At 38.7% G+C, this 144179-nt stretch overlaps 7 protein-coding genes and 2 long non-coding RNA genes across 9 annotated transcripts in view; 6 read left to right on the top strand and 3 right to left on the bottom strand.

Moving 5' to 3' along the window:
• LOC124255198 (antistasin-like) overlaps positions 1–3961 on the top strand; it is a 5676-nt gene extending 1715 nt beyond the window's left edge. Inside the window, exons 3-5 of the mRNA XM_046689036.1 lie at positions 49–156; positions 1941–2015; positions 3795–3961. Coding sequence (XP_046544992.1) covers positions 49–156; positions 1941–2015; positions 3795–3808 — 197 coding nt within the window. The 3' untranslated portion in view covers positions 3809–3961. The remainder of the gene's footprint in view (positions 1–48; positions 157–1940; positions 2016–3794) is intronic.
• A 55852-nt stretch (positions 3962–59813) lies between these two features.
• On the top strand, positions 59814–67149 carry LOC124255188 (sodium-dependent dopamine transporter-like). The gene is made up of 4 exons (XM_046689029.1): positions 59814–59853; positions 61200–61313; positions 62040–62171; positions 66804–67149. The coding sequence occupies exons 1-4, from the start codon at positions 59814–59816 to the stop codon at positions 67139–67141; spliced, it is 624 nt and encodes a 207-aa protein (XP_046544985.1). The 3' UTR covers positions 67142–67149.
• A 2351-nt stretch (positions 67150–69500) lies between these two features.
• Positions 69501–71786, top strand: LOC124255187 (sodium- and chloride-dependent neutral and basic amino acid transporter B(0+)-like). Its single transcript, XM_046689028.1, has 5 exons — positions 69501–69587; positions 69853–69977; positions 70539–70651; positions 70888–71016; positions 71634–71786. The coding sequence occupies exons 1-5, from the start codon at positions 69520–69522 to the stop codon at positions 71784–71786; spliced, it is 588 nt and encodes a 195-aa protein (XP_046544984.1). The 5' UTR covers positions 69501–69519.
• A 771-nt stretch (positions 71787–72557) lies between these two features.
• LOC124255200 (sodium-dependent dopamine transporter-like) lies at positions 72558–74313 on the top strand. Its single transcript, XM_046689039.1, has 3 exons — positions 72558–72641; positions 72787–72957; positions 73353–74313. The coding sequence occupies exons 1-3, from the start codon at positions 72573–72575 to the stop codon at positions 73455–73457; spliced, it is 345 nt and encodes a 114-aa protein (XP_046544995.1). The 5' UTR covers positions 72558–72572; the 3' UTR covers positions 73458–74313.
• Positions 74314–77381: 3068 nt separating this feature from the next.
• On the bottom strand, positions 77382–81042 carry LOC124255186 (sodium- and chloride-dependent glycine transporter 1-like). The gene is made up of 5 exons (XM_046689027.1): positions 81034–81042; positions 80539–80638; positions 79923–80023; positions 78620–78790; positions 77382–78236 (listed from the first exon to the last, which is right to left on the bottom strand). Exons 1-5 carry the CDS (start codon positions 81040–81042, stop codon positions 78141–78143), a joined length of 477 nt encoding a protein of 158 aa, XP_046544983.1. The 3' UTR covers positions 77382–78140.
• Positions 81043–85981: 4939 nt separating this feature from the next.
• LOC124255185 (sodium- and chloride-dependent creatine transporter 1-like) lies at positions 85982–88920 on the bottom strand. Its single transcript, XM_046689026.1, has 4 exons — positions 88789–88920; positions 87678–87812; positions 86692–86795; positions 85982–86123 (listed from the first exon to the last, which is right to left on the bottom strand). The coding sequence occupies exons 1-4, from the start codon at positions 88828–88830 to the stop codon at positions 85982–85984; spliced, it is 423 nt and encodes a 140-aa protein (XP_046544982.1). The 5' UTR covers positions 88831–88920.
• A 5151-nt stretch (positions 88921–94071) lies between these two features.
• Positions 94072–97389, top strand: LOC124255193. The gene is made up of 6 exons (XR_006892637.1): positions 94072–95388; positions 95816–95878; positions 96128–96274; positions 96515–96741; positions 96856–96949; positions 97280–97389. It is a non-coding gene; the product is annotated as an uncharacterized LOC124255193 (long non-coding RNA).
• Positions 97390–97717: 328 nt separating this feature from the next.
• LOC124255192 lies at positions 97718–98483 on the top strand. The gene has a single exon (XM_046689031.1). The coding sequence runs from the start codon at positions 97874–97876 to the stop codon at positions 98282–98284; it is 411 nt and encodes a 136-aa protein (XP_046544987.1). The 5' UTR covers positions 97718–97873; the 3' UTR covers positions 98285–98483.
• A 3304-nt stretch (positions 98484–101787) lies between these two features.
• LOC124255191 lies at positions 101788–108422 on the bottom strand. Its single transcript, XR_006892636.1, has 3 exons — positions 108261–108422; positions 107762–108048; positions 101788–101932 (listed from the first exon to the last, which is right to left on the bottom strand). It is a non-coding gene; the product is annotated as an uncharacterized LOC124255191 (long non-coding RNA).
• Positions 108423–144179: the final 35757 nt, after the last annotated feature.

Genomic DNA, 144179 nt, shown 5'->3' with positions numbered 1-144179 from the left:
CTTTCTTTTGTACGTCAGATTATGACGCGTTATCCTTTTCTGTTCCAGCCTACAACTGCCCCTACTACCGTCCTTGTCAGCTGTGGTTAAAATGTCCCGCAGGAGTCGTGAGGATCAACGGATGCCCAACCTGCATGTGCAAACCAACACCGAAAAGTAAGCACTGTTACTTAATTAAGAAATGAAACGCTGCATCAAGAAAACCATTCAGGGCGACCCCCAAATGGCTCACACATTGGGAACAGTTGCCGTTCTGACTTGATTGGATGTTATCAATGGGAATCAGTGATGACACTCACACAAGTCTTTGTTCCACTCAGGAAAGGTTCCAGCTTTATGATAGGTTGGTTGCTTTGTTGTTTAACGCCGCACTCAGCAATATTTCAGATATATGGAGGCGATTTGTAAATAATCGAGTCTGGACCGGGTAATCCAGTGATCAACACCATGAGCATCGATCTACGCAATTGGGATACGATGGCATGTGTGAATCAAGTCAGCAAACCTTAGCACCCGATCCCGTTAGTCGCATCTTACGACAAGGATGGGTTACTGAAGATCAATTCTAACCCTGATCTTAACGAGAGTAGCCTTCGGTACAGAACCATTTATTGGTAATTCCGCTTGCTAGCGTCTACGATGATTTTCCATAATGTGTCCAAATATTGCTGCTCGCTTTTTATGCTGTATGAAGCTCAAAGTCGAACTAGCGATGTTATACTAACTTATCACTGCGAGATTGTGCGTAGTTCAGCATTATCAATTTATTGTTCGTTTGACGTCACATAAAATGGACTGTATTTAATGTTTCGTGACATCACGTGGGCATGACGTCGCTCTGCTTCACGTTGTCCCACGCCGTGATGATGACTCAGCATACTACCACTGCAATATGCTAATTTGCATATCACCTGACAGGACATTTCATTTTCTTTAACAAACGCTTAAGCTTTACATTTATATCAGACGAGACAAGCCTCATGCAAACCTTTAAGTGTACTATGTTCTTCATATTGCTTTTGCACAGTTATTAAGATATTGTACCACAACCGCGACAGTGAAATGTATAGTACAATATACATCTATACATCAAAGCGTTTGTATCGCAAGATGTCCGTAAGGCTTCAATGACAGTATGTCGGTGGGGTAGCCTTATAGCTAAAGCGTTCGCTCGTCACGCCGAGAACCCAGTTTCAATTTGGGTACGATGTGTGAAGCCCATTTCTGGTGTCCCCCGCAGCGATATTGCTGAAATAATGCTAAAAGCGGTGCAAAACGAAATTCACTCACTCACTCGACGACAGCACGCAGAGCCGTACAACCAATGTGCACAAAGGACAGCAAATGCAAACCTTTTTTTTGCGCTTAAGATATTTTCTCAGCGAAAGTTGACAATACTAAAATGTCAGATATATACAATGGACAGTGTATGATGTCCCGTATTGTCGGGGAACACAGTGTATGATGTCCCGAATTGTCGGGGAACACAGTGTATGATGTCACGAATTGTCGGGGAACACAGTGTATGATGTCACGAATTGTCGGGGAACACAGTGTACGATGTCACGAATTGTCGGGGAACACAGTGTATGGTGTCACGAATTGTCGGGGAACACAGTGTACGATGTCACGAATTGTCGGGGAACACAGTGTATGCATGTTTACGTCTTTATTTGTTGTTTAGCGCAGCAATGTTCCGGTCTGTAAATAATCAGACCAGACAATACAGTGATCAATACCATAAGTATACGTCTACGCATTTTGGATACGATGACATGTGTCAACCAAGTAAACGAGCCTGACCACCCGATCCCTCTTACGACAAGGGTGGGTTGGTGAAGACGAATTCTAACCCGGATCTTCATGCGTATCACTCACTGTTCCCAAGGGGGGACACGTTCTCCGTGCCCTTGATAACAGACATTTTCTCATCCTTGCAGCTACCCCCAGACCCCACTTGTGCCTCACGTGTTGTGGTCCGCCCCCATGCTGTAACTACTGCGGACTAGAGAAATGTGAGTACATTACATATTTATGAATTACCTGCATTATGCTAAACATGCTTATAACGTACTCAAGGACATGCTGGTTCATCCCGGGTGCTTGCTGAAGATGTCAGGTGAAATTAACTACGGTTGTAACGAGGTGAAATATACGGTCCCTTTGAGTTCGTTATAACCGTATTATATTGTACCTTCATGGGAACCTGCCATGTTTTATGGATCCAAGAAACTGACATTGACCGAGAGCAGCTTCACTGTGTCACAGTGACATCACACAGAAGCCGACCCGTGAAGATCCGGGGTAGAATAGATCTTCAGCAACCCATGTGCTTGCCATAAAAGGCGACTATGCTTGTCGAAAGAGGCGACTAACGGGATCGGGTGGCCAGTTTCACTGACTTGGTTAACACATGTCATCGTATCCCAATTGCGCAGATCGATGCTTATGCTGTTGGTCACTTGATTGTCTGGTCCAGACTCGATTATTTACAGACCGCCGCCATATAGCTGGGATATTGCTGAGTGCGGCGTGAAACTGAACTCACTCACTCACCCACACAGAAGCCATGACAGGCTGGTGTTACTGGTACACACCAGCGACGTGTTGAGGCAAAATATGTTCTTAATACAAAGATAATACACGTGTGTTATTATAATCAAAAATGTGGATAAAGGCACCAGATTTCCTATAATTACTGTCCAAACCTGATATGTCAATATCACTCAGTACTTTACGTTATAATGCCATTTGTAAGGTATGATGAAACCAAATGATATCAATCAGTTATTTAACGGTACAAGGTCACACATTTTCGGCAATATTTTGGCCTATATTTTATATATTGAGAGCATATGCACTTAATTTACTTTCCTATTGATGCAATAAAAGACTTATTATCCCTAACGACTTGCCTGAAATCGATCATAGAAACGTCTATGCGAAAAGCTTCCAAACAGAGAACACTTGCCATATATGGAATGTAAACGATAGCTCTGTACATCGGAAACTGTCGCACGCGGTGTTGTCGGTGTTTACCGAACTGGTTTCAATCACAAGTTGTACGTGGGGTATTCACAAAGAGCGCTCCAAGGGACATAACTCTATGGGATTCGCTTGAAATAATGTTAGGCCTGTTAGGGGCTCGAGAGTCGATTTAATGCAACGTTGCATTAATTCATTCGAACTTTTTAATTTATAGTGTAATCTGTATACGCAATTTTTTTGGAATAAATTATATAGTAGATTCCCTGTGGGCTGATTGTTAGTATTATTGGGGAAAATGCATTATTTATTTTTAGAGAAGTGTTGCTTGACATAAGTATTTTCTTCTAAAGATATTTCTGAAATTGTTCCACTGAGCTATAATTCTGTGTCATGTGTTTTCAAAATCCTTCAAGTATATTATGATGTTGAGAGTTTAATGGGCTTCTACTGGACATTAAAGAGACACAGTTTGTCTGTTGGTTTGGTCTATATCATTAACATGTGTTTGTGAGACATCAACACCTGATAGTGATGCAACTGGCCTTCGCTAAATGGTGAGCGTATCCTCCTGTATCTGTAGTCCCTGTCACCCGCCCAGGCCATACATACTGTAGTTGGCGGTAAGGGTAGGGCCAACAATAAATAGCAGATTTCAATGCCATGTGTCAAAGTTTAGTTGTCGTCTTCAGAACTCAGTTGGTTTTATTTGTCATCTTGAAGACTTATAGCAAGTGAGGGTGCAACTCTGCCCACCTAGCTGAAGGTGTTGCATGAAATATTTAGATGGTGTTTCTTTCTGTTTGCAGTGCTTGCCAAGTAGGTCACCCAGGTCTCTTTAACAACACTGGATCAATGACGACAATCTGTGACTGCCAGAACACTCATATTGTTATTCAGTTGTTATCATTGTTTATTTCCGTTCCATATTTGAATAAATACATGAAATAACCTTTTTAATTAGAATGGAAAACGACTGCTGGCTTTCTTTTATGTTGTTTTAGTTGCCAAGTTTCTTTTGGACGTTAGTTTACAACACGACCCACAGAAGGTCATACACGTGTTTAACGTAACGATCGGTTCTTACCTCGCAAACCATACACAGGTCATACACGTGGTTAACGTAACGATCGGTTCTTACCTCGCAAACCATACAGAAGGCCATACACGTGTTTAACGTAACGATCGGTTCTTACCTCGCAAACCATACACAGGTCATACACGTGTTTAACGTAACGATCGGTTCTTACCTCGCAAACCATACACAGGTCATACACGTGTTTAACGTAACGATCGGTTCTTACCTCGCAAACCATACACAGGTCATACACGTGGTTAACGTAACGATCGGTTCTTATCTCGCAAACCATACACAGGTCATACAGGTGGTTAACGTAACGATCGGTTCTTATCTGCAAACCATACACAGGTCATACACGTGTTTAACGTAACGATCGGTTCTTACCTCGCAAACCATACACAGGTCATACACGTGGTTAACGTAACGATCGGTTCTTACCTCGCAAACCATACACAGGTCATACACGTGTTTAACGTAACGATCGGTTCTTACCTCGCAAACCATACACAGGTCATACACGTGTTTAACGTAACGATCGGTTCTTACCTCGCAAACCATACAGAAGGCCATACACGTGTTTAACGTAACGATCGGTTCTTACCTCGCAAACCATACACAGGTCATACACGTGTTTAACGTAACGATCGGTTCTTATCTCGCAAACCATATTGGGATTCCTGGTGAGAATAGGTCAACAACTGGTTTGACTGCAGTATATCTATACACACGTCGCCGTCATATTCAGTCTCGATCAACTCATATTTCTTCATACGTAAATTGGCAAATGAGAGCCGTTTTCTGTTTCCGGTCATTCAGAGATTTACGGAAACTGTCGATGTTCACGGAAGGGAGGCCAAACGTTTGTTCAAAGCAGAAGGTAGTGCTAATGCGAGAGTCAGTAGTCAAACATAAACTGCAGTTAGACAAACTGAATGCTATGAGTAGGTAAAAAGAATGACCCACAAGCTCACCACAATTGTTTTGTGAAAAACGTAAGGTTTTAAAATAGTCGTTCTGCCCGGTTTTCGATCAGGATTTTAAGCATCGGAAGTGGCACCCTTTGTGGATTGTATATAATGGTGAAGCGGTACAATGTCCTAAAATCTATATTTCCTGATCAGGTATTCATCTTCTACATTCATCTTCCTAATTTGTACATGCATATTTTATATGAGGCATAACCTTTTACGAATAATATTGACCCAAAGGTTGTGGCGTAATGCACGTAGGCGACTCTAAACTGTGGAAATAAATATATCTAAGGCGTCTTCTAAATACAGACAAAACATGTTCTTATCCCCAACATCTTGGTGTACCCACCCTTAAGCAAAACCGCTATTAAATAACACTTGTCTCACGAACGTCGTTAGAGATTGAGATGGGATTGTGCGTCGTGGCCAGCGACGTGACCTTCCGACGCCGGTAATGAAAGCATGTTCTGTCTGTTCAGAGTTGATGGGAAGCATCGTGCTTACCACCCAAGAGCAGAAATAATGATTGCATGTTCCGTTCAGGAGACTGTGACGCACGGTGGAAGGGCAGTAATGTTTGGCAGTGTATGAAATAAGGCCCGTCCGACCGCCCGAGACGGGCTGGATTTCTTACGAACGGTCTAAATTTACAGCTGGCCAGCCCGATGGTCTGGTAAAAGTTTTAGATAACATGTTCCATACATCTGAGTAAATTCACCATATCTTCCAATCTATTCTCTGAAAATGGTTGTTATGGATAGACTGATAGACAGTAAATATATTGCATGTATTAGGTTCATTAAATTATTCGTTGCAACTAAAAATTGAGTTATTTTCTTTGTATTGTTTGGTCTGGTTACATCCGTTTTAGGCTGGTAACATTTACAAGTTACCAGCCCTGATGTCTGACTGGGTTTTTGGCTTATTTCATACACTGTATTTTTTATTTTATTTTATTTTTATTTTTTTTATTTTTAATAATTTTTTTATTTATTTATTTTTTATTTATTTTTTTTTTTTTTTGGGGGGAGGGGAGAAATAACATCTCTAAACTGTCTCAAGAAGCATAATATATACGAGCCCAACACAGTATTTTAAAACTGTTGTTTTCAGTGAAGAAAGTCTCCGTGGAAGGCAAGGTATTTTGAGTTACAATATGGTAGAATGTGCATCAGTGGATGTGAAAATGTGTCTAATAGCGAATTGTGAGTAGCAAGATACTTGGTGTTCTTATGGAAATTTCAAATGTTAAATAAAATAAAAAATGTAGTGTGCATCATTACACCTCGATGACAAGTGGTATGTAGAACTTATGGCCGTTTCCAGGTTTGCGAGGGAGTTGGCCTATGTTTGTGTTTCACACCTCATCATACCTCAGTGACTTCAATAATGATGCTGAAGGCCTCAACCCATTCGCCAATAGACTTCGCATTGTGTCTGATGAATAAATACAAAAATAGCTGTCCAATGAAATTACACCAATGAGCGAAACACCTTATGAGCTTTGCTGATGAAAGATACGGTTTTGTAACTTTCTGAACCAAACTTTCAAGACATTGATCAAAACGGGATGTTAATGCATCACGCTGGGAAATAGAAGATGGGTGACATGCAACAGAAGATTACGTGGCAAAGTTGAGGGTTATCAACATGCATACATACATACATACACACACACATCAATGGCAACTCATTCTGTACTTCGTGGTAGTAATTCTTTATCTCGAATAACATTGAATCACGTATGATGTACGGAAATTACCGATGTTTTGCGAATGCAAATCGAGGGAAGGGAGATAACTCTAAATCTGTTTTTCTTGTCAGCAAACTCTAGCGATGTCTACAAAATGATTTGTACCCGTGCTTCAAACAATTCAAAATTAACATTAAGGTGTTCGGTAAGATAAATACGTTGTTCACTGGTCCCTCGGGGCCCATGGGTTGATGCACCCTCGATGATTGTTTATGTTCCCCTCGCCCTTCGGGCTTAGGGCTCAGGGAACATAAACAAACATCGAGGGTACATCAACCAATGCCCCCCTCGTGACCAGTGAACAACTTGTAATAATACATACATACATACATACATACATACATACATACATACATACATACATACATACATACATACATACATACATACATACATACATACATACATACATACATACATACATACATACATACATACATACATACATACATGCATGCATACATACATACATGCATGCATGCATACATACACACACACATACATACATACACACACACGCATACATACATGCATGCATGCATGCATACATACATACATACATACATACATACATACATACATACATACATACATACATACATACATACATACATACATACATACATACATACATACATACATACATACATACATACATACATACATGCAAAGTTGAGCAAAGCAGTTCCTTCCCCAACACTGTAGCACAACAGGGTGACGATGCCATCCACTCGATGTCCCCATGTTTCTCTTGTTTCTGGAAATAATAGTGAGTGAGTATGATTTTACGCCACTTTTAGCAACATTCCTGCAATATCAGGGCGGGGGAACACCAGAAATGGTTTTCATACATTGTGGCCATGTGGGGAATCGAACCCGGACCTTTGGCGTGACGAGCGAATGCCACTAGGCTACCCCACCGCCCCTATGGAAATAATACACCAGTATATTTCAAAGTTATCCTTAAAAAGAAATTTACAAATCCTTTTTGACATTTATTGCTGAGCTGCTAGACAGATACTGGTATGCAAGGATGGAGTAGTTGTTTGGGAGTTATCCCACCTGAGTCGGTCTCAGGAGATTCGGATATGAGTGAAAAAACAAACTGGCGGCGGGTTTGAGACATTCAGCAAAGTCGATGTTAAATTTTCAAAACTGTCTACCTTAAATGCCTGTTTTCCATATAAATATTCTCTTCTGTGTAATTTACTTGAACAATAATTTATTTGCGCAAGAAAAATTAAAATGTATTACATCACACAATGCAGTAACTGGCATCAGGCAACAGGCCCGAATCTTGTCACCAAGCCCGATCAGCTTTTGCATTGTATCGCCCTTTACAACAAACACCGGGTGCCAGTGACAATTCTAACGGGGATCTTGTTTATGAGATTTGATGTACCGTTTTCATCAGCGTCCTGTTTTCCTTGCTTTTCCATGGTGAAATCAAGAAGCTTCAGGTCAGACGTTCCACTGAGAAGTATGTATTAACCAGCATTCACCTGAAAAAGGAGCAGACATCATCAAACCCTTTTTGCAATGATATTGGCATGCAAGACCTTTCATCTATATCATGGGAATTTAGACAAAGGAGGATCTGTCAGTTTTCGTGACGGAGGAGCTATTGACCCTCTCTTGGAAGGTCAATGACAGACACCCGTGAAGATCCTGGTTAGAACTGGTCTTCAGCAACCCATGCTTGTCATACCCCGAAAAGATCCTGGTTAGAACTGGTCTTCAGCAAATCATACTTGTCGTACCCCGAAAAGATCCTGGTTAGAACTGGTCTTCAGCAAATCATGGTTAGAACTGGTCTTCAGCAAAATCATACCCCCCGAAAAGATCCTGGTTAGAACTGGTCTTCAGCAAATCATACTTGTCTGTTACCCAGCAAATCATACTTGTCGATCCTGGATTGGAACTGGTCTTCAATAAACTATATTTGTAGTATCCCGCGAAGATCCTGGTTAGTCTTGATCTTCAGCAACCCATACTTAGTAGTACCCCGTGAAGATCGTGGTTAGAACTGGTCTTCAGTATATACTTGTGTAGTACCCCGTGAAGATCCGGGTTAGAATTGGTCTTCAGCAACCCATGCTTGTCATACCCACTAAGATCCTAGTTAGCCTTGATCTTCAGCAACCAATGCTTGTCGTAAGAGGCGACTAATGGGATCGGGTGGTCAGGCTTGCTGACATGGTTGACACATGTCATCAAATCCCAGTTATAGTTATGTAGATCGATGTTCACGCTGTTGATCACTGGATTGTATGATTACAGACCGCCGCCCCTATAGCTGAAATATTGATGAGTGCGGTGTAAACAGCAACCAAACCAAAACCTGGTCTTGCCTACGTGTACTTGGGCTTGCAAGTTAGAGACAAATAGGACTTCGAGCAGGATACAAATGTGAACTTGTGGAAATCCGAAGTTCAGCCATGAACCTTGGCATTAGATTAATTATGCTATGCCCGTCCTTTCATTTTCTGTTGGTGTTGTTGATTGCACGTGATAGCAGGATGGCAGGCTGTTGACAACGTGACACACATATTATGCCACAGTTTTCGAGAAAGAGCCAATAACTGTTGGTTATTATTGCAATGTCAATGTCAGTGCTGAGTTTGTTTAACTGATGGACAGAACAAGATTAGTACAAAAGAGGGAATTATTGGTTACTGATCCGTCAAATTAAAAAAGGCTCCACATGTCTACAATGAAACGTTTTCAAGGTTTTTCTGGGGCTTTGCTTGTGGAACTCTAGTAACCCACTGGAAACTTGACCTTTGCCAGATTTGAGATGAGATAGTTCATCCTGTTATCAGACATCAAGCCGTTGCCATAAGCGAAGGGCCTCCCTTAAATATATATATATATTTAAAAACAACAACATATTGATGCCACTCAAAGAAGCTACTTGATGCCTGGTGCAATGTCCTTCAATCCGGTATATCCTAAAGGGTAATGTAAAACATTTCAGTCATAGATGCATTAATGCTGTGCATGCCTGCTGATATTTGATACAAATGGCACAGACAGTTTGTATCAGCCAAATTTTGCCCCTAACACTTATATAATAGCACATTCAAAGACCCAAGACCTCTTGATGTCTCTCATTCAAAACGTGAACGACATATACGCAGAAGCCAGTCACGGGTTTATCTATAATGTATGATCAGTCTTAAAAGTCATTAAGAAGCTTTATGTGTTCTAATACTAAGCAACACGTAACGCCTTCTCAAACTGCTCGTTTCGTTTAACCTGCATGTGTTTTTTTTGGTTTCAGGACAGGACAATACTCCCCAATTCATACGGGAGTAAAGTCAGGGTGGCTTTGAATTCCGTGTCAAGCGGGTCTGTACATGTCAATAATGTCCCTCATTAAACTTTGAAAGAAGCATATTACAGAGTACCACACCGAGATGTTTGATGACAAGTCCAGACAGACCAGTGAATGAGTGCATGGTCAAAGATATCAAACAGACAATGAAGCCCTGAAGGCTGTTTCAGTCGGATTTTGATACAGAGGACATACCTGGATCCCTCGAGGACGAGCAGTTTATAGACAACGCAACAAGATGGACCTATCACCCGCCAGCTTCCGTAACAGGCTGCAAGGCACTTTTGCCATCACGCGCATTTGTCATCTGATCTAATACCAACTTCAAACTGATCTAAAACCGTTATGTTAATCACGCAACGCACGTAACTAATCTCGATATTCCATGTTATAGAGTAGCCATAATGATGATCTATCCTTGAATCCCTGTCCCTGTTGCAAGTGACATGAATAGAAAGGTGTCCGTGTAGGGCTTATAGACAGAATAACTAATACTACGTACACGAAACGGAATGTGGTACAATGCAAATTTTTAAGTATATTGCACTTATCAGCTAAAATGCATACTATACTATTCACACTTTGCTAAGGATCACAAAAATTCGCAACTTTACGTAAACGTAGACTTATAATTTGAAATTGTATCCATTTAAAACTGGATAAATAATGACATGGTAACCCTTCGTTAGGAAAATAACCACTTAAAGCTAACCGTATGCACTTGATACATGAGTAACCATAAAAATGGTTTTCATGGCACCAATCAACCAAATACATCCCTCTGTAATAGCCGGCTATTATGTAGAGGGTTATGTCCGAGTAACTCTCCATTCCTTAAAAATAATAAAGCCGAGGCCCATTATTTTTAAGAAATGGAGAGTTACTCGCACATTACCCTACTTCAATTACATTAAAAGTATTGGGAATATTTCTGTTATCGAAATTAAATGCCAAAATGACAAAATGAAGTCTTTAATTTGAAACAGGTACACATCGCTCCATTCCTGAAAAGTAACGGAGTAAGCAGACAATGAAATGACGTCACAAATGTAATTTAATAAGTATGCATGTATGCGTGTGTGTGGTGTGTGTGTGTTATAAAGTTGGAAATGCCAGAACATCTGGGTTAGATTTCATGAAATTATAAATGCTGCTCACGACCTTTTTTATAAATCAGGGGGATTAATAACTTTGTGTAAATCGGGGAAGATTATGTATTCCTTATTATAAATACCTGTCCCTAAAGTTACCAATAAATCCGGAACATTCAATTTCATCTTTAACATTTACAGTGTTTCAGCGTTTAAAATTATCCTACTTACAGTTTACACTGAAACATGCCACCTGTGAAGATCCGGGTTAGAATTGATCTTCAGTAACTCATGCTTGTCGTAAGAGGCGACTAACGGGATCGGGTGGTCAGTATCGCTGACTTGGTTGACACATATTATCGTATCCCAATTGCACAGATCCATGTTCATGATGCTGATCACTGGATAGTCTGATTCAGACTCGATTATCTACAGGCCACCGCTTGGAATTGAAGCTTGAATTTACTTGCAATCTGGGAGGTATACACAAAACGTGAATATCATCAATGCCGGAAATTAGGGCCAGTATGACTACGCCATCTGACTGACAAGCAGTTGTCAAACATGTTATTCACAGATGCATTAAAGTTGTGTATGTCTGCTGAAGATTAATAGAACTGACACTGACAATTTGTATCAGCCAAATTTTATATCAAACACTACAAAGAAAGCCACAACATGTATGTTAAACTAATACAAGACAAATCTTATGGATAACAACTTCTTTATTTGTTTCTGAACTAGTTCTTCAGGTGGATAATAAAACTAGTGAACTGTACAGTAGATATATAAACGAATAAAGAAGTTTTTATCCATAAAATTTGTCTTGTATTACTACACCAACTTCTAAATGCCTTTGAAGAATTTCGTATGTGAAATTGTTTTGTCCACAACTAGAGCATCACCTGAATAGTTTTAGCTTTTAAAACAAACTTTGTGAAAAAACACACCTATTAGCTAACACTATATCAATGAACCATATTCATATTTAAGGTAGATGGAGATATATCGTTATTTCTAGCATGGAGACAGAAAAGGTAAGGTTTACATGTGAATGACAAATCCAGATTGACCAGTGAATGAGTGCTTGATCGAAAAATTCAAACAGATCATAAATCTTCGAGCTGTGTAGACTGTTTCAGTTGGATCATCGTGCTGAGGACAAACCTGAATCCCTAAAGGATGAGCCTTTACAGGAGAAGATCTACTTTACAGGCAACGTGACAAGATGGAACTATCAAACGTCAGCTCCCGGAACAGCGAGGCACTGCCGTCATCATGTACACTTGTCATTCTAGCTGATCTATTAAGTCTTGCAGCACGTAGATGCTCTTGCCATTCCCAGAAAAAAACAGCTGTCATACTTATGACACGGTTGGGACGCCCTGATAGGATGTGACAGGAATAGAAAGGTGTCCGTGTGGGCAGAGACAGACACGGAAACTAAAACGACACAAACAAACGTGAATGTCGTAAAATGTAAAGATGTACATTTTAAACCATTTGCGGTTATACATTATCGGTTAAAGCTAGTTATATCATATGTAATCCCAATCTGAGATATGGTTTTGGGCGTGAAAATATCTTTGTGGGAGCTACGTCCCCCAAAACTAGCCTGTTATTTTGTATGAATGTGCCAGGTGTGTGGTGTGTGTGATATACATTTTAGTGATATTTTGAAATGCCAATGCCACTTAATCATAAATTCTGTCTGGGAATTTATTGATCAATCCGTGAGACGATTTAATAATGAGTAAATTAGTGTCGGTTATGGTAAACTTATGATTAAAAGCTGTCCATGGAGGTACCGATAATTTAATTTCATCTGTACAGATACGATATTTCCGCGTGAATTAATATGCAACTTACAGTTCACATTTGACACATGCCATCCATGAAGGTCCGGGTTAGATTTAGTCTTCAGCAACCATGTTTGTCAGAGGCGACTAACGGGATCGGGTGACTTGGTTCACAAATCGTATACCAACTGCCTAGATCGATGCTCATGGTGCTGATCACTGGATTGTCTGATCCAGACTTGATTATGTACAGACCGCCAAGTGGGCGTTGAACAGCAAACAAACAAGACAAATTCACACATGTCGACAAACCTTGACTGTGTAGATATCAATTCTATCATTTGTAATCTGGACCGGTATTAACATCAGTTTTTTGCTTGGTTACCAATCCACTTCGGATATTACTCCTGAGCTTTACTCAAACAACACCAACGCTTTCACATAAAAAAAGTGTCTACTTCTTGTTGTATATTCTTTGAAAACCAAATTCCGCGTTATAAAATGGTTCTGGAAAATTAACAGCAAAATAGGGTTCACCAGTCAGTGCATCCCGGAAGTTTGAAGATCGTGTCCTGCATTTTAAGTGCCTCACTGTATGAAATATTTGAATGACACCCTTATATATACATATATATTTTAGTTACGATAGACTGGAAACAACACTCTATGTTTACATTCACGTTACAGTCTGTGCTCTGAATCCATTCGTCACTTTGTGGTTTGTTTATTTGTTTGTTTGATAGTTTATTGTTGAGAATATGACAGCGGTCTGTAAATAACCGAGTCTGGACCAGACAATCCAGTGATCAACAGCATGAGCATCGATCTACTCAACTGGGTTACGATGACATGTGTCAACCATGTCAGCGATTCTGACCACCATCATCCTGTCGCCTCTTATGACAAGCATTGGTTACTGATGACTGAATCTATTTGTCTTCACGTGTCAATAATTTTATGAATATCTGTCGACGACTCTGAAGTCTTTGATAGCTGTAAGCGAAGTATGACGTGACAGCTGCAGAAGTTAATATTATTCTTGATGACTTTGTTGAAGATGAACTTTGTTTTCATTTATTTCTTTTCATTTTGAGACGCCTATGTCCGTACCATTTACACACAAATCTTTATTATCCCAATCCGAAAGGAGAAGCGCAGAGTGAGTGAGTGAGTTTAGTTGTTATGCCACTTTTAGCAATATTCCAGCAAAACCACCGTGGGGGACACCAGAAATGGGTTTCACACACTGTGCCCATGTGGGGAATCGAACTCAGGTCTTCGTTGTGACGAGCGAACACCTTAACCACTAGGCTACCCCATCGCCCCATAAGTGCAGAGATTCTCTCCCAGCCAAGGTAGGTTCAGAATGTATTCCAGTATTTTAAATATTGTACTGCGGTCAACTTTCCGATGTGGAAAATGGTTTCAGGGACTCACACATATACATGTATACCTTTTTCCAGTTAAGAAAAAATGCAAAAAATCTTCAGTCATATGTTTTCTCAATGTAGATAATGCATTTGACTGAATGAATCAACATTTTACAAAAAAAAGTTGGTCACCATATCTTTTCAACTATTTTAATATGAACCTAAGTATCGTGAACAGCCTCGTACCAATTGGAATTACAACTTTAAAATCAGTATGGGTGCTGCCGAAACATATGCCAAAAGAGAAGAGGAACTTGTAGGATGTGTTCTAGTGTCGGTTAAGTCAGTGCGAGATGTCATTGGTATGATGCACAAACTGACGAAGAGGAAACAGAATTGCAATATACACATTCTGTCCCAGCCAGCTGTCATCCAAAGTCTGGCTGCCCGGCTTGAAAGGTTTGTAGTGTTTCCCACTGACAAGGCCTCAAAATAATATAACCATTATATGTAAACATCATTACATAAATTGTTTGATCAAATATTGCCAAATATAAGGCTGGCATGTTAACTGAGGAAGAAATCTGCCCAAACCATTCAAAGGTTCTATCAACGTTTGGCGTGACTGTTAAACCTGAAGACATGTCAATTCCTCTTGTGTCCAGGATTCCAAAGCTACATAAAAATCCGTACTTTGAGAGATACAGTCCTGATTCCCTGTCTCAAAGATTAACCATAACCCTTAATACTATCACGGATTTGCTTTCTCGATATCCACAGAAAGTATTTGAGATCAGCAGAAGTGATATCATGTGGATTCTCAAGAAACACAAAATATTTGGTTACATTTTTACCGTGTTCCGTCCTTTCAAAACATTTGAATTTTTTACCTTGTAAACCACTATCTCACATGACAGACTTAAGGACAAAATTCAATCCTTGATTCATGGGGCATTTTCAAACAAACGTGGTGAATAATAAAATAATAACTAAATGTGCATATGTAATGCGCGCAGTCCAGACAGATATGCCTGCTGAAGGCTCTACAAGGGGAATATGTACAGATAAAAGTCAGAAGAAGTGTTCACTTGATTTATACGCATATGTCATAAGCAGCGATATGGAATACAGCGTGTTTACCGTCGGATAAATGAACGTTTTGCCCCTAATTGCATTCGACAGGTCGATAGATTCGGTGTCATGATGCTGGGGATACAATATCCAGCACACAAAGATCTAACTAAGTGGTGATTCAAGGGAATTTGACAGCAAATCGGTACATCAACGAAGTCCTTGCACGTCACATGGTTCCGATTATGGCGCAACTGAGGAAGTTGTTCCAGCATGACAACGTTACTTCACATACAACACGCGTCACGGTCCACTACCTTGCCAATTCTAGCCATGGCCTTCCCGATGACCAGATCTACACTTTCATGAATCTTCAGTATCTGAATGCCATTTTTGTATATAAGGCTATTCTTGACTTTACATTTAATCCAAGCATTATTGGCAAATGCTTGATTACTCCATACATCATTATTTCCCGTCTTTATTAATTTGTCATTGATATTTGATAGCCATTTGTTATTAGAAGTATTATTTGATCAAATATACAGTAACATGTTTGCTAGCTTTGAATATTTACCTGTGATCAATCTTGCCCAGTTACATATCATTTTAGTATTAATAATAATAGAGAGTGGTCGTCCTCCTGTCTCTGCATAAATCATATATAATAGTGTACTTTTCTTTAATTTCCTTAAAACCTGTGAAATGGATATTTTCAATAATAGTTAAGTTTTCAAAACCCAATATTTCACACCCATAAGTCAAAATTGGAACGACACGTACATAAAAAAGTATCTGGCAAGTAATAGATAAATTGAAAACTCTGGCTTTGGATAAATGTAGTTAGAAACAAATTAGAAAAAGATATTGACATGGAAGAAATAACACTGGCTGTTAAACATATGAAAAATAACAAAAGCCCTGGTGTAGATGGATTTCCAATAGATTTCTTTAAATATTTTTGGAAAGACCTTAAATATTGGATCTATAGATTTATTAAAGAAATTTTTAATAAGAATCAAATGTCTTTCACAATGAAAAGAGGTGTTATTACATGTATAGCCAAGCAGGATATAAACAGAACCCTTTTAAAAAACTGGAGACCAATAACTTTATTGAATTCACTGTATAAAATAGTAAGTACTTGTATTTCTAATCGTTTAAAAACAACCCTGTACTCTCTTATACCTGGTAGAAATATAAGCGAAAACACAAGATTACTCAATGGCATTATGTTTGAGACAAAAAGAAGAGACATCCCAGGTTTATTAATTTTGATCGATTTTGAAAAGGCTTTTGATACCGTCTCTAAAGATTTTATAAATTTGGTATTAAAAACGTTTGGTTTTGGTCCCAAAATTATTAGGTGGATAAATATCCTAACCTATAATACAACTTCTTGTGTTATTCAAAATGGACATCTTTCAGAATTCTTTTCAAATGAACGGGGCTGTAGACAAGGGGATCCGTTATCACCATATCTTTTCCTTTTTGTAGCTGAAATCCTTGGATGCATGATAAGACAAAATGAAAATATCAAAGGTATGGTAATTGATGATACAGAGTATAAATTAGGACAATATGCAGATGATACTGAGTTGTTTGTCGATGGTACAGAAAATTGTCTATATTCTGCTGTTGATGCAATTAATACTTTCTATAAGGTGTCAGGACTAAAAATAAATATTGATAAGACTAAAGCTATCTGGATTGGATCTAAAGCAGGTTGTGGTGATAAACTATGTCAGGATTTGAATATTGAATGGCGAAAAAATGAATTTGATGTTCTGGGAATTATACTTAATGCTGAACTGAAGGATCTATTGATCATCAATACAAAGAAAAAACTAGAGGAAATAATCAGATTATTGACAGTGTGGACAAAAAGACATTTAACATTAATCGGCAAAATCACTGTTATCAAGACACTATCTATGTCAAAATTAGTTCATATTTTCAATACCTTACCAAACCCACCCCAAGATTTTGTGACTTCCCTTGATAAAATATTTTTCAAATTCATCTGGACTGACAAAACTGATAAAATTAAGAGAAGTACCTTGAAAAAAGATTATATACATGGGGGTTTAAGAATGATCGACATAAAAACCTTTATCAATGCCTTGAAACTATCCACTTTGAGACTTTATTTAAGAAAATCATCAATATGTAATCCATGCAATTTTCCGTTACATGATATCATGAAATTTGGTGCTAATTTCTATAATATTGCTGATATTCATAATCCATATTGGAAAGATGTTTTAAAAGCATGGAACATGTATTGTACTAACATTACCATAGAGGAAAACAACATTGATGAAATTTTAGCACAGCCATTATGGTTTAATCATAATTTTAAATACCCAAATCATTATATCAGTCATTGGGCAAATAAAGGACTATTAACTATCAAAGACATGTGTGATGAAGAAGGTTTGATGTCTTTTGAATCTTTAAAAAGTAAATATGCAATAAAAGTGACAGAATTAGATCATAGATATGTTCTAAATAATATACCCGAATCATGGAAAAATACAATAACAAATCACAGGTGTATAAATAACTATGACATGAATCTTAACTCCTATCAAAAGAATTTTATGAAATCATTACAAGGATCAAGATTATTTTATGATATATTGTTATTTAACAATAATAACCCTCTTATGTGTCATAAATGGGAGAATGTGTTTGAAGATACTGACTTTGATTGGCAAATGATTTTTAAGTCTTACAGACAAGACATTAATGATGTAAAACTCTTAGAGTTCCAATATAAATTTTTACACGGTATTATCTATACCAAAAGGAACTTTTAAAAATGAACCTTATCCAGAGCGCCTCATGCAGCTTTTGTAAAGATGAAGATGAAAACTTGTGCCATGTTTACTGGGAATGTAGTGAAACTAAGAAGTTTTGGAAGGATCTTCAAAGTTGGATTAACACTTATTTGATACAAAAAGTCAATTTTGACAAAATATTTGGTGTATTTTGGCTCCTTAAGTAAAAACCCATTACTTAATCATATAATCATTTCAGCAAAAAGACAGACCCATGTCTCTTCTTTGAAAAACAACATTCCAAAATGCAATAACTTTATAAAGACGTTAAAGATATTTTTTCTGTTGAAAGCTTCATTGCCAAAAGGAAGAATAAAATGAAGAAATTTGCTAATAAATGGCATCCATTATTCCCAGTATTCAAACCTGACCTGTGTATGCAGCAACCGCTTCTTTTGTAAAATCTTGATCTATTTCCCCTTTTGAAAAAATTATCTTTGTTTTAGTTATATACTATATTGACTAGTTAGTTAATGGCACTGGTGTAACTTTGGGGACACATATTATAGGTTGGATATAAGACACAATAGTTGGATGTGGCACTACACACAACACCCTATACACCATTATATATCGGAGGTTTAACTGTGTCACAGCCTGATATGTTGGATGATTATATTCATGTATTTGTATGTGTCATTATGTAACGAATGTTATGATGGAAGACTTTATTCTTTCATGAAAAAAAATAAATAAAAAAATAAAAATTTAGTTCGTGGCTTTTAAACTCTTGTCCCAAGACACATGGTGCTCGGGACATACCTGAATACCTCGAGGACTAGCTTTTGAAGGGGAGGATCCACTTTAGAGACAATGCAGCAAGATGGACCTTTCACACGTCAGCTTCCGTAACACACTGCAAGTCAGTGTTGTCATGACCTACACTTGTCATCACTCTTCCAACAGACCTGTTACCGTTATGTAACTCACGCCACGCACGCAGTTGATCTCGACATGCCATGATATACAGCTGCCACACTTTAGATTACCTGTTTGGGACGTCCTGACCGACAAGCTTGCAAGTGACATGAATGGAGTGGTGTCTGCGTGGGCGGATATAGACACAAAAACCTTTTGCAAACGAACGGGAATGTCGTAAAATGTAAAGATCTATTTTTTTAATGCCCATTTGCAGTTCTGTTCGCATTTATGGTTAAACATATATTACATGTACTTACATTCCCAATCCGAAATACATGTACATATATTTGGGCGGGATTATATATTTATTGGAGCTGATGTATGTATGTCGCCACAAACTAACCTGTTACACTCTTCAAGAAGAGAATCGCATAGGTGATTTCGAGAATATTGGACTCATATAGCTGCGGCAAAAACACTACAAATATACTATTTCCTTCCAACGTGTCATCTGTGTGTGATTGTAAACAGCTTCAGCACCACAACGCGGCAATTTTATTTTCTTTCTCCCTTGTTTTAAAAGCGTTAAAAGAAATATTCGCCAAAATGTGACCAAGAAAACATGCAAAGCGAAATAAAAGTGCAAGCAATCGGAAAAACATGCGGTACTGTTCACTATGAAAATATAACGTTGTGAACGTTTAGCCCCTAATTGCATTAAACAGGTCGATAGATTCGGTGGAGACAGTGTCATGGTGTTGGATACGATATCCAGCACACAAAGATCTAATTAAGTGGTGATCCAAGGGAATTTGACAGCAAATCGGTTCACCAACGAAGTCCTTGCACGTCACATGGTTCCGAATATGGAGCAACAGAGGAAGTTGTTCCAGCATGACAACGCTACTTCACATACAACACGCGTCACGGTCCACTACCTTGCCAATTCTAGCCATGGCCTTCTCGGTGACCAGATCTACACTTTCATGAATCTTCAGTATCTGAATGCTATTTTTGTATATAAGGCTATTCTTGACTTTACATTTAATCCTGTCATTATTGACAAATGCTTAATTAATCCATGCATTAATATATTAATCCATACATCAACGTCAAAACCCGCCTTAGACACGTCCACAGCTGACCATCGCATTGCAGGAAGAATGAGGAAAAATTCCTCAAGAACCACTTCGTCGACTTCTCCAGTCTGTACCGAGACGGTGCCTAGCAGTAAGTGCTGCCAATGCTGGCCATACAAAGTACCGACTTTGACGCCATCTTGTGGACTCAAGTAAACAGAAACACAACAATAAAAGCTGTTGTTGTATGGTCGAATCTTTGTCTGTAGAATTTTCACATTTTACCATTGAAATAACGTGAAATAGTTCCTCTTAAACTAACGGTGTAAATTCATCTAAAATGTCGCTTCTTCCTTTTTTTCGAAGGTGTATTTGTGTAGCATGTGCATGTGTTCGTGATGTGAGTGCGTTTGATATAAATGTAGTGCTATTTGGAAATGCCAATTCTGCTAGAAGAATATCCAGTAATTACAAATTCCGTCCAGGGAGTTTGTGATGAATGGGAAGCTGATGTAAGTATGTGCCTCTATACTAGCCGGTTATTTTGTGCCTGCGTGTTCGCTCGTGCGTTTGTGTGTACTGCCTGGTGTGATTAAAATTCAGTGTTATTTTGTAATGGCAATGCATCTAGATTAGAATATCCTTGAATTGTAAATTCTGTCCAGGAACTTATTCATAAATCCGGGAGATTCACGAATTGTGTGTAAATCAGTGACGGTTGTGTTAACTCGTCTGTCTGTAGGGTGTGATTTAAAATCAGTGCTATTTTGTAATGGCAATGCAACTAGATTAGAATACCCTTGAATTATAAATTCTGTCCAGGAACGAATTCATAAATCCGGATAGAGATTCTTGTACCGTTGTCAAGCAACATAAACTGGAATACATCTCGGTGTTGAAAGAAACTTATTCTCCTGAAATATATATGCATTCATATGTATAAAATCAATTTGATGCTGTGCTGTCATAGTAGCTATTTGGGTTGTGATGATTCACACACATATTAAATTAATCAAACCGTATCCCTCAATGAATTCAGCTCTCTACTTCGCCCAAGATCGACAACAAGTTTAAGCTTTCTACATCTGAAATGAGTCATGCATAGTCTCAGATGTATAGGGAAAGGAAGTGTAAGATACTTTTCTACATTTAAAAGTGAGCATAACAGAAGGAAACAGATGAACTGATAGCCAGTACCAAATAATATTTGTTTAAAGAGGTGAGTAAATATCTCAGGAACATTGGAGCCATCCGTCATCTCTTAACAACTGCTGCTGCTGCCACTCTGGCAAGATTCCTCATTTTATCCAGGCTGGACTATTGCAATAGTCTTTGTACAGGCATCACTTCTGAACAACTAGACAGACTTCAGAAGATCCAGAACAGCGCAGCAAGACTTGTCACTAGAACCAAATCCAGATGTCACATATCTCCCATACTAAAGCCACTCCATTGGCTTCCCATCCGCGAAAGAATATAATTCAAAACGCTGTCTCTTGTATATTCAGCACTAAACAGTTCATCGCCCTCATATATGCAAGATCTTATAACACCCTACACTCCAGCGCGGTCTCTCAGATCTCAAGACAAAGGTCTTCTCAGTGTCCAAAAATACAAGTTGCAAACTTTTGGCGGCAGATCTTTCAGCGTTCACGCAGCTTCCCTCTGGAACTCACTACCTCTCCATGTCAAGTGATCTCCTTCGATCTCCATCTTTAAATCAAGACTCAAAACATTCTTGTTCAACCACAAGTAAATCTCATAACACTTCTTCCTGTATATAGTGTACATATTTACTGTTGCGCAAAGAGCATGCCCTTGAGGTGTGGAGTTACTACTGCGCTCTACAAATGTCCACATTATTATTATTATGTTTTACAGATTAAAGATAGTATGCAGCAGAGAGGGTTCGGGTGGTCCTGGCACAGTCAGGCTGGTAAGGCTCATCATCAGCTCAGGGCCCTTGCCCCCTCTACACGCAGCCCAGACAGCGAATGGGACTTCTCCCAGGAAACGCCGCCTAGTCGAACCCACCAAGAACTTTCCGGAGAATATGAAGGCTCCCCAACACTGCAGCCTTCTGCATTACCCAGAGTGTCAGAAGGGCTGTACTCCCGGTGGAGAACCCGGGCACTGTCCTGATCTGCGCCAAGAGATCAGGAGGTACCAAACCTAGAGCACCGAGAACAATGGGGAGCCTGACGACAGTGTACTTGGGATGCAAGCGAGACATTTCAAAGGCGAGGTCCGCATATTTATCATGCTTTTCCTGAATCTTGCCAATCACATTGGTGTCAAAAGGGACAGAAAATTCAATGATATGAATAAATTCATTGGCTTTATCAAAAAGGACAAGATCAGGTTTGTTTGCTGGAATTCTTCTGAGGCTGTATATGGGCCTATTCCACAGAAGTTTGAAAGCATCATTTTCCATGACGCCCTGGACATGTTCAGGGTCGTACCATGGATTGACCTCGGAGTCAAAGCCACAGGCATGTCAGAGACGGTAGTAAAAGCAACGACCCATGCCATCATGTCGTTTAAGATATGATGTTTGTGCCAAGGAAGGGCATCCACTGACAAGGTGTTGGACAGTCTCTGTGAATTCATTGCAAAGTCGACATTTCATATTGATATTTTCTTTTAGAATCACATTTAGGCGATGGAGTCGGTGGGATTGCTATTCTGTTCAACACACTGCATGTACACACGATGCAATGGCTTCTCAGAAAGCTTCTCCATAAAAGACCGACTCTGGGCAGACTTGGTGAAGGACTTCACCTGGAGCATATTATGTTTTACAGATTAAAAATTGTATGCAGCAGAGAGGGTTCGGGTGATCCTGGCACAGTCAGGCTGGTAAGGCTCATCATCAGCTCAGGGCCCTTGCCCCCTCTACACGCAGCCCAGACAGCGAATGGGACTTCTCCCAGGAAACGCTGCCTAGTCGAACCCACCAAGAACTTTCCGGAGAATATGAAGGCTCCCCAACACTGCAGCCTTCTGCATTACCCAGAGTGTCAGAAGGGCTGTGCTCCCGGTGAAGAACCCGGGCACTCTCCTGATCTGCGCCAAGAGATCAGGAGGTACCAAACCAAGGGCACCGAGAACAATGGGGAGCCTGACGACAGTGTACTTGGGATGCAAGCGAGACATTTCAAAGGCGAGGTCCGCATATTTATCATGCTTTTCCTTAATCTTGCCAATCACATTGGTGTCAAAAGGGACAGAAAATTCAATGATATAAATAAATTCATTGGCTTTATCAAAAAGGACAAGATCAGGTTTGTTAGCTGGAATTCTTCTGAGGCTGTATATGGGCCTATTCCACAGAAGTTTGAAAGCATCATTTTCCATGACGCCCTGGACATGTTCAGGGTCGTACCATGGATTGACCTCGGAGTCAAAGCCACAGGCATGTCGGAGACGGTAGTAAAAGCAACGAGCCATGCCATCATGTCGTTTAAGATATGCTGTTTGTGCCAAGGAAGGGCATCCACTGACAAGGTGTTGGACAGTCTCTGTGAATTCATTGCAAAGTCGACATTTCATGTTAATATTCTCTTTAAGAATCACATTTAGGCGATTACGAGTGGGAAGTGACTGGTCCTGAGCAGCAAAAAGGAAGCCCTCAGTTTCACATTTAAGACCAGCCGACTTCATCCAGGCGAAGGAGTCGGTGGGATTGCTATTCTGTTCAACACACTGCATGTACACACGATGCAATGGCTTCTCAGAAAGCTTCTCCACAAAAGACCGACTCTGGGCAGACTTGGTAAAGGACTTCACCTGGTTTACTCCCATCGCTGTACCGTCCAGCAGTACATTGCCATCAGCAAAGTCAACCTCAAATTTCAGATTCTGTCCAACAACCTTGGCACGCTTAAAATAGCTGTGGAATTCCTTGCTTTCATCATGAGTCTTCACATGCATCACCAGAGGATCATCCGATAAATAAATATGTGCAAAAGTACACAATAAAATTCTGTCATGAAGAGCCTCCACATTAATCAAACCCCGACCTCCAGAATTGATTGGCATGTATAAACGGTTAAGAGAGGAACGAGGGTGGTGGGCTCTGTTATCAGACATGATCCTTCTGGTCAAACGGTCAAGACTCTGGATGTCTTGTTTCGTCCAATCAACTACTCCAAAGGAATAGGAGAGGACTGGCACAGCAAAAGTATTGGTGGCTTTGACCTTGTTGCGAGCATTTAGCTCTGAGCTCCAGATTTTCTTTAAACGAGATTTATACTCGGCCCGAAGTTTTTCTTGAATCTGGGCATTCTGGAGCTTGTCTCGAACTTGCATTCCAAGATAGGTGTAGGCCTGATCTTCCACAAGATGCTCAATAACTCCTCCCCCCTTGTAACTTGACCGATCCATCATTAGTTACCTTGCCACGTTTCAAATGAAGAGTATTACATTTGTCGAGTCCAAATGTCATGCCAATATCATTCTAAAAGGACTCGACATGGAGAACCTGCTCTTTCAAATTGGAATCTCCTTTGGCAAGGAGCTCGATGTCATCCATGTAAAGGAGATGAGTAAGAGGTGTTGGGGATCTGTGCTGAGGAGGTCCGGGATGGTAACCCTCCTCTTTATTGAGCAGAAAGCTCAAAGGATTTAAAGACAGACAAAAAAGCAAAGGACTAAAGGAATCCCCCTGAAATATTCCCCTTCTGATTGGAATAGATACAGAAGTCTGCACCTGCCCTTGCGAGTACATCTCAAGTTGAGTCGACCAGCAACTCATTAAAGACTTGAGTAAATCAAGTAGTCGCTGAGGGAGGTCAATACAATGAAGAGACTTCAGAATCCATTCGTGAGGAACAGAGTCGTATGCCTTTTTGTAGTCAATCCAGCACATGGAGAGGTTGCGGTGATATGTTTTAGCCTCTTCCAAAATCATTTTCTGTACAAGAAGTTGATCCTTGCACCCCCAACATCCCTTTCTTGCCCCCTTCTGCTCTCTGTAAACTATATCATTGGAAGAGCAGTAAGATGACACGAGGTTTGTCAAACATCCTGTGAATATTTTGTATTGTGTATTCAAACATGTGATAGGGCGGAAGTTTTTGGGATCAGTCAAGTCTCCTTTTTTGGGAAGGAGTATTGTTCGACCTTTGCAGAACCATGGAGGAACATCACCTGTGTCCACGAGAGTATTAAAACAGTGTAGTAATGGTGTTTGGACACAGGGGAACAGTTTCCAATACCGGTTTCGAATGCCATCAGGCCCTGCAGCTGTATTAGATTTGGACTTTTTTATAACACTTTTCAGGCAATCTGGTGAGATGTAACAGACAAACGACCTAATTACTTTCTCATGCATTGCATGGTCATAATCACGGACCCATGGTGCCTCAAGGTTACAGTTGCCAGGTACAGACCACAACTGTTTCCAGAACCTTTCATTGGCATCCATGGGAGGCCGTTTATCATGTTCACCATCACCCTTTGTTTTCAATTGCCTGTAGAAGTGCTTTTCATTATTTCTAAAAAGTTTATTTTGTTTGATAAATTTATTTTTCTTTTCCCATTTTTATTATTATTATTATTATGTTTTACAGATTAAAAATTGTATGCAGCAGAGAGGGTTCGGGTGATCCTGGCACAGTCAGGCTGGTAAGGCTCATCATCAGCTCAGGGCCCTTGCCCCCTCTACACGCAGCCCAGACAGCGAATGGGACTTCTCCCAGGAAACGCTGCCTAGTCGAACCCACCAAGAACTTTCCGGAGAATATGAAGGCTCCCCAACACTGCAGCCTTCTGCATTACCCAGAGTGTCAGAAGGGCTGTGCTCCCGGTGAAGAACCCGGGCACTCTCCTGATCTGCGCCAAGAGATCAGGAGGTACCAAACCAAGGGCACCGAGAACAATGGGGAGCCTGACGACAGTGTACTTGGGATGCAAGCGAGACATTTCAAAGGCGAGGTCCGCATATTTATCATGCTTTTCCTTAATCTTGCCAATCACATTGGTGTCAAAAGGGACAGAAAATTCAATGATATAAATAAATTCATTGGCTTTATCAAAAAGGACAAGATCAGGTTTGTTAGCTGGAATTCTTCTGAGGCTGTATATGGGCCTATTCCACAGAAGTTTGAAAGCATCATTTTCCATGACGCCCTGGACATGTTCAGGGTCGTACCATGGATTGACCTCGGAGTCAAAGCCACAGGCATGTCGGAGACGGTAGTAAAAGCACCGAGCCATGCCATCATGTCGTTTAAGATATGCTGTTTGTGCCAAGGAAGGGCATCCACTGACAAGGTGTTGGACAGTCTCTGTAAATTCATTGCAAAGTCGACATTTCATGTTAATATTCTCTTTAAGAATCACATTTAGGCGATTACGAGTGGGAAGTGACTGGTCCTGAGCAGCAAAAGGAAGCCCTCAGTTTCACATTTAAGACCAGCCGACTTCATCCAGGCGAAGGAGTCGGTGGGATTGCTATTCTGTTCAACACACTGCATGTACACACGATGCAATGGCTTCTCAGAAAGCTTCTCCACAAAGACCGACTCTGGGCAGACTTGGTAAAGGACTTCACCTGGTTTACTCCCATCGCTGTACCGTCCAGCAGTACATTGCCATCAGCAAAGTCAACCTCAAATTTCAGATTCTGTCCAACAACCTTGGCACGCTTAAAATAGCTGTGGAATTCCTTGCTTTCATCATGAGTCTTCACATGCATCACTAGAGGATCATCTGATAAATAAATATGTGCAAAAGTACACAATAAAATTCTATCATGAAGAGCCTCCACATTAATCAAACCCCGACCTCCAGAATTGATTGGCATGTATAAACGGTTAAAGAGAGGAACGAGGGTGGTGGGCTCTGTTATCAGACATGATCCTTCTGGTTAGACGGTCAAGACTCTGGATGTCTTGTTTCGTCCAATCAACTACTCCAAAGGAATAGGAAAGGACTGGCACAGCAAAAGTATTGGTGGCTTTGACCTTGTTTCGAGCATTTAGCTCTGAGCTCCAGATTTTCTTTAAACGAGATTTATACTCGGCCCGAAGTTTGTCTTGAATCTGGGCATCCTGGAGCTTGTCTCGAACTTGCATTCCAAGATAGGTGTAGGCCTGATCTTCCACAAGATGCTCAATAACTCCTCCCCCTTGTAACTTGACCGAGCCATCATTAGTTACCTTGCCACGTTTCAAATGAAGAGTATTACATTTGTCGAGTCCAAATGTCATGCCAATATCATTATCAATATTATTATTATTATTATTATTATTATTATTATTATGTCTCCGATTTCCAACATCTTGTGTTAACCACACATATTCAAATCCAAGTCTAAACAGACTATTTTTAATATGAGTAGCCCTTGCTGTGCGACCATAGTCGTCCAGTGATTGGAGCATTAGCTACCATTGGCGAGGCAATTTTTGTTCATCCAAATACAGATGCCTGCACCAATACTTAATAACCGTTGTGGAGTACACAAGTTGGAGAGGGACACATTCTCCCCAAACCATTTCATTATTTGTTGTTTCACCCATTTTGAGAAACCATTTACACATTTTATGCTGTACATCTTCAATGATTTTACAGTATTAGGTTCCCCATACTTCTGCACCACAACACAATATAGTTCCCCATACTTCTGCACCACAACACAATATAGGAACAATCATAACATCAAATATCTTAAATAAATCTTGACATGGTATATTTTCAACTTTCTTTTGATATCTGTAAAATGTCAAACTAGATTGCAGCAAGCGTAGATAGTGCTTTAGTCCAAATACGTTTGGGTGAGAACACAATACCCAAATATCTATTTCAATAAACACACACTGCTAAATTTCCATTTTGCATAATGTTTAAGAGGCCCACCACTTTTAACAATTTAACTTCATGCCTTTGAAACAGCAAAAATGTTCTAAATCAGAAATGTTCTTCTGTAGATTTAGTTGCTTTTGTTATTGTTTTTCCCGCGATTACCCGGATGATATCCCACAATTCTTGACTGCCTTGCTAATATCACAGAATATAACGCGAATTTCCTTTCCATTATCAAAGGCTTTTGGAGATCACATGAAATAATTCAGTTAACTGATAAACAGTTGAATCTCCAGGGTTGAATTCCGATTGTGAGCTGGTCATGATATCATTGTCCAGGAAAAAGTTATAAGCATGTTTAAATACATACGTTTCAAATACCTTAGAAAAACGACATGTCTAGGCAGATGGTCTATAATTATTGCAATCATGAACGCTACCTTTTTGGGATTGGAACAACAATAGATTGTTTCCATTGACAAGGAAAACAGGAAAGTCTTTCTGATCAATTGAACAACCTGGTACTGGGAGCGAACTAACTGCTTTATTATTCTCTTGACCTTTAGCTTTGGTAATTTAGATTTAGATTTAATAAAATATCATGCACTTCTTTTTCAGACAAGAGCAAGTCATTAAGACTACATGTTCATGTAAGGTACTGCGTATTTTCCATGAAACATATGAAACAAATGAAAATATATTATCTAATGCAGAATAACCGGGTTTAAATCCAGCCTGAGATTCATCAATGATTACATCTGCATTACAAATGATTCAATGAATTCATCTTCGTTACAATCAGCTTATATACACCTCTGCTCTTCATGTTACATTCCTGCTAGAAACGATACACGAATCCCTCAAAAGAAGTTGTTATGCACACTGTTTTCAGTAAAATAATACGCTACTGCCATTTTACTTTTCCCTTTTGAAACGTGTTGTTAACAATTCTGTTAATATTCATAAAAGAGTTTGCGTTGAAAATATATATTATCATTTTTCTTCAGGAGTGGTAATAACAAAACGTGTTACTTATCTACCTATAAAGCTCATATATAAACTATGCACATATGCCTCACTCACGCACGACCCACTTTTTATATATGACAGTACAAAATATTTTGTACTGTTATATATAAAAAGTGGGTCCTTTGACGACAGGTGTTATGATATATACATATTGTTTATAATCGTCAAAATTATCCTTGTCACGATATGGCTGAAACATTGCCGATGTGACGTTAAATATTAACTCACTCACTCAAATACAACTAATGTGACACGCCACATCTAGTATCTGATATGACCATATATTACCCAAAAATGGGTCCAAAATTTTATTTATGAAGAAATATGATAAAAAGCAGCACAAGGACTATCTTCATTTCCTGAAACTGTGGTGATCTAGACTTGCCAAATGGGGTGTATTGGGTGTATTTGTGTCAGGATCTGTATGACACAGCAATGCCACGTGAGCATTAAGCCGACACAGAACAATCATATAGCATTACACACCAGTTATAACCCTTTGTGAATATTTACAAAATTGTAAAACAAATGTGTAAATCTCATCTTTACAAAATATTAATTGTCTTGTAAATGCCATCTTTACAAGGTATTTGAAGATTGTAACTACATACATACATACATACAAACATACATACATACATACATTCATACATACATACATACATACTGGGGAGCATACAACTCTTGCAGCCACTAGGCGCACCGAGTTAGCGTGGCTTTCCCATGAAAGGATTAACTTGATTCCCAATACCCCTATATACTATTTAGCTAACCCAACACGTGTAGTTCTTTGGGAGAAGTACGGCCAAACCGGTGGGTCGCAATTGGACCAGGATAGGCAGGCAAATACCAAATATAGGTTTGAATAGTCCGCTGTGGTTGACAACAGTCTGCTTTGATCTCTGAAGCGTTCCATAAATACACAATTGTGCTCCAGGGAAGTTTATTTAAGTTTAAACCGATCAACAACAGCTGTTGCATAAAAATAATATGTTCATAGTTTTCATAAATACAGCATGAAAACCGATATTACATTTATTCGTCCTTAAGAGGTTAACTTAACGGTTTCAGGTTTTGGTATACCGTTTGCATGAACGTATAATATCGACAAAAAATTAGTTTCTCAAAGAACATACAAAATGGCGAATTGTGATACGATGACAGGGGAAATATTCCAAAGTAACTATGACTCGCAAAGGTAGCCAACTGCATCTAATTAATGACATGCGGGAAAGGATTAACGATATTCTGCTATCAAGTGAAACCCAAATGTGTAATTCCTCGACATTGGGGGAAGTAGGGGGTCGCTATTGGACCGCATGGCAGGGCTAGACAGGATCGTCTCGCACTACCTTAAATGCACCACGCGATAATTCATATCCGTACCTGTAACATGTAGAAAAATCCGTACAAAAACGTCAAGGCGAATCTCAGTATCTTTACACAGCAAACCGTCTGAAAGGGTGTGACCGTTTAAGAGTGCCAAAGAACAAGTTGGTCTAGGTTTAGTTTGTTGCTTAACGCCACACTCATAATATCCATAATATTCCAGCTATATGGCGGCGGTCTATAAATAATCGAGTCTGGACCAGACAATCCAGTTATCAACAGCATGAGCATCCATCTATGTAATTGGGATGATGTTACAAGTAGCCTGACCACCCGATCTCGTTAGTCGCCTCTTACGACAAGCAGGGGCTGCTAAAGACCAATTCTAACCTCGATCTTCACGGGTGTAGTCAATAAAGATTTCTGCTATCTGTGAATCGAAACCTCGATTCATGTGTAAACAATGTAACGCCGGTATGTCACACACAGAACATCTGTGGTATCTTCTTTGGCGGAATACGTACGCCAAAGTGTATTTCAAAACCTATGGGTCGCCTGTTCACCACCTGCGGAGGCGCAAAGCACATCTGGGTATAATTTTCATAATCGTAGTATGTGTACATTTTCCTGAACTGACTTGTGAGATGACAGTACTAAAAATATTTTTGACATGACATGACAAGACGTAGACTGTCAGAAAATATTGGTTAAGGCAAGTTAATGGCATGCATGTCGCAGGATCGTGAAACACCTGGATGGCCGAGGAGAGAGTGAGCTTAGTTTAACGCCGGTTTTAAAGGTCACATGCAACGTAAAACACAACTTTGCAGATTCTGATACCTTTCGGTATGGACTTACCGAAACAAATCATCAAAAATGCAAATTCAACTTATAAAGTTGACAAATAACGCGATGAAAAAACCCGCACAAAATCGTAGTTTAAACGATTCACTCACTTTCCCCAAGCGCTTGGGGGAATTGAAGTGGTTTCAACAGCTGGGCTGCGCTCATAGCACATGCGCAGTGAAATAGGTTCGCGGAGCTTGGAAGCAGGTTGTCCGGTGAATATTCGGTGAAGGCTTTGGTGTGAGCTATGTTTCTAATGTTTTGTTGATATTTCACAGGCGCGAGCTTTTTATATGTTATTACAGTAGATTACCGATTTAACTGTTTATATAATTTCATTTGTCTATTTCACCACACGTTCTTCTTACCAAGTCACTTTCTCAGTTCGGTGTCATTATTTAGCGTCGACAGAGTTTCTAACTGTGATATAGATATGTCGTTGTCACAGACAAAACTCAAAGTCTGGTTTATTGGCACCTATGTGTCTGCCTGCCTGTCTGCTAATGACAATATTCAATACACAATCTCAATCACTGACCACATGCAATTTGAACTTAACACCTATCAGGCTATACACCATAAACAAAATGCATTGATTTATGGCCCGAGTTCGGTCTCTGTCACATTATGTAATTACACAGACAGGCAGGTGTGATACTTGTACACATGACATGTTATGATGTCTGTTGATTGCAAAATGTTATACACAAAAATTAGCATGTGTTTACAAAACCCAATATCTCTATATATACACACACAATGAGCCGTGAGGGCATCTGCAAATGAACCAGCCGTTACACTTGAGTGCACACCCACCCGCTCTGACTGGGTTCGGTATCCCGGCTGCTTCGTTTCTTGGGAAAAGAATATTGCACTTTTGATTTGCGATTGTACGCTTATAATTTTGTTTTTATGTTTTTTCATAACCAGCAATGTATATTATATGTCATGAATAAGTGATAATTGTGTTTTAATTATGTTTGATTTTTTGGTGGCGTGTGACCTTTAATGTATTTTGGCATTTTGATGTCACGAAGGAGTCTCCATTTTATGAACTGTTAGTTTCATGATTTCACAGCAACTGACACAATGACGGGACAGAAAGGTGACAGATGTGGCCCTGACATATAGATTTGTGTATGTTTCGTTGAAAATTGTGTATTCTGAAATTGATTACATCATGTTCGATAGGCTCTTGTGACCAAGTGCCTGTGCTGTTACTATAAGTGGTGTCGGAACATCTGTTAGTAATTGCTCGTGATCTTTGAATGGGAGCCGTTTTTTGATGGACATATCATCTTCTGTCAAATCCTTACGCTTGTGGTTGACATTCTCCCCCATGAGCGAGCGAGTGTAAATTTTGAGTTTTTGAAAAAAATTGTTTTCATTTTGTCATCCTTAGCATATATTCATGACAACTGCAGGTTTAATTTTGTCAAATCCCTTGTTAGAAGGTTGCCAAAGTGCGGAGAGTTTCTGGACTTTTGGGTTAAACAGTTGGTTAAACTGTGCTCTGTTTATATTATTCTTCACTACAGTGTCACGTACCCTTTACTCTTTCCATGCAAGTACAAGGCTTACTGACTCTGATGCAGGGAAACTCAGCAAACAAACAAAAACAAACCTCATCAAGAATATCTAGCCCCTGATGAAATAGTTGGATCAGAATCTCGGCATCTACGGTGAGTATTTTTGGAGAAGAATGTGGAAGTGGTTGCATGTGACCTTTAACAATATTCTATCAACATTACTACCTGGGACATCAGAAATGGGCTTCATACATTGTACACATGTGGGGAATCGAACCCGGGTCTTCGGCGAGCGAACGCTTAACTATACCTGAAAGTCGCTATCCTATACACGTTACAGATTGCCGTTGTCGGGTATGAAGACGTCATAACGAGGCATATCACGTTTGATGTTCCACACGGGTGAACCCTTTGGTGCTGACTCAGTGATGGTGCGGGGTTGCGTATCACTGCACGTTGGATCTCATTACAGTACCAGGGATACTCAGTGGTCAACGTTATCAAGAGGAATTACTGCATACCGCCGTCGTGCCACATTTTGATACCCATCGCCATGTCAGTTGTCCAATATTTATGGATGACAACGCATGAACTCACCGTTCTCGATCCGTTACTGCCATTTTGTAGAGCAACGTAATTGAAACATTGCCAATCTGTGAGTCGGCTTAAATGTATTCATGAAAAGAATTGGTGAAGTTCACCTAAAAATGGCAGCAAATCTATCATTTTCCAGGGAATGTATTTAAATGTAACATCAAGAAGTTTAGAGTAGTACTCGCTCGGAATAGATGGCTTTTTCCACATCAGTTACATATTGCAAACTGGAAGGTATTTTAATATAGACAAAAATGATAGATTATGTTTACAATGCGAGGAAGGTTATATTGAGGATGAATACCCTTTTCTTTTCGTGTGTTCCAAATTAAACAGCTGAGCTTCAACCATTTACCTAAAACGTATGGTACCAATCCAGATAAACAACATTCAAATACCTCATTTTATCAACATATTGTGAACTTTTCAATAATTTAGCTAGCTATATCTATCATGCATCATATATGACATATTAGCATAATTAATTTATATTGTACACACCATGTTTATCATGCATGATGTAACCTATGTAGTTATGGGCCGATAGCCTATCCTTCTGGAATAAAGAATTCGAAACATTGAATATAAAGAACATAGTGCACCTCCTTAATTGACATGATCCAGTAAACCCACCAATTATAAGTGTTTTTTTTAATTGTGATGTAGCTGTCGATGATGACAGTATGTATATGATGCCATTGTTTAGCAGCACATTTCAGGTGATAAAACAAACCATAGCTTCAGTTTGAAAGGGTTTGCCAAACCAACTGATATCATCAAAAGCAGTATGTGTGCCCATCAAGTGTATAAAACTTGTAAATACGTTTCCGTTTCTTTCATACACGTTAACATGGCGAGGAGAAAACTTTCGTTGGGACTGAGACGACAGAAGGTGGGTTTGCATGCAGCTGGCATGTCATAGGGCGTCAGTTTTGTTGTAATTGTGGTATACTCTTAATAAAAAGTAGGGGAACATGAACTTTCAATTTCGATAGGAAGTATAAGCGTTAACAAACTTTTCAAAGACAGACATTTTATGAACGCACCATTTCTCTTTATCACCACCCTAAACACAACGTATGGGGTGCATGTATTTATTTCTGTCTGTCTGTCTGTCTGTCTGTACGTACGTACGTATGCAAGCATGCATGTATGTATATGTTTTGTATGGTTATATGTTTTATGTGTATGGTATTTATGTATGTACATTGCGTAGGGCTTTATGTGTATGCAGGTATAATTTATATTTTTTTATTTATACATTATGGATGTGTTACTGATATTATTTGTGCACGTTTGATGACCCGGGATCAATTTCCCACATGGGTACAATGTGTGATGCCCATTCTCTTCTCCCGCCGTGAACATTGAAAAGGCGGCGTAAAACCATACTTACTCACTCACTAACTCACATATGATGCGTGCATGGAGCATCTGTTGAATTTACCACACTTCATTATATGTCAGTGTTTACAAAGGGTTTCTACAAAATATGTGTACGGAAGACCAGGAGACATCGAAAGTGACATGATTACAATTTGAACAGACAATACATTTGGTTTTTTCAAAATACCTGAGCACCTCTTTCTGGACGAAAAATCGCTTTCATCTTTTGTTCTTTTGTATGTACGAAGCATAGATTTTGTTACTATGACTGTTTATAATCCAATCCTTTACATCCATAATGATGTGTACCAATAGTAGCTAGTCACAGCCAACTTGAAATATTCTACCATATGTCGGCGGCAATTACATGAATATATAATGCCGCTATGAAAGGATAACGAGTTTTGACTATATGAATGATTGCGTCAGATAGGTGATTATATACTGAATAAACTGATCCAGCAAATAAAATTTCAAATGAATTACATAATTGAATTTTTTTTTCATAACTCTAAACTGAATACATCTGCAAGTAATTCTACACTTTGCACGTACAGCTTTTGCCATGAGGTTCACGGTGAAGGATCTGCATTCCGTTTTTCAAAACAATCTTCCCAGTCACTTTGATGCTTATGTTTCTAATATGGCTTCTTAATACACTTTGATTCCCATTTTTATCGTATAATTTGTCTACATTATGTTTTGGGTTATTAGGGTTTTAATATTGTGTTATTTGGAAATCGGGTTGTTGATAGTTTAACTCATTCATACGTAAAACATCCTTTCTTCAAACAGTATTTTTGGAAATATTCTTTAAGGTCGAATATATAATTTCCCTATCTCAAGAAATAAATAACATATATATGCCATATCATTTTGATGCCGCTCATAAAAGTAAATATAAACTCATATATACTTTTAAAAAGGTAGGGGAACTTCATTTTTAATTTGCGAGTAGGGTTTTAATATTGTGTTTTTCGGAAATCGGGTTGTTGATAGTTTAACTCATTCATACGTAAAACATCCTGTCTTCAAACTGTGTTTTGTACTTATTCTTTAAATTCCCTGTCTCAAGAAAGAAATAACTTATATATGCCATATCAGTTTGATGCCGCTGATAAAAGTAAAGATAAACTCATATATACTTTTAAAAAGTAGGAACTTGATTTTCATATATCGGAGACATATCGGAGTCAATCAATATTGACATGATAATAAAGAATGCATCGCCACTTGCACTTCAGGCCATAGTTGTTTGTACATTAGTCGCTCTTGGAAAATGGTTGGTGAATTAAGTGAAATTTGCATGTGTACGATTTTCAGTTTCAAACAAAAAACGGCTTGAGAAAAACACTAACAACTTTGTGACAACTACAGTGATTTATCGACCTTCTTGAACACCGCCCAAATCAAGAATGACACCCCATGCACGTGTTTGGGGCTACTGGGTTGTGCACGTGCATCTGGTGAATTGTGTTTATGGGTGGTGAAAAAGAGAAATGGTGCTGTGTTCATTAGATGTCTGTCTCTCATAAGCATGTTAACGCTTATACTTCCGGTCCAAAATGTTCAGGTTCCCCTTACTGTTTTATATACTGAGTTTTTTCTGAGTATATATGACCACTGTTGCAAGTGAATTTTATCATCACCGTCCTTGTTGTTTACACCATTGATAATATATTCTATTGTCATTGTGTTTTTACTGTCATTGTGTTTTTTGTACCACCTCTCTTTATTGTACTGACATTGAATGTGTACCACATCTCTTTATTGTACTGACATTGAATGTGTACCACATCTCTTTATTGTACTGACATTGAATGTGTACCACCTTTCTACCTTGCACGGGCATTGGATATGTACCACCTCTCTTGTTTGTACTGACATTGAATGTGTACCACCTCTCTACCTTGCACGGACATTGAATATGTACCACCTCTCTTGTTTGTACTGACATTGAATGTGTACCACCTCTCTACCTTGCACGGACATTGAATATGTACCACCTCTCTTGTTTGTACTGACATTGAATGTGTACCACCTCTCTTTTTTGTACTGCCATTGAATGTGTACCACCACTCAACTTTGTACTGACATTATCATTTTAGACTACAATTATTAATGTACAACATACCGTTGTTGTTTGGTCGTTTTACACGGAATACTTTTTAAACCTATCAATTTATTAATGTAACTTGATAATCAACTCTAAAATAGTCTATATGACCGAAATATTGGCAATGCAACGTGCAACTTAGTCACTGTGGTGAACGCATGACTCCACATTATTCTTAGTCATTCAAGTTAACAAAATTTTGTATTTGGACAAATAAGTGTATTCAATTTTATACATGCAGAAAGTATTTACTGCAACATTTTGGTAGTATTTTGCAGACATATTATCGATTCTTGATTACACACATATTATCCACGTTAACTGGTGTGTGAATATAAAACAAGGAACATATTTTTCGATATAGCTGACATTATGTTTCTGCAATTTGTTTACAAGAGCTGTTAACGCACCAGTGAAGCAGAAAGACTTATTGACAAAAATATATTTATAGTTATTTTATGACATGCACGTTATACAATAATTCATTGCAATTGTTCAAGTGAGCACATGATTTCATCATAACATTGCTCATTACCCATAAACGAGAAATAGTCCAGGCGAAATAATATATTGCAAAAGGGGATAGGTCACCACAATGCATTTATACATGGTCCCAAGAACATGCTGAACCACCAATTATCAATATTTCTTTTAAAATACATATGAGGTTCAATGTATTGATGTAAAAACCATGTCCCTTATTGAGTAGTAGCCATGCTGGCTTTTATATACATAAATTAACGGTAGCTATTGAACACGTTTAACTATTAATCTAAAAGCAAAAGACACAATTTCAAGATGGCCGCCAAGATTTCTAAGTGTGTTTCTAAGACTGTGGGACCCTGATGTACAGCGAACACTTTTAGATACGGAGTCCTGTCACCAAAGTCCACCTGCTGGTCAAGATCTCCGCCAATATATGGATGCATGCACATTTAATATTAATACATTGCTGGTCTCCGATAAGTAAATGAGCGATTTAAAAGTTTACATCACATATTCGAGCCATATAGAGACGAAATGTTATGTTAAATTAAAAAATAGAAGCGACAAAACCCTTTCTACATTCATACGAAATCTCTGCCAAAAGCAGAGTCGATTGTACAGTTGTGACTATATCATGAGCACATTTCTGTATTACAGCTATATGATGTTGACTGTAAACAAATTGGGTCTGAACCAAACAATCCAGTGATTGTCACCATGTGACACGATGACAGAGCATGTGAATCACTATGAAATAGTGATGATACCAGGCGTTCGCGAAAAGGTGAGAAAATTGTTAATTGTAACGTCAAATATTCAAGTCATTTATTGACGAGAAAATGTAATATGTCAAATTAAAACAATTGTCACTAAATAAATAAAAAGAACCCAACATATCGCAATTTTAGTTTAACAACTAACCATTTCAAATATCAATATATGTATTCAACACAAACATCAATATTACATTGAATGTCATTAAAATACGTGCTATAGACCACCAGCAGCCAAACCAAGACCACCTCCCTGGGCATCATGGGGACTTAAAGAAAGTCGGCTTCCTGCATGAACCCCAAGCAGGACTTGCAATTGATCACTCACTTTGGTCACTGGTAGTTGGCGACAAGGTGAGTGAGTGAGTTGGGTTTTACGCCACTTTTAGAAATATTCCTGCAATAAGAAGCATACTTCACTGGTTGTTTGTATATGCGATACATATGATCTGATGAGCCATAGACCACCAGCAGCCAAACCAAGATCTCTGGGAATCATTGGGACGTACAGAAATTCGGTTTCCTGCATGAACTCCAAGCAGGACTAGTACTTGGCCACTCACTTTGGTCACTGGCAGTTGTCGACAAGGATAGCCATACATTAAAACATGTCCAAATATAAAAGTATGAAATTCCGTTTTTCTGTGATGTACTCGGATACTACTTCGAAAAACATGTTATTATCAGAGAACAATCTTTTTACACTACTTCAGCCCCATTAAAAAGCACTGCCGTAATATTATTAACAATCAATTGCAGCCAACTTAATGAAAACATATTTAAGAAAAGCAAGATTTATGGATGTCAACTTCTTTATTGTGAATTACACGACAGTTTCGGAGTGTATGCTTGCTCCTTCATCAGGTGAATGGTAGGAAGCATGATGAAGGAGCAAGCATACACTCCGAAACTGTCGTATCATTCACAATAAAGACGCTGACATCCATAAATCTTGCTTTTCTTATGCATTCCACTTCTAAATGCCCTTCAAAGATTTAAAACATATTTATTTAAAAGAATCAAACAATTACGTTTCGTTTTAAAATCCTTGAATTAAAAGGGGATTTACGTTGGTAAAACGATCCTTATATTTGAAACTTTGTAATAAGGATCCATTGTGAGAGAAAACTCTTCACACTAAAACAATTTCTCTCTTTTCAGCAATTATTCATGAATCATTTTTACCACTTTCTAAATGGCATTCTGTATTCGTCATGTCTGCATTGACCTCCTTAGTAGGTATAACCTAAAGCTGGTTTTATTTCGCGAAGTTTGTTTATACGTCATTAGGCGTTCTACTCTGTTTGCATTTTCTGTCAGATTTACTCTCAGGTATAAGGTTTTAATTGAGAATATGGTATCAAGTGTGGAGAGACAGCCATGTGAAGAGCTGCATTAGTCGCAGCATCAACATCAGCATCAGCATCAGCATCAGCAGCAACAACAGTGCCGACATAACACGGTAACGATCAAAACGATATCGTTTGCGCCAGTAGAAGGATTGATATATGACTCGGAAAATATGATAGACTGTTTACTATTTAAATGATTCTTGTCACTATTGCTTGACGATATAAGACCCTACACCGAAACGTTGCATCATAACATAAGAAAGTAGTTGCCATCCATGAAGAATCATACTTTCTTATGATGGGTGTCAGTTTTAGTTCTTAATTGTATATTTTTGAGAGATATTACAAATTAGTGAGAGACAGATCTGACCTACTGCCAAGGAGGAAAAGGCAAAAGCAGGTGATATCATATACACCTGGAATTAAAGTAAACACCCACAATATGTTTGATGACGATAAGTCAATGATGCCATTGTCTAATAGCACATTTCAGGTGATAGAAAACATGATCTCGGTTTGAAAGGGTTTGCCAAACCACCTCATATAATAAAATGCAGTTTGTCTGCCTGGCCGATCAAGGGTACAAAATACGTTTCTGTTTTTTCCATACACGCTAACATGGCGAGGAGAAAACTTTCATTGGGACTGAGACGACTGATCGTGAGTATGCATGCAGCTGGCATGTCATCGGGCGTCAGCTTTTTTGTAATTGTCATAATTGCTTCACTACCTATATCACTGACTTTCTCTTGTAAGCCGGTCATCTTGAATCTGTTCTACATTCTTGTCATTCTTATTCCTTGACAGTCATAAAAGTGCGGTAGCAGTCGTGAATATTTTTAAAGAAGCATAACATGGCTATTTTGCAATAAGTCACACGATTGGTTCATCACCTGAATTTTGCAAGATGTTTTATGACCTTTTTCAAATACATTGTGGTGAAATAATTCCTGTTGCAATTTGTTCCAAGTTTATTGGAATATTTGCTTAGGTAGCCTGGAGTTAAAGGGACAGATGATATGTGGCCAGTCTACTCGGGCCAATGACTGTAAGAGGTTGGAAGAAATAAATACCGACAAAATGTTTACTTTAAATTTGGACCCGAGATCCGTGTAAGCACTGATCTTCAGCAACCCATTCAGTAAAGGCGACGTAAGGGATCGGACTGGCATGCTCGCTGACTTGGTTCATACTCATGTCACTGATGTGAAATTGCCCATGATGTCAATCACTGGACTGTTTGGCAAAGAATCGATTATTTATTATGATCTGCTTGAAACTGGAATATGGAGAGTGTCATGCACAATCAACAAACGAACAAAACAAACGTTGACTGTATATCGATTACAGTTTCATATGCTGTTTGATAAATGTTTAGGAGCTTTGTTGATCATTTTTGACTGATTGATCATTTGACTAGCTTAAATAGGATTGCATACATGGGGAGGTTTTGAGGTCGATTTTTCCTATCCTGTAGTCTGAAATGAATCATATGATATAAAAAATGTTAATCATTGTAACAGCTTGGATCGACTTACGTAAATGTATAAATTTCACTAACGGGAGCTGATTATTAATTTGGTCTTGCACTGCAGTAGAAAGTTTCTGACTTCCAAGGAGCGCCTGCAAACATCGCACATGTTGGAAATGTGTACTTTGAGAAGACAATAGATACGAAACCGCCTGCCGCTATTTGCTAAATAATTTGTAAGTATGATCTTATGGCCGAATCGATAGACCTAAACCAATATCCTAACTGACTCTGCCTAACATTTGACAATTTTTACACAATATTGGCTTGTCGTGGGACGTTATATAATACTTAAATATTTTGAGGTCCACTTGGTTACCTAATATTATTGCAGCATATATGTCATTCCATATCAGATATTACTACAGTATATATGTAAAGACATTGCCGATATTACTACAGTATATATGTCAGGGTATATCAGATATTACTACAGCATATGTATAATGGCATATCAGATGTTACTACAGTATATATGTAATTGCACATCAGATATTACTAGAGTATATATGTCAGGACATATCAGATATTACTACAGTATATATATATAATGGCACATCAGATATTACTACAGTATATATGTCAGGGCACATCAGATATTACTTCATTATATGTAATGGTATATCAGATATTACTGCAGTATATATGTAATGGCATATCAGATATTACTACACTATATGGGTCAGGGCATATCAGATATTACTACAGTATATATACCAAAGCATATCAGATATTACTACAGTATATATGTAATGGCACATCAGATTTTACCACAGTTTATATGTAATGGCATATCAGATATCACTGCAGTATATATGTCAGGGCATATCAAATATTACTGCAGTATATATGTAATGGCATATCAGATATTACTACAGTATATATGTCAGGGCATATCAAATATTACTGCAGTATATATGTAATGGCATATCAGATATTACTGCAGTTTATTTGTAATGGCACATCAGATATTACTACAGTATGTATGTAATGGCACATCAGATATTACTACAGTATATATGTCAGGGCATATCAAATATTACTGCAGTATATATGTAATGGCATATCAGATATTACTACAGTATATAGGTCAGGACATATCAGATATTACTACAGTATATATTCCAAAGCATATCAGATATTACTATAGTATATATGTAATGGCACATCAGATTTTACCACAGTTTATATGTAATGGCATATCAGATATTACTACAGTATATATGTCAGGGCATATCAAATACTACTGCAGTATATATGTAATGGCATATCAGATATTACTACAGTATATATGTAATGGCACATCAGATTTTACAGCAGTATATTTGTAATGGCACATCAGATATTACTACAGTATATATGTCAGGGCATATCAAATATTACTACAGTATATATGTAATGGCACATCAGATATTGCTACAGTATATATTTAATGACATATCAGATATTACTGCAGTATATTTGTAATGGCACATCAGATATTACTACAGTATATATGTAATGGCATATCAGATATTACTACAGTATATATGTCAGGGCACATCAGATATTACTACAGTATATATGTAATGGCACATCAGATTTTACTACAGTATATATGTAATGGCACATAAGATTTTACTACAGTATATACGTAATAGCATATCAGATATTACTACGGGATATATGTAATGGCACATCAGATTTTACTACAGCTTATATGTAATGGCATATCAGGTATTTCTACAGTATATATGTCAGGGCATATCAAATATTAATGTGTCATATCAGATATTACTACAGGATATTTGTAATGGCACATCAGATATTACTACAGTATATATGTACTGGCACATCAGATATTACTACAGTATATATGTCGGGGCATATCAAATATTACTGCAGTATATATGTAATGGCATATCAGATATTACTACACTATATATGTCAGGGCATATCAGAAATTACTACAGTATATATACCAAAGCATATCAGATATTACTACAGTATATATGTAATGGCACATCAGATATTACTACAGTATATATGTAATGGCATATCTGATATAACTGCAGTATATATGTCAGGGCATATCAAATATTACTGCAGTATATATGTAATGGCATATCAGATATTACTACAGTATATTTGTATTGGCACATCAGATATTACTACAGTTTATATGTTATGGCACATCAGATTTTACTACAGCATATATGTAATGGCACATCAGATATTACTACAGTATATATGTAATTGCACATCAGATATTACTACAGTATATATGTCAGGGCATATCAAATATTACTGCAGTATATATGTAATGGCATATCAGATATTACTGCAGTATATATGTAATGGTTTGCCATAAATTACTACAGTATATATGTAATGGTATATCAGAAATTACTACAGTGTATATGTAATGGCATATCAGATATTACTACAGTATATATGTAATGGCATATCAGATATCACAACAGTGTATATGTAATAGTATATCAGAAATTTCTACAGTATATATGTAATGGCATTTCTGATATTACTGCAGTATATATGTCAGGGCATATCAAATATAACTGCAGTATATATGTAATGGCATATGAGATATTACTACAGTGTGCATGTAATGGTATATCAAACATTACTACAGAACATATGTAATGGCATATGAGAAATTACTACAGTTTGTATGTAATGGCATATCTGATATTACTACAGTATATATGTCAGGGCATATCAAATATTACTGCAGTATTATTGTAATGGCACATCAGATATTACTACAGTATATATGTAATGGCACATCAGATTTTACTGCAGTATATTTGTAATGGCACATCAGATATTACTACAGTATATATGTCAGGGCATATCAGATATTACTGCAGTATATATGTAATGGCACATCAGATATTACTACAGTATATATGTAATGTCATATCAGATATTACTACAGTATATTTGTAACGGCACATCAGATATTACTACAGTATATATGTAATGGCACATCAGATATTACTACAGTATATATGTCAGGGCATATCAAATATTACTGCAGTATATATGTAATGGCATATCAGATGTTACTACACTATATATGTCAGGACATATCAGATATTACTACAGTATATATACCAAAGCATATCAGATATTACTACAGTATATATGTAATGGCACATCAGATATTACTACAGTATATATGTAATTGCACATCAGATATTACTACAGTATATATGTCAGGGCATATCAAATATTACTGCAGTATATATGTAATGGCATATCAGATATTACTGCAGTATATATGTAATGGTTTGCCATAAATTACTACAGTATATATGTAATGGTATATCAGAAATTACTACAGTGTATATGTAATGGCATATCAGATATTACTACAGTATATATGTAATGGCATATCAGATATCACAACAGTGTATATGTAATAGTATATCAGAAATTTCTACAGTATATATGTAATGGCATTTCTGATATTACTGCAGTATATATGTCAGGGCATATCAAATATAACTGCAGTATATATGTAATGGCATATGAGATATTACTACAGTGTGCATGTAATGGTATATCAAACATTACTACAGAACATATGTAATGGCATATGAGAAATTACTACAGTTTGTATGTAATGGCATATCTGATATTACTACAGTATATATGTCAGGGCATATCAAATATTACTGCAGTATTATTGTAATGGCACATCAGATATTACTACAGTATATATGTAATGGCACATCAGATTTTACTGCAGTATATTTGTAATGGCACATCAGATATTACTACAGTATATATGTCAGGGCATATCAGATATTACTGCAGTATATATGTAATGGCACATCAGATATTACTACAGTATATATGTAATGTCATATCAGATATTACTACAGTATATTTGTAACGGCACATCAGATATTACTACAGTATATATGTAATGGCACATCAGATATTACTACAGTATATATGTCAGGGCATATCAAATATTACTGCAGTATATATGTAATGGCATATCAGATGTTACTACACTATATATGTCAGGACATATCAGATATTACTACAGTATATATACCAAAGCATATCAGATATTACTACAGTATATATGTAATGGCACATCAGATATTACTCCAGTATATATGTAATGGCATATCTGATATTACTACAGTATATATGTCAGGGCATATCAAATATTACTGCAGTATATATGTAATGGCATATCAGATATTACTACAGTATATTTGTAATGGCACATCAGATATTACTACAGTTTATATGTAATGGCATATCAGATATTACTACAGTATATTTTTAATGGCATATCAGGTATTAGTACAGTATATATGTCAGGGCATGTCAAATATTACTACAGTATATATGTAATGGCACATCAGATATTACTACAGTATATATGTCAGGCAATATCAGATATTACTACAGTATATATGTCAGCGCATATCAAATATTACTGCAGTATATATTTGATGGCATATCAGATATTACTACATTATAGATGTTATGGCACTTCAGATTTTACTACAGCATATATGTAATGGCACATCAGATATTACTACAGTATATATGTAATTGCACATCAGATATTACTGCAGTGTATATGTCAGGGCATATCAAATATTACTGCAGTATATATTTAATGGCATATCAGATATTACTACAGTATAGATGTTATGGCACATGAGATTTTACTACAGCTTATATGTAATGGCATATCAGATATTACTGCAGTATATATGTCAGGGCATATCAAATATTACTGCAGTATATATGTAATGTCATATCAGATATTACTGCAGTATATTTGTAATGGCATATCAGATATTACTGCAGTATATATTACTACACTATATATGTCAGGGCATATCAAATATTACTGCAGTATATATGTAATGGCATATCAGATATTACTGCAGTATATATGTAATGGTTTACCAGAAATTCCTACAGTATATATGTAATGGTATATCAGAAATTACTACAGTATATATGTAATGGCACATCAGATATTACTACAGTATGTATGTAATGGCATATCAGATATCACAACAGTGTATATGTAATAGTATATCAGAAATTTCTACAGTATATATGTAATGGCATTTCGGATATTACTACAGTATATATGTCAGGACATATCAAATATAACTGCAGTATATATGGAATGGCATATGAGATATTACTACAGTATGCATGTAATGGTATATCAAACATTACTACAGCACATATGTAATGGCACATGAGAAATTACCACAGTATTTATGTAATGGCATATCAGATATTACTACAGTATATTTGAAAGGGCACATGAGACATTACCACATTATACATGTAGTGGTACATCAGATATTACTACAGTATATGATGTAATGGCATATCAGAAATTACTACAGTATATATGTAATGGCACATCAGATATTACTACAGTACACATGTAATGGCATATCAGATATTACTACAGTATATATGTAATGGTATATCAGAAATTACTACAGTATATATGTAATGGCATATCAGATATTACTACAATATATATACCAATGCATATCATATATTACTACAATATACATGTAATGGTGTATCAGAAATTACTACAGTATATATGTAATGGCATATCAGATATTACTACACTATATATATAGGGAGAGAGAGATAGAGATTCTTTATTTCCTCCAGAAATGAATCCGAAGATTATTGATACATGAATTCAATCAAGCATACAACACAATAGTATTTACAAACAGGACAATGTTATTCATAGTTGACAATTGATATGTACAGAAACATTCACAAAGGGATGGCGTCACTTGTGCCTCCATTAAAATACAAACTCAAGATATTGTTTCAAATGATAGACATAGTTTGCAAAGTTTATAATGACAACATGGTATGTGTCCCGCACTAGGGATCGTGTGAACTGTGTAGCTGCACCTTGGAGAGTTGACAGCATTTCGTCGTCCGCCAACATTTCAAAATTTACACAGGTTTCAACATCAAGTAGATCAATCAGAGATAAGAAAAAGTTATTTCGGAGACCTAATAATTTTTCACAGTGTAGTATCACATGGTTGTCATAGTCATAAGCGTGCTTGTTACAAAGCAAACATTCCTTTGAGATTTTATTTCGTGATGAAAGTTTCAAACATAATTGCAAGGCTGCTCTGTGTTCAGGGTATAAAAATGCTAAGTTCAAAAGTATGTGATATGTCAGTGATGTATGAGCTCGCATGTAACGAGACAGTCCTGCATTAAGTGATACTTTGTTACGCCACATGTGTTCTTCATATTCTTGTACGTGTTTGTTTATAATTCGTCTCCACTGGTGTTTGGGGGGAAATGAACCACTGTATAAGTAAGTATGTAAGTAGTTTCTAAGGTTGTATATAGTTTGCAATAGTGAATTCAGACGGAGATCTCTTATCTAGTCCCTGGTCAGTGCGGGCAAAGTACCGCTGTGTGTTTTCTAGCAACCAAAGTTGCTGCCCTTTAATGTCAACAATAGTTCACAGCCATAAAAACTTGTTTTCAGAATCATTCTTTGCTATATCTTAACACTGGTAGCTGGATGTAGGTCAGTGTTATTTAGCCCCAAGCATTTAGGGGAATTAACATTCTGTCTTGCCTTCTGACAGCACTTTTCAATTCTAGATTTACATGTTAAATCAGACGTTAGAAGTATACCGCCGTAAGTAGTGGAATCTGCTGGTGCGATGTTTTCATTGCCAAGAGTGTAGTTTACAGTGTTAACTTTACGTTTACGTTTATTAAAAATGATTACTGTGCTTTTTGCAGGATTGTATGTTAAGCGCCATTTATTGGCATTTGTATGTACAGTATCGAGAGCGATTTGAAGTCCCTTTGGTGAAGTACTAACAAGTGTTGTGTCGTCAGCAAGCAATATAGTCGGAACATTCACACCATACACCCTTAGGCCATTACTAGCCTGTCTCAGAGAAGAAATTAAGTCATTTATAAACACTAGGAAGAACCAGGACGACATTACTCTGCCTTGGCCAACACCTTGCTGTCAGATTTTTCACCCTTATATCTTACAAAAGCATAACTATTTGTATAGCTGTAGTGCAGTAGTTTCCAGATGTTTCCCTGGATGCCCAGTTGATGTAACTTGTAAAATAGACCATCGTGCCATATTCTGTCAAATGCTTTTTCGTTATCTAAAAAGGCAGCATATACTGTAGAGTTTCTCTCAATGTAATACCCGATACTTTCAATAAGAGCAAAAACGCTCATAACTGCGCCATGTTCCTTTCTAAATCCAAACTGGAGTATATCAGGGAAGTAAGGATTATTTTCAAGTAATTTAGTTTCTATTCGTTAAAGTAATAGCTGATCAAAAAGTTTTCCAAGGCATGACGTTAGAGTAATTCCCCTATAGTTTCGGGGATCGGATATTTCCTTTTTACCTTTATAGATTGGAATGACCATACCAAATCTATAGTTAAAAGGCACATAGCGAAATTTAATTATTTTGTTAAACAGGTCACAAAGGTGTGTAATGAGACACTGCCCCCCGTGGATAATGTGCTCATTTGTAATGTTATCTGGGCCTGGAGATTTGTTTTTGCAGAGAGATTTGACAGTCTCACGTACCTCGTTATCTGTAAAATCCTTTTCCAGTCCTTCATCGATTAAATAGTCATCTAATGCTTCAATAAATTCAACCCTCTGACATATTTCATCTTTAAAGTCATCATCAAACATCTGTGAGGTGTGAGGCTGAGCTCAGTCCGAGTAATATTTACCCCACAATCTACATATACCAGCAGGTGTTGATTCATTTTCATTATCATAGTTAAGTGTGGTTATAACATCAGTTGTGGATCTTTGTTTTCTGACAGTTTTGTAAAAGGTATTGATATCAAGTTCAGCTGCATGTTCAATTTCAGTCAAAATCCCACGCTTTTTAGATCTTTTAGATTTTCGATGCAGACGTCTAAAGTTTGACTTTTCAGTTTTATATGATAATAATACATCCGAGTCGTCATTTCTGGGCTTACCACTGTTAACCCATGCTCTACGAGCAACTCTCATACGGTAGTGGGCATTATCTAAACCATCCTGTTTCCAGTATGGCTTTAGATAAGGCTTGAATGTACTTTGTGGGATACATTTACAGCTGGCCTGTATAAGGCCCTTAGTAATAATCTGACAATGGTTTTCTATAACTTGACAATGGTCAGTTGTAGATTGTGTGCTTTGGTGATATACAAAACTGAGATATTTGTCTACTTCATACTCAAACATATCTAAGTTGTCCCTGTTAGCTTTGTTCCATTTTGGGACTTTAGGGTTTTTGTTAAAATCATCATGGCGTAGGACGTGTTCTGAAAGGGACATAAGACAAGGAAAGTGATCGGATACTGAATAAGGGCATGAGTCTATCACTTCACGATTTGTAACATAGCCCTGAACCCAAGATGGAACAAGAAAATAATCGATTAGGCTTTGAGAGAGGTTATCTTTGGATCGACATGTATATCCGGGTCCTCTGGATCGTAATGCATTAACAACATGTGAAAGGTATCTATCAAGTACCATGTTATTGATATTACAGATATTACTACAGTATATATGTCAGGGCATATCAAATATTACTGCAGTATATATGTAATGGCATATCAGATATTACTACAGTATGCATGTAATGGTATATCAAACATTACTACAGAACATATGTAATGGCACATGAGAAATTACTACAGTATTTATGTAATGGTATATCAGATATTACTACAGTATATTTGAAAGGGCACATGCGACATTTCTACAGTATACATGCAGTGGTACATCAGATATTACTACAGTATATGATGTAATGGCATATCAGAAATTACTACAGTATATATGTAATGGCACATCAGATATTACTACAGTATATGATGTAATGGCATATCAGATATTACTACAGTATATATGTAATGGTATATCAGAAATTACTACAGTATATATGAAATGGTATATCAGAAATTACTACAGTATATATGTAATGGCATATCAGATATTACTACAGTATATATACCAATGCATATCAGATATTTCTACAATATATATGTAATGGTGTATCAGACATTACTACAGTATATATGTAATGACATATCAGATATTACTACACTATATATGTCAGGGTATATAAGATATTACTACTGTATATATGTTATGGCATTTCAGATATTACTCCAGTATATATGTTATGGTATATCAGATGTTACTACAGTATATATGTTATGGCATATGAGATATTACTACAGTATGCATGTAATGGTATATCAAACATTACTACTGAACATATGTAATGGCACATGAGAAATTACTACAGTATTTATGTAATGGCATATCAGATATTACTACAGTATATTTGTTAGGGCACATGAGACATTACTGCAGTATACATGTAGTGGTACATCAGATATTATTACAGTATGTGATGTAATGGCATATCAGAAATTACTACAGTATATATGTAATGGTATATCAGAAATTACTACAGTATATATGTAATGGCATATCAGATATTACTACAGTATATATACCAATGCATATCAGATATTACTACAATATATATGTAATGGTGTATCAGAAATTACTACAGTATATATGTAATGGCATATCAGATATTACTACACTAGATATGTCAGGGTATATAAGATATTACTACTGTATATATGTTATGGCATTTCAGATATTACTACAGTATATATGTTATGGTATATCAGATGTTACTACAGTATATATATAATGGCATAGATAGATAGTTTATCTTTATTTCCTCCAAAAATATGAAGATTGTCAAGTTGAATATACAATGACTCAGTAGACAGTTAATTGTGCAGATATTTCAGAATGACAGACTGACATAAAATCAGCCACTAATAACATAACTTCCGCCCATTCTGTCATATTTAAGCTACCAAGTGTTGTACAAGATCCACCAAGTAAATCAGCAATTATTACATCGTCATCAGAAAGTCAACAAAATCAGATATTGATATAATATCACAAATCCTTTCAAACATTTCATTTCTCAGATCATTAAGATGTGTACAGGACATAATAACATGTTTAAAAATATCAGAAGCTACTATTCCACATATACACTCTCTGGATTCAATCTTTTTACAGCCAATGTGAATAATATGAGAGAGTTTGTAAAATTTAGGCTTTTTAATCAAGGCTAGTTCCCACAGTCTACTTGGATTAAAAGGCTCTCGGATAAGGCAATATCTGGAGAGATTCTCTCTCACTGCTATCTGATGACACAACAGACTCTCGTAAGCATCACAGATTCTGGATTTAACAATATCATTCCATTTTGCTTTAGTACATATAACCCCTGTTGTGATGTATGTATTAACAGCGTCAAACAAGCCATACTTGTTTACGAGCTTAACCATGTACAGGATAGGTGACGGGGATTTACCAATGGTAGTCATACATCTGGATTCAAATAGACGATGAAGAAATAATTGTTTAACAACATAGGCATCATTTAGACGGCAGATTCTACCAAACATAAGCAAACAAGATTTTTCTATATACCCTTGAATTGGCAGTAGGCCCAGGGTATCTAGAACCACAAGAGAAGCAGTGCGTTTAGGCAGACCTTGTACCTTTCTACAGAAATACCTTTGTGTTAACTCCAACACGTCCAATTCTTTTGACGTTAAGCTGCTCCAGACAGTACAACCATATAAAGCACATGGTAAAATGACTTTGTTCCATATACGACAAGCACAAATAGGATTGAGTGAACCATAGCACAAACCAAGGTCATGGTACATATTAACCAGTTTACGTGCTTTTTCACATGATGACATTGTTCTATCATACGATTTATTACATGAAGACAACTGAACTCCAGCGTACGTAACAGATTGCATGAGAGGGATGGCCACAGAACCAAGATACAGACTAGCTGGTGTAAGATATCTGTCTGTATTGAATACAAGCAAGGCACTTTTACTGACGTTATACTTCAATTTCCACTTCAAACCATAACCGTACACAGCTTCTAGAAGAGTCTGAGAATTATGTGGATTGCTGGAGGTTAAAGTAGTATCATCAGCAAGAAGAATACCTGGACAGTGTCCCCATGGAAGCTGGAGACCTAGACCCGACTTATCTAAACTCTGCATTAGATCGTTGATGTACAGGCTGAATAGCCAAGCGGAAATGACTCGCCCCTGTCCTACACCTTGACTGATTCTAAAGCTATATCAGACAGGAAACCAGCATAGGAAACACATGATTGCATGGACAAGTATGACATTCGAAGCAGTCTCCAGATTTTACCTCTTATACCGAGATTATACAGTTTGAGAAACAATCCATCCAACCAAACTCGGTCAAAGGCCTTCTCATTATCGAGAAATGCACAAAACACTGGGGATTATCTTTCTTTATAGTATGAAATGGTTTCTATCAAGGTCAGTGCGGCTGTATCAGCTCCAAGATGTTTTCGAAACCCAAACTGGAGGCGATGTGGATAGTAACTTAGCTGAAGTGAAGCCCATCTTTCAATTCTAGACAAAATGAGACGTTCAAATAGTTTGCCTATAGTTGATGTAAGGGTTATCCCACGGTAATTGGAGGGGTCGCATTTACTCTTCCCTTTCCCTTTATGTATTGGTATGATATATCCAATATTATATATCTCTAGGATATACTCATACTTTAAGATGTTATTAAACAGGACACAGAGCTGGGATGTTAGGGACCTGCCTGCATACTTTAAGTGCTCATTACACAAGCTATCAGGGCCAGGAGATTTGCCATTCTTAAGGCGTTTTAATGAAGAGACGATTTCATCACTGGTAAATGGAACATCCAATATTTCTTGGAAAATATCTTGCTTGTTGTGAACAATAGAAGACATTTCCTTACAAACACCCTTTTGAAAATCATCATCATAATCGTCTAGTTCAGAAGGTGTAGCAAGTTTACAGAAATATTTGCCAAATGAGTTACATATCTCTTGAGAAGTGCTGCTAATTTCAGATTCAGAAGTTAGGGTTCTTATATGCCCCGTTTTATTTTTCAATCGTTTGGTTGTTCTAAAAAAGTCGTTTATGTCCAAATCAGCAGCATTATAAACTTCCTGTAGCTTTTCATTTTCCGATTATCGCTTAGATGTTCTAAACATTCTTCTGAACACAGACTTTGCTTGTTTATATTGTACATATGAAACATCATATTTTGAGCGTGGTTTACCCTTTTCTACCCAAATCTTACGTCTTCTTCGCATATCAACATGGAGGGGTTTAATATTGTCTCTCTTCCAGCCAGGGTTAAGATATGGTCGGAAAGAAGTTACTGGAATGTATGCAACAGCTGTTGCTAGAAGACATTGGGTAATGTACTCATTATGTGCTTCAATACAGTCACTAGCACATAAATAACTATCAGGGGTAAAATCAAGTCCACGGAAACAGTTTTCTGTTTCATGGCGATAGAGGGTGTGTTCGTCACAGCTTGCTTTACGCCAGTTCAGTCTATATCCACTAGACTGAGTTGGTTCTGGTAGAACATTGAAGGTCATCATCACAGATAGATGGTCCGATACTGTGAAGGGAGCGTTGGTATCTATGCAGTGGGTTAACACACTGCTCATGTTGTCCTCTCTAATGAATATGTAGTCTATCAGCGATTTGACAGTTTCACTTTTGTTTCTGTAGGAGTACGCCATGTTGTCGTGTAGAGGTATAACAGATGATAGATGTATTGTGTTCTCAGCCCGCCACAGATGTCAAGCACGCAGTTTCAACGCACCAGCTTGCCGTAGGTCTGCATTAAAGTCTCCCATAATCAAAGTAGTACCAATCTGAGAATAAATGTCATACAATGCCATAACGTCGTTGAGAGCTTCTATATAAGCACTATCAGGAGCATTGGACGACGGGAGGTGGGTACCGAGTAGAAATAAGCTTTGTGAAGAAAGTTTGATTTCAACTTCTATTATCCTGTCACTTGGTGTGTCAATCTGCCGCATAGATCGACATATAGCAGAACGTATGAAGAAGCAGACGCCGCCAGATCCGCGTTGATTACGTTCGTGTTGTTGCGAGCATTTAACGAACACATTAAAATCACTGTTTATGGACTCAAGGAAATGTTCATTATGCGATTGAAGCCAGTGTTCACATACAAAGACAATATCACATGTTCTTAGTTGTTCTGTAAGATAGTTTGTTCCGTACATAACTAAGTGGAAAGTCATGAGAACAAAACAAGACAAATGACTACAGTATTTATGTAATGGCATATCAGATATTACTACAGTATATATGTTATGGTATATCAGATGTTACTACAGTATTTATGTAATGGCATATCAGATATTACTACATTATATTTGTTAGGGCACATGAGACATAACTACAGTATACATGTAGTGGTACATCAGATATTACTACAGTATATGATGTAATGGCATATCAGAAATTACTACAGTATATATGTAATGGCACATCAGATATTACTACAGTACACATGTAATGGCATATCAGATATTGCCACAGTATATATGTAATGGTATATCAGAAATTACTACAGTATATATGTCAGGGCATATCAGATATTACTACATTATAGATGCCAATGCATATCAGATATTACCAGATTATTACCCATACGGGTGAGGAGATCCCGTGTAATATCTTTTTTGATATTTGCACAGTGTGCAATTTAGTGATTCTCGACGTTGATTGGTTGATCGTATATTTGTACATTTTCATTGGATGCCGGAACTACTTTCACACACTACGTTCATTCATAAAGTTTCATCGATTCATTGATAAATTGACCGTGATGTAATCGCACTTATTCGAGATTTAAAAACAGAACAAAAACAACATACAGGATTTCGATTTTGATGCTAATTTAATGTTTTATTTCATACTTCATTAACAATACAGCGTCGTCTACTTAACATTTTTTGTAATAAAAAAATGTATAAAATTGATAATCATAAAGTCGTCTTTGTAAACAAACATGGCTACCCAGTTAACGTCAATCAAAGTCAATGACCTGGTCAAGGTGGACGGAGACATTACAGGACGTGTAACAAGAATAACACAACCGCTAAATTCCTTTCACGTGTATGTGATAACCACGGAATATGGAGAAATGGAACTTGCAAGGTACAGACTGAAAGTGTTGCTGGAAACAATCTCGAGCGAGTCGGCTTCTCACCAAAGCCCCCACCTGCCCCAGAGTGTCATAAATGACTTTCTACAAGATTATTTGTTTGACCCCCCAATCGAAAACAAAACTTTTGACAGGTTTGTGCCTGTTTATGACCATGACATTGATAACTTCTTGGCTGCGAACGAAAATGAAAACACAATGAAAAAGACAAAATTGGACATGAATCTTGTTTATAGATTTCTTCGCGAGAGTCTTAATGATCCAAGACAACTTGAAGACATTGCCCCCCATGAACTGAACACTATCCTATGTAAATTTTTCATATCTGCAAGCAAATCTGATGGTTCGGAGTATGAACTGTCTTCCCTCCGGGGAATAAAGGGTAGCGTTGAACGCTATTTGAAGCGTAATGGGTACTCACATGTGTTAGCCGAGTCAATGCATTTCATGAAACTGAGGGAGGTTTTGAAATCAAAACTCAAGTCATTAAAAAATCAAAATAAAGGAAACCTATCATTCGGTGCTGATCCTGTATCCGACACTGAATTACAGAAACTCCGTCAATGTGGCCAACTAGTCACCAGCACGTCAGATTCCATTTTAAACACATTATGGTGGAACAACACGGTATATTTTGGCTTGAGATCGGCGTCCCCGCACATGCGTATCCAATGGGGTGATGTAACACAGTTGATTCAGAGAACCGAGAATATCTCCAGTATATTCAACGGCAGTCAAAAACCCGTCAGGGTGACCAGTCTCGCGATCTTGCTCCTAAAGCATGGGCACAACCTGGGGATCTGTGTTGTCCAGTCGCTGTTTACAAGTCGTACCGTGCCTTGACACCACTAAACTTCTTTCTAATAAAAACGGTTGACAAACCATAGCGCCAGGAAACGCATGATTCAAACTTTGTCTGACAAAGGTGTTCCAGCTCACCAGATCATGCAAGTGTCAGGGCACAAAACGTTCAATCCATCAACAGTTATTCCACAATGAATGAAAAACAACACCAAAACATCAACAGACTTCTGTCGTCCAACTGTGATTCCACACCACGTGACACAGGCCTGTCTCTCCCTTGCCTACAAAATGCACCAAAGCCTCAGTCGAATCAGTCCCAATCAGTCATGTCCCAGATGAATTCAGTTTCCCATGATATCCATGCTGTTCATACTCTTTTTTCTGGTCCAATTTACGGTGGAGTATTCAACTTCACTATTTCAAATGATTCTTCTTTCAACCAACCACCTGCACCGAAAAGGCGTATTTTGCCTGTTGTCGACTCGGACTCAGACTCAAGTTGGAGTTATCGTTCCTGACATGGACACTGACGCGAGCCCAAACTAGGTCAAAGTCAAAATGTTGACAAACGTTAATAATTGTGAACTGTCTTCTTAGAAAAAAGTTCACCATTCCTGCGTTTTATTCTTCTCTTGCAGATTTGCACTGTTGTATCAGTTAACATTGAAAAAAATTGACAGGTTTTTGCTGTTTTGTATCCAACCACAGCCACCCACTTTCTGTCACGAGTAGATCTAGGCTACACATTTGCGATCTACGACTAAATAATAAATATGCGAGTGTACTCGTTAAAAATAAACTTAATCTTTACAGGGGGGTGTGGGTAATAAAATCGTTATGAAACGAATTTGGAAACTGATGAATTGCGTTGTTTTTCATACCGTTTTCTACAGTACTATATTGGGGTTCGTATGCGATTCCATTAGGCGTGAGCCGTTTGGTTTCCTCTGCGCATTAATACGGATAGGCTGATTACGTTGTAAACACATAACGAGGTGCGGCTTTGAGTTCATAAGTACTGGTTTCTCGGTTTAATTACAGAATGGGTAATAAAAAAAATAACCAACGAGGTACGAGTGAATATGGGAAATATGTTCCTCGTGAAATTAATGTTCGGGACAGTGAACATTAATTTCAACTCGGGACATATTTCCCGTAATCACTCGTACCTCGTGGGTTATTCTCTAAGCCTACTGCAGTCATAACGAACTCAAACTGACCACTAATTATTGTCTGTGGCAGCTGAATGGTCACAATCAATGACTTTGAGTGCTGAAGATTAGGCATCTCACTCTGGGAGTATGGGTTCGTGTCCATAAAGGGACTCAAATCCTAGTTACAATTTTTTTTTATTATTACAATTATGCTACCACTTTCTAAGAAAGCACTATGTATTCAAAAGTACTTCCATTGTTGTTTTACTCGCTTTTAATTACATAAATAAACAGGTGTCAAATAAGGCGAGTAGACTAGAGTGTTGTGATACAATTTCAAAACGCGAACACATCGGTTGTGTGGAATGGATTAATGACATGGCGTTGGGTCCACCTCTGTTTTCCTGGGATTGCTCGGTTCTACAAAATCTGCTTATATGTTGCTTGGTGTAGCCAAACAAAATGTCCCCATAAAACTTGAACCACATCAGTGTAAAATACGAATAATGTCCTGTAGATCCATGTATTATTGCTAAGATACAACCCTTCGGAACAGGTGCGTCGTAAGCCACAAGTCACTTCGATTATTTGCCCATCCTGGATCTACAGCAGCTCGAAGTGCTTCGGCCCACTTCCAAAATGGCGGTGCGACTACTTTTTGGTTGCCTTGCCAACATAAAGGACGCTAGAGGAGCTCGATGACGAATTGGTCAATTTATGACAACTGATGACCTCTTTGATTATATGGAGCTGAATGGAAATGATTGTGCTGATCCATTTCCTTGCTGATCCAGCTTGTTAGTGAGATAGGTCTGTAGTCTGATGGATCAGTATGATCACGTCCAGGTTTAGGTATTGGGTCTTAATAATGTTCTTTAAACAACCTGCAGTGAAATGTTTGGCATGTTCATCGTTTTAAGGGACAAAGAAAAACTTTCTTTTATCATGTAAAGCGTTAATGATACATGTTTAGGTCAAAACCTGCTAACCTTTATAACAAGAATGGAAAACATTACATGAAGATGTATGCAACAGTGCCAAAGTTGGAATATTTTAGTTGTATATGTATTATTTTAGAAACATATTGGTGTATATAGTCTTTCATAACGCTAAATGGGTGCCACGTCAACCTGTTGATTGACGCTATATTGCATCTGTTGTACGAGGTTAGACTTAATACAGTATCTGTCTGACTGTCCTTCTATGCTCAATATGATAATCAATTTAAAGATACTTTCTAGATTCTGCTGTCGGATAATCAATACGTTCAAGTAATATGTAATCCGTTGCAATAAACTTGTATTTTGATCTCTAATACCTTCCTCCTTGTGGTATACGATGAAGTCTTGAGTGAATATAGGTCTCTTCTGTCCGCCTGTCAGCTGAAACTGACTGCTGTAATTGTAGACACATGGAACACATTAACATCCTCTATTGCGCCACAATACACAGTATGAAGGAACGGAAATCCAAAAAGTGGTTTCTTGTTTGTTCGGGTATTTTTAACGCCGCACTCAGCAATATGCCAGCTGTACGGCGGCGGTCTGTAAGTAATCAGGTTTGGACCAGACAACCCAGTGATCAACAGCATGAATATCGGTCTACGCAATTGGGATACGATGACATGTATCAACCATGTCAGCGAGCCTGACCACCCGATCCAAATTGTCGCCTTTTACGATAAGCATAGTTTGCTGAAGACCAATTCCAAATGTACGGTGTGGATCTAGATTGTGCATGCATGACGCTGCCAACTATTCCAATCACATATGTGCACTTTCACGTGACAAAACTGTGTTTGAGCTTTTGCTCCAGGGTATTTAACCAGTTTCACACTCAGCCATACTCGCTAGAAGGGCTTCGGAAGGTGTTGCTAGGTGGTAAGTATATGACACCCATCGAAGACAGTTGATGGCATGTGCCCTAGCAATGTTTATAGGTCAGTTAAAGCTGTATTATGTTATTATGCTTTAAGGGACGATGCAAAACTTTCTTTATTGCGTCCAGCGTTAAACTGAGGTATTTATCACCCTAAACTGCTAACCTTTATCAGAACCATGGAAAACATTTCTACATCAAGATGTATTCAACGGTGCAAGAGTTGGGATATTTTAGTTGTATATGTATTATTTTAGAATGCTATTGGTGTATATAGTCTTCCATAACCCTAAATGGTTGGCTCGACAACCTATTGATTGTCTGTATGTTGCATCTGTTGTACGAGGTTAGGCTAAGTTATGTATCTGTCTGACTGTCCTTCTACTTCTACGTTCAATATGGTAAATGAATTCAAAACTAGCATTATATTAAAGACGCTTTCTGGATTCGGCTGTCAAATATTCAATACATTTAAGTAAATTGAAATCTGGAGCAATAAACTTGTATTTTGATCTCTGATACCTTCCTCCTTGAAGATTTGAGTGAATAAGCTTATAAGCTTATAACGAACAGACAGATATAACGATCTCTTTTGGGAGAGGGTGGGGTGGGTGGTCACTTGCTGGGTACTGTATATGCGAACTACGGTTATGTGTTTGCTACAGCTTTTTGAAGTAGCTGGAAATGTTTGTTCTTGTTCACATGACGTAAAACAAGATTGTGAAATATTACATTGTAACAAATTATTTTAGAGGGAAAGGAAACGGGACCAACAAGAAATTCCAACATGTCCGACGAAGACCAACATACTACGAGTGTTCGCTCAGGTAGGTCAGCAAACCTGGTTATTACATTATATCTTATCTTTGTGAAACTTTGTATATTTGGTTGTGTGTTCTTATCGTGTGAAACCCAGAGGCACTTATCTATTTAGTTGCTGTGTTCACTTTATGTAGATATTTACGGTAGGGCGAAATACTTTATAAAAGCTTCAATACATATTTCGAAATTAATCTCTGTTTTGCTGTTGGAGCCATGGTATTGGCTTGCGATAATGACCTTGTTTGGTGGCCTGAAATAAGGTTGATTCGTGAAATGGGTGAACGAGTCATCAAGATGAACGTCAGTGAAAAAGGAATATGGCGGCACGTCATAAAAACATCAAATCATCGATATATATACATATAGAAAAGTATTGCAACAGCTCATATTTGTCATAGTATCACCGTTAACCACAGCAAAGGAACTTATCCAAACGTCAATTTCACTCATATCGTGATACATTGACTCTCAAAGAGTAATTCAATATGCAAATCTGAACCCCCAAATAACCGAAAACTGTAGTTCATTCAGGGAAGCAATGCTCATGTTGTTGAGCACCGGATTGCCTGATACAGACTTCATTATTTACAACCAACCGACCAATCAGAGAAGAAGCATTGCAAAAAAAGTGACTCATTATGTTGTGCTGATAACTATGGTCGCATGAAGTTAACAAGTGCGGTTATTTTCAAGATTCTGGCATACAATTCTCAAGAAATCACATTAGTATCGTTAACCGAGGACAATGTGAATATCTGGTGTAACCTCCGCCATCCTCCTCATTGATTTTATAAGATATTGAATCTGACATAGAGGTACTGCGTTCGTTTCCTGATGGCATTCTTGTTCCAATACATCATAATTTGGGGGTTGAGATCCGGCGCTGGAGCTACGTGAGTTCAATATTCTCAAAATCAGCTATGCGTTTATTTTTTAAGAGTGTATCTGTGACATTCAAAAGGGACATATGAATACCAAGTCTTGACCATCTTCAGTTATAGATTCCATTTAGCGTAAAGGTCACATTCTATTCAGAGTTATGAAACTGAACTCTCTCCAACCACATGATGCAAAGAAATGTTCTTTAAAGAACTGGTATCATCACTATGTGATAGTGATTCTTGTTCTGTGTATCTCACAATGTCAGTCACTGGATTGTCTGGCCTGGCTTCGATTATTTACAGACAGCCGCCAAGCTGTAATATTGCTGAGTATGGCGTTAGACAGAAACAAACAAACACATATTCATGGTATAGTCGGACTCGTACAACCGACTCTGAATTAAGAAGAGATTTCCTATGGATCTGGAAAGGTTTTGTCACTTTTATATACATACATATGACACTTGCAGAAACAAGAGAGACGTGGGGACATAGAGTAGATGGCATCATCACTATGTTGGGCTACAGCGTTGGAGATGGAACTTTGCTCAAGTTTCCTTACCTGTGCGCCAGAAACGGCGGAGGTACGTATACATGATCATTAGGGGTCAATAGTGAAAATCCGGTTTAGGACTGATCTTCAACAACCTATGCTTGTTGTAAGAGACGACTAACGGGATCGGGTGGTCAGGCTCGCTGACTTAGCTGACACATGTCATTGTATCCAGCATAGATCACTGGATTGTCTGGTCCAGACTCGATGATAGAGTCAGACAAATGTCATATGGCTGGAATAGTGTGACGTTAGACAACAAATAAACAAAACAAAGAAAACAAAATGCCCAAACCAAATTGACGCGTTTAATTTAGAATAAAATCGCAAGTAGAATAGCAAAAAATAAAATAAATTCTTATTAGAGGTTGGTGAAAGCTGTATTGCATGACGATGGTTTTAGAGAAAGATATAATCTGAGTGATGTATGTGGAATCCATTTTCTGAATTTCCAAAATGATTTTCATAAATATGAGATATATATTCATACTTTTGAATATCAACATCAGTGATGTAGGCTCTTTTTCAAATGAATTGACAAAATGGTTTAAACTTCATGGTGTGCAAGTTTGCATTGAAGCATGTATATTTCTGATTTGAAAATTGTCCAAAACGCGAGAAAATTCAATTCACTGTGTCATTGTCAATTCCCCTTAAAAAGTATTATCTGAAGCCGATTCCTGATGTCTTTGTCTTGACTTCAACAATCCTAACACCTCACTCACTCAAACAAAGATACAATTTGTCCTCCTTTCAGGCGCCTTCCTGATCCCCTATCTGCTTTTTGTGGGTCTCTGTTCACTTCCGTTATACTTCCAAGAGGTCGTCATCGGGCAGTACTACCAGAGAGGCCCAGTTGAGGTGTGGAAATTTTGCCCCGCCATGAAAGGTATTGACATTTTGGGACTGTTTTCTTGACATTGTTTCCTGTACATTATGATACGAGGTTTAATTTTACATTACCGATTGCCATTGTTTTAAGCCACTGGATTCTTTGCCTCGGTGTATGAACCGATAGGTTTAATAAACATCTTCAAGCCTTTTGGGGGAAAATAAGCATTTGTGTTTATCTGCTATTATCTTAAATGGTTTGTCAGATGGGTGATCACTTCTCTGTTACGCAGAAATGAATTTATCATCTTACTAACAACGTTTACGTGTAGCTTTATTCATTGGATTTCAGTTTCATGGGACTGGTTTCCTTTTGGTCTTTAGTCCTTTGTGTATTTTACGGTACCCGAATTTCAATTTGGATGTGACAAACAGGTACCAGATGTTAATTAACAGATTTGTGTTAAAACAGGGCTAATTTTACATAGACAGCTTCGTCTTCTGATGATACCATTCTTATAAGTGTTTCCCTTGTAGGGTGACCCAAATATTTCTGTGGAATATACTCCTTTCTAATATCAGCATAAGCATCACATATAAATAACAGAGGATATTCGTCTTCGATATCTGCCATACAAACAGGGCAAAATCTTAAATCTTAGATCTCTCCAGCCAAGTCTAAATCTAATAACTGTATTTCTAAGTTTCTTGCTTGTAATGTTTGATAGGTATCTCTCAGGTTCAATCATTGTTTTAAAGCAGCAAACAGTAACATTAAAATCTCAAAAATATCAGGATATAGTTGTACACCATGTTTGCCTTAATGAATTCTTTCATTTTATTATTCGCTAATGAAGAAGGAAAAAACAATAGGACTTAACAAACATCCTTGCTTCACATCCAATGGGCACGCAAATTAGTCAGTGAATCCTCCATTGCTGCGCATACAAGCATTTACGCAAAATGTTTGTATGCAAAAATGGCAATATAAGGTCATTGGAAGCTTTTAGCATCTCCACTAAAATCTGGTCCGGTCCAGGTGATTTTCCGCTTTTAAGATTTCCTATGGCATCGACAATTTCGGTTTCGGTTATTATTGAATCAAGGATTTCGGCATCAAGTTCTGTATAACCACTGGTCTCCAAACTAGCCTTAGTTTCCAGCAACCTAGTTGTATCATTACAATCAAGATCTTCATAAGAATATTAATGTGACAGAACGGAAGTGTGCGAACCGCTGATCTGTTGTTATATCACAAGCCACATTATCTTTACTTTTCAAGGAACGAATCTCCCGCCAAAATTTACCAGAATGTTGAATGAAAGTGCTTATTTTTTTTCAATCGGAGATCTCTTGTTTTGCTCTGATATTTTCTGCATGATTCTTTATCATTATTTCTCAAAGTACAAAAGCCTTTTTATTGTAGTCGTTTCGTGTAAGTCTAAATTTCCTAAGCGCCTTCCTCGCGTCACGCTTTGCGGACCTACACTCGTAGTTTAAAGGTTGGCGTCTTAACATATGGCATCTATCTGCAGGTCTTTTCATGCATTTGGCTGCATCCAGTATATGACTTACGAACTGACTAACAGCATCATCTAGATTACTATCAATATATTCAGTTAAACTATGGAAAAGGGCATTAGCTTTGTCTGTTTAGCAGGATTTAAAGCAATCTGATAAAGCAGTGTTCCACCTGTACGTTTCCGCGACATTAAGTGCAATGCCTGATTGTTTATCTGACAGCAAATTAGGAAAGTAACAAAAAACTCCAAAGGCTGGTGGTCAGATTCAAGACGTTGTCCCACATTTAACATAGCTATGATGTCGGAAAACTCTGGTGAACTTACGAGGGTAAATTAACCATTAGCATTGCCAGGTACTCTTCCATTAACAATGTAGCATATATTTAACAATTTTCGACCAAAAGCGTTCAACACACCATCACTGGAATTCCTCTCGCTGACAGGATCATAATCCCCATCAATACAGGGAGAACCAATGATATCGTCAGCCTCGGCTTCAGCCTCATGTGTACAAGGATTATTCTCACTTGCAGTTCTAGCATTCATATCGCCACAAAGAAGAATTGCACAATTACTAAAGGAACAACTATTTTCAAATAGGAACTCCTCGAGCTTATCGAGTGCGCAAGAGACGTTAACTGTGTGATAATAACTTGAAGCCGTGGGAGGGATATATACACAGATAAGTACAATATCCTTGGTAAAGCCAAAACATGTTTGCAAAGCTTTATACAAATATAATTATCCACACCCGTCGTGATTCTCTGAAAATGCTCACTGAACTTTTCCTTTATACATACGCATACACCACCTCATATACGACCATATCTTGCCAGTTTAAAAGCAGGTGCAAAACATAATCGAAGTATGTAAACCAATGCTGTGGTATTGTACTAAGGAAGGTTTCTGTTAGACACACAGTGTCGAATGATCTTATATAGCTAATAAAGTTTGTCTTGATATTTACCTATGAGTCCGTTTAAATTCCATGATAGAAAGCGCACGTTTACGCCCTCATTGACAGACGTAGTTTTGTTGCTGTTACAAAACCTAAAGTCATCAGCGTTATCATGTACACCGGTATGTATAGGTTAATCACCATTACAAGGTAGTTATTTAATTAAACCCTGCGAGGGCTTTAGCTTTAGTTATTTAAGTAAAACTAAAGTCATCAGCGTTATCATTTTCGCCGGTATCGCTGTTAGAAGAGTTTCCTGGTTAATATCGCCCGAGCCTTGGCCACGCCCCTATGGCTGTGAACTCCGTTCTGGCGTTGAAGGGTCGTAGTCGATCGGAACCTGGACCTTTAACCCCGAGTCGATGAGCACGACTGAGGTCCGATGTTTGCCACCTCTTTATCTTGACAAATTCACTCATCAAGTTGACCACCTTCTGTTTGCACATCACATGATCCTCATCACTGCATTCGGGTACACCATGTATATGATCACGTTGTCACGTCGGCTAACGGCTAAGACTCGGTCAATTCAATCATCGAAATTTGAAATCGTCGTCTGCATAAAGTCAACTTACTCTGATAGTGCATCAATGTCATCGTACATGATGCTGCTACTCTGTTTAACTTCACTTATTTCCTTCTGTATGCCGCTTATCGTCGTTTCCATCTGGTCACACTTAGACGTTAGCGTTTGCACGTCGGTTCTAAGGGAAGCAATCCTACTGGTTAGGTCTGTTTTGACATCACGTATTTCCTTCAGGATAGTTTCTTGTACCTTCTCCAATGCTACTGGGCCTGGATTAAGCTTAATACCACCTGAGCACAAAAGTTTCCGAGTTATCACACCACTGGATACAGGTAAGCCATATTGGAGACACCGGTTTGTTGCAAGAGGAACATGTGCGGAAAGTGGGGCACAGCCACATTCCAAAGCTGTGACGTCAGTGACAATATCTCCTTTGAAAATTCATTTCGATGGGGAAAATGCACCAGATTCTATATTGTTCATATTGTTAAGCACATTAATCACAACTTGGGAAAGCAACACATTGATGGATAATAGGATTGAGCACACAAATACTCGAAGATGAACATCTGAGCTGGGGACGAATCGTGAGTACTCACTGTTGTTGTTGAATTCGACTTGACGCGTACCCGGGGTTGCCTGAAAAGCCCAGTCGAAGCCCTGTACTATTCCAGAGATATCATGATGACTCTAGAATTTTGTTTAACACATTAGACACGTCGCTGGCAACTTATTGGTTTATTATACGTGACGGTGCCTCACTAAATGTATAAACAGAGTGGGAGCTCAAAGCCGTGCGTCCATCTTTGACAAGGGCAGGTAATTCACATTCGCTGTCGATAAGGAAGAGTCCGATTTCTCATGCCAACTGATTTCCTGGTACCTCTCAGCAATGTCCATACTTTGCCTGTCATTATAACACTATATATACGGGCCGGAGGCCTTATGTACAATAAACCATCTTGATCTTGAATTAACAGATTTGTTACACTGGCGTCATCACAGTTTTGTTCTAAAGCTGTTTCTGCAGTCGGAGATCCATGGTTATATCATATTCTATATATTAGTGATAAGAGCAACATAAATAATTTACCATCGGGTCTAAAGAATAATAATAATAATAATAATAATAATAATATGTGTATTTATAATGCGCTGAATTCCACACATAAGGCATGCTCAAAGCGCTACATATTTACAAAGCAAAGCTTATGCTAGAACGAGGGTGAAAGTTTTGGAAAGTTAAGTTATAGATTGTAATATTTTCTGAAAAGATGGGTTTTCAGGGAACTTTTAAATGAATCAGTGGAAGAAGACATTTTGAGTTCAGTCGGGAGTTGATTCCACAACTGTGGAGCACCATAGCTGAAGGAGCGAAACCCGAATGCCCGGAGTTTCTGTCTGGGAATGGTGAGAAGGTGTCTATCTGCCGATCTTAACATTCTGGAAGGATTGTGCTTGTGAAATTATGCTAATGGTATTGTGTAGTCTTGTGTGGTCAGTCAGATTGTGGGTCGAAAGGGCCTCAAAGCTTGTCACAAATGGTTATTCACTGTTTGAGTTGGTTTCAAGGTGCGTTTCCATTAATTCTAATAGCTATTGATATGTACTGCGAAAGTATTCTGTTTAAAAACTCTCAGTTGATACTGAATATCTCATCAATTAACTGCGTCATTCGATCAGGTCTGGGTTTGGGTTCGGCGTTGGTGTCGTGGGTGTACGCCATGTACACCTCCATGTACTTCTCCTGGTACCTCTACTTCTTCTTCAACTCCTTCCTCAACCCCTTGCCCTGGTCCACGTGTGGCAACTACTGGAACACGCCCAGCTGTGTGGAGTCGACGCTGCGGCATGCTGGGATGAACACCACGGTGAATGGCACTGGATATCTACAAGGTGACATAAACACTACGAAGTTGGATCTCCTGAATATGTCCACTGATGGTTTTGCCAGCGCCACTGAAGAATTCTGGAGGCAGGTTACGCACAATACAGTCAAACACGTTTGTGTCGAAGTTTGATGTGTCGAACGTACAGTTGTGTCAAAGAAAAGACTGTGTCCCTTAGCATTATTTATTTATTTATTTATTTATTTATTTATTTATTTATTTATTTATTTATTTATTTATTTATTTATTTATTTATTTATTTATTTATTTATTTATTTTTATTAATTAATTCATTCATTTATTCATTTGTTTATTCATTTATTATTTAAGACTGTGTCCATTTATTTATTTATTTATTTATTTATTTATTTGAACTTCGACACAACGATGTTATTGTCGACACAGCTGTATGCAACATTGACCGATCCTTTGATATGTCAATAAGTACACAATGTCACTTAGAAAGTGGTCAAATGTATCTCATGCTATATTTGGGTTTACATTTTCTTAGTAATCAGTCTTGTACTTTTGTTGGATCGAGTCCCATCCGGGATTCGAACCCACCCTCTCAGAGCCAGGCACCTAATCGCCAGCAGAGGGTACACGAAGTCCGTGGTCAAGACTACCAGTTGTACGACTTCCATTTTTTTGAAGCGGCGATGGCTGAGTGGGTTAGATGGCTAGTTTGTGTGCTGGCGATGAGGCGCCTGAATGTAAGAGTTTGGGTTCGATTCCCAGACCGGACTCAGCCCAACAAAAATACTAGAATCTGTACTTTACTGAGAAAGTGTAATCCCAAACATAATATGTGCTAAATATAACAACACTCTCTTTATTTTAGATACGAAGATTGTGCGGGTGAGGAAATACTATATTTTGATCAGACAGCAAATTTTGTTCCGGCATATGTATTTTCGCTTTGTGTATAAAAACGGTCCATTCATTCGCCATGTTAAGATGGTACGGACAAACAGTTTTGTTGTGTGCAACATCTGCTGCGAATTGTTTTTAATCCGTGAATGTGGGGGTTAGAACTGGTCTTCAGCAACACATGCTTGTTGTAAGAGGCGACTAACGGGATCGGGTGGTCAGATTCGCTGACTTGGCATATGCATCCCAGTATCCCAATTGTGTAGATTGATGCTTGATCACTTGATTGTCTGGTCCAGACTCCATTATTTACAGATCGTGGACATGCAGCTGGAATATTGCTGAGTGCGGCATTAAACAACAAACAAACAAATAATTGTTTTTAGTTATAACACACTGTTTGTTAACTGAACATAACTGTTTCAGGTTTAATGCACTGGATATCTCAAGCGGTCTCGACCAGTTAGGTTCCATTCGGTGGCCATTGTTCGGCTGCCTGGCCTTGACCTATGTTGCAATGTATATCATGTCGGTCAAGGGCATCCGGGTGGCGGGAAAGGTACTGTTTAAATATTGGACGAAAACTAAAACGAAAATGAACAACGTCCACTTTCTTAACCTTCTTCTGTTGTCATGGTATATATTCTTTAAAAAAAGTACATGAGAATTGAATTTATTGGTTAAGTGATCCATTTCCTTTGGTTTATCACAGGGGATGAAAATGATCAACACTGTTGTGTCAAACTTCGATGTGTTGAAGTCTTTGGGGTTTGGTGATCCGATACCCCACATGGGTACATTGTGTGAAGCCCATTTCTGGTGTCCCCCGCCGAGATATTGCAGGAGCAATGCTAAAAGCGGCGTAAAATCCAACTCACTCACTCACTCCAACTTCGACACAACGGTGTTTGACTGTACAGATTTGTTTTGATTTTCAATGAGAACGACTGAAGATGTCGCATTCAGTGTGACAGAAGAATGTTAGTGATCAGGTGAAGTTTGTACAGAAATGTAGAAATTAAATTAATTTTTGAATGGATTTCATTCCAGATTGTGTACGTGACTTTCATGCTCCCGCTCCTTCTGTGCACCATCATACTCATCCGGGGATCCATGCTGCCTGGGGCAATAGACGGACTTCTTTACATGTTGAAACCGGACTTAACAAAGCTGGCAAGCCCCACGGTAGGTTCAGAGTTTCACTGTCTGCAAGTTTCTAGTGTGTAGTCTTTACACACGTGTGGCTGTTTGTAGTGAATATTTTCTAAAATTGTCAGTGTCTTGTTTAACCATGGACTAAGCCTATCTTGCATCTGTATCTGGTGTGAGTAAATGATTTTACGCCGATGTTAACAATATTCCAACAATATTACGGCAGGGAAGATCAGAAATGGGCTTCACACACTGTACCCATGTGGGGAATCGATCCCACCTTTCGGCTTGACCAGCGAACGCTTTAAACACTAGGCTATCGCCCCGGCTTCATATCTGGACACGTTCTATATTTTTAGTGTGTCGATTCTAACCCGGGTCTTCACGTGTCTGTATATATTTTGAAAGGAGTTTGTGTTTTATTGGAGGCATGTTCATCTTCTCCATTACAGATCTGGATAGAGGCTTGTGGCTACGCTCTTCATTCAATGGGGGCAAGTAAGGGGATTGCGAACACAATGTCCAGTCACAACCAGCCAAACAGCAACTGCTACAGGTATGTGTGTGAGTGAATGAGTGAGTATGGTTTTACGCCGCTTTTACCACTACTCCAGCAATATCAGACGGGCGGAGAAATTGACTTCAACCATGACCCACTTGGGGAATCGAATCAGGGTGATCGGTGTTGACGAGTGGACGCTTTGATCATAAGGCTCCCCTACCGCCTTGGCAATCTGTATTGCAGAACATTGTTAAACAGCAAACAAGCACACATTCGATATGATCAGATTCATAATTTTATATTGACATCGTATGACCAGACTGGCGCTGATTGCTTGTATCGCTGACCCTCTGATAACCATCTACTGTGGACTGTCCATCTTCACGGTGTTGGGGCACATGGCGTACGTGACCGGAGCCAGCATGAACGACTTCCAGTCCTCAGGTTTGTCAGTTTATATGTGTGTCTGTTTGTGTTAATTGTGTAGAGTCTGTCAATAATCAGCTCTGAACTAAACAATCCAGTGATTGACATCATGAGCATCGATACGCACATTGGGGAACACAACATGCTCGACAACCTGAACCCGTAAGTCCCCTCCTACGACAACCATGGGTTAATGAAGATTCTAATACGGATCGATTTAGCCAATTGGGATACGATGACATGTGTCATCCAATCTGACAACCGAACCCGCAACTCGCCTCTTACGACAAACATGGGTTGCTTAAGATTTTAATACGGATCGATTAAGCCACTTGGAATACGATGGCATGTGTCAATCAAGTCAGCTAGCCTGACCACCCAAACCCTTGTCGCGTCTTACGACAAACTTGGGGACCAATTCTAAGATCCAGCATTACCTTAAGCGTACACACAGTTATCCTGTGACCAAATGTAACGCATGACAGCACATTATACGTTAACGTATTTACACAGGGTATCTGATTTCACTGTAAGAGGCATGCACATTTGCAAATGCAACCATCTTTCTCGCACCTTCAGGCCTCAATCTGGCGTTCTCGGTGTTACCGGAAGCAGTGACTTATCTCCCCTTACCCCAGCTGTGGTCTGTTCTTGTCTTCGTTATGATGATGACTTTAGGCCTTGATACAACGGTTTGTAAAACTGTTTTATATCATATTGTTTTTAGTTCTGATTTAAACGGATTTATCTCGATATATTAAAAGGATACTATATCAAGAAAAAAGATCGGTTATGTCTGAAATGAATGAATGAATGAATCAATGAATGAATGTTCTTCTGGCTGTCAAATAATTCTAGTTACCAAAACACATATATACCTGTATATTTGTTGTGTATGTTCATTTCTGAAAATCGTTATGTTTTCCAGATGCCGAGTTTGGAGATACTGTCGGAGGCAATCGGTGACCGGTTCCCTAAACTGACTAAACGCCGTTGGCTACTTCTCCTTCTCGTCTTCCTTCCTTCATTCATTCTGACCCTCCCGTATACTACACAGGTATTGATTTCATCATATATAACATGGTCGTATCAATACACATCAACAGTGACATCACGTCCCTTTAAGGGAGATCACCCACTGGGCTTGGTATGTGAAGGAGCATAAAATGTGAAACGAATTTGAACAAACCAACAGATGAGTTGAATAACCCAGGCATTTTATAAGATCTCAAAGTTTTATTATTTCGACGTTTGTGATGATTGGAAGTATCCAGACATTTTTGTAATACTCCAACAGTTAATATTTCCATATTTTTGATGATTCGTGTTGTTTTATATTAATCCAACCGTTTGGACATCGATATTTGTGATGCTTCGAATACTCCAGGCATTTTGTAATGCACCAACAGTTCATATTTTGACATTTGTCATGATTCGATCATAATTAACAAGTTTCCAAGGTTTGAATGCTGTAAACCTGGCCATTGTACGTTTGGCCAAAAGTCGTTTGAAATAACATGATGGCCTGTAACTAAAGAAATGTGATACGGTTATCTCTTAACTCATTTATAGCCATGTATATGCGTGGAATATTTGCAGCGTATTCTCACATTCAACTGAAAGGAATCTTGTGTTCACATGGCCCCCTGTGACTGTAACATATTCTCTTAACAGGGTGGTATCTACATGCTGACCCTCGTTGACTGGTACTCCGCTGTGCCCCCTGTGATGCTCTTTGGGGTGGTGGAGTGTGTTGTCCTGGCCTGGGTGGTTGGTAAGATCTTCATAATATCACTCACTACATATGGTTTCACCCAGAAATATTAACTGAAGTGAGTTTCGTAACTATAATATATATTTTAGACCAAAAACATATTTCAAAGCTTTAAGAATGGTGTGTAACGGTAACGCCTGGATAGAATACCTAATATAATACTTCGCATTAAAACCGTAGCAATGGAAAATGCATTCAGCAGTGTTAACTAACAAAAATAGCAAAACAAGCGAACAAATATAAACAGCTTAAACTACAATGCCATCAAAACAGCATTCGCCCAAAATACTACCTATAAGCAATGGAATCTGAATGAAACATATGAGTGCCACTTTGAATTTGGTGGCATGTCTGGGTTGCATAGTTTTAAAATCAAAATTCATATTAGGGAATTAATTTATCTAAATTTCGTGTCTTTTCTCGTAACATTGCTTATATATTCGTCATTTCGATTATTTTCTCGTTATGACAATTTTAGTTTAAAAATTGAGAAGTTTCGAACTATTCACTTTGCTTCGAGTTATTTCTCCTCTTTTCAAATATTTTCTGATAATTCCAAGTGTTTTGGTAGTTATTCCGATTAATTGCTCGTACAACAATCAAAGTAACGAGAGAAAAATCGAAACTGAAAGCAATGCAAACAACTGAAATAGGGACAAATTTCAATTAAGAAATAGATTTGTGGTTCCAATGTTTAGGTATTACGCTTTTGCTCTGAAACAGAAGACAAACGTAATTTACAACAACCCAGTGACGTCATCAAACACCTGTAAAACGTGTGCACATTATATATGATTTATGTTACAGGTTTGATCAGAGTTAACGTGTGCACAGTCGAGATGTATGGCCAAACCATTCCTAGATGGTTGACGTTCCTCACAAAATACATCACCCCGGGGCTGCTGATGGTAGGGCACACCTTCACGAACAAATCTCAAATTCATCTCTATATCTAAATAACCTATCTTTTCCAATGTTTAAGTTACTGTGTGTTCTTTGTGATGAGTTGTGCTTGTGTGAATATTAAAAAACAATCTTATGAAATATTTCCAGACTATACTCGTGTACGCCTTCTACGTGTACCGCCCTCCAAAATATGGCGACTATTTCTATCCGGAATGGGCAACTGTGCTTGGCTGGCTTATATCGGTAGCCATTGTTCTGCCGACGCCATGTTGGATGGTGTACTCGGTTTTTAAGTCGGATGGAACATCATTCAAGCAGGTAACATATTAACGTAATCGTGTCAAAACATATTTCAATAACGGCAGAAAACAACAACAAATTGGTTGGGATATGGAGAAGAGCAACGTATTCTTTCATGTTTGTACTTCACTGACTGACGGCACGTTCATTTCGACTGCCAATTGTGTAATATTGGAAGGGAATGGAGCCCATGATGATCTAGGGATACAGTATTGACTACACCTCGGGTGTTTGTTGTTTTGTAGTAGTTTGTATTTTGTGGATGAAATTTTGTAGTGGCTAAATACTGATTTTGTGACTTTAAATATGTCTTCCAAAAGGAAGAGTGATATTGAATGTGAGAAAATCTATACTTGCACTACTTTCTTTGGCGTGGTGTAAGCATATATTATTAATTTTGAACTTGTTTCCAGAAACTGACTAGAGCATTCATCCCACAAGAGAACAACGAAGAGGTACAAATGGACGCCGCAGAGCAAGAAAGCCTCACTCATGCTATAAAGACAATGCAGATGTAACAAACATGTCTTACGACATTTTTACGGACGTTTTGTGAACCCGCAACATGCAAAGCCTCAGTAAAGATTTCACAATCTAATATGGTCGATATGTGGAGGGAGATTGTGTTCCGATGGACACTTGACTTGTCTTTACATGTGTTTGTGCAGTGCTCTCAGTGAACAGCGCGAAGCTTTTCCCTGTTACTTTACCATCAGTATTTCATAGTTTCCTTAAGATTTTTTCTGCCATTGTCTGAATTGTTTAATGACCTCACGTTTAGAAAATATTTCTTGTTAATATTTACCTGATTTGTGTGGAGTTTGGAAAGGCTTTTTGTGGATTTTGGAAAGGGCTTGGGTGGATTTTGGAAAGGAAGATGAAAGTATTGGATTCTGGTTCAGAACAGAAACAATAACGAACTTCAAGAGAACGAACTGTTGAAATAAAGCTTTTACAGTGTGTGCTGATACTGATAAAGTATCATGTACGAGGCCTTAATACTGCTGAGATCATAAAGCTGTCATATTCTTGACACGATGAAACTTGAATATTCTTGACATGATAAAGCTATGCTATGTTTCACATGCCTGGGTCATCATGCTGGACCATCCAATCCTTGCTGTTCGCAATGACCATGATACTTTCCGCAGAGCATCTAAAGAAATCCATGATGGATCTTTATCAACATCATCCTTGACTGCATCGTAAACAAAGGCAGGCACACTGTTGCCTGTTTGATAGAAAAACATGAATAGCAATATGTCAAACCCAGACATCTCCTGAGGTAGTTGAACACCCTGGAAAAGGGGTTTGTCCTTTGTCCCAGGAGTTACTGCGGCAATGATTCCTATGCCACGGATGATTTTGAATCCATCTAGGATACATATCTGCCACATTCTTAATAAAGTATCCAACAACAGTTCCTAGTTGACTTTACCTTGAGGAAGGATAACAGTATATGGATGAACGACGTCTTGACTAAAGCGAGAGCCACGTTTCGGTGTAGGTTCTAACACCGTTATCAAGCAATTGATGGCGTTAAAACATTCACTGAAACTTCGCTCTCACAGCAATATAGAAGTTCTTCATCCATGTATTGTTTTCCTTCCTTACTGCTGCAACTTCTGAATGCATCTTTACCTTGAGTTTGTCAGCAGATGATTCACGTTTTACACATTAGTGTATGATGAAAATCCATGTCTGTACAACATGTTGGTTGGTTTGTTGTTTAACGCCGCACTCAGCAATATACCAGCCATATGGTGTTGGTCAGTAATACATGTAATGGAGTCTGAACCAGACAATCCAGTGATCAGCATTATAAGCATTGGGGTGTCAGCCAAGACAGCGAGCCTGACCACCCGATGCCGTTACTCGCCTCTGACAACAAGCATAGGCTCCTGAAGACCAATTCTAACCTGGAACTTCACAGATCGTACAACGAGTAGATGCAAAGTGGTGATGCATATATACACAAAGCTTATCCAGTTTGAAGAGAAGCAGTGATAGACCTTGGTTTGGCAGTGTGGACAATAGCCCAGGATGCAATGAACAAGATTTATGTTTCACTTCCGCATTCTTCTCCAAAAATATTCAACGTAGATGCCGAGATTCTGATCCAAGTTTTTAAAAGAGAAACTATTTCGTCAGGTGCTAGATACTCTTGATGAGGTTTGTTGTTGTTTAACCAAGTCTGAGTTTCCCTGCATCAGAGTCAGTAAGCCTTGTACTTGCATGGAAAGAGTAAAGGGTACGTGACACTGTACTGAGGAATAATATAAACATATCACAGTTTAATTCTAGACACCCAAAAGACCAGAAACTCTCCGCACTGTGGCCACTTTCTAGCAAGGGATTTGACAAAACTAAACCTGCAGTTGTCATGAATATATGCTAAGGATGACAAAATGAAAACAACTTTTTTCGAAAACTCAAAATTTACACTCGCGCGCCCATGGGCGAAAATGTCAACCACAAGCGTAAGGATTTGACAGGAGAAGATGATATGTCCATCAGAAAACGGCTCCCATTCAAAGATCACGAGAAATTCCAAACAAATGCTCCGACACCACTTATAGTAACAGCACAGGCACTTGGTCACAACAGCCTATCAAACATGATGAAATCAATTTCAGAATACACAATTTTCAACGAAATATACACAAATCTATATGTCAGGGCCACATCTGTCACCTTTCTGTCCCGTCATGGTGTCAGTCGCTGTGAAATCACGAAACTAACAGTTCTTAAAATGGAGACTCTTTCGTGACATCAAAATGCAAAAAAATATTAAGCTATTGTATTTCACACTGACATTTTTTGGGTCATTCATATTTTTTTCAGCGTATTCATTCTAAAATTCCACCAGGAGTATGGCAGCAAGGTTTCACGAATGTTCAGTTTGAAAAATATTATAAAGTCACTTTTGATTATCGGCTTTGGGATTTATTGTAGCTGATATTTGTTTTATTTATTTGCATATTCAATAAAACAAAATCCGTTTGTGATTCTTAAACCCTATATAGAAATATATATTTGGAACTATATGGTGAACAGCTGGAAATAATTACATTAGAATATGTGTTTGACAAAAGTTATTCTCCTTTCAGTTGGATAAAAGAGGTTTACATCTTTAACATAAATAAATAAAACCAAAAACGAAAACAGCAATGCAATATACGCGTGCTTCCTTGATATTGAGTAATCAAACATTAATAGAGTTATCGTTCTTGTTTAAAGTCGTTCTGATGTTCATACGCCAAAATGAAATCCTTCCAGGGGGCAGATTCTCCATGGCTTAATATGTTTCTGCATTTTGATATCATATATTATATTAGTGTTTGACATATTAATAGGCATGTTGTCTGAATAGTATCGATACTTTAGAAACCTAAAATGGATCTTCACTCACAGAGGTATTAAAAAACGGTTTTCATAACATTGGATTGGATATTTTCTAAACCAATTAAATATTTCCCCAATAAATTCAGTCCATATGTACTGTGAAAAACACATGAAGAAAACATTTAGATTTCCTCGAGAAAACTGACCAGAGCAGTTTAGGTTGTCCATAATATTTATTTGAGGATGCTTAAATTTCTGCTGTGTACAAGAATCAAATATGCATTTCAAATATAGCTCCTTCTTATTGTAACGTGCTTTAGCGTATGTGTGGAGGATTGATATGATACATAGAAATAATATATAGCCATATTTGTTGACAATATATTTGTTATAAGGTCAACTGCGAACAAGGTGGCATTTGTTTGTGTTTCACCCGTCGTGATTTTGCTGTAATATTGCTAAAAGGGGGCGTAAAACCATACCCACTAAATCTCACTCACTCGTGTGTGACACCACGATAAACCTAGGTGACCCTTCAACGGAATTGGACCCCCCAAAATATACTAAAAATCTGTTACGATGAAAATTCTAAACCCTTTCGCCAACTGGCTTCTAATTCTCTGATTAATAGACGATGCTAAAAATAACTGGCCAATGACATTGCAACAATGAACGAAGGACATCCTGAGCAAGGTTGCTGATGAGAGATACGGTTACGAGGGGTGTTCCAAAAGTTTCCGGCCTCACCATGAACGGATCGCACAAACTCAACAAAACTCGCCATGTTTCTAGAACAGTATCTCAGCAGGTGCTCGACGTGCAAAACATGTCTTCCATGTGCTATGATTTGCCATATATAATTGTCAAACAGCATGACACTATTATTTGCTCTCAAAATGGAGAGAATCGAATGCAGGACTGTTTTTGAGTATATTCATTTAAAAAGGTTTACGACACATGACACAAACATTAGGTGACAACGCTCCATGTAGTATGGTCAAACAGTGGTGTGCTGAATTAACAAGGGGCAGGAGCAGCACTGAATACGAACCACAGTCTGGTCGCCCAGAATGTTATCTGAAGAACACAAACGTCAGCTTCTTAAGGACTATCGGAGAGATCCACGTGCTTTCATGGGCCATATTGTTACTCAGGATGAAATCTGGGTTCATCACTTTGACCCAGAGACAAAAAGTCGAAGTATGCAGTGGAAACACGTGACGTCACCAATGCCCAAAAAAGTTTAAAGGAACGTTTTCCAGTGGCAAAGTCATGGCCTCCGTTTTCTGGGACTCTGAGGGCGTAATCATGATAGACTATCTAAAGAAGGGTTCCACAATAAATGATGCATATTACGCTGATGAATTCCGTAGGTTGCGAGAGAAAAGGGCTGTGGTGTCTGGCTCCTCCGGGACAATGCTCCAGTTCACACGGCCCAAGTGGCATTGAGTGCTACACAGGACTCTGGCGTCAAAATCCTCCCTCACCCAGGTTATTCTTCAGATCTAGCCCCTTCTGACTTCTGCCTCTTCCCTCATCTCGAATACGTCCGCAGGGTCGCAAATGTGAGGCGGATGAGGAGGTCATCGCTGTTTTGTGTGGAGTTTTAGGTTCTCGAGACAAACAATGGTTTTCAGACGGGTTAAATATGCTGGAGAAAAGGTGGAACAAGTCCATTTAAGTGAAGGGGATTATGTTGAAAAATACGTATTAGGCAGGCCGGAAACTTTTGGGACGTCCCCCGTACAGCACTTTGTGAACGAGAATATGTCCACAAACGAGTCCAGTGTATCGATCACAGTAGAATGAAAATGTATCACGCTGGGTAATAGAAATTGGTGACACGGAACAGGAGATTACATGACAACGTTCAGGGCTTCTTGTTCTTCACCTCTGTCTTCTAGTGATACATCCGACGATATATCTTGCGGAATGAATGCGTTCACCAGTTTCTGGAAAGAAAAGATTGAATAATACACGCAAAAATAAATTCTATATTCTATACGAATGGGTTATTGAACGGAAGCTATGACTTTAGGTGTTTCATATGACAACGTTTCTTTCGATGTTGGCTTGCAGGGCTATGGTTTGTGTTCATATCAGCAGATTGCCTTATGTAGTGGACACATCTACAATCCGGTTCTAGAATTCTCATTGAATGTCTCACTCACTCTCGATGCACTCAACACACAAACATTCCTCCAACTCCACCCAAACATACACACGCACACGCACACGCACACGCACACGCACACATACTCGCACACATATCAAACTAAAACACACTTACTGGCTGACTAACTCAGTCGGTCATAAGGATCACAGTTTGAGTTACCTGTTTGAATGTGTCCCCTCTGGACTTCCATACACAGTACACCATCCAACAAGGCGTCGGCACAATCATGAACGCCGATATAAGCCAACCAATAGCGGTTGCCCACTCAGGATAGAAGTAAGTGCCATATTTTGGAGGCCGGTATTCGTAGAAGGCGTACCCAAATATAACCTGGAAGTAATGTATTAATGCATACGTACAGCTGTACCCTGTGAAGATTTGTATCGTACTTTTCAATCGGCAAGGATACATACAGAACTATGTAATGGATAACTTATATGTGTGGGGCTGACTATACCGGATTTTGATTTTGATTTGCCACCATGCAGAAGTGTTTTTCAAACAGATTCCCTGTTTGGAACATAACGATGAGTTTTACGCCGCCTTTAGCAATGTTCCAGCATTATCACGGTGGGAAGACCAGAAATAGCTGTCACACATTGTACCCATGTGGGGAATGTGCTTGATGAGAGAACACTTTAACCACTAGGTACCCTTGGCTGCAATTTTGGGCCAGATTTATTAATTAGAACAGTTTGATTGATAGGTTGTTGTTTAACAATACACTCAGCAATATTCCAGCTATATGGCGGCGGTCTGTAAGTAACCGAGTCTGGACCAAACGATCCAGTGATCAGCAACATGAGCATCGATCTACGCAATTGGGATACGATGACATGGGTCAACCAATTCAGCGAGCCTGACCACCCGATCCCGTTAGTCAAATACCGAAGCATGGGTTACTGAGGACCAATTCGAACCCGGAACTTCACGAATCTAATTAGAACAGACTATAGGGATGCTCTGTGTAAGATTCTGTGATGAAAGGTTCGGACTCTACATCCGCTCTTAAAGTGATGAGAGCCAAATATTTTTTCTGTGGAAGTTGCACCGACGAGCAACGTCCGACTGACTGAATATTGATATGTTTGTCTGATTTCTGCATTTCTTAAGGTAGCATTGAGCAGAAGTGATACGCGTCTGGTTGTTAGGTCATTTCATGTAACCATTGATGGCCATTTGTCTTGAATATGTCTTGCGTCTTGCAAAATTCGAACAACTGATTGGATGCGTTTCTTCGACCATTTTAGCACACTCTTTCTCGGGTTCAAATCCATAAAATCATTCACAAGCTTACCAAAGACAAACTTCCATGTCACAATAACGTTTGCCTCTGAGAATACATCAGACCTAATCATTTCGGCCTTTCCCATCACAACACTGTATTATCAAACTGACAAACTTAAAATGACGCTAAACCCAGCTCACTCACTCACACTAAGAATAGCGATAATGGTATTACCATGAGAAGTCCAGGTGTGATGTACTTCATGAGGAAGATCAGCCATCTTGGAATAGTCTGTCCGTACATCTCCACCGTACACTTATCCAGTCTCCATACACCTGCAACGTACCTGTCTCGTTATACACGTATGTATTCACAGGACATCAATCGTTTTCTGGTTGTTCTGTTTGTCGTCAACGGCCCAATTCTACAATCCAAATTGAGGGAACCCAGATCTAAGGAATTTCCTTATGATGCTGCCGTTGCAGCAAGGAAAGCTAAGAAAAAGAGACATTTATTTCACAAGTGTTGAGCTAAAGGCCACGTAGGAAAACTCATGTGAATAGTTAAGCATTGTTGTGACTGCATCAACATTACAGTAAATACCTATCTTTAGTCAATATGTGATGCCCACCCTGCTTGGTGTCAGGTCCCTCTCTTTTGTAACAGTTAAGGGTGATGTCCCCCGTAATCCTAATTTCCTGTATGCAACACGTATTCTTACTGGGAATAAGTTGGTCGGTTATTACAGCTATATCTGTAAATAATTAAGTCTGGACTAGACAATCCAGTGATCAACAGCATGAGCATCGATCTACGCAGGGAATCAGCATGCACTGAAGCAGATATTTACCAAACACCCAGGCCAGGACCAGACACTCTACCACCCCAAACAGCATCACAGGGGGCACCGACGCATACCAGTCCACGAGGGTCAGGACGTAGATACCAGCCTAGTGGAAGAACAGCGAACATGAGGCGTGATGTTTAACCAAAATAAATATTTGGGAATTTGGTTTAACTGTTCAGTTCTTTAATGTCACACTTAGAAATATTCCAGCTATGTGACGTCGGTCTGTAAATAATTGAGTCTGGACCAGACAGCGCAGTGATCAACAGTGTGAACAGCGTCAAAGCAGCCGATATACGATGACGATGTGCTAACCCTGTTAGCGAGTCTGACCACCCGATCCCGTTAGTCGTGTGAGGTGACGCAGGACCCAGGTGTTTACAACTCGGGTGAAACCTACGGGTATGTTGTGACAAAACTAAAAACACAATCGAGGCCTGGATTCTGGAGTGTCCAAGGGAGGTAACTGTGTACAGCGTATAGTGGCGCATTACATGCCCTGGGCATAATAACATAAGACATAATCTCAGAAGTGCTGTACTTGAGGTTGATGATATATTTTCTTCAGGGCCCCAATATCATGTACGGGTCCGTTCAACGGGCAGTTTGAGATTTTGTCTCGTCATCTGGAAAATATGATGTAATCTAGACAGGCTCTCAAGTGGCTTAGACAGATTTAGTTCTGTGATTTTAAATCTTTCTAGCGCGCTGTCACCTTAACCTAATGATTTTTTAATGAATAAGTATTTCATGTTTCAGAAATGGAAGTGATTACTTAAGGTTTTTAATCCGTAACACGAAGCAGAGGTTATTCGATATATGTATACGTCTATCTAAATGAATATTACCTGTGATGTTTTATTAACTCAAGTCAATGTGTTGGGCGCAAATAGGCCTCTTATTGACCCATGTAGCCCTAAAACTATAAAACCAACCAACCAACTAGTGGTGCCTCGGACAACTGAGCCACACGTGACCCTGAGACGACAGTAGTAAACACGAAGACGCGACACTCACATTAAATCAAGAATAAAATGAAAATATACATGAAAACATCAAATACAATACTTAGTTTTAAACTGTAGGGCTGATATAATGCCGATAGGACTTAAAACTCAAGTATAAGACGGAATATTATGGATATCAACTTCTTCTATACACAACGTTTCTGGGCTTTTCCTTGCCCTTTCGTCAGGTGAGTGACCAAGTAACTCAATCACTCACTCACTATTTCTAAAATTCAAGGCATATTATCTTGATTGGAAGAGTTTTTTTCTTAACACGAATATTCTGATTTTAAAGAATTAATCAGTTTGCATTTTACCATGAGTCCGTGAAATACTCGAATTTGATTGGACAATTATTAAATTAGTCACATTGAATTTGGACTGAAAATGATTTTATGACCGCTTCACTGCTCACGAACACAACACTGCCGCACAACTTCTGCTTGACCACCAACGCACAGCTGACACATTAACTGCAATAATGTTTGACGAGGTGATAAACCAAACTAAGAATATCTGGGTTAGAATTGGTCGTCAACAACCCGTGCTTGTCGTAAGAGGCGACTAACGGGATCTTGGTCAGACTCGCTGACATGATTAACACATCACCATCGTATATCGGTTGCGAAGATAATTGCTCACACGTTTTTGTCGACCATCAATTCATTTGTCATCGAATCAGACTATGTGGGTATAGAGAATAATCATTCAGGGGGTTTGGAATGAAAATGATCTAGCGAAACTCGTATTTATGCCACTTATATTCCCACATGCCCCGATGCATCATTCAAAAGGTACATGTCAACACTGAACAATCAACATCCTGCTTTCTGCCAGGAAATGAAAATGAAATGGTTTCAAATAAAATTTGGAGGCTATGAATTTGGTCTAACATTAATCTTATTTTTCCAACACAGAACGTATAACTAAACCAACACGTACTTTACAGGCGTAATCCAGTTGACTAGCGTATGGTGTATTTAAAATGTCTTTTGAATCAGGTGGTGCTAAATGAATGCTATTATCGCGACTTTGGAACCCAGTTATCCTCACCCAACCTTTCGGTTATATACACCAGGCCCTAGATTTTCGCTCTCTTAGCGCTATGATAGTCGTAAGTGTCATACATTAACATTAACTTAAGAGTGCTTCGAAAATCTACGCCCAGGGTCCCGTTTCACAAAGCGACCATAGCGCTAATATGATCGTGACTCCCATACTTAAAAGGTCACATGCAACTCAAAACACAACTTTGCAGATTCTGATACATTTCGGTATGGACTTACAGTAACAAATTATAAAAAATGAAAATTCAACTTATAAAGTTGAAAAATAAAGGAATGAAAAAAAACCCGCATACTCGTAATTCAAACGATTCACTAATTTCAACCCAGCGCTGGGGTGAAAAGTGGTTTCAACAGTTGTGCTGCGCTGCACCCATAGCGCATGCGCAGTGATTAGATTCGCGCGGCTTGAACCGGGAAGGCGACTCGTAAAAACACAGCAAGTGATGCGTGCAAGGATTATCGCAGTGGTCGAAGTTGGAGAACAAAAGATGTTTCTTGTAATTATTAGCATCTTGGGTCTGCAGTAATAACAATACACTGGTCCCATACTTGGCTGCAGATTTGCAAACCAAGTTTTCAAGAAAGTGTAGCATTAGAAATAATAATTTCATTGTTAAAAAATGAAATGTTTTAATACATGTCTATGGAAACAGAAAAATATGTTGATTGTGATAAGCGGTCTCTGTCACAGACAAAACTCAATGTCTGTTTTATTGACACCTATGTGTCTGCCTGCCTGTCTGCTAATGACAATATGCAATACACAACTTCAATCATTGATCACATGCAATTTGAACTTAACACCTATCAGGATATACACCATAAACAAAATATATGTACATTGATTTATGGCTCGTGCACCCGAGTTCTGTCTCTGTCACATTATGTAATTACACAGACAGGCAGGTGTGATACTTGTACACATGACATGTTATTATGTCTGTGGGTTGCAAACAAACTGCATCCGTTTTTCTCGGATGACTGGATCCGACGGAAACCGGTGCAAACTCAGATTGTCAGTTTCAAGTCCTGCTTTGTACTTGGACCAACGACAGTTTCCAGCCACGCAGTAGTTCATATCTCAGTATTTGTTGATTGGATCGAACGCAAATGCAGAGAGCATGTAGAGTGATTGCACGCTTACAATTTTGTTTATTTGTTTTTTCACAATCAGTAATGTATATGATATGTCGTGAATAAGTGATAATTGTGTTTTAATTATGTTTGGTTTTGTTGGTTGCATGTGACATTTGATATAGACTTGCGGCAGTCGTAGCGCTAAGGTGATCTTAATTCCCATACTTTAACATAGACTTACTGCAGTCGTAGCGCTGAGGTGATCGTAACTCCCATACTTTAACATACACTTACTGCAGTCGTAGCGCTGAGGTGATCGTAATTCCCATACTTTAACATAGACTTACTGCAGTCGTAGCGCTGAGGTGATCGTAACTCCCATACTTTAACATAGACTTATTGCAGTCGTAGCGCTAAGGTGATCGTAACTCCCATATTTTAACATAGACTTACTGCAGTCGTAGCGCTGAGGTGATCGTAATTCCGATTACAGATTACAGATCGCCTTGTGAAACATTCAGTGTAAGAACTTCCAAACGCTTGAAACGACAACGTAACTCTCGTTCTTTAGCAAAACAAGGCTTCTTCTCCTTCAGTGGACGCTATTTCATCGTACCTGTGTAGTGTAAGGAAGAGCCAGAAGGAAGGAACACGATGAGGAGAAGAAGCCACCGACGCTTGGCCAGTGACGGGAACTGATCAGCTAGTGTCTCTTGAGTGATCTCTAAACTCGGAACCTGCAACGAAAGGAGGATTGCTGGTTGGCACAAATACGTTAGTACTGGTGTTTTGTAGCAATATTCCATCCATATTACGATGGGGGACACCACAAATGGGCATCACCCGGGTGATGAGGGTACGCTGTATCCAGGAGTTACCCAACCGCCCCTTTTCAAATATGTATTGGAATTGAAATATTGAAAATAAACCAATAAAACGATAGCCACATTGTTCATTTTAATAAACAGAGAATACCCAGTAACTTTGATGCTTGTAAAGATATACTGCCTGGTTGTGTGTTTGGTTGCAGTGTACACGATCAAGAAAGAAAATAGTGGGTTCAATATAAAATTAACGTTCATTCAAAACCTTGTTTAACAACCCCAAAATTTGACAGATGCATTGGCATTCGTGAAACTGATTCAACTCCACACTGCAAACGTCTTTGATGACAGTTGGGCAAGGGATACAAGATGCCAGACGTTTGAAACAGTGATATGCAAATGGTCGAGAGCGTTCTACCACACACCGGAAAGATTGCAACAAATCGCCATTGATAGTTTGAGTATTGTTCCATGCACTGAACAAAGTCACTGAGTCTGATCACGTGATCCATTTGGTTGCCTCGTACGACAAGCACAGGTCGCTGGGCATCCATTTCGTCTTGTGTATGATTTGCTACAAACAACTTTATATACCGTCGTATCAAGGCCCAACGTCATCATCATGAGGAAAACCAGCACAGACCATAACTGGGACAAGGGGAGATAAGTCACTGCTTCCGGTAACACTGAGAACGCCAGATTAAGACCTGGAGTGGAAAATGAGTGGGATCATCAGAACATATATATCTGTGTAACACCGAAACTATACGTGATACATAAACAGGCCTCAATCTTAATTTCGTTTGGGTGAGATCACTGCCTGTTCCTTTTTTTACAAACTGACAAACAAGTCTAATGTTAGATGATGAATACAATGTCAAAAAGTGTCTTTTATATGTCAAAACTCGTCCATAACAGTGTAAAAACAAGCATCAACTTTTCATATATATCATATATTTCTCGGGTGAGATTCTTTGTAAGCTGAAGTGGTGCATCATTAACAAATATACCAAAATCAGATATAGTGATAAAACTGTAACAAACAGGGTAATAACGAACTGTTTGGTCCCGGCCACATATTGCATATTTAACTCAAAATTCATATATAGAACTACGATTACAACGAACTAACATCGGTAGTCCCTGTGGGAATTAGAACGCATCATGACTTAAATTATTGGCAAATTGGGAAATAAGATTAATCAGAAACGTCCAGATTGTGGCTACGTTCATTATTAGCGCCGGGATCGGGTGGTCAGGCCCGCTGACTTGGTTGACACATGTCATCGGTTCCCCATTGCGCAGATCGATGCTCATGCTGTTGATCACTGAATTGTCTGGTCCAGACTCGATTATTTACAGACCGCCGCCATATAGCTGGAATAATGCTGAGTGCGGCGTAAAACTCGACTCACTCACTCATTATCAGCGCTAGTCCACTGTGATACTGTGCCTCAGATTACTGTTATAGTTACCCCATAATTATACCTGACGACTGAAAGTCATCCATGTTGGACCCGGTCACGTGCGCCATGTGCCCCAACACCGTGAACATGGACAGTCCACAGAAGATGGTGATCAGGGGGTCCACGATACACAAAACCATCGCCACTCTGGGAATTTGGAAAACAATATTCAATGAAGGCCTACGAAATCTTTATGAATCATGGGAGGAACACCAATCTAGAGCATGGAGCAGTGACCGTTTAGAGTAACAAAACCGTGAAAAATATTCTTTATGATTGTGTTTTCTCTGTCTGTATCATCTTCCTCCCATAGACACATGTTATGGATTTAAGAGCGCTGAATTTTACCGATCATTTGTAGCAATTCTTAAAACAAGAAAGCCACCCGTGTGAGTCTTTTTAGAGAGTAACCAAAATTTGCGAAATACAAATTTCCTTGTTATTATGCTTCTCTGTCTGATGTTCTTGTTTCAAGGAAATACCTTAAGAGTCTAAGAGTGCTTCCTTCGATACTTGAGAATTTCTTGATCATTTGTAGCAATTCATCAAACGATGAAGCTGAGTGGTACAAAATTCCATGATTACTTCGTGAGAAAATCAGTAATGCCTCAAATGTTTTCAAAAACGTTTTAAGGAAATCGACACTGTCAAGCGAAAAATTCGATGTGTAAATCCCGAGACAAAATTGTAATGTTAAAAAACCTGTTCCCTATACCTGTAGCAGTTACTGTTTCGCTGATTGTGACTGGAAATGGTGTTGGCGATGCCAGTGCTGGTGCCCATGGAGTGAAGGGCGTAGCCACACGCTTCGATCCATATCTATAGCACACCAAGGTAACAGTTTTGTTGCTTTAGTCATTGTTTAACGCAACAGTCAGCAATAGTCGACTAGATGACATGCAGCAGCTACGGGAGCCTAACCAGCCGATCCCGTCAGATGCCTCTAGCAACAATTATGGTGATGCTGACGACAAATTCTAAACCAAATGAGTGAGTGAGGTTTTACTCCGATCGACCAAATTTTCCACATTTATCATTTGAAGGACATTTTATGTCTGGAAGCATCTACTTATATGGCTACCAAATACATTAAATCTACAACCTTATACTTAGACACAAAGTGAGTGTCCTTGAAGGTTCTAAGCAAGGAGCTGGACCTTACAGTGCACCCGAAGATGCCACGTATGTGCCCTCAACAGAAAAATATTTGCTAAGCCAGCTCGTCAATTTCAAAGCATCTTAGAAATGCTCAGCACATACGTCAAAAAACTCAAAGCGACCTCAAGTGAATGAGTGAATTTTAGTTTCAGCAATATTCCAGCAATATCACGGCGGGGGACGCTAGAAATGGGCTTCACATATTGTACCCATGTGGGGAATCGAACCCGGGTGAACCTAACTAAGATGAAGCTAAGATCTTATAACATATACTCAAGAATAGCACTTTTGTTCATACAAGCCCTATCATGGCGGGGGACACCAGAAATGGGCTTATGACACTGTACCCATGCGGAGAATCGAAGTCGGGTGTTCGGCATGATACGCGAACGCTTTATTCACTAGGCTACCCCATGGTACCAATGACTAATAGGATGGTCACGCTCAGTAACATGGATGAGTCATGTGTTGATCGATTCACTAATATAATAATGAACCATTTATGATTTAGCAGCTGATTTGTCGACCTGACTTGACACTCACGTTGGGTCTTTTCAACTTCTCAAAGTCTGGTCTTATCAGATAAAACAGTCCATCTGTCGCCCCTGGCAACAAGGAGCCCCGTATGAGGAAGACCGCACACACCAGCACCGGGCACATGAAGGTGACGTACACGATCTGGAAATGGTGTCATATCGTTTGTTAGTAAAACCAGTATTCCCACAGGATACGCTGACTGGAAACTGGTCCTGTATGTTTCATTTGTTTGTTGTTGCACCCGGCCGTAATCTAGCTACGTGCATATGACGGAGGTCTGTAATTACTCGAATTTGGACCAGACAATCCAGTGATTAACCTGCTATCACAGAAACATTAAAATATAGATAAAGGTTTTCCCTTTTATTGTTAGATATTTACTTTCAGTACCAATTCCGATTTTCGGGGCAGTCATGCTAGAGTGAGTGAGTTTAGCTTTATGCCCAAATCAGCAATATTCCAGCTATATGTAGGCGGTCTGTAAATAATCGAGTCTGGACCAGACAATCCAGTGATCAACAGCATGAACATCGATCTGCGCAACTGGCATACTATGACATGTGTCAACCAAGTCAGCGGGTCTGACCACCCGATCTCGTTAGTCTCCTCTTACAACAAGCATGGGTTACTGAAGATCAATTCTAACCCAGACTTTCTCCAAAAGCTGGCACGGTGTGACCTATGTGCAATATTGTTCAAACCTGCTCCAAACAGACTCACAGTGATTCGACATTACTATATTTGTGAACAAGCTTCATCATTTTTTTATTTTTTTTCATATTGGCTTTGTTACTGTGAATCGGTCGTTCAACAATGTCCACGAATATGCCTTGCTCTCAACGTATCTGGTTATATCAAAGAATGCTCCTAGCCTAATGAACACCACTTTTGTGTTCAGAATATACCCATCTATAAGTTCATTTTATCTGTGGTTGTTTCTGCCGGTAAGACATCACATAGGGATCCTTTTTGCGAACACTTGGAGTCATGACCCATAACTATTTATGCAAACAAATAATTCCCTCAGTTAATTTGCCTTCTACGCCCCAAATAACCCGTTTCGTCAGATATTTAAGTCTGCTTATATTCTCTGACTTATGCCTATATTCGCCATTACCTTGCCCGTGACTCTTATGCCTTTAAACAGCATGACGTACATGGTGACATAGGTGAAGGTCAGACACCCAAACAATGGCCACCGAATGGATCCAGTATCATCCAGGCCATTCGAGATGTCCAGTGTATTATATCTGAAAGAAATTCTTGTTGAGATCAAAGATTGCAGAAATTGGTATCATTTCAGTTAAAAATCTTTTGTTCCAATAATATCGGGTAAAACTGGATACTCCTTAGGGCCATTAACCTGAGGCAACGTCATTGTTCTGTTATACATAAAATTGGACATAATTGACTTGGATTTCAAAATGCCTCTGATTTTATGACTGCTTCACTGCGCAGGTATATATCACACTGCCGCTTCCGCTTGACCACCAGTATGGCTGATATGAACACAACGTGATGGAAATAATAATAATTAATCATTTATTATAGCTACGCGTTTTGAATGAAATACAGCAACCATCAATTCTATCTAACATTAATCTAATGTTCACAGTCGTTTATCTCCAAAATATGATCTTAATTTCTACTTATACATACTTAAGGTATTCTAAAGGTCATAGTGTTATTACTTGCCTCCAGAATTCTTCTGAAGCACTAGCAACGTCCACAGTGGACACATTCAAGTGATCCCAATGTGTAGCGTTGATGAAGCCTTGGAGTGGATCAGTGCCTTTCAGTGTGGTGTTTATACCAGCATGTCCATAAAGTGTCGACTCCACACAGCTGGGCGTGTTCCAGTAGTTGCCACACGTGGACCATGGCAGGGGGTTGAAGAAGGAGTTGAAGAAGTAGTAGAGGTACCAGGAGAAGTACATGGACGTGTACATGGCGTACACCCACGACACCAACGCCGTCCCTAGTCCAAGACCTTGTCACAGTAGACAAACGTATCGTGCGTTTATTTCATTTAAGGGTATTTACTTAAAAGGAATTAAATACAAGTGTATTGCATCCACGAACCATTTTACTCTGGTTACATTCAGTTACACCTTGCCATTTCAAAAATGTGTTTCAGTCATTAGCTTAGGAGTAGATTAGTGATGCTATGTTTTCAGTACAGATGTTGGGACAAAGTCTGCAAAATCAAACATAAATCCCTGAAGTTTGCAGCAAATGTTGGGGAAACGTCCCATCTCTGCATTGGGTCTCTTGTTGCTAAATTCCAATTATCTCGAAACCATTGGAGAGAAGAGGTTCTGTTAACCAGACTTCGTCTTGGGGATTGTGGCCTTGGTGCTTATCTCAATATTATCAAGAAAAATGTGTCTGCGCTTTGTACAGTGTGTAATCAGCTAGATAATGTGGCGCTTTGTCTACTGCATTGCCATAAATATGTTAAACAACGTAGAGCAATGGTTAAATCTCTTACAGCTCTCAATATTGACATCCCATTGGCTGAACAATTATGTTCAAGGAATATCACTCGCCATGAAGTTCAGAGTGAAATTCTTGCATACATTTAAGCGTTCATATGTGGCAGCTTTGCTCCTTTATGGTTTTTTTAGAATCTAAGCAATCCTTTATGATCGGCAAGGTATAAATGGGCTTAGTTGCCCGAAAGCCTATTAAACTTTTAATGATCAATCACTAATCCTAAACATTAGAGATATATGTGTTTGCAGATGTTACTTGCACAAACAAAACATGAGCAATAATAAGCATTTATTTAACTTTCTGAAATATGATGTCTTTAAAATTTGTTTTCAATTTGTCATACAGGGTTTTCAAGTTTTGAATTCTTCTTAAACCCTTGACATATATTTACATGCATTGTACCTTTCATGGCAGGACAAAACTTCCACACCTCGACAGGGCCCTTCTGGTAGTATTGGCCAATGACCACTTCCAGGAAGTACAGCGGTACAGCACAGAGGCCAACAAACACCAGGGGATCAGGAATGCTCCTGAAAACAGTAATAAAAAACAGAGATGAAAGAAGAATTCTGAGACAAATGGGTTTTGCTACTGTGTTACTATGCGCCATCACATTTCGGATATTTCTTTTTTTTAAAGTTAATGTGCAATGAAGGGTATTGTCAAAATATAATTTGTGACAAGCATTTTGTTTTTCTTGCAGCAGGCATAACTAATAAACTGGCAACTATAGGAAGTTATGTAAAGAGAACATATTGCATATTCTTATTTTCTCGTGTAGCAGGCATTCATTTTAGACTGGGTGTTATTTTGCACTGATGTTTTATATTATCGTAAGAGAGGCAGTGACTAATACGATATACCTTGGACCTATCTAGACCTGTCTTAAGATCACATACACGGTGATGTTTATGTTCCATATTTGATCATGCCTTATATAAACAGAGATTATTAGTTTTTACCTTGTTTTAATAAGTGCCATCATGTGATCAGAGTGGAATATTTAGATTGCATTATGCTATGTGGCAGCGAACGTTTAACCGTGTTGAATTATATTTCATGGTTCATTAGATGGCACTGTTCGATGCCTCGGCCTATTCCTGAATATCCAAGTGTATTCTTAGAGAAAGTATTTAACAATACAAAGTGTCAGTCTTACTTCAGTCATCTCACATTACATCTCACATTGCAAGAAGACCAGCAGTTGTGTGGAGATCACTGTTCACCCTGGATACTCCGCCTTGGCCTATGTTGGAAGCTCGGCCATGGTTGCAGTGACTTCAATATTACCCTCACTGTCTTTATTGGCACAATAACTGCTTTAATTTTATATTGCCACTCTACTTTGTAATGTCATTGTTATTCCGTTACAGTGTGTAATGATCATTAATTTGTAAACTTAGTTAATTTAATTCTTAATATATCACGTCTATCATTACATCCTATAATACAAGAAGACCAACAGTCGTGTGAAGATCACTCTTCACCCTAGACACTTAGTCTGGACCTAGTTTGGAAGGTTGACGACTGTTGATGAATATTACATCACTGTCTTTATTGCTATTATCACTGCTTTAATAGTTTATTGACACTCTAATTTGTAACGCCATTGCAATTTCGTGATTATTGTATTAAATCAATTTGTGACATTTGTAAAGTTTTAATATTCATTGGTTCACAGTATTTCGTTTACAGGCCGATTTCCAGTTGACCTATTGTTTCATCTTGGGAATGAACAATTCACGCATATCATTTGCAACCCGTTTCAGTACATAATCTGTGTACGTACCTCCACCGTTTCTTGCGCACAGGTAGGGAAACTTGAGAAGCGTTCCCTCCCCAACACTGTAGCCCAACAGGGTAACGATGCCATCCACTCGATGTCCCCATGTTTCTCTTGTTTCTGGATATATTCAACCAGTTGTATAATCAATTTCTTAACTCGCGTTAGATGATATTGCAAGTAATGTATCAAATAGTAAAGCCAGTGCAAATCTGAGGATAGGCGAGCTGATTTTTAACGTGACGTGGAAGATTCTTTCATGTATAATGCGACGTGCATGTACTTGTATCAGTGTGGGTGTGGGTGTGGGTGTGGGTGTGGGTGTGGGTGTGGGTGTGGGTGTGAGTATTGGTCTGCGTATCTGAGTGCGCGCGCGCGCGTGTGTGTGTGTGTGTGTGTGTGTGCGTGCGTGCAAGAGAGAGAGAGAGAGAGTGTGGGTGCATGTGTGTGGACGCATTATGCTGACTCCAAACTGGCCATTCAATGATTTAGGTACGTCTTTTTTCGTTTGATGATGGAAAGGGCTATATACCCTTGATGTTGAGTTTCTAATGCCGGATCCCCATCGTTGAGCACTCGTCTAAAACATTGTGAGACACGACTTACTTGTTTCATCAACGTCCTGGTTTCCTTGCTTTGTCATGGTGGAATAGCAGCCTCAAGGTCAGCAGTTTCACAGCGCAGGATGGACAAACTTGCATTCGCCTGTAAAATGTATCATGGTCATTCTCAGAAGAGATTCTCATTCGGAACCCGTGGAGATCCGGGTTAGAATTTCTCATCAGTAACCCATGCTTGTCGTAAGAGGCGACTAACGGAATCGGGTGGTCATGCTCTTTGACTTGGTTGACACATGTCATCGTATCCCAGTTGCGTAGGTCTACGATCATGCTGTTGATCACTGGATTGTCTGGTTTTCGTCACCTTATCCACACTGATGACTGTTTTTATGGTTCATCATGTGGTTCTAAAGTATCGAACTTCCCTACAATGTGAAGTGATTTGGTGTTATGGAACCCTCTTTAAATCAGGCCTAAAGACCGACCTGTTCCTTAATCCTTTTAGTTGTAAGTGCTTCGAGCAAACCGGGGGTGGAGTTAAAAGCCACATTTCTACCATGAAACGTTTTGAATGGTTTTTTCTGGGCCTTTGGTTTTTGAAACCTTGTCGAATGGAAATATGACTGTCATTTATAACCCAATGATGTAGTACAGAGTTACTTTAGGTCGTGAAGTTACGAACGCTTTGTGGATCGCGACCCTGGAACGCAGTGATAGTATTGCGAAAATGTAACCATAATATTTTTCGTCAGTTTGGTCTTTGCCCTCAAGGTATCAGGGCCTAGATTTTCGAAACTCTCTTAGCGCTAAGATAATCGTAACTTAATGTTAATGTATGGCACTTACGACTATCCTAGCGCTATGAGAGCTTCGAACAATCTAGGCCCAGATTATCAAAAGATATCTTAGCAAGCCCAGAATTATTTATTTTATGGCTACCAGGGTATTTCAAGTCATTATGATCTTTCCAATTTCAGTAGCTATACTTCTTTTGCCTATGAAATATTCAGTATGATATCGATATTCGAGAAACACTCTAGTGATCCCTCACGCGTCAGGCATATACATCCAGACTGGATTCGCTATGCGCTTGTTGGAATACTGACAAGCAACAAAAGCAAAAACTGCAAAGATTCCATGGAACAAAACGGTTTTTGATTCGATAAAAATAAAACAAATTTTCCACATTTATCACATAGAGGACATTTTATGACCTGAAGCATATAGCTATACGGCAACCGAATAAATAAATTCCACAACCTTATGTTTAAGGCTCAAAGAAAGTGTCCTTGGAGAAGCTACCCAAAGACTTTAACTGTAAAGAGTGTAAGAAGATGTAACCTCGATTTTACAGTGTCTCCGAAGATGCCAAGTTTGTGCCCTCAACTTCCAAATAGATGCTAAGCAATCTCAAAGTATTCTAGAACTGCTAAGCATGCATGCACATCGAAATAACGGCCTGCCCGACTGCCCGTGGCCGGTAAACGTTGAGTCGGGCTGCCTGGAAATTCTCTCCACCAGCCCGATGGTCTGGCTGGAATTTTTATGGTTGACATTTTCAGTTCGCACTCAGGACGATCATTCCATTTTAACTGTCATGTCATATTTAGATTTAAGAAAGATGAATGGAAGCCACGAGTATACATGGACAACTCTTCTGCCAGTGAAGATAGTAATAGGACACTAAAACTGGCTGGTTTAGTAAGCTACGCTATGATTGGATATCAGTAGGCACATGGTTAAAAAAGAACCAATCAAAGAGAGCGTTACTTACTCGTTTGTATTGGTTACAAAATGGCGGCGTGAGGGAGACCACGATGTCGCAGTCAAAATATTCAGTTTTTTGACTAATTGTAAAGATTTTCATACCAAAACACAAGAAGAAAAGGATATTGAGAAGAAAGAAAAGAGTAAGGAGTATGAAACAACCCAACGAACACGTAAATACCAGAGTAAGTGGAGCGGTGAATTTCCCTGGTTGATAACCGACCAACAATCTCTGTTTTGTAAAGTATGCAGATCGTGTTACGGCCCGCTGTCGCAAACAAGGATTCCTTCCTCTTATGATAGATATAAACGTGGACCTTTTGTGCTTGGTTGTCTCAATTTGAAACACGATGCTTTAAAAACCCATCATCTGTCATTTGGTCATACTAGGGCCGTGGAATTTCACAAAGCGAAGGAAATGAGACCCGGGGAATCTCCAGCGGAGCAATCGATGGAAAACTGAATGCAAAAGCTTTCAAAACCCTGAATACACTGTTTAGCAACTGTCATGCCCTAGCTAAAAATTCAAGACCATTTATGGATTACGTTTGGCAACGAAAACTTGATGCCAGAAAAGGAATTGAAACTGGTAAAGCATATGCATCAGATAAATCTGCTGCTTCGTTTACACAAGCTATTGCAGAAACTGAGAATTTGAAAATTGAACAACAGATTAAAGATGCCAATTTCTTTTCAATATTGAGTGACGGCTCCACAGATGTTAGCACACAAGAAAATGAAATTGTCTACCTCAGATGTGCTATCAGAGGAAAAATCTTTGTATTTTTCGTCAAGTTAATCCATGTCAAAAGAGCAGATTCTCTTGGCATTTATCAAGCATTGCTCAAAGCAATGAACACTTTCACAGATATTCCAGTCAAGAATAGGCTGATTGCCTTTGGTTGTGATGGTGCATCTGTTAACACTGGGAAAAAGAATGGTGTCATCGTCCATCTTCAGAAAAACATTTCTTCTGCCATTGTCATGATTCACTGCATGGCCCACAGATTGAATTGTGCTTCAAGGCAGCTTTCAAAACATCAAAACAGTATGCAGACGTTATGAAAATGCTTCATCTTCTCTACTCTTTCTACAAAGGTTATCTCCAAAGGTAAGTTAACTTTTTAATGTCAATCCTTTCTTTTTTTGTTATTAAAGATAAGATACCGCTTAAGTAATTCAAATTTGTGAAAATGATTATTATAATTAAATGTTTCAATTGCTCTTGTAAATAACTAAAAACATGGTGTTTAATTTTACCCAACAAACTGAAAGGTATTAAAATCTGAAGGACTTGGCAGTTAGCATACACATTTTAAAACTGTAATGACAGTTAAGAATTAAGGCTTCAGTTCTTCACATTCATTGTTGGTTTAATTTACCCTTATTTATTCATAAATTTTTAATTTGACTATGTAATTTTTTTAGTTTTGTAAACTTCTGTTTCATGAAGTACATAATTTTATTGTCTTTTGCTTTTTTATAATTGTTTTTGTAATTTATAATTTGTACACCAATTTTATTTTGTTTAATTTCAGTAAATTGTACAGCCATGAAACTTCATAATTTCATTAGCGCTACTTGCAAGTTCAAGGTTGAAGGTTTGTTTATTTTTTAGTTTTGCTTCAGTATTGAGTTCAATCAATTTAGTACTGTTTAAAATATCATACAATCAGATTATAATGGCTTCTTTGAGCATAAGTTTGGCAAATGTTCTTTTTTCTAAATTTTCTGCTTGTCAGTGACAGTCAGTGTTTGACAGTTATAAAAGAATTAGATGTTGAGCTTACTGTTGTTTGAATTTGTCAAACTTATTATGTGTTTTATTAATGATAAAAATTTTGATTCAGATCAATGCTAAAGGGATCTTTTGAATCACTTGGTGTTGCACCAGTGATGCCTACGAGGATTGGGGCACCAGATGGGTTGGGCATACTGTCACAGCTCTGCAGCAGTTGTGGAAAGGCTATAAAGCTTTTGTTCACCATACTGGCCAGGTAATATTTCTGTAACATAAGTAATGATATTTGTGAAACATCAAACTTCTCTGGCATCTTTTAAAGATATTAATAAAATATCAAACTTTTCTTTGCCGGTTCGGCACTGACTAAACGAAAAAAACTAAAATTCAAAACTAAACAAGCAGCTCACCTGTTTAAAACCATCTTGCACAATATTGAGTTACTGCTATAAATTATCAAGTTCCAATGTTACTAATTTCAGTGTTCATGTTACAGACAGCAGGGCCTGGCAGTGGTGCAGACAGTTCTGCTCAGATCAAAGCAAAGTCCCTCTTCAAGCTCCTAACACAGAGATCACTTATAGTGTATGCTCATTTCCTTCATGACGTCCTGAACACATTGAGCAAACTATCAGCAGAACTACAACGAAAGGATGTGACCATCCATGAGTGCCACGAACAGTTAAAGGCTACTATTGCTACTCTGGAACAGATGAAAGAAAAGTAAGTCATTTTGTTGAGAAAGTTTTTTTGTTTTATTTTTTAATATTGCAAATTCATCTATGTTTTGATTTTGCATATTACATTATTAACAGTTTGCACTGTGTTTAATTTTAGACCTGGATTTCATCTACGTGCAGTAGAGAATAAGAACACTTTCCATGGCCAGTCACTGTCTGGAGAGGCTGTTTCATCGTCCACTCTGAAAAAGGTGCTCAATGAAGTCATCATATCCATGTCAAGTCGTTTCTCCGACATAACTGATTCTCTACTTTCTGCATCCTCCCTTGCAGATTTGAAGTCATGGCCAGATACATTTGATTCAGGTGTGTTGTATATTATGCAAAACTCCTAATTTATTGAGTATTTATGTCATGGATGAACTTTTGAGAGGCATTCTAGTATGTGAGGCATTTTACGTCATTAATATGTTAACAGATGATGATTTCATAATACAATTCATGAAACATGTCAGTTGCAATCATGAAACAACAAATGCTCCATATGGCATTTATTTTTGCAAATGTGATCTTTTTCAAAGAGTTTGGAGCAGACAAACTTACAGCCATCACAGACCACTACAGAGAGTTCCTCACCGACCGTACTGACATTGAGCTTGATCTGATTGACCAGGAGTGGATGAGTCTAAAACTAAGATCTACAATAGGTAAAGAAAAACAATTGCAGGCCATGATTTATCTTCTTCTTATTGTATAGACATCAGCAATTACAGTGCACTTGTGTTTTATAGTCTCTATAGACAAATACAAGATGCATGCTGTGGAAAGTATCATTCAGGGTTATCACTCACTCTATGAATGCAAAGGCTTATATACACTTGGTGATGTACATTGCATTTCATATCTACAGTTTAGGTATGTTCAAAAGGGAACTGTCAAGTATGGATGCTTGTAACTAACATGGGAAATAAACATCAGCTATGTTGAATTACTAAAGAAAGTAAAGAAGAAATGTTTATGTTAGTAAGGTTTTGAATATAGTCTGCCTAAAGTAAAATGATAACCTTCATTCAGTTATAAAATGTGATATCGTTATTTTCAGTCACAAGCCTTCAGAACTGTCCTGGAATGTTGTGTGGGAAACCTATGGAGAGACACACAAGAATTGTCTGCACATGATTGACCTTCTGTTGACTTTACCTGGCTCCACAGCAGAATGTGAACGTGGATTTTCTCAGCTAAAAATTATCAAAACGGAAATCAGAAACAAACTGAGCAGCTCCACAGTGTCAAATCTCTTGACAGTCCAACTAAATTCTGAAGAGGTGGAAGATTACGATGCAACTCAGGCCATCCATCATTGGTTGCGAGTAAAACCTCGCAGAACACGACACCTAGAAAGAAAACTCACCACTCTCACAGCTAAAGATGACAATGATACTGTTTATGTTGAGAATGAAACAGAACTGCAAGATCCAGCTCTCAAGGCAACAGTAGAGGACTCTGACAGTTCTGATGATAGTTGTTATGATTCTGAAGAATCTGTTGTCTCGAGTGACTACTCTGACTGTGACATTGATATCTAGCTCAAAGTTGTATAAGCACACAGTGCACAGGTTGTAAATATTTAATGGTTCATTAAGTTATTGTTCATAATAAGTTGCTTTCCAGGCTCGATTATTTACAGACCGCCTCCATATAGTTGGAATATTGCTGAGTGTGGAATAAAAATGAACTCACTCACTCATAATATGTTGCCTAATCAATACAAATTTGATTTATGAATGATATGTGTTTGTTTTGTCAGTTATTGCAAAATGTAAATTAAAAAGTGGGCAGGCAACTTTCAAGTTGGGCAGGCAACATTTATGGGCCACCAGCCCGGCTGTCAGGTTGAGTTGAAAAATTATTTCAACCATTCCACCTTCAACTCGTTCTGCGGCCGCCTCCGTGGTGTAGTGGTTAGAGCGTCCGCCGGGAGAGCGGAAGGTCGCGGGTTCGATCCCCGACCGCGTAATTACCAATAGACGTTAAAATATGGTACTTGTTGGGCCCTGCCTGGCGCTGGGCATTAATGGGTACAACAAAGACTGGTGGGCTCGGAGTCAGTATAATGTGTCTGAGTGGGGTATTCATGCTTCACTGCGGCATGGTATCTCGGTGGGCTAGCACTATAAAACCAGCTTCAGTCTGGGCTAGTACAAGCAGCCGCACATACACATACACATGCATGCACGTCGTCATATGAGCGAAATATTCTCAAGCACGACGTTTAACCCAATTTCACTTCACCTCACCTCACCTCAACTCGTTCTGCTAAATACAGATCTAAACAACAACAGGAACATACCACGCTGCGCCCAGTAGATCCGTGTCTCTTAATATGTGTCTCCTTATCATTAGACTTATAGCACCAGCAACACTCGTGTAGCTCTGATATGCGGGCGTTTAGCGTACACGACGACAACGTAAGGGAGGAGAGCTTGTGGCCAAATTTCGTATTCATACATTTGCACGATGAATGAATGAATGAATGAATGAATGAATGAAGCATTCCTTTGGTAAATACAGAACGTTAACCAGAAGATATTTACAATTCATAATCAAATCTAATGTAATAACTGGCGTGTCTACGTATTTAGAACTAGTTCAGTGAATCTCATTCAGCATTTTCGCACATCTGCTGTTGCAACTCAAACCAGATCATAATCAATCTCAAACATCTGCTGAAACAAGAACACAAACTACGATTCGGAACGTGCATGCCGAAGAGGATGAATATTTTTTTTAAATCATCAAGAAAAGAGCTGTGCTCTCGTGTTATGCTTTTTCTCACACTGTCATAGTGCGATTGAGGACAGTGGAGGTCCAAATCATTATATTGGTTTGGTTGTTGTTTAACTCCGCACTCAGCAATATCCATGCTATATGGCGGCGGTCTGTAAATAATCGAGTCTCGACCAGACAACCAAGTAAAGGTGATTTACATTGCGTTAAAGTTTAGCAAGGGGAATAAAATATGATGTTTTTGTTAATATTAAAGGATTACCATTATATTTCCTCGATTTGTTATATTTGTCCTTAGAAAGTACAGACTAAAAATCTGAACCTCTCGATATGATCACAGAAAATAGTATATACATTTTCGAAGGGAAGTTTAAAAAAGGATGTTTTCTAATAAAATGTAATTTGTGTTTGCACGGAGGTTCAAGGTCAACCGAAAATATGGCAAACAAGCTTGGTTGATTTAGTTGGTTGGTTTGTTGTTTAACGCAAACAATATCCCAGCTATATGGCGGACCAGATAATTCCCTGATCAACAGAATGAGCATCGATCTACACAATTTTGATACGATAACGTGTGCCAAGCAAGTCAGGGAGCCTGACCAACCGATCCCGTTAGTCGGCTCTTACGCCAAGCATGAGTGGTTGAAGATCAGTTCTAACCCGGATCTTTTGTGATTATTGATCATTATATTGTTAATTCAACGGGATTCAGTAAGTTGACATTCAAGCAATTGTTATTGCTGAAACAAACAAACCATCGACTATTGTTGTGGTTGTTGGCATGATTAGCGATCTGCAAACTTGTGATGTAATGGCATGATTCAACCGATCCCGAAGATCTGTTTCCGTGAGGTTCATGTTGCTGAACATCAATTCTCACCCAGAGCTTTACGAGACGACTGCTACTTCACGCAATAAAAGGTTGCTTGGGGCAATGTAATGTTGAATATCCAAACGTTAATGCAGAGCATAATTCAGTACGATGCATTAAGTCAACCTACTTATGCACATGCGAATGGTTCGTTCTGATATATACGTAGAGAAACAAATAAAGGAGCACAGGAAAATTTAAGCGTACCTTTATTATTTTCCAGTTTTCATCACCACAGCGCTATTCAAAGCTGATGATGTAAATAGAAAATATCAAAGCAACACTTGAATTTTCCTGTGTTCCTCTGTTTGTTTCTCTACGTATATATGATCTCAGTCACCGGTTTCCTTGCTCCTGACTCGATAAGTTGCAACCCGCCGTCAAACAGCTGGACTATAGCTATATGGCGTTTAACGCCAAAATATGTAAATCACTTCTTTGCTTGCACCAAACTCGCAGTCCGCCGTCAAAAACATTTGGACTATTGCTGCATGGCGTTAAACAACACAATGGTGAGTGAGTAGTGAGTTCAAATGTAAAGCCGTATTTCCAATATTCAGCCGTATAGTGACGAAACCAGGTCCATTATAATACCAAGTTATTTTTCATGGAATTCCTTTATATATCCATTTCACAATTACAGTTTTTTGTACAATATAAAACCATCACACAAAATTAAAACCCAGCTAAGAGAGATAAACGTACATATTTTCAATATTATAATACGGACTACTTTCTTTAAAGAAGTCAAGAGTGTGAAGCCCGCTAACACGTATTTACGAATCGATTTACAATATATAGCCTAGCGCATGCATTAGGTCTCGGTGCAAACACAAACAAGAGGGAACATAAAACGTAAAATTAGGGACAACAGTCAAGTTTCTTGCAGAAGGTCGAATACCGATCTAAAATATTGTGAAGAATACAACGTTTGGGAGTATATCCTTACTCCTTCATCCGGCGAATGAATAGTATGAGGCAGACAGCATATATATGTACATGTAAGAACAACAGAAGTAATAAGACAACAAAGATGCAGGTTGACCCAATTGAACAATTCGAAGCCAGTACTACAAGTTAATTAGCGCTGAATGGACGCTAACACCCAACAGATAATTAGCGCTGATAAACACAATGGAGATTAACAAATAGAGGCCTGAACAAAGAGAAACCAGAGCAAAATAATTAGCAATAAGTACCGACAACAAAAAACTCTCTTCCATATGTGTTAAGACCTGAAAATGTTCAAGTTGACAAAAGACAGAGAAGGACCGAGTGGCCAATGTTCTCGACATTGTTAGTGAATGCAACAGACAATCCTCTGTCACTTACACACACGTCGGATGGCGATTCTTCATAGTCAGCGTAGTTCTTCCTTGAGTAGCAATAGAATCACTCAGATTGTCTCGATGATTTTTCGGTTTGATTTGATCAGCTTTTGTACAAAATTTCATAAGGCGGCACTTTTAATATGGCGGCTACACTTACTATCACAGTTAATACGTCGAAAGAGACAAAACAGTGCAATGTTCAAAGTGACGGATACTGATAGCCTAAGGAAAAATCCATTATGTTCCTTAAACCAGAAAAATGTCAGATACATTGTAGTGATCTCAAAACAACAGCGTTTGATGCAGTAATTCGTATCACAAACAGGTATCGACTGAACTGTGTCGTCATGATATGCAATCAATAACGCCATTGAACCTGGCCGTCTGATCATGTCAGTCACTTCACACGGCCAGCACAGGCTTTGGGGTAGGTCCTATACCACGAGAATCACCTCGAACAATCTCACTCAATATTTGAATATCCTTGATTCTGTGATTTGACAGTTTTACACATTATCAAATATAATAACACAATTGATAAAAGTTGCACTAAAGATACCACAAACATCACATAGTTTAACATTTGTACAAAGATGGTTGACATCAGTTGTCCAGTCAGGAGAGACATGCCAGCATATCCTATCATAACCACTATGGCAGATATACTATACAATACTTTTCTGAGCGCACTATTATCAAGAGCCCACGTCTGAACTGCCGGGAAGACAGGGCCACAAACCACTGATACAATACTAGTCCCTATCCAAAAGCATGTGATTTTTATTTCGGATACGTACATAATGTAACAGACATCAGTATGCCCCCAGCTGTGCCGACATTTATCAGTACAGATCGTGATATAAATAGACTACACAATGTGCCAAGAAAACGTCCAATCATCATGCAGGCATAAAATGAAATGGACATACTTGCCATTGTTCTTGTACTTGCATGTAATCTACTGTGAATGCCAAACGTTGGTAAGAATTGACCATAGACAAAGATATTCCCACAGACTGTAGTGTATATCATTATAATGAATAAATATATTCTGTCAGTGATACTAATTGTGCTGACACCATTTTCCTTGAGCTGGTTCTCGTTCGTGTTTATGTCATCTTGAAACGACTTGTGTGCGAGTAAATAGAAAGAACCAAGAAGCCATCCTAATCCAGCTATAGCGAAAAATCCGTACATTACAGGAGAATTAAAACTGTGACAGAATTCCTTTTCTGGATGTAGACTGTTATTCTGTGAGACAAATGTTGAATTGGTGTAATAATATATTGATCCGTTGTGAGTGGTACTGCGAAGATGATAGACATTGTCAGATGGAAACTGGGAGATAACCAATGGTCCTGCAAATTGTCCTGCAGTTATTGCCAGGTTGATGATATGAATCGATGCAGCGTGTTCTTTACTCAACTCACTGGAGAGGAGAACCAAGGATACAACAGAATAGTATGCATATATGATGTACATTAGCATAAAATAATCTCAAGTGATATGGACAGTTAGAATCTGGCATCAGATCAGATCTTGCACAATAAGCACAACAGCACTTGTTGTTATTCATGAAGGGCTAACTTCTGACACATCAGCCGGACTTTGGTATGGTGAGGTAGCAAAATAAATGTTGAAAGGTAGTTGGGCGAAGGATATTTGTAAAATAGTTATGACAAAAGATTTTAAGTGTTTTAGAGTACTTCAGGTACGCACGAAATATGTAATTTATTGGTAAAATGTTCAAAGCAAGTATTTTGAAGAAGACAATGGTATTTTCCACGATGTGTCAAGAAATGCTCTGATTTAGCATAACAGTCCATGTTTTCAGACAAGAATTATCTTCAGGATATTTTTGCTACTGAACATTTCAGCTTCCACTGAGACGTCTCTGTTACTATACTTCCTTTCCAAAGATTAGACTCACCTGTGTAAATATAACCACTAGTCTTAGTTAAAGCAACCGTTCTTAACTAAATTTTGCCAGATATTCCATACTGTTTACAAATTCAATAAATTAACCTCTGAAAATTGGCGAATTCTTAACAAGACTTTACGCCCAAACCCCGCTGATTACATGCACGATATTTGAACATGTTTTTCAGCAATTTGAAGCGTGATCCTCGTGCAATTCATATATAAGCAAAGATTTCTCAAGCCAACTGCCACCGTGATCTCCTCAGCTGCTTAACTCCGTATGGCATAAACAGTCATTGAACCACTGACTGGTTTCACTGTTTGGCTTGACCAGTAGTCAAGCTGTTGCGTCATAGTCTGCCCACGAATGAAATATATACTAGCCACATAAAGAAAATGTGCATTGTCCAAATATCATCCCAGTTGATAAGTACGATAACAATGTCAAAGGTACATATAAACTTTAATGAAGGGATCATGAGACCATAACAAGTCGGGTGAATTTCAATTGAAAAGTCAATCACAATGACGTCACGAGTCCACAAGCGGGACAGGGGTCAAACGACCATGTCACATGCTCAATAACGGGTGTGTCCACCATCGGCAATGAGAACAGCAGTGCATCGACGACGCATAGAGCCTATCAAACGTGCAAGGAAGGCTTGTGGGATGTCACGCCAGATTCTCTCAAGTTCTGTTGCAAGGTCAAGGACGTCATCTGGCGGAGGAGGAAGACGGCGTAGACGTCGATCCATCTCGTCCCAAACATGCTCTATCGGGGAGAGATCCGGTGAATTTGCAGGCCAAGGCAGTAAGTCAAAAATGTGGTGTTGCAAGATTTCCATAGCAACCCTTGCCGTATGAGGGCGGGCATTGTCCTGTTGGAATGTTAACCCAAGGCCATGACGTTGCAGAAAAGGAATTGCCACAGGTCGAAGAATCTGATCCCTGTAGCCCACACCAGTTAAGTTGCCCTGAACAATCACCACAGGAGTTCTTTGGCGTGCTGTTATTCCACCCCAAATCATCACGGAACCACCACCAAAGCGATTCCTCTCCAAGACACAAACCTGTGCATAACGTTCTCCCACGCGTCTATAGGCACGTTGACGTCCATCACTATGGGAAATGTTAAACTTGGACTCATCTGTAAAAACAACATTTCTCCACCAAAACAAGGGTCTGCGGACATGATTTCGGCACCACATTCGGCGAGCTTGTCGATGACGTAGTGTCCGGATAGGCCGTATGGTGGGACGTCGTGGTCTGATCCCGTGATGACGTAAACGTTGTCGAACTGTGTTGGGGTGGATACGGCGAAGACCTGGGATGGTTTGGGCAGTCATCACTGCAGTCTGAAACCTGTGGCGAAGATGGGTCACCCTCATCCATCTGTCCTGTCTTGGCGTAGTTACACATGGACGTCCAGAACGTGGCCGATCGATGACGTCATTTGTGTTCTGGTAGCGTCTCACCAGTGCAGAAATGGTGTTCCGGTGGCAGTGGAAATGTGCAGCCACTTGTCGTTGCGACATTCCCCCACGGACCATCCCAATGGCCGCATGACGTTGTGCAGACGTGAGCCTTGGCATGATATGCGTTTCAATAGCCGTTTGATTTTTTTAATGATCGCAAGGGCAAGGGTTGAGCTTTCCAAAGTGACAGTATTGTGTGGCATTCATTTGCTCTGTTTCTCTCTCCCGGAATGCACGTGCAACAACGTATTGCACGTCTCAAGGACGAACCCACTGATGTCACGGAACGTGGCACGTGCATGCATGTTGGATACATGTCACTAATCTCTGAGTTTAAATCCTTATGTGTCTACACAGGTTTGATAAATTTAGATTTTAAATTTTTGTATGCACAGTTTGTTCATGTGCCTAGTATATATCTAATTGCCTTCTGATTCTGCTCAGCCAAAGAAAAGGATCGTTTGCGTCCTACATGATCTGTTTTCCAGCTTCTGATGAAATGATGCAGAAGAAGTGGGACACCCAAGTAGGTATTAATAAATTACATGCAATAAAACCCTACATTGTTTACACCTACTTGGGTTGTCAGTCCAGATTTGAAGAGGTCATTATGCGACGATGTCGCATTGGCCACACTAGATATACTCACGAATATTTACTGAAAGGATAAGATCCTCCGTTTTGCATCCCTTGTGATGAAAGAATCACAGTCAAGCATGTCCTGCTTGACTGTGTTGAATATTCCATCTCAAGGGATAAGTATTTTAATGTCAAAACATTGAAGGATCTTTTTTATAATGTTAATTATCATTTAATAGTTGAATTTTTAAAAGAATTAGATTTGTTGACTGATCTGTAAATAGCTAAATATTTTATTGTTGGTATTTTATATTAATAACTAAGATTGTTTGTGGCTGTACCCTCAAAGGGGGTTGACGTAGCGTAAAAATATTGTCCTCCTGAGAGGGTACGTAAGTCCCCAAACTTTCAAAGTCAATTCAAACTTGCCAGGATTTTTAGACGTAGCATTCTTGTCTTTTTAATTGTAGCTAACATTTCTTACAATCGCCAGCAGCTGAAGGGATGGTGTAACTCCAACTAGGGTCCATGCAGGTAGCCAAGGTACTGTAAGTCCCCATGGTCCCTAGTTTGGTGATCTACCTTCTGGTGTTGGCGATCTATAGCTTGTTTTTATATTGTATTGTCCAAATAGTGCTATCAGTTTTAACTCTCCATACTAGCTATAGTTGTAATTGTGATATTCTAGTTGTTTTACTGTTTTGTAATATACATATATTTCATTTCAATATCAAATGTTCTCGTCACGATATGGCTGAAATATTGCCGATTCAACGTTATATATTAACTCACTCACTCACTCTGATGAAATGCGCTTGACTTTTCCACCAATTCCATCACAGGGGCCGTTGCTAGGTCTATTCTCAAACTAACTCCATTGAACAGAAACGCCAAAGAGCGTTTGGTGCTTTGAAATAGCATGAAATATGTATGTAAGTCCAGAAATGTGTTTTCTACAGATTGGATCTATATTCATAAATCATTTGGATGTGGCTTTACACTTAATTGATTCATTTTTTTTAAATTTAAAAAAACAACCAGAAACGCTAGGTCAGAAATGCATTCTATTAACTCTGCAAACATCCATGCTAAACAACAAATCAAGGAGCACCCTGTATACCAGAAAGGAAATATGATGACCATAATGTGTTGATATCTACCCTTTTTGATCACAGTCCCCCCACAAACTTGTAAGTGTAATTTCAGCGGGAAGTTCACATGTTTGTTGTAGTACAGATAAAGTGTAACGTTTCTGTTGGTATAATATGTCATTGACGATCGTTTCTGGGTTCTTGTTAGACATGTATAAAATGTTATCAGCTGTTATCAGGTTGTATGAACTAAGCAAGATGAGAGTGTTGCAGTGAAGAAGGTCCGTTTCCATTAATTCTGGATTCCCTGGGTAGCATTAAAATCAGATGAAAAGCAAAACCTGTCATTATCCAACTGTAAACATGAAATGTTTTTACATAATATGGGTAAATCAAAAGGTTTTGCCTCTCTACAGGCCTTCAGAGTCTTTGAAAATAAGTGTTAATTAACAACACTCAGTTACACTCAAACACACAACATTTGTAATAGCCGTATCGCATTATTTGCTGTCATTGCTATAAAGTTTTCGAGGAAAAAGGCCTATATATTTTATTTAATACAGAGCGTGTCGCCAGCTGGCTCATGCTGATTAAAGATGCGATTTTAGACTGTCCATGTATACCAAAGGGTGCTCTGGCGAGAGCATTATGTCATATGTTTGGCCTACTCCAGACAACTGTATAATAAACAATTGTGGAAACATTGCCATTGCTTTTCTCATTCAAACAGATCTGACTCTGTTACATGAAAATCAACAATAACTAGTGGCTCATATGGATATTTCAATAGAGCGCTACAAAATAGTGGTGCTGCGCGCTTGTTAGTGGAGACTGAATGATATGTCAGATAACAGTTTAGTTGGTACGTATCAGTATCCTTCCACATAATATTCATTTGTTTATAGTCTCACGTTTTCTAACGTTTTATGAGTGGCAGATGTCATCACTGATTACCAATGAAAACTATCGTTTGCTTTCACTATTTTGTCTCTTTGCGTTTGGAACATACCATATATTGTTATTCCATTGGCCAGTCCAACTCCGCCAGACAAGACTAGTTCGTTACAAAATATGGGGATGATAGGCACAGCAGCAAACATACAAACACGTTGTGGCCATAGTAGTGGCTGCTACTCGGTAGGTGTTGAAACGACTTGGGATTTTCAAAAAAAGCAGTGTACCTAACACCCTACCTGCTGTAATGACAGGGTGGAGTAGACTGACCTTCTGTAGTGTCACGTTGAATGTACACTGTAGATCTCGCAGTGCCGGTCCAAAGCAACTGTCAACCACGCCCTGTGGAGAAACAATGAAAATGAGAAATGAGATGGAATTGTTACTTATGCGTGCAGTATGGACAAGCATCGGTGATCAGATAGAGACTTACAAGAGTAATATGAAAGGACAGGGGATCCTTTAGCATTGTTTCTAAGGATGTATAAAGCCTTGTGAGGGAGCAGTTCATACATTCTGTGTATAGTAAATAGAGGATTCCATTACATACTTACATCCAACAATGCTATCAAAACAGAAACCCTAGCCGAACACCTGTCTGTGTAGACATGCTCATCTTGTGGATGGTACGAGGCAATGAAGACCTTTTCAGAATGTGTTTGCTTTTTGTCATCTGGTCCGTTTTTGTATGCACTCCATGGCCTCTTATTAACATAATTTGTTAGTCATACTGTGTGTCTGATAGGTTATAATTCTAAGAAAATGTTAATAAGCAACCATGTGGATCCATGACAAATGTGCTGCATAAAGTTTGGAATAATAATCAGTCACTCAAACCCGTCTGTCGATATTATTTATTTTTTCAATTCCAGTCGTGGGTTTTTATTTACTTATGAGCATCGCAACATATGGTCTTCTACGCTGCAATCGTAATTCCAAGTTATCTGACTAGACTTCTGGTTTATCGATCACTCTATCGTCTGGTTTCATTTCAGACGATCGTCGCATGGCAGGAAGGCTATTGCAGCATCAGACCAAAATATTTCTATATTAAGCCCGTTTTGTGAATGGTGGGTAGCAGGGCCGGGCACGCTTACCCTTATCGCGAACACCTGGTGTCATCACTGATTTTCATTAAAAAAATCACAGCTAATGTTCCCTTTACACAAAACGGAATTGGTTTCTTAGGAGAATCAAGACTGAGTAATCATTTTACTGACGTTCTATGTTAAAGTAGATATATTTCTCAAATCCGTTTGCTAACATCGTTTGCGACACATGAGTGATATGATACTGGTTTATGTCGCTGTTAGCGATATACCAGTAAAACAAGTCGGGAGACACCCCCAATGTACTTTAGGTCCATGCAGGTATAAACTATACTGTAAGTCCCTCTGGTCCCTAGTATGGTCATCTACTTTCAGCTGCTGGAGATCTATAGCTTGTTTATATATTGTATTTTCTTCGCAAGTAAAATAGTTTTAGATTTACATGCTAGTTGAAAACACCATATGTGATACACTAGTCATTTTATAGTCCTTCGAGGCTCGTTGTTTATTTATTTTATATTAAATAAAATATTGCCGACGTGGCATTAAATTTAAACTCACTCACTCACTAAAAGAACTTTGCACATTGTACACGTCCGGAATCAATGTCTTTGGCGTTACGGGCCAAGTTCATGAGTCTAATTTTCGATCTCTCAAGCGCTCGAAACTCGATTACGGCCCCACTGTATATGGTACAGCCGGTAACAGCGATCTTAAACTTTTAGATTCTGTCCATCATCAAGGTCTAAGACTTGGTCTTTGGTCTTTTAGTACATCTCATGCTGACAGTCACAACGCCGAGACCGATGAACCCTCTCTTAACCAACGCCGTATCAAATTGTCCTTACAATATATCACTAAACTATATTCTAACACGTCTAACCCTACATATAACTGTGTTAATAATTCTCTTTACGAGGATCTGTACAACAAGAAGTCGTCTCTCTTAGTCTGCCTCTGGGACTAAGAGTCAAACCTTTCCTTTCTGCTGCTGGCATTGAGCTAAAAAATACACCTCCTTCCCTCCTTTTTATTCTCCTCCTTGACAATTAGTGAATCCAGAAGTTGCCCAAGCACAGACAACCTTTAAAACATCAGAAACTAATGAATTACAATAAAACAGGAATATAATCAATTAAAAAAGTAAATATAATACATACAAATCCTTATTTACAGATGGGTCCAAGCATTGTGGCGCAGTGGATTGTGCCATTGTCATTATGGATCCAAAACAATATCTTCCAGAATAGCGGATAACAGCGCTATTTTTACAGCAGAAGCAAACGCCACATTAACAGCTCTGAAATATAAACAATACATAATATACTCTTTTTGCTGCCTTAGGCTATTAAAAGTTTGTCTTCTGAACATGCACTTTTAATTGAAATTATTAAATTATAAAATGATCTTGCTACTGGCGAATTCGACATCGTCCTCTGTTAATTACCCAGCCAAGCTGGCCAATTTTGCTGCTATTCATGCCATACTCTGTACAGCTGTCATAAGATCTTACATCCGTGATCTGATGCAGAAGAAGTGGAAGATCCAAGTAGGTATCAATAAATTACATGAAGTAAACCCTATATTGGTTATACCCACTTGGGCTATCAGTCCTGATTTGAAGAGGTCATTATGCGACGATGTCACATTGCCCATGCAAAATATAATCACGAATACCTATTAAAAGGTGAGGATCCTCCGTTTTGTATCCCTTGCGATGAGAGAATAACTGTCAAGCCTCACTGTGTTGATTTTTCCTTCAAAAGGGATTTCAATGTAAAACCTGTTAAGGATATTTTACTACTGTTAATTTTCATTTAATTATGGTCTTTTTAATAAAATTGATTTAATTGAAAAATTTGATTAATATGTTTTGCAGATGGGTGTATTTTAATGATTGGTAGTTTATATTATTATATTAGTATCTTAGACTGTTAGTGGCTGTATCCTCAAGGGGGCTTAAAGTAGTGTAAAAGTATTGTCCTCCTGAGAGGGTACGTAAGTCACGAAACATTCAAAGGAAATTTAAAAATACCAGATTTTCTTTTGATTGTAGTATTTAATTTTTGTCATTTCAATTTTGGCTAACTTTGACTGCAATCGCCAGGTGCTGAAGAGTTTATATAAATCCATCTAGGGTCGATGCAGGTAGCATGTACTGTAATTCCCCATGGCCCCTAGTATGGTGATCAGCCTCAGTTGCTGGTGATCTATAGCCCGTTTTTATATTGTACTGTTGTCTACAGATATTTATTTTTTTATGATGGCGTACTAGTTTTAGATTAAGCGCTGTGATACTCTTTTAGTTTCACTGTCCTTCGATGACAGGTTTTTACGTTTCAATTGTATTGATTTTAATATTGAAATATAAATTCTTCTCGTCACGATATTGCTGAAATATTGCCGATGTGACGTTAATTATTAACTCACTCATTCACTTTTGGCGTGCGCTTTAACCGATAGACTACCACCCGCCCCTTGAGACACATGGGGTCATATTTGTCTTCTAATTGGTTTGAATGCAATTCAGTAACATATCATAGAAAAACATTGAAATTAATTTATTATTTTGTGCATGCATTTCATAATCCAATGTACAGTTTTGCATACATTGACGCAATGGGTATAGACAATCAATAGTGTCCTCACTTTATCAAAGAATTTGATGTAAGCAAAAGCTAAAACCCGAACACAAACGCAGGAATCTGGACACAAACGCTAAACCCAAACACAAAATATGTAATTGAACACACTTGTAACAACATTGTGACAATATAAATATCAGATATCATCATGACTGTTGTTCTGTATGTTTAAATTGTCCTATTAACTACATCAGAGATGCTGATTAGGTTCAGCTCCAATATGCTTACAAAGCAATAACATGTGTTTAGTTAATTCAAGCTGGTGGATGGATATTTATTATGCCAAAACCACCATGAACATAGGGATTATTCTTTTTCTGTTGATGATTGATGTTGTTCACGTGATTGTCACGAACCGACTGACATGATGACGAAGCCACTTGTGTTGTAGGGCGCGTTTGACATGAACGTGATAAAAGCCGTCATTTAGGTGCATATTTAGGAGATAAACCTACTGCGTTGGAAAATCAGAGGTATATAACGAAATTATAATAGCTCTAAATTTCATTTAAAACCGAACGCGTAGCGTGAGGTTTTAAATGAACAATTTAGAGCTATTATATAACGAAATTATAATAGCTCTAAATTTCATTTAAAACCGAACGCGTAGCGTGAGGTTTTAAATGAACAATTTAGAGCTATTATAATTTCGTTATATACCTCTGATTTTCCAACACAGTAGGTTTATCTCCATTCTACCATGACAATTTTATGAACAATTTCAGGTGGAGCTCTTTCTTTGGTTACGAGTCAATACGTGAAGCGGCCTCGCATTCCAGTCTTAAGTGGCATCGCCCGAAACGGGGTGATTGGTGGCAAATCGTCAATGACTAACAAACTCCATACTCAGTAATAACAAATCACGTTGTTTTTTTTTAATGCATCAATCACCAATCATTAACTGATAAGTTGGAAAACATATATCAAATAAGTTTAAAAAGCTTGGTTCACATTTGAAAATTCCACCGTAGACCCTTTCCCCACCAGAATAATGGCAGCAACCTCATGGCCTTGACCTTTTCTCGGAAGTCATTGTTTACATTTACGTGCAAATTTGGAAAGATGCGACAGGAGAGCCTTTGACAGTTTGCGCAAGGTTAACCTGATTGTATGACTGAGATAGTCTTTGATATCTAATTACTGGTACTGGTACAAAATTTAAGAGTAGAGGCGCTTTTGAGAAGTCCGTGTTGTACCGAATTTAGATACTGTTGAATTTTGCGCCCTGTCAACTTGACGATTTCACGCACCTCTACGTCTGCGTGGGACAGCTGTGGTGACTCTTACATACTTTGTGCTCAAATTCGATTCTACGGATATTATTTTCTACATTTTGGAAAGTGTTTTGTGACCTAGTGGCTTCAAAGTGTAGTGAATTCAAATTGAATCGGATTTGCTGGCATGTTCGCGAGTCTGTTGACAAAGAGCCAGATTTGTGGTGATATTTCCGAAAGGATGGATCAGGACATGAGGGTGTACCTCTGGCATAAACACGGTAAGGTAATTAATTATACTTTAATAGACTACTTTAGATCAAGCAGTGTAATGGATAAGAGGGATCATGACTAAGCTAAATAACTTTTTCAACGATATTATACTTTTAGAAAAAAAATATGTTGGGCTAAACAGAACGGTTTGCAGATTCTGTAATTGTGTTTTACTACCGCTAAATTTGAAACAGTACAAATTTCAAAATATCATTTTGTTTGAATTGATAACCCAACTGTTTATTTATGTGGACGGAAGGCATTAAAATTTCTTCGGCGTTCGATGTTTATGCATCCTCCGGCATCCGTTACCGGATCAAGATCAGTGGCGATATCGTTGACGAAAGCTGATAATAAATTTAACACGGAAATTATGTAGCAGTCTATTGCTGGATCTATTCTGACATAACATAGAATCAACGTAAACATATTTGTTTTTGCTGAATGTTTATTCGGAAAGCAGGCGATGTTTTCATCTCGTTCGACTTAATATTTGTTTCCATGCTTTCGAAGTACTTTTGTATGTATAAACACCTATTGCTGTGATTTACGCAAGTAGTGAGTCGAGCCCTTCATCGCTAAATCCATCTTTAAAGACATATGTGTAATTTCCGACAGCAAAATCGCCGTAATCGGTAGGTTGTTTGGTGTCCGCCATGTTGGTGGGCAGACAAAAATAGTGCATTACCGTAAACCATGAGTGATTGCGCACGGAAAATCAGAGACCTGTATAACGTGATTATATACCTCTGAATGATTTTAATTAACCAATCACAATCCAGTGTTTACTGAAGTCATGGTAGAATGCCACTTTAGCCAGTCTCATGAAGTGAAAGGGTGAATCACGTTTCTGATTTAATGAACGCTAAAGAACCAGTCATATTAAGCCTCTGAAAGTTTGCAAGTATAATACTTTCCTGTCTGTTGCCAGACAGATGTATGACTGATATATGAAAAGATAAGTGAGTGATTTCTTACAGTTATAAAATCATCAGTATTCAAAAACGTCTTGACACAATATTGTAATATAACTTTTCCAGAATTTTCAAGGCAACCGTAGAAACCTACTATCTAGCTAAGACCAAACCTAAATAGACTATGTTTTGTATCTGGTGGTTTACGCCAACATGCACAAAGAAAACGACAGTGGCCAACCATTTTCCCCATATTTTTGCAAGTTCAAGACATCAACATTAGAACTTAAATGGTAAATGGTCTAAACTAAATCGCAGCTTTTACTCTCATTTCTTCTGCTAAACTGACCACTGAACTTCAATTCGTCCACTCTTCCATAAAGGAGGAAATCATTTGGAGGTCAATCTCTAAGTACACGACAATGTTAGATACATTTTTCTTATCACATCGACCATTCACCAACAGCCTTTAAAGCAATTCCATATAATCTCACTCACTGCATAGAGGAATAGCCACGATTATCTAATCTGTCCTGTTTTCGTGCTGTCAATAATTGCAGTAAAGATACAAACAGCATAAGATAGTTTAACACTTTCACTAAGAAGTATGCCATGAGTTGTCCAGTCAGAAGACTCAACACAGAATATCCCGCCATATCCCCTATGGATGCAATCCCGTACAAAATGGTGGTATGTCCATTAGCCTCAAGAGCCCATGTCTGGACTCCTGAAAACACAGGGGAACACACCACAGCTAAAACACTTGTTCCTACCCACAACCATGCTGTATCTATTTCAGATACGCATACGAGCATGCCAGACACCATTATACCAACAACTGTGCAGACATAAATGAGAACAATTTGTGACACAATTAGGCTGCTGAGCATACCAAGCAAACGGCCTATCATGATGCAGGCATAGAATAATAAGAATATTCGTGTCACCTGCCAGGTACTTTGGTATAATATGCTATGAAAGCCAAACGTTGGTAAGTATTGGCCATATACAAAGATCATAGGCCCACAGATTGCAGTATACAACATGATAAGGCATAAAAACATGACATCACGGGTGTTGACTGGGGTCACACTCTTCTCCTCTGGCTGATTCTCGTTCGGGATATTTTCCTCTTGAAATACCCGAAGTGTGAGTACATAACTCGTGAACGCAAACACTCCTAGGCACCCAATAACGAAAAGCCCATACATTACATCTGACTTAAAATCACAAATATTGTCTTGGAACTCTGCACTGATGCTCTTTGAGGTTAATGTTCTATTGCCATTGGCATAGATTGATTCTGTATGGTTGGTATCGCGAAGAAACAGGGAGATAACCAATGGTCCTGTAAAATCCACTGCAGACATGGCAAGGTTGATGTCGTGAATTGATGCAGCGTGTTCTTTACTCAACTGTCCGGAGAGGACAACCTATGCTGTAAATCAAAGGAAGCACCTTGTAAAGCACGACACATGATTATCTAACAGATGTTTCATTTCCTATATTTCAAAAGCCACAAGTGGTTATTTGGTTGAAGAGAAGGAGTTTATGACAAAAGCAAACAAAATGTCATTTCATAGACAGAAACTTCTCACAAAATAAGCCAGTCCTCAATCAAACGAAATGTGCTTGAAGGGCTTTTAGAGACGGAGATGAAAAGCAATATATTAAATTTTAGCATTCCCCCAGTTCCATGCATTATGCAAATATTTATTTCCGATTTCCTATTTGAACTTTAATTCTATACATGTTTCTCAGAATGTTGAATTGTCATGAAGTTATTTCTATACGAGTGGCGTGAGCTACAGATCATTCCAATGTTTATCAGTTGTGTAAGCAATATGGTGTGCAATGCAATAGCCTTTTATGGATGTGGACAAAGGAGCGATAGTCTTACCATGCACTGTAGTTCCATCCGCAAATCCAGCTGCAGCCAATATCCCAAGAGACATCCAGAATGAAGGCACTACAGGGACTACAGCCAAAAGACAACTTGAAATTGTTATGGTAGTGGCTGCGACTCCATAGGTGTTGAAACGGCCTCGTATTTTCAAGAACAGTAGAGCCCCTATCATTCTACCTGTTGAAAATGTGGATAGGGACAGACTGACCTTCTCTTGTGCCATATTAAGGATGCATTGTAGATCCCGCAGTGCAGGTCCCATGCAACTGTCAACCACGCCGTGGAGAAAGCATTGCAGATAAGTGATACTGTGAAGCTAGATACATATAATGGAATGGTTATTTCAGTGTGCAATGTGGACACTTATCTTCATTTGTACTGGAAACGTAACTGAATTACCTACACATTGACTAACCTTAAAGACCACGTACTATTCCCTTTGTAATCAACTAAACCTGAAATCCCCTTTGTAATCAACTTAACGTAAAATCCCCCTGTTATCAACTAAACGAGAAGTGCTTTTGTAAACGTGAAATCCCTTTGGACTCAACTAAATGGGAAATTCTCTTGTAACGTAACGAGAAATGTTATACTGGGAAAATAGAATTTGAAACTTTAAGTTAAGCTGAATTATACCTAGCGCATACAACGTGTCATTTGTTTCAGCTATTTTTATTCTATTCTTACATATCAGTATCCTAGTTCACTGTCAGCCATTTGGAGACATTTATCCATGTACAACGGATCCTATGTGATCTAGAAGCTACAGGTGACCCAACTCAAATCAAAATCGAAACATGCAGTCAATGTCACATGGGCAAAATCACCTCTGTTGGTCACATGCGCTCTAATTCTTTGAAGCAGACTTCTGATGAGTCAATCAACGTCAAGGTGAGAGTGAATCCTAAGTACATCATTGTATTTCAAAGCAAATATGTCACATATGTAAATAGCCATATTATTAACACAATTTAACTTACTTTCAGAAACGGCCTATAAGCCACCAGCAATCAAAACTAGACCATAATTTGGATACCATCTCAGATTCCTGAAACCTCTGGCACGTGCAGGGTGAGGTCACGTGCTTTCAGGAATGTCAGAATGTTGTTAGGGAGCTTGAATTGTTTATAAATGTTCTTGTCACATAATTCACTTAATTTTCTCGTTTATGTTCTTGTTTCATCTCAAAACAAAACTACCCTCCCGGCTCTTTTTGTATAGTTTATGTACAAAAACGTTTATGAAAACAGTTCAAGATCAATTGTAGACAAAAAGAGAGGATAAAATCAGTGCCCACCATGGTATATACTTACATCCAACAATGACACCAAACACAGAAACCCTATCCGAACACATGACTGTATAGACGTGTTCATATTGTGGACGGACGAGACAATGAAACCCTTTTCATTGCGGGTTTGCTTTTGTTTTCAGACACATTTAGCTCATATTCAGATGTATGCAAAAATTCATCACACTACAGCTGTACACAGTAATTTGTCTTGGTATGTAATTGAAGAAAGCTCGAGTAGATAAGACTGTATAATCAAAAATAATTCGGAAGCATACATCTAAATATTTTACTTATCTGCAATGTTTTGCAACAATGAGACCCCAACTAAATTTCAACATTGAAACCTTGTTACTGCCATTCCAAAGAGTATTAATGGGTCAAGTTATAACAGTGGCCCCACCCACCCCCACTACAGACTTGCATATCCAACATGATGGACATTATTACCCTGGATAACCTAAGCTGTCTGTGAAGCCATTGAAGGTTAATACTGATATTACTTATCCCACCGGGTACCCATTTTCAACCAACATTCAGGAAAACATTGACATCCAGTGTACAGCACGCCGTCATCGGCATCTACAATACCACATCAAAGGGGCTCACAACCTCATTACCCGTCACGTACGCCTCCAGACTTCAATAGCCATCACATTATCACCGAGATTTCAAAACATTCACGGCGCCCTTCACTTTTAGATAGTGTACATTCTGTAGAGTAGACTAAAATAATGTTTATTCAAAAATATATGTCTCCAAGATAATATATATAACCCCAAAAGAGCCCCGAGCACTCTAGACTTGGAGTCCTTATTCTGTTGAATCTGGAGGACACACCGCAGTAACCTCTGCGGCAATTGATTTGTAGCGAAATTGACATATTTTCTCGACAGCAGTAGTAAAAACACACGAATAAACAGCCCAGCAACCATTTGTTCGTGCTCACAACCACAATATTAAAGGTTACTAAGGTCGCAGTTTTTCCTCGATCCTCCAGAAAGTTTTATGTATAGATAAGATAATTACTTCAGATGTGACGTAGTTAACAGGGTTTAGTCTCTCTTCGCCTACATCTCAATTCGCCTACATCCCATTTCGCATACAAAAATAATGTAGGCTAATTGGGATTAGAAATTGCACCACTACTCTTATAATTAACCTGACTGACTGGTCAGTGCCACACTACATCTTGATCGACTGTTGTTATAAGGATATGTTTTCGATTCCAACGAAAAGTGTACACAGCTAGGTATAAGGTGTCCAAAGTAGAAATGCTTGCACCTTGTAATTCTTTTACCAATGTAAAGTCAACATATTTGCCTCTTATGAAAATCAGTTGCCATCACTAATCTCTAAAAGTGACAAGTTGGTGGATCAGTGAAGTTGAAGGCTCATTTTCTGAATTGCCTGCAAATACCAACATCATACCTTGTACATCATGTGATTAGATGGATTGTGTGTTGCCAAAGATCCAAATTCACTGTTGTTCTGCATGCACAATATGTTAATGACTATAGAAAGTCTGAAGCCATACCTTGTTTCTTTCATGTTTTATAACCTCAAGCTTTACCATTTTGGTACCTTTGTTTGGTGTAAGTGAAATAGCACCACTTAGTGTTCTTTTCACAAACAAATCATTGTTACATATCTATCGTATTCATCTGGCAGTCAACGGGTGGAACTTTCGGCAGGAGGAACTTTTTTGAAAATGCATCAAAAACTAAATTTTGGGTGGGAGATAAAAAATGAAACAAATATTGCATAATTCCCTGTATTTCATAAACGTTTATATATGTCACATTAAATCATGGCTGGTATATTAAAAACATCGAACAGTTTGGAAATTGTTTATCTAAATGCATAGGACATGTGAATAAAGACTGTTTACAACCAGTTTAAGGCTTTCTCTTTGTTTGGTCTCTGTGTCTTTCGAAAAGTAGCAATGTCTTTTCACTGATGGAAATAGAAATTGCACTAAAATCATTACACCTTAAATTTTATTCAAAGAAAGCACATCACAAATGTTCAAAACGCTTGAACTATTTTGGTATTTTTATGTATTCGTAGGTAACATAATACATTTGTTCTGAAGATCACCCCTTTAGGTCCTCGTCGCGGCTGGTCACCTTATCAAGTTGAAGTGAGATTCTACCATGCCGTCAGTAAATACTGGATTGTGGTTAATCAAAGTCATTCAGAGGTGGTTATGGTAGAATGGAGATAAAATTATCATAGCTCTAAATTTTGTATTTAAAACCTCACGCTATACATATAGGGATTTCAATTCAAAGTTAGAGCTATTATTATTTTGTTATAAACCTCTAATTTTCCAACACAGTATGTTTATCTCCTAAATGGACATCTGCACAAGTTAACTTCCTTAATACTAATGTGATATGATGTGAATTTGTGATATGATGTGAATATCATTGTGATCGGGAAATGACAAATAACAGAATAAATAAATAACTGACAAATAACAGAACTAAATTCTTTAGTACTTCAACTAGTGAGTGAGTGAGTTAAAATTTTACATCGCGCCGGCAATATTACAGCCATATAGCGATGAAAACAAGGTAATCATTTTAAAATATCTGTCGACAAAGGACAGTAAAATAGGTGTATATATCACAGTTTTGAAAATAAAACCAACCTGACCATAATTAAAATAAGAAGAGAGTAGATCCAATAGATGCATTCGTACCAATTAAAACTAGGCTATAAACCACCAACAACCAAAGGTTGACCACCTTACTATATAGAAGAGTTCACTTTTAGATCATAGGGGGTGCCACTAGCTTACCATTGCGTAATCAACAGTCAACAGACCATGAAATGTTGTTTTAAGACTGTAGGCGAATGGGGATGTAGTCGAAATGCGAACATGCCGAGTTCGGGTCCGTTTGGTTTTTTTATTTTTCTTTCGTGACACATATGTTTATCTTGGTGAATGGACATTTTCACATGCCTTTGAAAAAGATATGGGTATAGTACATGAAAAGCAGAGGCAAGAATTTGTGTTTACCTTACCACACCCACTTTGTGTGCGGCTCTGTGAAACCAAACGGCTGTTTTTCACTCATTTTCGGCTATTTGTCTGGCGCTTCAGTCAGTTTAAACTGTCCCAATAAACCTGGCAGGCAGATTTTACAGCCTTTAACACAAACTGGAAGTAATGTCACACAGAATCCAACAAGCTCGTCCAGTCCCATCAGGTCCAAGAATGGGATGCTGGGGACACAGAATCCCCACCCAAAACCCACACCCCTTCCTCAAAAGTGATTGGTTGCCGGGATACAGCTTATTTGTCAGACATGTCTGCCCGCCGCTATCAATCCGTCTGTCCGTTAGTGAACCCGGGTATGTGGTACAGTTGATAATGAGCGCGTCCGTCTGTCCGTCCATCCGTCGGTTATCATGTTTATGTCCGTTTCACGCCTCTGAAACTCTGCAGCACAATGTCCAGGTTGTCACCTGGTGCCATTTTATTACTTACGCATCAGACAAACAAATACAAAGCGCGGCATCCTATCATGAATATATCGGCGGTTAGTCGTGCTTCAGGGGTACCAGGCAGTAGTCAAGTCAAGTATTTTTATTCCGTATGTAGGCCACAGGCCCATATACAACATACATACATTTGTTTACAAATATAGATACACTTTAAAGGGCATACATATCAATAATACACGTGTTATTTGTTCAAATAGATTTCTTGTCAGTATAAATATAATATTTAATATAAACATATATACACACCTTTATAAACATTTAAAGTGGAAAAATGTGTGGTTTAAAGAAAATTTATTGGAGTTTGATTGCTCTGATTTTATAAGCATGAAAGATATATTTACATAAATTTCTTAAAAGTGTTTCATTATTTGTTGATAACAGGGACTTAAATTTATAGTAGTTTGGTTGTTTCTGATATACATATGGCAAGTATTTTAATCTAAGGGAGTTATATTCCGTACATATAACAATAAAATGATACTCATCTTCCACACCCAGCTTACACAATGGACAATTACGTTCTGCAACCTCAACATTTAACCATCTTCCCTCATTATACTTTAACCTTTAATAACCCACATCTAAATTTGATCAAAATATTTCGAAACTGTTTGTCCAAGATACATGATAAATATATTTCTGGAGTTAACAGACTTTTAAACTCTCGGTAAATACGGTATCGTGAATTGTTATTCAATGTACACTTCCATGATTGAAAAACATATTGATTGCAACAGTCTTGAATCTATTTACAAATGAAGCTGCATCACCAACTGTCTGAGACATCAAGACGTAACCAAATCCATGTGGAAAAAGTATTTCTCTAATATATGAAGCATATGTCTTATATCCACAGTTATCGTAATACATTTGCATTTTGTACACTTTCAAAGGAGTTCTATCTTCATGCATATGAATAACCTTTAACCAATATTTTAAAGTTTTACACAATGCGTTTATACAGAGAGGATATCTTCCACACTCGCCATATACAATAGCAGTATGTGTTTGAGAGCTGACATTCAAGAAACGTTTGCAAGCTGTTAGGTGAACCTTTTCAATTTCATAAAATGTATGTATTCCCCAGATTTCTGCCCCATACAGTAATATCGGCTGTATCTGCGCATCAAATATCTTAAAATACACACTTGGGTCTACTATTCCAATTCCATTTTAATTACTTATTACTTCCATTAAAGCCCGCTTACCCCTCAGCGCTAAATCATTGATGCAATTTCTCATCTTAAACGTGGATGAAAATATAACTCCCAAATATTTATAAGTATTTAATGTTGTTATTGGTCGGTCATTTAAAAAACACTTTTCATTCTTGCTAAGCGCCCTCCCCTTCTAAAAACAACAATATTTGTCTTGTCTAAGTTTACTTTTAGACCTGAATATTCAGTGTAATTATGTAGAATATTAAGTTGATTCTGTAAGCCTGGAATTGTATCAGATATAAGAACAACATCATCTGCAAACATAAGTAACATGATTTCTAATAAGTCTGGAAATAACTGCACTCCACATTTACCATATCTAGATATGTCGTCTGATAATACACTAATGAAAAAGGAAAACAATAAAGGGCTAAGAACACAACCTTGCTTTAAAACAAATTGACAGTCAAAATACTCAGTATATCCGTTATCACTTCTAACACAAGCTGTTACCGAGCTGTAAATACTCATTATAGCAGTTAGCATTTTCCCATGTAAACCAGATTTGAATAAGCGCTTATATAACTTAGAACGGTCAATTGAATCAAAGGCTTTTCTAAAATCAATAAAAGAAACATATAACTTTTTCCTTTTCTTAATTAGACATTTTTCTATAACACCATGCAAAGTAAAAATATGATCAATCGTAGAGTACCCTTGTCTAAAGCCTGCTTGTGTTTCGGGAACTTTACTCCATATATTTGCCCAGTTCGTGATACGGACATTTAAAATAGATGTATATAATTTACTTAATATACACAATAAAGAAATCCCCCTGCAATTATCTGGGTTTTTGCGATCACCCTTTTTATGTAAAGGAATAACTATTGCTTTCGTCCAAGCCATGGGAAAATTACCTGTGTTAAAAATACTATTAAACAATATCTTTAAAAAAGGCATAATAATATGTATAGATGATTTCAACAGTTCAACAATGACACCATCTCTACCAGCTGACTTGCCATTTTTCAGATAAAAAGACATGACTTTATTTCCTCATCAGTGATAGCAGACTCAAGGATACAGCGATCAATGTCATTTAAAGGAATATTTACATCAGGACTGAAAACATCATTCTCAATGGTATCAACAGCTTGATTTTGGGAATGATCAACATTTTAAAATGATTATACAATAAAGATTTATCTAATGGACAACGGGAGCTCTTTGTATTATTCAGACTTCTCAACTCTTTCCAAAAGCAGAAGTGTTATGGATAGAAGATTTTAACTTAGAACTTTTCTTTTGCTGAAATGTTAACTTAGCTTTTCAACATTCAAATATGTATTTATTCCTTAGTTCACAATATCACAGTAAGAATCCACGTACATGTTGCAGCAGACAGGACGGCCGCACGCTCCCGCGCATTAAAGACAGGGTTCCCGCGCATTAAAGACAGGGCTGGTATTGTAACGTATCTCAACATTCATGTCACGTATTACACCTCACCATTCTACCTCCACATCCACCAACAATTCTCCATCCAAACTGATTGGTCCAGACAAACCAGTGATTGATATTTTGACGATCTGTCCCCGACGCTCAGTGGCGACCTTTCTGTCAGCAGCAACAGCTGCCCTTCTAAGTTGGCCGGGCTATATATACCTAGCAGTCAGATACGAGCATCACGCATTCACATTCATTCATTCATTCATTCATTCATTGAGCTTCCTTGGAGCTGGACGCATACAACGCTACTGCATCCATGGACAAAATCAATCAACCGGCCCTGGCGTCGCCATATTGCCTTCACTATCACCATCTACCTCAAACTCCGATCAAAGACTTTCTCTCAAGTCCCGACCAGTGCGCCTAGCTGCAGGCCCTCCGGGCTCTAGCCCCACCCAATCGGAAAGTATCACTTGCCTTTCTTGTAAATACCAACCATCAAAATCAGTATAAATTGTAAATAACAACCAACCATCACTCAAATTCTTTTGTAAATATTTCATCCTCACCATTTCTTCATTGTATGTATATATTGTTCATTTTGTATTTATTGTATGTTCCACACACCCAACCCAACCCACCCCATTGCGTCCCCTCAACATCCCAACCCTTTTTCCCCCCCCTGCCAACCCACCCCCAACGTGTCCTCCCCACTACCATCATCGTCACTCTTCTCTACCCCAACAAAGACTTCCGGAAGTCACCTCCCCTCACAGCATAAACCAAATACCTATAAACTTTGACATCGATATTGAACAACTTTTATCATCCCAATTACTATAAACAATCCCCACCTCCACCTACTACTTCAAACTCAAATACTCAACCCAACAAAAAACGCCCCCACGTATCCCCCGAAGAACCACAACTCTCAAACAAAAAACATGCGCCAAGGACACACCACCCCAACCACCAAACACCTACTCCTAGCATTCGCCACAAACACAAACACTTCACCAAATCTATCCCACCAACAAATTTGCCCTCTGCCTCAAAAAAGAAAACTATAACCTACAAATACATCAATTTCTGCGGCAGAGGGTTCAATGGTACTTTCCCCGACCAAACATCACTCAAAAACACACTCAAACATACACTCATAGACGGGAACACAATCAAATGGGAATATCCTCGGTGGCAGTCACAAACACAAGGCGTCATACACATAGACAACAGAGAAAAACTCAAACGGACATACAAGAATACATCCACATTGCTAACACCACACCCACCCAACCCAAAATCATAGATTACAAAACCATCAATACTAAGCAGCCAACCGCAAACAAAAACACGCAAATCACTTTCCTTACATTTCAATCTACCACCTTACCCAACGTCATTACATTTGGAGCCTTAAATTACAAAGTTCATCCCATTCGGAAAAAACAACCAAATGTAAAACTGCTTCCCAATACAATCACACAACAGATAACCGCAAAACCTTTCACTATGCCCCCAATTGTGGGTCGGACATGCACGACATTACAGAATGCACTCACGCTACATATTGCATACACTGCGAATTACATGGACACTCTGCAAACCAAAATACATGCCCCATAAAACCGAAACAAATACTCAAACTCAACAAGCACCTCAAACAAACCGACCTACCCAAACCTGCATACAATCCCATCAGCAACTACTCTCTCTCTCTCATCCCCACCCCCATCAACACTTTCTCCTCTGCCAACACCTCTAGCCCCATCTATCATCCCCACCACGCCTCGCAAAATCCCACAAACCTCGCCCCCATCCCAACCCTACTCTCAACCTCCCTCACCCTCCCAACCATCCAAACAACCCCCAAACCCCCAATCCACCCCCATCTCGGCCTAAACCAAACAAACCCAAGTCCCCAAAACACACACCCCAACTCCCAACCCACCAAAACACCACTACTACCAGCCCCCAACCCCACCCCCACCCAAACAAACCTGTCCCAAAACTGTCCCACTCCCTCCTAATCCCTCCAAACAACCACCCCTCCTACATCCCTCCATCCCCCCCAGCCCTCATTCACTGCATCCCTCAAACCCTGCTCACTCAAATCCAAACAATCCACTACACCTGCCCCCAAATCAATCGCACACTCACACCACAAAACAAAATCACAACCTCTCAACTTACTCATCGAAATCATCACAGCAGCAGTCCTCATGCAAAGCCTAACAGCCAAAACCTACATAACATCTCACGCAAAATTAAATCTACCACAATAGTCTCATTATTGCAGTCAAATCTCTCTCCTAACAATCCTACCACTAAGCTACTCTAGCACCTAAATACTTAGTCAAAATTACTGCCCCACCTATGACTTTTTATAAACATTTCTTCCAAATTGCTGAAGTCATGGCTCTCTTTCAATGGAATTGGAACGGCCTCCGAGCAAACGGGCATGAGCTTAAGGCCCTTATCCCCAACTAATCTTCTTACAAGAAACAAAAATTATCACCTAAATTTGCCTTCAAAATCCCAGACTACCATTACATCCGGAAAGATAAATATCCTCGGCCAGTAAATATCCCAGGACTCACAGCCGGGGGCCTGGGGATCTACATATATCAGATAAATTAAATTATTCAGAAATCGACATTCCAACCACTAACTTAAAAATCCTGGCTATCAAAACAACAATTAATAATAAATTATTAACTTTTATAAACGTCTACCGAAGACCTTCTATTAAACTTACATCTCAAGATTTGGACAATATTTCAAAATTTATAACGCCCAATACATTTATCCTCGGAGACCTTAACTCTCATCATCCAATATAGGGGAATCACACCTTACACCGACAACAACGGCACTCGTCTATCCAACTGGCTAAACGATAGCAACCGAATTACTCTAAATGACAATCAGCCTACTAGATGCCCCTTATCTCGTCTACAATCACCAACAGCCATTGACCTAGCAATCACCACACCTACACTATCTAAATCTTGTTATGGGAGATCCATACAGACACCTGGGGCAGTGACCACTGCCCCATCAAAATCTCCATATCTACGCTGCTTGCACCCCAAACACAAAACAAACACAACAGTAACCCCACCCTCCCACAGAACTCAAATATAACTTACTCAAAGCAGATTGGAACAAATTTACAAAACTATGCAAACAAGTAGACTCATCTAACATAAACAATACCGATATAGAAACCTTCAACACTTCTCTCACCAACACCATCATCGACATAACAAATAAATGCGTACCCACTCTTCGGACTACCCATGTACAAAAACAGTCCCATGGTAGAGCCAAGAAATTGTTAACGCCAGAAAGGCAAGAAAAAGCCCTCAATCAATCTAAGCGGGACCGTTCAAAATTACATTTGGCTAAAAATCTCAGAGATAACACTAAACAACTCATCAGGGCAGCAAAAGTATCATTGGAGGAAATCATTGGAGGAACTCCAGGAAAATGTGGAAAAATCTAAAGCTATTCAGGGAAATTCCAAAACGATAATTCATCTAAACTTTCCGAACCTTTCCACAAATAAAGAAAAAGCCAACACAGATGCTGCCCACTTCTTGGAAACAAGCAGCTCCACCAACTACCCACCACACTTCCAAAACACCATTAAAACTCTACCCCCATACTCACCTGAACCGCCCCACACACATCTACCCATAAACAAAATTATCAACATTCATGAACTCAAAGCAGCACTTAAACATAAAAACACAGCCTCAGCCCCTGGTCCAGACAACATCACATACACCATACTTAACAAACTACCACCAAACATGCTCAACCTCACACTCACATTATTCAACCAAATCTGGACCACAGGTAACATACCCTCTACTTGGAAAACAGCCAAGGTGGTGCCAATCCTAAAGCCAGGGAAACCCATTAACTCCCCAGACTCATTCCGGCAAATCACACTAACTTCCCATCTATGCAAAACAATAGACTAAAACACCAAATTTTAACTCATAATCTAACCAAGCAGGACCAGAGTGGCTTCACACCAAACCGACAAACTTTAGATCACATTTTACATTTGGAACAAGATATAAAGGTAGCGCAGGCACAAAACAGTACACGCTGGCCATCTTTATTGACTTTAGCAAAGCTTTCGACATGGTTTGGCCTCATCCCCAAACTCCAGAAAAATGCCATTAACGGGCGTATTCTAAATTGCATCCATGCATTCCTTAATAACAGACAAATAATCGTAAAATCTCACAACACTATCTCGGACCCTTATCCACTAGAAAATGGAACCCCCAGGGGAGCATAATATCCCCAACTTTATTAACTTAATGATTAACGACATATTTCCGGAAAAGTGGCCAGAAATTTATACTGCTAAATCTGCCGACGATATCTCATTTTGGACATCCTCTACTTCAGGAAACCAACCACATTCAAAACCCAAAGAATGTTAAACCATATCCAACACTGGGCCCCAAATTGAGGTTCCATATAAATGTAAAAAACGTGGGCATCTTATTCAAAAATCAAAGAATGCAAAATTATACACCCAAACTACACCTTTAATAACCAAGAAATTAAATTCGGAAAGAAGCAAAATTCCTAGGTGTAACTTTCGACCAACACATGACATGGACACCCCACATTAATAATGTGGTCAACTCCTGTCAAAAGATCTAAATCTCATGAGAGCTATCAGTGGTACCAACTGGGGTGCCGACAAACAAACACTTATGAACATATATAAAACTCTTATACAGTCGAGATTGGACTATACTGCTCCGGTCCTTCACTCCCTCTCCCAACCAACATACAAAACTCAACCCAATAAAAGCAACTTAACTGGTGTGGGCTACAGGGATCAAATTCTTCGACCTGTGGCAATTCCTTTTCTGCAACGTCATGGCCCTGGGTTAACATTCCAACAGGACAATGCCCGCCCTCATCCGGCAAGTGTTGCTATGGATTTTTGCAACACCGCAACGCTGACTTACTGCCTTGGCCTGCAAATTCACCGGATCTCTCCCCGATAGAGCATGTTTGAGACGAGATGGATCGACGTCTAAGCCGTCTTCCTCATCCTCCAGATAACGTCCTTGACCTTGCAACTTCAGAGAATCTGGCGTGACATCCCACAAGCCTTCCTTGCACGTTTGAAAGGCTCTATGCGTCGTCGATGCACTGCTGTTCTCAATGCCGATGGTGGACATACCCGTTATTGAGCTTGTGACATGGTCGTTTGACCCCTGTCCCGCATATTGACTCGTGGCGTCATTGTGATTGACTTTTCAATTGAAATTGAACCCTTACCGCCTTCAGTGCTCCTACCCCCACACCCACCCCAGCGCCGCAATTAAACCATTTTCCTTTCTTTACTAGGCCCCGTATTCCTAACGGTACAGCTTAACTGCACTATAACAATTTAAGCCCAAAATATGCTATACAACGTCTCCATACCCTCACCCCTACCCGACCCCTCAACCCCTCACCCCCGCCCCAACCTTATTTACTATCTATTCAATTCCAACTCCTCTTATTATTAACAACTGCTTTACTTTTCTCTTTACGTTTATAATTTCGGCTTTTAAATATTTTACTATATATTTATAAACGTTTTATTTAAAATTCAGGTAAGTTTAAATCCCCTTCATTTACATTTTTTGGGGTAAGGTGGTTTACTCCCTATTAGTCCATTATTAATTCATTTACTTAAAACCCCACCTACCCCGTCGGTGACATTGACTATGCTAAAAGCCGACGTTAAACTCCAACTTTCGTTCGTTCGTTCGTTCGAGCATCACGGCACTTGTGCTAAAATTGTTTGTGACACAACTCATTGTCAGAAATCATTGTTGAAGACTTCATTCAAGCCATGACCTACACACTTTTTAAAGGTCCTGTTTCAAAGTCAGTCAACTTTGCCATCCCCGGACATAGCTTCGTGCGGCGACTTGATCAAGTCTGTCCCCCTCCACGTGGGATCGGAGGGTCGATTGTCGCTCGGATGAAAGCAGAGGTGGATGCCCTTGATGCAGGTTTTCGGGGCATTGTTTTCTTTCAAGTGGGAGAGAACGACGTGTCGGCGTCAACTGATCCTCAGAACCTGGTTGAGGACTTGCTGGATCTTCTGGACTACCTTCGGTGGAAACGGCCGGGCTCCAGAGCAGTGATAGGAAGTCTGTTCCCGAGGGTAAAACCAAGGAACATGACGGTCTCTGCCTACAAGCGGAAGGTGGAGGAGGCGAACCGGCGCTTGAAGAGGATGTTGCGACGCCGTCTGGATGCCAGCTATCGGGACCACAGCCAACACATGAGGATGGGACCTGCACTGTTAGCCAAGGATTGCGTCCACTTGACGTCAAAAGCCAATGCCCAGTTCTGGCTTTCCATTCGTAAGTGTATGTGTAGCTATGTTTAAATAAACGCCCATGCCCTTTCCGGTAGATAGTCGCAATTCCAAAACTCAATAATTGTGGTTTCGGCCCATTGTGTTTATACAGCAGTGGCAAAAGGGTTAGCTGTTCCAACTTGCTGTTGTGGGGATGGCGCGAGTCATCGCCGGTTGTGGGTCGTGGGCGACAGTTGCATTGTCTGTGTCATACATTTCCCTTACATTTGACTCCTCCCCAATCTGGCAGCTTGTTTAACTCACTCACTTTATGGTTTCAACAACTATACACGCTTCCCTAATCTAGCATCACGACTCAAGCATGACTCACTCACTATCTCATCTACACACTCACTCGCTTCTATGGAAACAATGCTCGCCAAGCAAGGCTCTTTTCTTGGTAAAAAACACATGTCTATAACCAGCTTCATGTCGATGTGCAACATGTCAATGGGTTGTGTATAGTCGTCGTGCACGCGACGTTTAAACAACGACACCCACCGTTTCTGGCCCCTGATATAGGCCTTTGACTGTCAAGTCACCTTTTGTGGGAATGTGTTGAGATTCTATTCTGATTGGACGATGTCTGAACTGTTCAGTGAGTGAGTGAGTTTTGGTTTTATGCCGCTTTTAGCAATATTATAGCAATCTCACGGTAGGGGACACCGGGAATGTGCTTCACACATTGTACCCATGTTGGGAATCGAACCCGGACCTTTGGCGTGACGAGCGAACTCTTTAACTACAAGGCTACCCCACCTCCCATGAACTGTTCAGTACCGTTTCTAATCATGTAATTGTAGCATGTTTGAAATTAATGAAACTATATGATACGATGTTGATTGTAAATTCTGATTGTCAATGTTTACTGTGACAATGGGATGTAGTTTTTGTCATCTTCGTCACCACTCTTTGTATGTTCGTATCTACAGGTAAATATTTGATTTTCTATTCGTGAATAGCTGCAAAATTGCTGACCCGACTTTCTTGACGTCACAGTGCACAATAACACGCACGCACGCAACAAAGAGTGCGTGAGTGAGTTTAGTTTTACGCCGTACTCAGCAATATTCCAGCTATATGGTGGCGATCTGTAAATTATCGATTCTGGATCAGAGTCAACGAGTCAGTGAGCCTGACCACCCGATCCCGTTAGACGCCTCTTACGACAAGCATGGGTTACTGAAGACCAATTCTAACCCGGTCTTCACGGGATCAGTGGTCCTCGACATTACATGTGATGGAACAAGGACTGGTTGCTAGGTAGTCAATAAACTGTGTGGCAGGGTTCCCTGGTATCCTGCAGCATGGTATCGCGGAGGGCCTGCACATGTACAACACACACACACACAGAGAGGAAAATAATTAAATTAACTCACCAACCATCTCATGATTGGTCTATATTTCTACAATGGCTTGTTAGACACACTCTAACTCTCTAATTGTGACTACTTGGAGAATAGTTGTATTTGTATTTGATGTAATGTGTATATATTTATATATACGCACAAAATGTCCAAAATAGTACAGGTGTTCAGTCATAAATATTACATAGATAAATAAGAACAGAATGCCTTTTTCTCCGTTTTTGTGGACGTTAGTGACCACGTCCATTTGGCCATCTGTTATAGACATGTGTTTTTACCAAGAAAAGAGCCTTGCTCGACGAGCATTGTTTCCATAGAAGCGAGTGAGTGTGTGGGTAAGTAAGTGAGTGAGTCATGAGTGAGACGTGATGCTAGATTAGGGAGGCGTGTATAGTTGTTGAAACCACAAAACAAAACAAAAAAAATGAGCAAAAGGCATTCTGCTTTATTTATCAATGTAATATTTATATGTATTTATAAATATTATATTTATGCAATAGTCGATGACGTCACATCCTGCATTTTATTTTGTAATTTATGCTGCATGGGAGCGGTGTTAACATAAGCAGTAATGCTTGTTCACCAATCCCAATTCATCTTCATGAATAGAAGATATGCTAAAACCACACACACACTCACTCACTCACTCACTCACTCACTCACTCACTCACTCACTCACTCACTCACTCACTCACTCACTCACACGCGTGCGTGCGTGCGTGCGATATCTGTGCAAAAGAAAATTAAAATCAAAAATCATTTTTTCATTTTTTTGACGCAAAACACTCACTTGATTTCATCTACCATCGGGGCGGTGGGGTAGCCTAATGGTTAAAGCGATGGTCGTCACGCCGAAGACCCGGGTTCGAATCCCACATGGGTACACTCCATTTCTGGTGTCCCCGCCGTGATGTTGCTGGAATATTGCTAAAAGCGGCGTAAAAGCAAACTCAGTCAGTCAGTCAGTCATCTACCATCCATCAATTGACACGTTTTTTTATGAATAACAACTTCTTTTTATTCTTTATACGACATATCAGAGTATTTATGCCACGTATCCACAATTTATATTAGATAGATGGATAGATAGGTATTACAACGTAAGACGAAGCCGATGATTATAGAGCAATGGAATATACACTGGTTAATTGCTGTCTTCTTTCTTTGGATCTCGATGCTTTCTTGAAGTTTCCTCTTTTTCCAGTGGTCGATATTGGTTGTCGAGTTGTACATCGAGGAAGGCTAATTGGTAGTGGTGTTCTGTTTCGATAGTGAATTTGATTCTGTGATGTTGTAGGTTGAGGTGTTCCAGCAGGGCCATTATTCATCTGCTCCACGTACGGGACAACGATCAGTATTGTCTTAAGGATACGCGTAATCATTTCAGCCAAGTCAATGACATTACGAGAACGTTGACTGTTTCTACTCTAAACACCTACATTTGTGGGCTGTAGGAATATCTCCTGCCAGGACAGGGAGACGTGTACATTTGTTTTAAGATCTCACAGAGGTTCTCAAAAACATCTTTAAGAGTGTCTTCAAGTTTGCTACATGAGCTGTCGCTAGTGACAGAGGCATTTGGTTTAATGATCTCCCTCTTGTCAATGCCACGATGTGAATCCTTTTTCATATGTTGCACTTTCAAGATCTCATGAAATTTATAACTTTTAGGCGTATTTTGCTTGGTGTCATGATTCCAAGCTCCACTTGCAAGTTCTTGATTGTCATGGTTTGTTTCAAGATTTTGATGTTCAGCAGAAGCCTGATGCACTGGTTTGGAACCCTGATTTACCCGTTTAAAAAAAGCAAATTTTGTCGCATGTTTGAGTAGAAAAGCCGAAAAGCGGCCTCGAGGGGTTTCAGTGGGCGTGGCAGCTATGTGTTTCTCAGGCATCGTAATGAAGACACGGGAAGTTTCCTCGCAGAGTTTCAAAAGTCTTTCATTCATATGTGACACTCTGTGAGCCATGCTATCTGGAACGTTAGTAACGTGTTCTACAGGTAGAACAATAGGCTCACGACAGGATGTGTGCATATCTGGCGAGTTGGTTATATTGTGTGACTCTATTTGGGTTGCTTCTGATGGGCTCAGATTTCGATGTTTATCTGTGTCAAACTTATGTTGACCAGACTCAAAGCAACTCTCGTTGTCTTTCAAGCTGTCATTTCGTTCAGTAACATACTTTCCACTCTGATTGATAAGTGGGCATGTCAAATGAACTTCGTTCGTTTCCTCTACATGCTTCAGGTTATGAAATGCTTGTCTCACTGTATCGCCATTCTTTTGACGAGGTAAACTGTTTCTATGAGTTGAAGGTGTGTCTTTTCGAAGTTCGCTGCTATGAGCAATTGAAAGCCGTCGTTTATATTGTAAATCAAAACATCGGGAGGCGCTTTGTACAGTTTCAGATATATTTCTCCTTTCAGATTCACTGTCAGTGGTTGACATCTCAAGAGGAGAAGCCAGCACGTCGTGGACCCTCAAAGCAAAATTGTCTTCATCATCAATAATGTTCATCACTACAGGAATGTTGTGATCACCTTGTGAGTTGATGACAGTGTCCAACACTGTTCTACCAGTGCTTACAGTAGACTTGTTTGTTAGTATCACAACAGCATTGCCTTTCACCAAAACTGGTTTGGGTAAAAGGATCTCTTCACGACCAGGAAAGCAATTGACGAAATGGTTCATCACATTGACCTTCTTCGGTGTGCCCACCTCTCTGAAGATCGCCTCGAGTTTTGCCCGGTAAACATCTCTGTAAACACAAAGGAACTGTGTTAAATGACATTATTAATTGTGTAAAATGCTAACTCTGTGATTTTCAGAACACTTATAATTCAGCTGGCAGATAAGTAAACTTTTATTTCTTTCCTTGTTTGTTTTTTCATAGCCTCATTGGGCAATTGACGACCTATATGACAGTAGGCTGTGAATAAATCGAGTTTGGGCCAGACGATCCAGTGGTTGACATCATAAGCACCGATCTACCACGCCATGCATTATCCCATATGCATTAGTCGCCTCTTATGACAAGCAAGGGTCGCGGATGATCAAGTCTAACCCAGATCTTCACGGGTAGCGTGAGTCGCCTCTTATGACAAGCAAGGGTCGCGGATGATCAATTCTAACCCGGATCTTCACGGGTAGCGTGAGTCGCCTCTATGACAAGCAAGGGTCAGTGATCAATGGTGGATCTTCACGAATAGCGTGAGTCGCGGTGAGTGGTGGATGGGTGTCCAGCAACTTGACTCTGGTGACTTTCTTCACAGGATACAGGATACAGAACCACATAGTTTTTATAGGATTTAGATATATTTTTATTCATGAAAATATTCATGAATGGTTTTGCCAGCAAGCGTATTTGAAGGCTGCTCCCATATTGTAAATATCGAAACAGATGACACAATAATGATACAACTCTTATTTACAGCAATCAATATAAGGATAATGCATGAATCTATTCGTTTGTTTGGCAGTCAATATCAAAGTATTTATGAAATATCAAATCGATCATATTTTATTTTGTCATCATGAATAGATTTCAATCATTTGTGTAGGTGATTGTCAGTGAGCTATGCACATCTACATGTTGATACTAAATCCCTTCAAGTAGAAAGATGAGTTTTGTCTTAATTCCATGTATTTACATGTGATACTAAAATGTACCTTCTCGATTAGATAGAAAGATGGGCACGATTTGTCTTAATTCCAAATGTACAACGGAGCCTGCATGAGAAGAAATAATGACTGCATTCTTCGATTAGATGATAATAGTTTTGTTATTGGGTCTGCATAACGTTTTTTTAAATTGGGATAAGGTAACAAATTTTGAATTTCAGGACTTAGTGAATTCTATAGTATTATTGTATCAGGTAAAAATGATCTACCATATTCAACATTCAACTGTTCGCGCTGATGAATTTCCTTGATGTATAGTCATTAAGTATCAGTAGGTATAGAGATATTGAGGCGAGAGATTATTCTTCATGTTATGGAGTGCTCTCAGCTTAGAAATATATCTACGTTCTTTTTCAGCGGTTTTGGTTAGTTCCTTCATATGCGTCAGATTCTTAAGCAGGTAATCAATGGATTAACTTTCTTAACCATAGCGTTTATGTGAACATACAGTCACACCTGGATAAACCGCCCCTGGATATACCGCCATGAGGTGCCAGAACGGATTTACTCTCCATATAATTCCCTGGATATAACCCCGAACTGGATATACAGCCACCGCCAAGCCTTTTGAGAACATCAGTAACAGCTATTTGGAAGGGTCAAGCCAAGATGCTTGTGATTTTCTACGGCTTGAATTATCACACCGTTCATTGTAAGTTCTGGTTTGATGCTTCTGTATAGTTTTCTACTAAACTGTATTGATTTCATTTTGTTAGGATTGAATGAATCCTTCCATTTTTGTGCCCAATTTTAAATTCTCAATAGGTCGTTATTGAAACGGACTGCATTCATATCATTAGATGTCCCTTGTGAATGAAATTCCTGCTGCGGGTGAGAAACACAACGTCTTGAAGTGAAATTGGAAGCTAGTTGAAAACAGATTTCTTGAGAGACCTTAAGATACATTTCATATATTTCTACATGATTTTTTACGATTGCAAACAAAACTCTCATGCGTTGGTGACGCCAAGACAACGTACATTCTGTATGCACTTATGTCTGAGTGAGTGAGTTTAGTTTCAGCAATATTCCAGCAATATCACGGCGGGGGACATCAGAAGTTGGATTCACACACTTTACCCATGTGGGAATCGAACCAGGGTCTTCCTATAAACTTACGAATGAACATATTCATGAAAACGAGCCTTACCTGAAAGTGTTGTTGATGAGGCAGTAGATCTTGGAGTTTTCAGCCATGCAACTAATGATTGTAACCGTGAAGGTATTACCATAGTGTTTTATACTCATGTTGGTATAAGTTGAGTTATCTGTAACCAACGGATCGGTTGTTGCGTCGTTCAGCAGCTTCTACCACCTCAGAGCACTCGAGCGCAGCCAGTGATCGTTTCTTCTGCTGAAGACCTTTGTATAGTCTTGTTCTGGCATTCCCAATACGTGTCAATAACAACCGAACTTAGTGTTCCTTCACATATAAATATGTTTCACGCCACGAAGAGCACTGACTTTGCCTTGGCTTTAACAGGTACAATACGATGATCACACCCGTCGGATGCATGATCTCTGACATTTTTGCCACCATGAATTCGTGTATTTTCAGAAAACATTTACTATTAATATGATTCCACGACGTTTTCAAACGGAGTGAGTTATATTGTGAGTCACTTCCGCTTTAATTAAGCCATATCGTGATGTTGAAAGCTATTTATTAATAACAAAATAACCTTTAACGATAGATAAAGAACAACAAAGAAGAGTAACATAAATAGAATATCACAGACATTTATAACTAATTTTAAATTCTATCTTAATAAATTCAAAAATTATATGTAAACTAACATTAGTAAAAACATCCTTCATGGAGGACGCTTTTAAATATATAGTTGTAACTTGTGATGAATAAACCAACACAGTCAATCAGGACTTGCTTGATTGGGATTTCTATCATCACAAGGGACACAACATGGAGGACGCTTTTATATAGTTGTCCCTTGTGATGAATAAACCAACACAGTCAATCAAGACTTGCTTGATTGGGATTTCTTCATCACAAGGGACACAACATGGAGGAACCTCATCTTTCTGATTTACACAATATTTTTCAATAAAAGAATGGATCGGTAAACAGGCATTACGTCTATATGAATACCTCTCCGATGCAAAAGTAATACATAATACAAACTTAATTTATCAACACTGAAAAACAAACTTCAAAGTCATAGTAATAAGTAATAGTATAATAGTAAATTAGCAATACATGACGTAGAAGGAAATTAGGTAGAGAAACGGTTTGTCAGTGTAAAATAGTTGTGTGTACTATAGTGTTGATTAAGAGGTAAGAGTTGATTAATATCAACAGAAAATGAATAACTTCCATATAAAACTGTATGTAGATCAAAACCATTTTTATATAAGAAACATCTTGATCGAAATTCAGCACAACTTTGACATTTAGAGATATAGTGAATGGCATCCTCCCACTTGGTTGGCATTTGTTTTGTTTTTATGTTTTTATGTGTTGTTCTGGTATGGGTTTTTTTTCAGGTTATGTGCTTGGGTTCGGGGGTGGGGGTGGTGTTTATATCGGATCTAATTGTATATGGGGGATGATATGCGATCTAGAAGGCTAATTAGACATATGCCTAAGTCTTCGAAAGTTTGGGTGTTACTTAGCGGGCTTAGGAATTTGATGACACTTGAAATTCCAGAGGAGAAGAATCGTTGAGTTGTCGACTGATAAGCGACAGGGATCACCATCCCTTGTGCTTTCCCATTGACCAAACGAGAAGTATAGCCTGTCATATGTCTCTAAAATTAATGTTTCCATTTCGCATAATCCGGCACGTACAATGGACAAGATTACATTTCTATTTTAACTATTGACAAAGTAATAACGTCTGAAGTGAAATGTTGCGTGTGCCTCTTCTGTTAAGAATGAAGTGGTACTATAGCGTTATCCGATTTTAAAGACAATTCAATATTCGCCCTCTCCCTTACCTTCACACGGATATTATATTCAGTACCAAAAGTATATATATCTCAAATCGATACGTCTCAACAAGCCCAACTGAGTTTGACCCACCAGTGAGGTGTCGCAGAAATTGCACAACACATCCAAGTACGGGTCCGTAATATGTGTCAGATCCAACTACCTGAAGCTGAGTTTGATTAAAGACACTACCAAGAATCCATCAAACGGTAACCTTTGATTTAATTTGATGCAAAAACGATAGGATGTATTCTCTGGAAAGGATGTGGTTTTGGAGTCCGAGCTTTTGAGAAACATGTACGTCTCCATTTTATTTATTTATTTTTTTAAATTCAAGCGTCTTACTTTCTTCAACATATGAATAAAAACGAACTGGGCCACCCGATCCAACACACTTACACATAGGTGTTTCCTTTAACCCGTTTCTTTTCAGAAACTTTTCTGCTTCAAAAAGACTATCAGCGTCTTTGTTGACTTTTTGTAAATCACTGGCATAAAACGTGTCTTTCACCGGTTCGTCGTGAAAATCTTTCAGTTTATATTGAGGAAACGATTGTCTCTTGTAACACAGAGACACCTTAAAGAATTCTTTTGTCCACCTGAGATCGAGTTCCTTGCCGAATGGTTTCCTGAGATATGGAATGCGAACCAAATCTGTATTTCTTGGTTTGGGGTTTGTGATTTCTGAAAGGTTTTAGATGGAGATGCTCCCATACCCGCAATTCGTTGTTTTTATTAACTTGTGCAGAAGATAGTTGAGGTAAAGATGGATGTAGAGTGTGGTTGTAAATAGTTATTAAATCCGGTAAGACATCGATGAAACGTTTTGTATTGTTGCGAGTCAAGTACCTCGTAATCAGGGATTTCAAAATACAACTAAAACATTCCACGTAATAGCTTTTGATGTTTTCGTTACGAGCGATGGTGAGTTTGATTTTATGTTTTTCTAAAAACGCTTTGAATGTGTCTTTAAATTCACTGCCTCCATCCATCCAGATCTTCGTGGGTCTTCTCTGCTTTGATATGAGTTTAAAAGCTTTCAAAACTGTCTCTGGTTTCTTATTTAACAAAGGTAGGGCAAATGCAAATCGAGACAGAATATCTATCGCTACTATTAAATAGCGCACGTCATCATTCCATTTCATGTATCTCGTCAAATCGGCTAAATCCACATCCAACATCTCATCGATAGAATTCACTCTGACTTTCATACTTTTGAAACGGTATTTGACGGGTTTAGGCAAATTGTAAGATTCTGGAACGTTGACAAACTGTTTCACACTGCTAGGACGGATGTTTGATTGTTAAGTTCTGCCTTTAACACGCTGTAAAGTTTAGACTGACCGTAATAGACTCCTGGTTTTGCTAGGGTTAAAAAAATAGTCTTCCTATGCTTTGTTTGAACTCATTTTCTTTCTTGTGTAAAGACTCGCGTGTACTGAATGAAAGAAACCATGACACGTTTATAATACACACAAATCAACACAAACACAAATATAATAAGAAGAATCAAATTGTTTGTTTTTTATTTCCCATTGACAGATGTTGTCGATATAGCCTTCGAGTTATAAACACATTCTTTTCGAGATATCGTGTACATAACATATTTTAACTTCTCAATGTCAATTATTACACCTATACCTGTTTTAAAATCTTTTATCTAACTTTAACATTTTTATGACTCGTTTCACATCGTCGATCCATTTCGTCGTTTTAAATTGAGTGTCATGGTATTCCTCACAACGATATGGAACTATGTTGAAAGCAGGCACACATTTCAAAGATGAATCATCTGCCAACAATGTCATCTAGATTCCAATCCAAGCACTTCTCCGTCGTCCACTTCAATCATTGCCATGGCAAGGTATTTCTCCACGAGGTACTGTTCTGACATGTCACAAGTATGAACTTGTTCTCCTTCTGCATCAAACATACAACCAAAACAATTCACAAGAAAGTCGCTCAGCCATCTTAGTGATTGCAAGACTGTAACACAGAGTCAATAAGTTCTCCACATGTTTCATTGTATCCACCATGTCAATTTCATCGGCGTACACAATCATGGAGCAAGTTTTCTTAATAATCACCCGCTTACTTGCGTTATAGTTGTCTTCAACACACGTTTCCTTGGCATCTTTCACACACTCGTTCCGATCATAGGAGTGCGTAATGACTGCTTCGTTGAGAGTGCGGCATTCGCATCACTTGCTTCCATAAATAGAATGTAGATTTGAGTTTCGCCATATTACTAAAGGTCACAAGAACGTATGAATTGTTTTGTGTTTTTAACATCTAATGTTTGTGACAGTAGATGGTGGAATGCGAAAGGTTACACAAAGCGTGAGCCAAGTCAGTACAGTCGATAGTGTGACATCATGTTTATAAATTACAAGTTTTTTACCGACACCGAATACACGGACAATGGTCACAGGGTTCTGTAATGCAGAACTGCGCGTCGATCACCATCCTACTCTACTCATCCCAATCGCGTACCAATCCGTCGAATTTCTGATTTCAGAGTAGTAAAATGCATTCGACGGATCGGTACTGTGATCTTAGCTATGAATTAGTTATAAAAACATTGGATCGTACCAAAAAAAAGATGGATGGTTTGACTCTCTATATTTTTGTACTTTTGTACAGTATATATCTTTGCCTACTCATATGATACAATGAGAAATTGATGCATTAAATGTAGGTTTACTTTTTGTACAAAATTGATATTGATGCATTAAATAAAATGCATTCATAAGGAGAAATATATAGTTCCTGATGTTCAGACTTCTCGTGTAGTAGTTTTGACTTGGTGCATAAACTTTGGAGTATAATAATGTAAGGTATACAAAGCCGCACGGTAGGGATTAGACTTTGGTCTCTCTAATATCAAATACCTTTGTTATGAAAATTGCTTAACACAAGGTAAGTTTTTCATTTTGGATGGCTAGTAGTCCTACAAACTTAATAAACAAAATGGGTGTTTTGTATAATATTCTGCTAGATACTATGGTCTGCTCTCCTCATACCTAGGACATACAAGGAGGACATGGAACTCGTCTTCATCTGTGTTTCTACAGAGCGGGCAGAGCGATGCATCAGGGTCAGGGTTTTTTTAGCCCCCTGTGAATTTTGTATACAGAAATTATGAGCACTACATCTGAACTTTGAAAGTGCTCTACGGAGCTTACCTATATCCTGTGCAAGCCACGTCCATCCAAAGCCATTATTGCTATTGTTCATTAATAAAAATATTTAGTCTAATCCAATACAAGCCGACCCCTAAATTAATGAACTTAGACTCTCCCAGTGTGTTAACACAGTCTGAAATTCGACCGATTAGCACAGAACCACTCAAGCATGATTCGACGGATCGGTACTGCTGGCTGTTCAAAATTCGACGGATGAGGCCGTAACCCTGAACCCTAAGGCGCCTAACGAGGTCGAAATGTGACGCATGGATACACACACAAAGGTCAGCATGTGAGGACAGGAGAGTGCAGAGCCTTTGGTGTAGTCTAGAACGTGAGGTCGACAATGTGTAGTCTCTTATGACGTCATCTAAACCGTGAGGTCAGATGGATGCTGTGACGTCACAGATGGTCCAGATGGTGGGATACTTCTTAATTTTTATCTACTAGCGACAAAACCCTTTCCACATCCATTTGAAATCTAAAAGCAGAGTCGATCGTACAACTGTGATTATATCATGACTTGAAACAATGTCTGAGCTCTGAAGACGATCGGTGACATCAATAACATCTTCGGGTAAGGAATGGGCGTAATTAAGTTTTAGTGATTTTCCTCACCAGTTTTATTGTATATTCGATTCCGTATGACAATATTTGATTTCCTTGTTCTGTGAAATTGTGTCAAAAGCAGCTTGTCTCCATCCTTCGATCCTTCAGTGTATATATTCTTATAACTAGTATAGTTGTATTTAATTTCATAACACGATTTTTTCCAATTTTGTATATTTCAAATAAACATCAGGCTGTATGGATTGCCACTGTGTAGTTTGAATCGACAATTGCAGATAAATTTATATTTGCTTCTGCTATATGTTGTTGAATAGGGACTCCAAGTGCTGGAAATCGGTTGTTTTTCCCAGCTTGCAAGGTCTAAAAGGGCATTAAGACAGCACTGCTCTTTGTTTAACACACACGGTTGAGCCACCAGTTGTCTTCCCATTAACACCTTTAGCATACACATTATATACACTGTATTGGCGTAACGTTAGTTTCTTATTTTCTGTCAAATATGCTTCTTGTAAACTGATGGCTATTTCATTTCATTTCTTTATTTCAGTAATAAGGCCTCAGGCCCACGTACATATTACATGCAAATATTTACAATTCCTAAATTTTAACGATATGACGATCGTAGACTGACAACGTCTCTCACAAAATTTGGCAGGCTTTTTAACAGTAAGACATCAGAGGACTGTAGCATTCTTACAAGAGTATCTCGGTGACTGATAGTGCCCACGTGTAAATAATAAAAATATTTAAGAAGTATATCATGATAAATAGGACAAACAAAAATATAATTAATTTCATTTTCAATAGCATTTAAACTACATAGTGGAAAACGATGTGTTTGCCCATACCCTGCTTCCTTCCTTTTCTTTTGCATTATATCGAGTTCTCCAATTATGAACAAAGTAAGCATGCGTGCGTATTCTTTATGTAAACTGCTTAGGTATAGCTCGGGAAAGACGAGCTAAATGGTGATGAATGGAAATCACAGCTTTAGTAGCTTTCTAATGACTAATCAGTTGTTGGCGATCTGTAGCCTATTTTTATATTGTGTTGTCGTCAATAGTTAAAATGTTTTAGATTTAATTGCTAGTTTTACATTTATATCTGTGATGTTCTAGTTGTTTTACTGTCCTTCGTTGACAGGATTATATAATCTATCCTTACTTATTGTCAATCTATTACTTGTTTTAGTCACGATATGGCTGAAATTTTGCCAAAGTGACAGCATGGTGTACAGAACAATGAATACTCAATCAAATTAAAAGTGACTTTTTTCAGTTTAATCCCACAATGGAAGTACTGTTTGCATTATTATGAAAATAAGAAGACAAAGTCATCAATATCCCCCTCAATGGCAAAATACTTTTCATGAATATGTCTACAAGTTATGATTATGCCAAATGTTTTGGTGTGGATATAGAACAGTGGAAGGAGAGTATTGAAAGGTTTTTCCGCTCCGGAAAAGAGCACTACCACCAATCTCAGTCTAAGTCAAACTTGTTGCCATGGAAACGCCAAAAATATTTCATTCAGAATACCAAAACTACCAAAAGACACCAGTACACCACCAGATCTACCCATGTGCCAAGTTTGGTGAAGAAATATTGAACGGTTTTAGAGTTATGCTCCGGAAAAGACAAATGTGCACGGACGCACGGACGGAGTCCATTTTAATATACACACACCCCACCCACCCCAAAAAAAACAACTAAAAAAACAAAACAAAAAACTGTGTTGCGGGGTATAAAAAGTATTTTATTCAGAAATCCAAAACTACCAAAAGGCACCGGTTCACTACTAGACCTACCTATGTATGAAATGTGGTGATGAATCAGTGAACAGTTTTTAAGCTCTGCTCTTGAAAAGAGAACTACCACCAATTTCAGTCAAAGTGAAACTTGTTGCCATGGAAACACCAAAAACTCTTTATTCAGAAATCCCAAACTACCAAACCCCACCAGACCAATCTATGTACCACGTTTGGCGAAGAAATAGTGAACGGTTTTAAAGTTCTGCTCCGGAAAAGAGCACTACCATCAATTTCAAACCAAAAAAACGCGTTGTGGGGAATAATAAATTTGTATCTTACTGCTATCATCCTGACAACAACCCAGGCGATGAACACCAGTAGTTATCGCTTTTGGTCGGCTAGGTCTTGTCCATTTACTTTCACGGTTGATTCTGATGCTTTCGCATTCTTGTATCCGGCTTATGTCAAGTGGGTTCGTTCAGGTTCGAGTCTGGGGAGCAGGAAGACAATTTATACATAAGAATTTGTCAGAACTGTAATATCAGGCACAGCGTTGTCATGTCGAAATGTCCTGGACATTGTTACTGTATGAATGGTTGAAGGACTGGGGTCAAAACCTGTCCCCAATATGCTATGGACAAGCACTCTGAACAACTTTCTACTAGTGGAGGTTTCTGCCACGAAAGATATGACGTATCCGTATTTGTATGTCATCGTGGTGAGGCATTTATACACGGCAACCCATGACTTGGGTGATGTGCAATTGAGCCAACCAGTCCACAGAATGGGTATTGTCTGACGACTTTAGGCCAGGGCTCGTTAAACATTATGCGAGTCGTTATGTACTTCAAGTTACTTATATTATATTAAACTTAAAATGTTTATGCTTTCCCGGTTAGCAACGCCCGTGTGCATGTATTGCACTGCTTGTGGGATCAATAATATTAACCCGTGAGTCGTAGCACGTGACGATGCATTATGTTTATGCATTTTTCTAAAACTAATGAGAACAATCTCCCTCAATTATTACTAATGATAAGAATAATTGTGTTTCGAGTTTTTAATTTTATGAGTATAAATGGTCTTCTTCTTATTGTTATTATTAGTTTTGGGTAAAGCTCACCTCACATGAAATTGTGTTGGAAACAAGAAGAA

The sequence above is a fragment of the Haliotis rubra genome, unplaced genomic scaffold (genome assembly GCF_003918875.1).
Source record: "Haliotis rubra isolate DU_JTF1 unplaced genomic scaffold, ASM391887v1 Scf597, whole genome shotgun sequence".
Classification (NCBI taxonomy): domain Eukaryota; kingdom Metazoa; phylum Mollusca; class Gastropoda; order Lepetellida; family Haliotidae; genus Haliotis; species Haliotis rubra.
The sequence above is the reverse complement of the archived record's forward strand: the minus strand, read 5'-3'. Positions and strand labels throughout refer to the sequence as shown.

Bases quoted from the DNA above. Each gene is read 5' to 3' on its own strand.
- LOC124255187 (XM_046689028.1), top strand. From the start codon at position 69,520: ATGGGGGCAAGTAAGGGGATTGCGAACACAATGTCCAGTCACAACCAG. The intron at 69,588-69,852 runs GTATGTGTGTGA...TCGTATGACCAG, and splicing joins CCAAACAGCAACTGCTACAG to ACTGGCGCTGATTGCTTGTA. The intron at 69,978-70,538 runs GTTTGTCAGTTT...TCGCACCTTCAG, and splicing joins GAACGACTTCCAGTCCTCAG to GCCTCAATCTGGCGTTCTCG.
- LOC124255188 (XM_046689029.1), top strand. From the start codon at position 59,814: ATGTCCGACGAAGACCAACATACTACGAGTGTTCGCTCAG. The intron at 61,314-62,039 runs GTACGTATACAT...TCCTCCTTTCAG, and splicing joins GTGCGCCAGAAACGGCGGAG to GCGCCTTCCTGATCCCCTAT. The intron at 62,172-66,803 runs GTATTGACATTT...TCATTCGATCAG, and splicing joins ATTTTGCCCCGCCATGAAAG to GTCTGGGTTTGGGTTCGGCG.
- LOC124255192 (XM_046689031.1), top strand. From the start codon at position 97,874: ATGATTGACCTTCTGTTGACTTTACCTGGCTCCACAGCAGAATGTGAA.
- LOC124255200 (XM_046689039.1), top strand. From the start codon at position 72,573: ATGTATGGCCAAACCATTCCTAGATGGTTGACGTTCCTCACAAAATAC. The intron at 72,642-72,786 runs GTAGGGCACACC...AAATATTTCCAG, and splicing joins TCACCCCGGGGCTGCTGATG to ACTATACTCGTGTACGCCTT. The intron at 72,958-73,352 runs GTAACATATTAA...ACTTGTTTCCAG, and splicing joins ATGGAACATCATTCAAGCAG to AAACTGACTAGAGCATTCAT.
- LOC124255186 (XM_046689027.1), bottom strand. The intron at 78,791-79,922 runs GTAATACCATTA...CATTACTTCCAG, and splicing joins TCACACCTGGACTTCTCATG to GTTATATTTGGGTACGCCTT. The intron at 78,237-78,619 runs GTAACTCAAACT...TTTTCTTTCCAG, and splicing joins GAGGGGACACATTCAAACAG to AAACTGGTGAACGCATTCAT.
- LOC124255185 (XM_046689026.1), bottom strand. From the start codon at position 88,830: ATGTACGTCATGCTGTTTAAAGGCATAAGAGTCACGGGCAAG. The intron at 86,796-87,677 runs GTGAGTGTCAAG...GGTGTGCTATAG, and splicing joins AGAAGTTGAAAAGACCCAAC to ATATGGATCGAAGCGTGTGG. The intron at 86,124-86,691 runs GTATAGGGAACA...CCAAATTCCCAG, and splicing joins CGAAACAGTAACTGCTACAG to AGTGGCGATGGTTTTGTGTA.